At 35.1% G+C, this 144,179-nt stretch overlaps 1 non-coding gene across 1 annotated transcript; it reads left to right on the plus strand.

Moving 5' to 3' along the window:
* Positions 1 to 14,233: 14,233 nt before the first annotated feature.
* LOC121225218 (small nucleolar RNA R71) lies at positions 14,234 to 14,340 on the plus strand. Its single transcript, XR_005923135.1, has one exon. It is a non-coding gene; the product is annotated as a small nucleolar RNA R71 (small nucleolar RNA).
* Positions 14,341 to 144,179: the final 129,839 nt, after the last annotated feature.

Below are 144,179 nucleotides of genomic sequence, written 5' to 3' on the forward strand. Positions count from 1 at the left end.
TTACAAATGCGGATCAGTTGACCACTTCATTAAAGATTGCCCGAGGTTGTCGGAACAGAATGTAAATCAGAGTGGGAGACCGGGTGCTACCACTGCTCGGGGTAGACCATCTGGAAATGCGAGCAATACTGGTGGTGGTCAGAGAGGATCTAGAGATGATATAACCAGATCCGAAGCTCGTGCGCCTGCTAGAGGTTATGCTATACGTGCCCGCGAGGATGCTTCTTCGCCTGATGTTATTACCGGTACATTCACTCTCTTTGATACTAATGTAATTGCTTTGATTGACCCCGGTTCTACTCATTCTTACATATGTGAAACCTTAGCATCCAGTAAGACTTTACCTATTGAGTCTACTGAGTTCGTAATTCGGGTGTCAAATCCCTTGGGTCGTTACGTGCTTGTCGACAAAGTGTGTAAGAAATGTCCCCTGGAAATTCGAGGTTCCTGTTTTCCGGCGGACTTGATGCTTTTGCCGTTTGATGAATTTGATGTTATCCTTGGTTTGGATTGGTTGACCGCGCATGATGCGATTGTGAATTGCAAGAGCAAGACTATTGATTTGAGGTGCGCAAATAACGAAGTAGTCCGAATTGAGTCTGCGGACTTGGAGGGGATGCCAGCTGTAATATCAGCAATGTTGGCACATAAATATGTAAGAAAATGGTGCGAAGCATACCTTGCGTATGTACTTGATGACAAAGAATTAGAAAAGAAACCCGAATCTGTGCCGGTGGTTTGTGAATACCCGGATGTTTTTCCGGAAGAATTACCGGGTTTACCACCTGTTCGGGAGGTAGAGTTTGGTATTGAGCTTGTACCTGGGACTACGCCGATTTCGATAGCTCCGTATCGTATGGCACCAACCGAGTTAAAGGAGTTGAAAGCTCAGTTGCAAGAACTGACGGATAGAGGTTTCGCTCGACCAAGTTTCTCACCTTGGGGTGCACCAGTATTGTTTGTGAAAAAGAAGGACGGAACCATGAGGTTGTGCATTGACTATCGTCAGCTGAATAAAGTGACGATAAAGAACAAATATCCGTTGCCGCGTATCGATGATTTGTTCGACCAACTGAAGGGAGCCTTAGTGTTCTCAAAAATAGATTTGAGATCGGGCTATTATCAGTTGCGAATTCGAGATTCAGATATTCCCAAAACTGCCTTCAGAACGAGATATGGTCACTACGAATTCTTAGTGATGCCGTTTGGGCTCACTAATGCCCCTGCAGTATTTATGGATTTGATGAATCGGATCTTCAGACCGTATTTGGATCGGTTCGTAGTTGTGTTCATTGATGACATTTTGGTCTATTCAAGAGATGAGACCGAACATGCTGAGCATCTGAGGCTAGTGCTGCAAATTTTGCGGGATAAGCAGTTATATGCTAAGTTCAGTAAGTGTGAGTTCTGGTTAGGAGAGGTTAGCTTCTTGGGTCATGTGGTATCCGCGTCGGGTATTCGAGTTGACCCGAACAAAATTTCAGCCATACTTGACTGGAAACCTCCGAGAAATATTACTCAAGTTCGGAGCTTTTTGGGGCTCGCTGGTTATTACCGACGATTTGTCAAAGGTTTCTCGATGATAGCCACACCAATGACGAAGCTACTTCAAAAGGATGTTAAGTTCGAGTGGACGGACAAATGTCAGAAAAGTTTCGACCAACTGAAAACTCATTTGACTGAAGCTCCAATTTTGGTGCAACCCGAATCAGGTAAAGAGTTTGTCATTTATAGTGACGCATCCCTACTTGGGTTGGGTTGCGTATTGATGCAAGAAGGTCGAGTCGTGGCCTATGCGTTGAGACAATTGAAGCCACACGAGAGGAATTATCCGACCCATGATCTCGAACTAGCTGCCATCGTGTTTGCTTTAAAAATATGGCGACATTATCTGTTTGGTGAGAAGTGCCATGTATTTTCGGATCACAAAAGTCTCAAATATTTGATGACTCAACGAGACTTGAATCTGCGACAAAGACGTTGGCTTGAGTTGTTGAAAGATTACGAGCTTGTCATTGATTACCACCCGGGAAAGGCTAACGTGGTTGCGGACGCCTTAAGCCGGAAGTCATTGTTTGCTTTACGAGCGATGAACGTACATTTGTCTGTTCTACCAGACAATGTGTTAGTAGCTGAATTAAAAGCTAAACCATTATTGACTCACCAAATTCGTGAAGCTCAGAAAGTCGATGATGAATTGGTTGCAAAACGGGCTAAGTGTGTTCCGAACGAGGAATCGGAGTTTCAAATTGATGATGATGATTGTTTGAGGTTCAGAAATCGTTTGTGTGTTCCAAGGAATTCGAAACTCATTTCGATGATTCTGAACGAAGCCCATTGTAGCCGAATGTCAATTCACCCGGGGAGTACGAAAATGTACAACGATTTGAAACGTCAATTTTGTTGGCATGGTATGAAACGGGACATCTCCGACTTTGTTTCGAGATGTTTAATATGTCAACAAGTGAAAGCGGAACATCAAGTGCCTTCAGGATTACTCCAGCCGATCATGATACCCGAGTGGAAGTGGGATCGAGTCACAATGGACTTTGTGTCTGGACTGCCATTGTCAGCAAGTAAGAAGGATGCGATTTGGGTTGTTGTTGATAGGCTGACTAAGTCGGCTCATTTCATCCCCGTACGTACGGATTTTTCATTGGATAAACTAGCTGAATTGTACGTTTCTCAAATTGTGAGATTACACGGGGTACCTGTTTCTATCGTGTCGGATAGAGATCCGAGATTCACCTCACGATTTTGGAAGAAATTGCAAGAAGCTCTGGGTACCAAGCTGCATTTTAGCACTGCTTTTCACCCCCAAACCGATGGTCAATCCGAGCGGATAATTCAGATACTTGAGGATATGTTGAGATGTTGTATCCTCGAGTTCAGTAGTTCATGGGAACGGTATTTACCTTTGATTGAATTCGCTTACAACAATAGTTTTCAATCAAGTATTAAGATGGCACCTTACGAGGCTTTGTACGGTCGTAAATGCCGTACACCATTGTTTTGGACCGAGCTCGGTGAAAGTAAAATTTTCGGAGTTGATTTGATTAAAGATGCTGAACAGAAAGTAAAGGTAATCCGTGAAAGTCTGAAGGTAGCCACAGATCGTCAGAAGTCGTACGCGGATTTGAAACGAAAAGACATCGAGTATCAGGTGGGAGACAAAGTGTTCCTTAAGGTTTCACCTTGGAAAAAGATACTCAGGTTTGGCCGTAAGGGCAAATTGAACCCAAGATTCATTGGGCCGTACGAAATCTCCGAACGAGTTGGTCCGGTTGCGTATAGATTGATTTTGCCCCCTGAGCTTGAAAAGATTCACGACGTCTTTCATGTTTCGATGCTTCGACGCTATCGATCTGATCCATCGCACATAATTAGCCCATCAGAGGTTGAAATTCAAGACGATATGAGCTATGAAGAAGAACCGATGCGTATCCTAGCTCGTGAAGTGAAAGAGTTGCGAAACAAAAGAGTTCCGCTAGTAAAGGTGTTATGGCTCAAACACGGGATCGAGGAAGCTACTTGGGAGACCGAGAGCTCGATGAAAGAGCGATACCCAAACCTATTCACCGGTAAGATTTTCGGGGACGAAAATTCTTAAGTGGGGGAGAGTTGTGACAGCCCAAAATTGACCCTAGTCGGGAAGTGGTTTCGGGACCACTAAACCGAGTCACAATAATAATTAGATGTTATATCCTATGTTTATTTCATGTGAAAGTGCATGTGTGAAAATTTCATGCTTTGATTTTGCCAATTGTGAGTGAAATTTTGAAATGTGACTCATGTGAAAATTTTTGCAAATGCTATAGGCTAATTTGTAGTGGCCAAATAACTTATAGTATGAAATAGGTGGATTTGCATGTCAAATTTCCCACCTTAAAACAAGGTGGCCGGCCATGATGGGCATGATGAGCAATTGTGCAATTTTTTTTATGGAAATTATGGCATAAGTATGGCACAAATAAAATATGTTAATTTGTGTCATAAAATGTTGGGATAAAACAAATAAAATAAGGGGCATGGGCATAGAATAATGAAAAGGAGTATGGTGAATACAAAAAAAAAATGTGTGTGTAGTTGTTTGTCCCCCCCCATTGCCGTGAGCTAAAGAAAAGAAAGGAGAGAATTTTTGTTCATCCTTTTCTCATCTTCATACTTGCCGAAACTAGAAAGAAAAACAAAGAAAAAAAAATTTCTCATCCTTTGGTTCATCCTTGGCCAATAATTTTAAGGAGGAAGGAAGAAGAAAGGTGAAGAGGTTCGGCCATGCATGTAGCTAGGCTAAGCTCAAGAGCAAAAGGGAAATAGATCCGATAAAGGGAAGGAAAAAGTGGTCGAATAGTTAGCGGAATCGTTCGACATCACCCGAGGTAAGTTCTTGAGTAAGAGAGCTTAAATTACGATGTGATTAAATCATGTTTTAAGCAAATGAAAATCATGCTCTATGTGTGGCTATTGAGCCGAATGTGCAAGGATGATATGTGCCTTGTGTTTGAGTTTTGCAAATGAAAATGAAATACGAATGTGCCATGAATTATTGTTAGATGTGCATGATTAATTGAATGCTGTCCGGGCTAAGTCCCGAAGGCTTTGTGCTAAGTGACTATATCCGGACTAAGATCCGAAGGCATTTGTGCGAGTTATTAATTCCGGGTTAAGTCCCGAAGGCCTTTGTGCGAGATACTAATTCCGGGTTAAGTCCCGAAGGCATTCGTGCGAGTTTTAAAATCTGGGTTAAGTCCCGAAGGCATTGTATGAGTTACTATAACCGGGCTATGTCCCGAAGGCACTTGAACGAGGAGCTATATCCGGTTAAATTCCGAAGGTACGTGATTTTGGTAATGAATGAGCTTGCTGTAAAATTTCAGCTAATACTCGAAAAACATCCCAATATTGGGATATGTTACGTATGTGTTGAATTTAATCGAGCCCTTACAAATAAATATTCGCTCAGTTGATGAACGAGCTACCGGCCTTCGGCTAAGTTGGTCTTTTGTGTATGTACATAAGGGTTAACGTTGTGAAGTAAGTTTGATATCGGAAAATTGTGTATTATGAAATATTCCGTTTAGCTAAATGTGTGCTATTCTTTCGTTATGCTGGAATTCCTTGCTCAAAACTTACTAAGCATAAATTGCTTACTTCGTTCCATTGCTCCTCTCTTTTATAGATTTTTGGTTCTCCAGCTATCGGACTCGAGATCTTGAAGTCGAAGTCGTCCACACTATCAAAGGCTCTTTTGGGTACTCTTTTGGTTGAATTTTGATATGGCATGTTTAGGACGACCCATTGTTGTTTTTCGAGTACTTTATGTGATGTATAAGTTTTGGATAGCCATGTGAAAATGGCTTATATGTGTTTAAGTATAATGATATAATCATTTAGTGTGGATATGCTTGACAAGGATTGGCCACGGGGATGGTTAATCACTTTCATAAATTGTGCTATGTATGCAAAAAGGGCTAGTTGAACCATGAAATAGGTAAAGCCTACCTTAAAGGTAGATGCTGACAGCATCAGTGACGTAGATTTGGAAAATCACTAAAAATAGTAGGAATGGAATTAAATAGTGAATAAATTATGTAAACAAACCTTGAAGAATCTACTTTCATAGGAAAGTAACGAAACAATCATACGGACAGTATGTTAAGAGATATTAAGGTTCTCGTGAGACAGGGTCAGAACGGGTACTGGGTTCCTTGTTCCGACTTTGAAAATTGATTATAAATTAACCAGAGATAATTAGGAGTCATACCATATATGTATAGATTCCTCTCTGAGTCTAGTTTCTATAGAAACAAACAGCATCAGTATTGGATCCCTGTACAAGGAGATATCCAAGTCGTAATGCGCAAAGGTCAGGGTAGTCGATTCCTGTAACATGGAAGATTTTAACTAATAAACTGTACTAATTGGCCCGATCAAAAATTCTAGAAAAAAATATGTAGATGGGCATAGGAGTCTAGTTTCAGGGAAAAATCACGAAACTGATTTTCGAGTTGTGAAGCTCAAGATATGATTTTTAAAGCGACTAGTACACAGATTGGGCAGTGTCTGGAAATTTTTCAAAGTTTGTTAACACCTCGTGTTCGACTCCGGTGTCGGACTCGGGTTCGGGGTGTTACAGAGAACATCTCTTTCATACTCGCTGCCATGTACAAGGTAAGCTTTGTAGAGTTATTATTGATGGTGAAAGTTGCTCGAACGTAGCCAGCACGACGATGGTGGAAAAGCTTTGCTTAACCACTACCAAGCATCCACGACCTTATCAACTACAAGGGCTTAGCAACGAAAGCCAATTTAAGGTCACTCAACAAGTGCGCATCGCCTTTTCTATCGGTAAATATCAAGACGAAGTCGTGTGCGACGTAGTACCTATTCAAGCCTGCCATTTATTGCTAGGAGAACCATGGCAACTGGATCGAAAAGTCACTCACGATGGTCGTACCAATAGGTATTCTTTCAAGCATCAAGGAAAGAAACTTACCTTAGTGCCGCTCACTCCGGAACAAGTCCATGAGGACCAAATCAAACTGAGAAATTCTGTTAAAACAAGTGAGGAAAAAGAAAAAGAGAATGAAAAAGAGCAAAAAGAGATTGAGAGTGAAAAGGAATGTGAAACAGAAAAGAAATTTGAAAAAGAAGTTGAAGAAAGAAGAGAAAATGAGTTAGAAAAAGAAACAAAAGAAAAAGACGAGGAAAGGCTAGTGAGGAATGTTTCCACTAACCAAGATATGATTTTTTCTTGTGTTGCTACTTTTCAGGTTCCTGAAAGATCGAAAGATAACTTTCAACTTCAATACCTCTCAAATGAAAGACGCTTTCATACGATCAACTTAGGCAAAGATGAAATCACACTACATGATCCCGAAGGTAAGCGAGGTAAGGAAATTTTAGAAACCGAGTCCATTGCAGATTTGAAAATTATTGATAAAACTTTTGGTGACTTAGTTCTTAAAAGATCCCCTCATTTTGATCCAATTAATTGTTACTCTTCGATTGTGGTTGATAAAGTCATTACGAAAAGAAGCGTGATTTGTTATTCTCTTGATTTACCTTGTGTAAAATCCTCGAATTTGTCCAAATCTGTTTTGGAGAATAAGGTAACGAAATTTTCCAAATTTGTTTTCAATTTATATTCGTGCCTTAAACAGTTTATGTGGTTGTACATGAAGTTTGAGTTCCATTTGACAAAGGTTAACTCAACAACGGAGATTCAACTACACTATGCCCCCGATGAGCGAAGGTTTGTTTTAAATGAAAAAGGTAAAATCGACCCTTATTCTTCTGCTTATCGAGGTAAGATGCTTGAAACCTTTGAAACACTTTTGTACTCCTCGGATAGTGATAAAGATCGTGTTGATGAACACTTAGATCGAAACGTGCTTGACTGTCCTATTTTATTTATTGATGATATATTTGTTTTGATGGTTGATAAAAAGATTCTTGTGTTTGATAATGCATGTGTGAGTGAATCTATAGACCGTCGATTAATGCATGGTATGATTATGCAACTCTGTGAACCATGTGAATCTTTTCAAATACCTACTTGTGACGATTATGTTTACCATTTGATTTATTACTCGCAATTTATTCATGGTTTGTGGGAACAATGTGAGACGACTGAATGCCTTAAAACATGTCCATCTTTGTTTCAAATATTTGACGAGGTAGTGGTGAGTAAATTAGATTGTTTGCATGGTAATCTGAATCTGTCCATTCACATGCGTTATACCTATTCTGTTATGCATATGATTGGACTACAAGCTTGTTTCCGTTGCTATTTACTATCTCATGGCTATTCTTTTCAGTGGACTCAATTGCCATTAGTCCCGTTCGATAGAGGAAAGTCGAGTTCATTTGATTTTTTAGATTCGAGGACGAATCTTTTTGAGGAAGGGGGGAATGATACGAGTCACAAAAGCCCAAATTCTTGAAGGCGAGGCCCAATAAGCAAATTCCCAGCTCAATCAAGAAATCCATCCATACTTAGTTGAAAATCAGGCCAAATTGTCAAAGTAGCCCAAGTTGTAAAGTTTTATTTTTATTTTTATTTATTTATTTATTTATTTACTGAGTTTAAATTTTTATGTCAATATTCAGTCCAAGAGTCCTAGATAAAATGACCTTTGACCGAATTTCCATATTAAAATAATTAGGAGTTTTTTTTTATTTTAGTTTTCTAATTAGATTAGGACTAGTTATAAGGCCTATTTAAAGGCATGGCTGTCCACCTTGTTAAACACTTATCATTATTATTAAAATTTCAGATTTGTTGAGAGCAGAATTTTCTTTGAGTTTTCTCCAAGATTTCTCTCTTGAGTTTTCTTTAGAAGTTGTTTTAACAATCTTTTTGATTGTGGGAGCCATCTTCAACCTTCTTCTTGCCATTGATATTCTTTGGAGGGGAGATTAGAGCCGTTTGAAGGGAGTTGTGAGATCTTTCGAGATTTCAAGGCTTCTTAGGACTTATCTTTTAATTTCTTACTGTCAATTCTTTCTTTATTTCTACTTGTGCTGAATCATTATCTAATCTATTTTCTGTTCTTATTGTGTTTTCAGCCTTTTTCTATCTTAAGGAATCAGCCCAAAAATCCCCAATTTCTAGGGTTTTTCCATACTCTTTTTGGGTGAAATTAGATTGTCGAAATTTGGGAAAAACTATCTTGGTGTTCAATTGGGCAGAATCACAATCTCCTTGAGGGTTTCAAGAACCCTAACACTTATTTCTATTCTCAATTTGATTCTTTGCTGATTTGGGGATTTTATTTCAGATCTGAAAATTCAAAAATCTAATCTTTTAATTTTCTGTTTCGTTTCAGATCTAATTGTTTAGGGTTTTCGTAGGAGTTTCTCGTGACTTGGCAACTCGATCTTGGTCCGCGCGCAACCCCGTATCACTTTTTCTGGATGCATCTGTTGATTTTTGAAGATACTTTCGTATCTCACTTTGGCTTCTTCACAGTGGAACTTGTTTTGTGTTTCATCAAATTGAGCGGAAGCACGAGTTCTCTTGTGAGGCATGTTTAACCTGATCATAAGATGGAAAAAAATTATTTTCTCAATAAGTTTAATAAAAATTATTAATAATTCAATGAATTAAAAAAATTAATTAATTGACTAAAATTAAAAATTAAAAGAAACTAGGTCTTACCACCTTTTTTTTTTGTAAAAATGTAAGATTTCTAGAAAAAAATAATAATAATGAAGGAAAAGATAACAATTTAACAAGGAGGGTTGGAGGGTTTGTGGCTTAGGGTGGATGAAAGGAGAATGCCGCACAAGCAGCTAGGACGTGCGGGCGTGGTGCTTGTGAGAGCAGTGATGCGCAGCAGGGCTGGAAGCAATCAACAACACGGGCGTTTGACACTTTGGTGTTTTGGTGCTTTGGGTTTAGGTGTTAGATGAATGGGAAGATGGGTGGTATTTATAGAGGGAGAAATAGGAATTAGAGTAGATTTCTTAAAACAATTTAATTAATAAAAAATTTAAGTTCTAATCCTATATAAAGATAACAACAATTAAAATTAGATATATGCATATTAAATTATTAATTGCTATTTAATTTATTTTAAACAAAGATAAAATAAAATTAATCCTAATTCTATGCTAAGTTGATAAAGATTAATATATAAATTATAATAGATATAATTATATATTAAAGATTATCATATTAAAAACTTACCAAATAAAATCCTAAAATTGATAATAATGAATATATATTATAACGGGTATAATTATATATTAATAATTATCAATTTTTTTAACTAAAAAGCATTTATTCTAGAAGCCTTTTGAAAATATTTACAAAAAGAGGCATCTAGTTTTTATTATTCACGAAAAGAGCAACCAAATTTTAAAAATACTTCAATTAAGTCCCTAGACTTAACGAAAATTTGAAATTGAGTCGCAATTTAAAACTCGGGTCAAAATTGACCTTTTTATTTGAAGAATCAAAGATTAAAATCTCTATTTAGAAAATAATTTTTAGGAAAATTATGTTCAAATAATTCCCAGGAAAGATTGGAGGGGTCACAAGCGGTCCCGCTTAAGTTCCAATCTCCTAGACAGAATTTATTTAAACATACTAATCCCGAAAATATACCCTAAATCATTTATTAAAAAGGAACATAGGAAAATTTTAAACATCCGATAAAATGAACGAAATTTCATTCCGTTCAATCTTATCTCCCCAATAGTGTTTCAACCGTTGAACGTTAACTCGAAAATTACCTCCCTTACCTTGGAGCTCGACAACTCCGTATGGATAGACATGATGAATCGTAAATGGACTGGACCAACGTGATTTTAGCTTATCTGGAAAGAATTTTAGCCTGGAATTAAATAACAAAACTCGCTGACCTGCTTCAAATTCTCGAACTCGAATGTGCTTGTCATGCAATTTCTTAAGTTTTTCCTTGAGTAATTTGGCATTTTCGTAGGAGAATAGCCGGAGTTCCTCTAGCTCATTGAGTTGGAGCATCTGTTTCTCTTTTGCAAGCTTAGGATCTAAGTTGAGTTGTCGAAGAGCCTAGTAAGCCTTGTGCTCTAACTCTAAGGGTAGATGACATGCTTTCCCAAAAACCAACCTGTAAGGTGACATCCCTAAATGTGTCTTGTATGCTGTTCTGTAAGTCCATAAAGCAACATCCAACCTTTTGGACCAATCACGTCGGTTTGGGCAAACTACCTTTTCAAGTATGCCCTTGATTTCCTTATTTGCCAGTTCAGCTTGCCCATTCATCTGCGGATGGTAAGCTGTTGCAACCTTGTGTTTCACTCCGTGCTTGTCTAATAACCATTTTAACCACATGTTCACAAAGTGGGACCCTTGGTTTTCTACTCCCTTCTGATCTTGAATTTCTAAATCGAACTCTTGAAGTAGAACCACCGGATCAATCTCAGCTTAGCAACCTTCTTGGCAAGTAAGTACTTAATTGCCGAGTGGTCCATATAAATAGTTACTTTCGTACCTACAAGATAAGATCGAAACTTGTCAAAAGCAAATACAATTGCAAGTAGCTCCTTTTCTATTACCGTATAGTTCAATTGAGCTCTTGTAAGAGTCTGACTTGCATAGTAGATGGGATGAAAAACTTTGTTCCTTCTCTGGCCAATGACAGCCCCTATTGCGAAGTCGCTTGCATCACATGTTAATTCAAATGGAAAATCACAGTCTGGTGTGACGATTATGGGTGTCGTCACTAATCGACTCTTCAAATCTTTGAAATCCTTTAAGCATTCATCATCGAACTTTAACGTCATGTCCTTCTCTAATAATTTGCATAAGGGTTTAGCAATTTTGGAGAAGTCATTGATAAATCTTCGATAGAACCCGGCGTGCCCAAAAAGCTCCTAACACCTTTTACAGATGTTGGAGGTGGGAGTTTTTTGATAACATCTACCTTTTCTTTATCTACCTCGATTCCATGTCTCGTTATCTGATGCCCTAGAACAATTCCTTCTCGTACCATGAAATGGCACTTTTTCGAGTTAAGTACTAGGTTCGTTTCTTCGCATCGCCTTAGTACCTTAGCTAGATTGGCTAAGCAATCATCATAAGAATCACTGAATACTGAAAAGTCATCCATAAAAACTTCCAAGTACTTTTCAACCATGTCAATAAAAATAGACATCATACATCTTTGAAATGTAGCAGGTGCATTACATAAACCAAATGGCATGCATCTAAATGAAAAATGTACCATACGGGCAGGTGAATGTTGTCTTGTGCTGATCTTCTGGTGCTACTATAATTTGATTATACCCCGAGTATCCATCGAGAAAAAAGTAATAGTCTCACCCCGCGAGTCTATTCAACATCTGATCCAAGAATGGCAAATAAAAGTGATCTTTCCTAGTCGCCTTGTTCAGTTTTCGGTAATCAATGCAAATCCTCCATCCCGTAACTGTTTTAGTTGGTATCAACTCGTTATTCTCATTCTCTACGATTGTGATACCTCCCTTCTTTGGCATGCACTGGACCAAACTTACCCACGAACTGTCTGAGATGGGATAAATGATACCTACATCTAACCACTTGATAATCTCCTTTTTCACCACGTCCTTCATAATGGGGTTCAGTCTTCGTTGTCCATCAATCGTCCCTTTTTCTCCATCTTCCAGGATAATCTTGTGCATGGATACAGATGGAGTAATACCACAGATATCGGCTATGGTCCATCTGATAGCCTTCTTGAATTGGTTCAACACCAAGATGAGTTTCTCTTCTTGCTCAGTAGTTAATTCTGCTGAAACAATCACAGGAAAAGTAGAAGCGTTACCTAAATAAATGTATTTTAAATGTGAAGGTAATACCTTGAGTTCTAATTTAGGTGGTTCCTCGATTGGCGCTTTTGGTTGGGCATACTCCCTCTTCTCTTACTCTAAAGATTCAAAGCAGGATTGTAGATTAAATCCCCTTTGATTAGCTTCTAATAAAGCTAAGTATTCACCCTCTTCTTTATCATTTGGAAGATCTGATGTCAAAATTTGTTCCAACGGATCCTCAACATAGTTGAGCTCCTTTTCCACTAATGAATCCTCTAAGTCGAATACTGTAGAACAATAATCAATTGTGTTAGGAAATCGCATAGACTTAAAAACATTAAATGTTACATGATCATCCTGAAGACGCATCGTAAGCTCGCCCTTCTGTACATCAATAAGGGTCCTTCCGGTTGCTAAGAACGGTCTTCCTAGGATAATCGACACTTCTTTTTCTGTTTCAAAGTCTAGGATAACAAAATCAGTAGGGAAGATAAATTTATCTACACGTACCAATACGTCCTCGATTTTTCCTTCTAGATGTGCTAAGGATCGATTTGCTTGCTGAAGTGTAACCGTAGTAAGTCTAACTTCACCTATCCCCAACTTTCTAAATATTGACATAGGCATCAAGTTAATACTCACACCAAAGTCACATAAAGCCTTACCACAATATGTTGCTCCAATGTTGCAAGGTATGGTAAAACATCTAGGATCCTTCAGCTTTAGGGGTAGTTTGTCTTGAAGATATGCGCTGCATTCCTTCGTTAGAGCTATCGTCTCGACTTCTCCAAGTCTTCATTTTTTGGACAGGATAGCCTTCATAAACTTGACGTAGTTCGGCATTTGTTCAAGTGCTTCAACCAACTGGATGTTGATGTGAAGTTGCTTGAGTCTAGCAATTTCTTGAATTGAATTTCCTGCTTCTGCTTCTGAAGTCTTTGAGGGTAGGGTGGTGGTGGTTTCTTTATTGGAATTGGTTGATTCGTTTTCTGCTGTAATTCTTCATCTTAAGGAGTTGTTAGTTGGTCGAAATTAGCTGGTTCTGGAATTACCTTGTCAGGTTTTTCAGATTCTGGTTCTTGTGCAACTGGAATTCCAACACTCGGTTGAACTTCCTCTGAGTCTTAAGCATTAGCTGGCTCCTTTTCAGCTTCGATAGTGTTTGGCTCTACTGTCTTTCCGCTCCTCAATGTCAATGCTTTGCAATGCTCCTTCCCCAGATTCCTCGAATTCTCTGTATCACTAGGTAAAGCACCTTGTGGTCGGTTCTTGAGTTCAGTAGCCAGCTGGCCCACTTGATTCTCCAAATTCCTTAGAGTGGCATCATTTTTTGCCATGTATGCCTTCAATAAATTCTCTAAGCTATTGGATGATTCGGCTTGAGCTGGTTTCGGAGCTTGTTGGGAAAAACTAGGCGGCTGAGTCAGTCTAGGTTGAGCGTAGTTGTTACTGGTTCCAACCCTTTGGTTGCTCCAAGAAAAATTGGGGTGGTTTCGCCACGATGGGTTATAGAAGTTGGACTGCAGTCCTTGCCTTCCTCGGTTTTGGTTCTGGTTACCCATGTAATATACGGATTCGAGGTTTGATGGACATTCTTTGAACAAATGTCCCTCCCTACAATAAAAACATATGCTATACTCTCAAATTGTGAGGTGGTTGGGCTGCAAAACTGTTAGACCCATTAGTGGTAAGATTCTTAAGCATTGAGAATATTTAAGATACTTGAGATGCGACTGAAGTGAGAGCGTCCACTTCATGTATTCCAGTGACTCGTCTTCCTGACGCGGCTCGATTGGTTGGCCATTGATAATTGTTACTGGCGATCCTCTCGATGATTTCGTAAGCCTCATTATAGGACTTAGAAAGGAGAGCACCGTTAGTAGAAGCGTGCACTACCATCCTCGCGTGAGCATTAAGACCATTATAAAATGTCTCAAGTTGGATGCAATATAGAATTCCATGATGAGGGCATTTCCGTAATAGCTTTTTGTATCGTTCCCATGACTCATACAAGGACTTATCATCCATTTGTTGGAAAGCAATGACCTCGTTCCTCAACTTAGCATTCTTACTAGGCGAGAAATACTTCATGAGGAACCTTTCGGCTAACTCTTGCCATGTGGAAATTGAGTTTGGTGGCAATGAATTCAACTAGGCTTGAGCTCTGTCCTTTAGTGAGTACGGGAAAGCTTCAATCGTAATGCATCTTTGGAAACTCCAGCTAATTTGAAAGAGTCGTTCACCTCTATAAATAGTCTTAAATGAAGATGAGGATCCTCTGTAAGCATTTGGAACATGACTGGCTTCAGTTCAAATTGTTGTGCCTCGATTTTAGGTCTCCTAATACTCGGATTAAGATCATTAAAAATAGGCACTGCATACTGTCTCAAGGCTCTATCCCTATCATCAGCAATAAGGATAGGATTTTTAGTAAGGTTTGCTCCATTTCCTTTATTCATATTCTCAAAATTCATTCCTTCAATCCTTCTCTGGTTTTCTTGTCTTCTTCACTGTCGGAAAGTTCGTTCAACCTCAGGGTCTACATGGAGTAGGTCAATAATTCGGTCAATACTCATAAACACCAGAAATAATCATAGAAAAATTAATTAAGTTAAAAATTAAACAGAAATGTAAACCAAAATGTAAAACTAACAAATTCAAAAATAATGACTTTTTGAAACAATCCCTGGCAACGACACCAAAAACTTGGAACGACAAAAAAATGTGCAAGTGTACACAATCGCAACAAGTAATAAGTGACAAGTAAATGCCGAGTTATCGTACCCACAGAGACTGTAAAAGAATTATTTATGAAATTAATTGTAAAACACTTTAGTGAGGGAAAAATAATTTGGTTTTAAAATGTGGTAAAAAATTGTTTAAAAACTAAGTAAATAATTAAAAATAACAAAGGAGTTCCAATGCACGATTTCAAATAAGATTTAATCAATGTAACATACTTGTGTTGGATTAATTATATTTCTTGAACTCAAAATTATTAAACTCATGTTTATACTGTTACGGATAAATTCACAGCAACCTGGTAATTTGCTGACTTATGAACAAACTTACATACAAAAATCCATTCATCTCTTGACATATCCCTATGTCAATTCAACCGAATAAACAGATTCTAGCAAACAAAAAAAAAGAGTCAAGAGGTTGGAAGAAATTTCCCCCGAGAATATGCGACTGAAGCACACAAAACAACTAATGCCCTTACTTTCCCATAGGACCCACGTATATATACTAAGGCTTATATGCCTAAGTCTCAGTTTCCTGAAAGAATAAAAATTTAAGACTTTGCCAGGCCTGGGATTCTAACCTGCAACCTCTCAGATCCATAGCATGCTTCTCGCCACTGCCCCCCAAATGCTTTTGTGCCATATTTCCACCAAACATATTTATAAGGCCTGAACGCTAGCTTCCCTACTAATCATATGCGCAATAAAAATTTTCGCCAAGGCCAAGACTTGAACCCTGGACTTCTTACTTGTTACCAACGCCTTTTGCCACTAGGCCAAGCGTTTCCTTGTGTCAGATTTTACCAAGCCTTATTAATAAGCCTTCCACCTAATGCTCAGGGTCTTTTAGAAAAAAAATGCAAAATTTTGCTAAAGCCCTGGATCGAACCCAGGACTTTTTTCACACTACCAACCCTTCCTAAATCACTTAAAAATTAAACTAAACATGTAATTATAAAATATTTAAACACATTTAAGTTATTTAAGTCGCCTTCTAACCGATCCCAAATTCAAGGCCCATTACTTCTAGGCCCAAAATTCAAGGTGTTACAAAAGTCCATACTCATGAGTTTTACATACATACCTGTACCAACTCATAACATAGTTGCGTACTTTGTCAACTTTGACATACTCTTTGGATTACCCGTTGAACACTTGGAATACTATCGGATACATGGAAGGTCTTGCACATAAGTGCCACATATGTAGCCAATGCTACCTCATATTTCATAACACATAGGGCTCGCACACGAGCTAATCACGGGCCTGCTCACACAAGCTGTTAGTTAAGACGTAACTACATTGGCTGCTCACACAAGCTGTCAGGTATTCGTAACACATGCCAGACTACCCAGCCACCGATAGGACTTACATGACCAGCACCCGGATTCGTATAAATCACATAACTCATGGTTTCCTAGTGACATGTCACTTGTATCCTAAACTATTCCTAAGGTTCAACCAGGATTTTCTCATTGTCGAAACTTCGCTGAATATTTCCATAGAAACAATCATAAAATTTATGCAATATTAAACATTAAATACATATACAACATTGCATTATTTACACACAAACTTACATCGGTACAAAATAGTAGGAAATGGACCTAATCGTCAATAACCTTGCTCTTCCCCCGATCAAGGTTTGAACTTCGTTTTTCTTGATCTATAATAGAAAATTTAACTTATTTAATTATCACATTACTCAATGCTATCCAAAAATCAACTTATGGCAAAATATACATTTTTGCCCCTAAACTTTGACATATTTACATTTTAGTCCTTAGGCTTGTAAAATGAAATGCATCCATTTTCTTTGTTACCCAAGCCTAGAAAAATCTAAATCATGCTCATAATAGCCCACATTTTTCATTAAATCACATTTCTACTACCCATGTAATAGTCCGATTTTGGGCCTAGTTGGAACAGTGGTTTCGAAACCACTATTCTGGGGTTAGAGAAATTATTTTTAATGATATTTTATGTGTTATAGCATGATCATATGAGTGCATGAAGATTTTGGTGAAATAATTTTAGCGATTTCATACTTAATTGCGAAAAAGGATTAAATTGCGTAAAGGGAAAAAGTTTTGTTTTGCTAGCTAAAGGTGTCAAATAGCTATATAACATTAAATTTGGGTCTTTATTGAGTATATAGACCATAAATATGTTAGTGGATGATCAAGTAGACCAAAAAAGGTTGAAAAGTCAAAGTTGGTGTGCATTAGGTGACTTTTTGGTAATAAAATAAAACAAAAAGAAAAAAATGTTGTCATCTTTTCATCTTCCTTCTTCCCGACTGAAAATACCAGCAAAGAGGGGGTTTTGAAAGCTCAAAAATTTCATCAACTTATATCCCTTACAAGTAAGTGATTTAGATGCTTATTTTTGATAATTTTTGCACTTTTGGAACCCTTGTAGCATTAACTGGCTAATGGGGGGACTATTTTGTGAAATGGCTGATAGTCTAGGGATTTTACATAAAAGGATTTATGTTTCTTGCTGAATTTTTATGGAAGAAAATGAGTCTTGGTTGTATAATAAACAACTTTTGTGAAAGGATTTTCATGGAAAACACCTAAAAGGACCATTTTGTAAAAGTTATAAAATAGGTTGTAATTGTGTGAAATAGTAGAAATTTGGGGTTTCCATAAGAGTCATAATTGGTCAGTTAGGCTTGGATAATAAGGAAATTCGATAAAAATTGATTTCCGGGCCTAAGGGTAAAATGGTCATTTTGTGAAAGTCTAAGGGCAAAATGGTCATTTTGCCAAAAATGTGAATTTCGATTGGCCAAATTTATTTATTGATTAAATAAGTGAATTTCATCATGTTAGATCAAGAAAATTGAGATTTGAGCTTAAATCGAGAAAGTGCGTGGTTAAAGACAAAAAGAGAATAATTAGTTGAAATGGCATTTGAGGTAAGTCCGTGTGATTAAATGAGCATGATATTTATGTCATTTTTATTATACTTGAAAATCTATCTTGCCATGATTGTGTTAAAGTTTATGTTGATAATATTGTATATGAGAAAGTGATGTCAAATATACATAACATTTATGTGTTGATCGAATGCTTAGAGATTTGATGGAATGTGATATTCCATTGAAACAAGTAAGTTGTATGTAAATAATACAACAACATTGTTATTATATGTGTTTAAATTGATATAGAATGAATTGCTTGGTTGTGGAAATGATTATGTATGATGAATATTGAGATAGTAGAATTCTCGTTTGAACCTTAAGAAACAATTCGGATATTCATGCCATGACATTCGAGTTATTTCCGTACCAGTGTAAGACCATGTCTGGGACATGGCATCAGCACGAATATGTGATAGTTAGTTTAAGACCATGTCTGGAACATGGCGTCGGCCTCGATTTCAATAGTCAGTGTAAAACCATGTTTGGGGCATGGCATCTACTTGATGGATGAGCCAGTGTAAGACCATGTCTGGGACATGGCATCGGCATTATACCCTATGTTTGAGGCTTAGTGAATATCCGATAGCTTTCCGAATGGTTCAATGGTGAGAGTTATGGTTTAATCTAAATGAGAAAGGTTATGACCATATTGTGAGTGGTACAGGTACTTACATGAACTGATGAGATGTGAATTCGATTCATGTTATATGATTAGTAAGGATTGAATATGAGCATGTTGAGTAACACAAGTATGTATGCCAAGCTCATGAAAAAAGATTTCAGTTTATGATGCACATTTAGTGAAGATGTAAATAGGTAATTCATGGTTATGAGAATGATTTTGTGATGACCTTGTGATTATAGGTCTATACCTATGATGTATGGATATGTAACCTTACCAATGTGGTGGCAATGAATTAATATGGTGTGATAAACGTAGTATTGTTAATTTACACTAAAACAGTTTTGGACAACAGCCATAGTCCGACTTTAAAAATCCACCAAAAATTGTGGAAATTGAGTTAGAGGCTGAATAAAATATGAAATTAAAGACTAATGAGTTTAATTTTTCATAGAAGAAATGGTGTAAGAAAAAGAGTTTCATATTATGAAATATTTTAATTGTTGTGAGACAGAGTCAAAATGACTTCGAAATCCCCTATTCTGATTTGAGAAAATCATTGAACATTGTAAAAAAATATTTATGATTTATAATTTATATGCTTAGAATTCTAAATGAGTATACTTTCAAGATAAATAGATGGGAACATCATTTGAGTCCCGTATTATGAGAGAATTAATTTTTAATGAAGAGGGGTCAGAACTGTTAGACAGCAAAAAAGGGTAAATTTAAGAAATAAACTGTACTAATTGGCTGAACCAAAAATTATGAAAATTTTATGGTAAGAATATATGTGAGTCTAGTTTCAGGAAAAATTAGCGAAACTTAATTTGGAGTTCTGTAGCTCCAGATATAAATAATTTAGTGACTATGACTCGAGAAAACAACTTACTGGAACATGAGTAAAAATGCAAATAGGGTTGTATTACCATGAGAAGCAAGTTGATAAATTGCTTATTATTTTCATACCGTCTTACTAAGCTATAAAGCTTAATCCCTTTCTTTCCTTTCCTTTAGTGTTTTCAGGTTAGCTCGGGGTTGGAGATTGTCGGAGGCAACATCACACTATCAAGTTGCTACCTTTGGAATAATGAAGCATATATTAGAAATTTCAAGTGAGTGGCATGTATAAGGATCTAGTTGATTGACATGTATTATTTTGCTTTGGCAAAATGTGTTAGCTTGTATTGACTTATATGTATATGGCCATGAGATGTGGCTCATATTGATTTTGGCTTGTAAGCCTAGCTATAAGGTGATTATGTTTGTTTTCCATGCATGGTTAGTAATATGACATGTGTGTTGGATGTATGCTCTATGACCAATTGAGGTGGTCATAGCCATGTAGTAATTGCACATTATAAACACAACGTGATAATGATTGAACTTGAGTGCTTGATGGATAAGTTGGTAACCATAGTATAATGGTAAAAGTGGTCATCAAAATGACAAGTCTTATGAATGTGAAATAAGGAATCTAGACTTGGTATTGCATGAATAGATGCATTACTTGTAAGAGGACATGTTAATTTTAAGGATATGTCTTAATAAAGAGTGTTCAATCACTAAAATGACGCCATGATTTGCGATTTTGATGTGCATAAGGTTGTAAGAGATTATGGGTAACATGAAGGATTGGAAAATAGCCTATGTGTTGGCCACATAGGCTAAGACACGGCCGTGTGTCTCAACCGTGTGAGGGGCACAACCTGGAGACACGGGCGTGTGGCCCGGTCGTGTAGTTCAACTTGTATTATGATGTCTTAAACAGAGAGTTACGCGGCTTAAGGACACGGGCGTGCCAAAGGCACACCGGCATGTCCCTTTGTCCACACGGGCGTGTGACCCTATTTCATGGTAAAACTTTTAAGTTTTCCTGGAACTTCTCAAAGTTTTCGGTTTAGTCTCGAATCAATTTCAATAAATGTTTTGGGCTTCGTAGACCCAAATAAGAGACAACATGCATGTGTTTGAAAGTTTTTTAATTAAAAAAGATTTTATGGCCCAATTTTTGCATGAATGTGTATGTTTAAGTCCGGTAATGCCTCGTACCCTGTTCTGGCGTCGGACAAGGGTAAGGGGTGTTACAACCCATTTTCGTAACTTTTACAAGTAAGTCTTTTTTATGCATTTTCACTAAAAATCACTTAGTAAAAGTTGTTTATCACACCTTAAACATACAATTTATTCCATCAAACATCAAAATACATGTATGTCACACATGGGTAAATTTTTAAACATGAACCCTACTTCAAAATAATGGTAGAAATAGGTAAATTAGGTTACGAGGACTTCAAAAATGTAAGGAGCATTAAAAACAGGGCTAGGATGTACTTACGATCAAGCTTGAAAGTTGAAGAAACCCTAGTTATGGTCTCCTTGTAAAATTTGGCCAAGGTGAATAAGATGGACACCAATTTTGACTTTATTTTCCCTTTTTATTCTTTTATTTACCAAATGACCAAAATGCCCTTAATGCATAACATTGAAATTTTACCTATTCATGTCCATTTTTTGTCCACTAACTTATACAATTGTCTAATTACCAACTAAGGACCTCTAATTTAAAATCTCTAGCAATTGGACACCTCTAGCATGTAGAACTCAACTTTTTCACTTTTTACGATTTAGTCCTTTTGACTAAATTGACTAAACATCAAAATTTTGAACGAGATTTTCATAGTATAGTTCCATAAAATTGTAGAGCATAAAAATATAATAAAAATGGATTTTTCTACGTCGAATTCATGGTCCGAAAACTACTGTTCCTACTAGCCCCAAAATTGGACTGTTACAGGCTTTTTTGCTTTGTTTTTGAAAATGTTTGAGGGCCTTTTTTATGCATTTTGAAAGTTCAAGTACCCAAGTGAGTGCAAAAAAAGAAGAAGTAGGGGTTTAATTGCTTTTTTTGAAAAAATGAGTGCCTTTTTAATGCATTTTGAAAGTTCAAGTACCTAATTGAGTGAAAAAAAAGGGGGGCTTAATAACTTTTTTTTTTTGGAAAAAGTTTTAGGTTTTTTACATCCTTAAGCCTTAATCGAACTATGAATTCATTGTAAATGAAGCTATGCCATGTATAAGTCATGCATCCGATATACCAACTATTCGCTCCAATACCAATGAAGTACAAATTTTCATTATATTAAAGTACATGAGTTAGTTATACATGGTCAATCACTTAGGATTGAGCTAAGTCACACCATGAACATCACAAGATAATAAATCCATAAATAGATCTAAGATAAATTTTACTGGAGTCCAGTGTGGCGTATTGTCAATCTAGATAATTTACACTTTTGTTTTTATTTTCTAGGAGTCAACTGCTCTAATATCCAAGACAAGAAATCTCCTCAATCAGACTAATATACAACATAATAGTCCTTACAAATCAATTTTTCATTTTGATTTTGTGGATGATGTGTCATATTTTGATATGACAAATTAAGCTCTTTAAGCATTTAATGAACTTGTTTTCAAGCACTTAGTAGAGTCTTTTAGTTCTTAGATTAGATTTCATTTTCAATTTCAATTTCTTATTATGTTATATGCTTATTTGAATAAAATAATAATTATATTCCATTATGGACTTATTTGTGTACAAGACTTTTATAGGGACTTAGTTGAAGGGAATGAGGAAGCAAATGAGCTACAACCAAGAGTCCTTTGGTTTCAAGGTTGCAACATTCCTTGTGCATTTTGGGGTTGATTGTTGTCAAGGTTGCATTTTAAGAAGCAACACCCTTGTACCTCAAAGTTGCAACTTGAGTCCCTTGACGTTAAGGTTGTGGCATTGGCTTATGAATGTTACGACATCTATCATAGACATGGAGTAGAAGAGTTGAGCAAGCCAAGCAAAGTTGCAACCATAAGCTTAACGTCATGACTTGGAACTATAACAGTTCGTTTTCAGTGATGTCAAAAATGGTGGTTTTGGAACCCTGTTTACTGATGATTGAGTTAGTAAGTTTTAATGTTTAATACCTATTAGTCTATTATAGTGTTATATGAAATCATGGTTTGCTAATTTGATTGTTTGGATTATCTATTTTAGTATAGGGATGAAATTGTAAAGGTGATAAAAGTTGCCCATTATGGATTTCTCTCGCTAGTGGTAATATGATAAACGATTAAAGACTAAATTGATAATTTATCCACTTTTATAATTAATAATTTATCCACTTTTATATACAGTGGCCGGACAGGTGTTGGCATTACTTATAATGATGTTAATCTTGATTAATAATTAGATTAGACATGTATATATATCATATCATAGTGCATGGAAAGAGACATTTCATTTTCTTTCCTTCATCCTCTCCATCATTGTTTTTCTTCTTTGATGAGCTAGGAAAGTCGGTCAAGCTTTGTGATCTTGTATGGTAAGCTAAATCGAACCTATTGTGCATGAATTTTATGTTTTTGAGATTGTTGTGTTTTAGTCTAGCTAATGGTGATGTTTGTTTCTAAAATTGTTAAAGATTTCATGGGATTACTCCATTGTTGAATGCTTGAAATTGTAGTGTTAAATGATTAGATTAGAAGTGAAGCTAGGAAAAAGGATCACTTGATAAAATGAAAATTTGTTAGTTCTGAATATTAGGGCGTAAGTATAGACATTTTGAAACTAGCTTAAGATTTCTATAAACTTTATTATAAAAGGGCTCAACTGTATAACGTTTTAGGCATAAAAGAATCTTGGGTGATAGAACCGAACTGATTTATATGCTTTATAAGCTAATGAAAGATGCTGGTTGATAAAAATAAAATTAAAGTAAATTATGTAATAGATCAAGATTTGAATCCTTCAAGAGAAGATCGTGGGAAAGGAAAAGTTATTGAATAGACTCTATTGTGGCGAGTTATCATTTTGCCAGGTAAGTATATACAATATGAACATTATTTAACTTTCTTTCCTTTTTGTTCTTAACTTGTAGAATTGAAAATTTGGTAAGTTAGATTTGGGTTGTTAATTAGATTTCGGTTGTTAATACATAGAAGAGAGAAATACTGAACTATATTACGAAGGAATGTGAGTAAAATTACAAAATGAAAGTGTCCCAATAAACTTAGTAAAAGACTCAAACAATGGTTACATGTTATTTACTGATGATTTTGAGATCCAGCATTTGTTGTGAACTCAAAGATACATGTGGCACAAATTTAGCCTGGACTGGTAATCTGATGTTGTTTTAAAGGTTTAGTCTGGACTAGTAACCTTACATGTATATATAGCCTTTTGAATTCTTCAAGAGAAGATCGTGGGAAAGGAAAAGTTTTTAAGTAGACTCTATTGTGGCAAGTTATAATTTTTCCAGGTAAGTATATACAATATGAACATTATTTAACTTTCTTTCATTTTTGTTCTTAAATTGTATAATTGAAAATTTGGTAAGTTAGATTTGGGTTGTTAAATATATAAAGGAAAAATACTAAACTATATTAGGAAGAAATGTGACTAAAATTACAAAACTAAAGTGTCCAATGAACTTAGTAAAAGACTCAAACAATGGTTACATGTTATTTCTTGATGATTCTGATATCCAACATTTGTTGCGGACTCGAAGGTACATGTGGCATAGATTTAGCCTAGACTGGTGATCTGATGCTAGTTTAAAGGTTTAGCCTGGACTAGTAACCTTACATATATATAGTCCTGACCAGGCTTTCATTGTGTTAATAAAGGTTCAGCCCAAACGGGTAACCTAGAACATCTGTACGTGATCAACTTGGATGAGCCTCTGATGTGAAACATTCTTGTATTTTGAGTTCTTTTACGATGTTCATCGGATAATATAAAACATGTGTTATGTGAAATTGGCAAGTTAAGAAATGAGGAGAAATGAAAGAATTGACAACTATAATTGAAGTTTACACCAGTTAAATGAATGGGAATGAATTAGGTATGAAGTGTTATTGAATCATGTTGCATGTTCGGTATACTATATGTGATGAATTATACGCATCAACCTTGTTGGCAAATTGTGTTGGCTAATAGGTAAACTGTGTTAGCGTACTAAACCATCATATAATATGATTATGTGAGGCAAGTTAACTATAAAGTTTGTATGAGCTTACTAAGTATTCTTAATACTTACGTCTAGATTGCTTTAATCTTATAGATTTTGAACATTTAGAGATCATTTACCAAATTATCGAGAAGTTCACACAATCTGCCCAAAGTAGTGCTAGACTTCTAATTTATTTAAGTCGGTCTAAGTGGCATGTATATAGTCATTTGGTTATTTGTAAACAAACTTGTTAAACTTTGAAGGTGATTACTTTGAATTTTCATGACGTATGATAATAAAAATGAAGTTCAATCCTGTTATGTTTCATGTTTTAAGTTTCGTGGGACCTGTCATAGTATAGGGATCCGTGAAACAGTTCGCCATTTTTGAGTATTCGTAGAATAATTCGTAGTATGAGGTGATCACTTCTTGCAATAGTTGTGGCCACGGAATAATTTGCAATTTAGCCATATGAATTTCAATGTGTAATTGATCAATATACCACTTATTAGTCCGCGACACGATTCGCCATATATGTTAAAAAATGTGAATGTTGTATGAGTTTTGTGTGGTAACCTCCTATAGTTTATGTCCAGAGACCGAACTGGGCAAGGGGTATTACAAGAGCCTTCCTTGACAAGGATGTCGTGATATTGGCTTGCGAATGTCGTGACATTGAAGCCTAACAGAGTCAATTTTAAAAGGGCATAATGAAGGCAATTTGGTCAAAAGCTTCCATAAATAAGTTTTTAAGTGGTGATATTTTTATAAATGTTAGGTTAAGAATTTATAACCTATAAAAACTAATTTTAAAAAACTTTTGATGATATAAAAAATTTATGTTAGCTTTTAGATAAAGTTTTTCTTTTACAACTATTGAGTTTGTTTTCATTAGAATAGTACAAGGACCAGTTTATAGGTTAGCCCATTTCCATAATTTTTTATCTTCAATTTAGTGTTCTTGTTTATTGAATTAGAGATTCTACCAATTGGGCTTGCAACTATTTGGTCGAATACAGTATTTTATTTCATTGAATCAAGAATTTTGGCAAAAATCCTGCACAACTGGGTGGACTACGTGAGGCTGACACAATTTTGTTGCAGCTTGGAATCGATACCCCGAAAGAAATCAAATCACAAAAGGTATATTTCCAATCCTATTTCAACTCAATTCATTCACCGTACTTGGATACTTGGTTGATGATCGCCAGAATATATTTTTCCACTGCGCCACTGGGCATACTGACGATTTAATAAGTGCTACAGCTAGAATGATGCACTTTAGTAAGGGACATGACCGTATGGTCAGAACCTGGGCTCAAACCTCTATCTCAACAATAATAAATTCATTAGGGTAAAAATTAATTTGAAGGGTGGTTTTTGCTTCAACGCGGTTCATCCCCCGTGAGTCCATCTGTACCTGCAAACAACTACTCGATAAAGGGGCTGTTGAGGATTAGTTGAATCGCCTGAAGCTGGGCCATTCACTGGTGCTGAAGGAGCTCATCATTGTTAGAAACTTCTTTAGTTTCTATTTAAAAAATCAAAGCCCTAATGGCTATAGGCCTATAGATCTTGCAGCTAAGGCTGATCCCCAAGTAGTACCATCTGTTGAAAAGGTGTGGCCTTATAACACCACTGATGATTTGGCAGCCGTTTTGGTAGGAAGGAAGGATGAACCGCCACACCTCTTCTACACCATTTGCAAGTTTTGCGTACGAGGCTAGTCTTCTTCACCATTACTTTTCATAGGTAAGTCTTCAGGTAGGGATTTGGTTCCTCATAGGGCTGACACTCATCTTACTATTACAGGCTCTACTTATTCCTCAACCCTAACCCAATCCTCTCAGCTTGAAAATATGGATGTGGAGGCACTAATGGAGAGGACACAAGTGGACGTTGTAGTAGCTGATGCAAGGGTGCAAGTAGGCAGTAGTAGCCTTAAGAGGCTAAGGGATAAAATGAGTTCACAGAGCACCAGAAAGAGTAGTGGTAGTCTACTGGTTCACCATAGGTGAGGCAATGAATTAGTTAACCCAGAGAGGGAAACTACTTCGCCAATCATCCTTTCCCAACCCAAAGTACAATCAAAGTCTACCATGCCCGTGGACTTAACTCCAATTGCTCAACCTTTTTTTGAAGAGCACACTTTAGCACTGTCCATTCTGTAACATTGTCATCTCCCATTGGTTCAATGCCAAATCTTTCTTCCTCTAATGGGGTATCTACTTTATTTCCGAAGAGAGACCAGATCAATGCTGGTCAATACCCTTTCTATCCTTTTGAAATCAACCAAAAATGGGAAAAAGTTCTACCTTAAGAGTTGAAAATGATACGAGTTGTAGGGCCTAAAACCAGGCTCCTGAATGTGATGGGCTCAAATTTCCTCAAAGCCCAATAACAACATTGAAGGCTAAGCAAATCTGAGCAAGATTGAACAAGACCATCAAAGAATTTGTTACCAAGGCCCTAGATGCGCAGATGATTCAAAAAGAAAATCAAGATTCAATTTCTTATTTTCAAGAAATCAAGAAACTGAATCTTGGTCCAATTTTGCTATTTCAGACAATTTTAAGAATCAAGAAAATCAAGATTTCAAATCTTGGAAATCTTGATCCAAGAAATTGAATCTTCCAACCAAGGCGCATTGGATTTCATGTACAAGCTTGAAGGAGCCAATTTCGAGAGCAAACGGATCACAAGACCAAGTTCTTGAAAAAATGGCCTATTAAGATGTCTACAAGCCCATCTTGAAGTTTAGAGATTAATTTAATTGAATATCAAGCCAAATTATCAAATTTTCCCAAATCGTAAAATATTTAAACTATAGGTCCAAATTGATTTTAATAGGTGGATCATCATGTAAGAATTCAACCCAAGGAGCCCATTTAATTCCTTTGGCCAAATTCCCATTAAAAGCTTGCACTTAGAATCATTTTATTTTTTATTTGGTGAGTTGTCGTGTTAGTTATTTCATTTGGGTTAGGAAAACTTATTTCAGGGGCCTATAATTAGCATGGTCATCCACCTTGATACATGAACAATTTAATTTTGTTAATAATAATTCTCTTTAAGTTTTTCTTCAAGAATTGCTCTTAAGTTTCTTTTAAAAGATACTTTAATAGTCTTTTAGGTTGTGGGAATCATCTTCAAGCTTTTTCTTGCCAAGATCTCTTTCTTGGAGGGGAATTAGATCCATTGAAAGAAGTTGTGGATTTCTTAAATTTTCCAAGACTTCTTAGGATGCCATCTTCTCTGTTCTATCCTTAATTAATTGTTTCTTTCTTATTTTAATTTAGTTCTTGCTACTTTTATTTGCTGATTTTATTGATTTTCATTCTAGGTTGAAATTACTTCAAGAGAGACATTCTCCTATCTTGTTCCATCAAGAAACGCACAAAAATTAGGAGTTTCAATCTTTTCTTGCTGTTTCAAATATTCTTGCACAAAATAGTTTGCTTTTGTCTTTAAAATCACTTCTAACAAATTTGTTTTGTGTTTCTTTTTTCCAAATCTGGTTGGAGTGTTTTCTAACGGTCCAGAGACGATTTCTTTCCATCAAAGAAACTCTAATTCGCTCTCTACTGGACTCTTTATCAGCTGGTTCATCTTTTTTTTTATTTTCATTTGATTCTCCTTTGTGATAGCTAATCTATTTTAAATGTTTATCATTTCTGTTTACATTCATTTAGAGATCTAGGATACATCTACATTTTAGACAAGCTACGATCCTGTTATGCATGCGTACCTTATCAGAAAGAGTGCACTTTCCCTTCTTCTTCTTGTGCCCACCAGCAAACTTTACCAGAATTGGTAGATTCTTACAAAATAATGGTGGAAGAATGTGGACTTCTTGGCTGGGCCTTCAAAGGCATTGCAGTGAAAGTGAAACTAAATAGGCTCGAGAAGGCCCTTAATCATAGTGAACAAGCACTAGCCCAACTTTGCCAAACCCATGAGGTCATAGTCTGCCAGAACCAGGAGCTCATTGAATTCGTCTCCAACTAGGAGTTAAATACAATTCCATTAAGAAGGAATTTGAAGAGAGAATACCACAACTAGAGAGCCAAATCAATTCCTTAGAGGAACAACATTTGACGACCTTAGAGTGGGTGCAGAAGAAAAACAACGAGGCCCTGGAATGTTACAAGGCTGAAACCATAACAGGGATACATGATTATATTCCCAAGCTGAGATCCAGCCGCATACTACATGCCCAAGTCACCGTGCGACCATTTGATGTGAGCCAAGTAAAATTTAGTTGTATGTGCAAGCTTACCAATATTAATTTGGGCTTCGATGACCTCAATCCTTCTGGGGCTGAGTAGGAGGAATTTCAAAAGAAATGGAAGGGATGTGAAAACCTCTAGAGCTAAGCACTCCCACTCCAATTGAGGAAGCTAATAATGAGAGTGAAAAAGAAACAGAGGAGGTGTAATAGCCTGCTTGGTAGAGACTCAATATTTTATTATTGTTTGACATATAAGTGGTAAATTAAGTATGTAATTGAGTAAGTAAAGTATTAGTTTCGGCTAAGTAGAGAACTTTGTGGGTGTTGCCATTTGGCGAACTCTATGTTTTGGCAAATACTATAGCTTGGCGGACTCTTCTATTAAGTATCCGCCCATCCCAGATGTTTGGTGTAATATCTCCTTTTTCAATGGTATCGAAAACGGTGGTTTTGGGACCACAATTTTGACAAGTGAGTTTGTATTTTATCATTTAATTAATGTTTATGGAGTTACATTAGAGTCGTATTAAATTTTTGTTAATAAATGTTAATGCTTGGTTAGTTAATTAATTGAAAAGGACTAATTTGTAAAATAAAAAAAGTCTAATAGTTATTGAATTCTAAGGACTAAATGGCTTAATTAGTAGATGTAGAGGGACTCTTGGGGGTAATTAGACATTGGTAAAGTTGAGTGGGTGGTTAGTGCTTCAATTTTGTTTAAATAAATTAATAAGGTTTTAATTAAAATAATATAACAAATGATAAATCATAAAATAAGTAAAAAAAATAAAAGAAGCATTTTTTATTCTTATCATCTTCTTCAAACCACCGAAACTCCATGGGAGAAAAATCTTGAGCATTCGGTCGCTTCTCAAGCTTTGCATGTAAGTGAAATTTATTCTGTTTTTAGAAATTTCTATATTTTTGAGATCGTTATATTGTAAATTATCTAATTGGAGGATTAATTTGCAAAATTGTCTTATGTTTTGGTTTTTCCATGAGTTGGAGATTTTTTGAAGTTTTATAATAGATTTATAAGTTTTGTTGATGATTGAGACTACTTTGAAAAGGAATTTTTGTTAGTTTTGAGTTTAGGGACTACTGTGTTAATAATTAAAATTTTAAACATGTAAAATTTTAATTAATAAAGTGTTTAGGGACTATTTTGTAGTCCTGGTAAATTTAGTTTAAAGATGTGAGGGTAAATTGTGAAATTTTGAATAGTTCCGGTTTAAAGGATTAACTGAATAAGGTGTAAAAATTTGGGGAAAGTTATCAAAGTGAAAATTAAGGGTCTCATGCATTGAATTGAAATTTTGATGAATGTAAATTTAATAAATTGAATTTAATTAATATATAGGTCAAGAAACGAGTCAAAAAGACAATAACCGAGGAAAAGGGAATATTGCGGAGTAATCCTTATGAAGAAACCGATAGTGGATAGTAGGTAAGTTCATAGTATAGATGAATAAAATTATATAAATTTATAAAATTATGTTGTTTTGTAGTTGTTTAAATTAGAAATATGATTGGATATGTGATATTGATATTTCGATTTTAACTTGGTTACAATTATGTATAATGTGAATGTATATTTATTTGGAATATGTGAAAATGAGTTGTTTTATCTCGGAATGATCACAATGGAAATTTTAGTATGTGTACGAATTTCGTGGAAGTGTTTCTAATTTTTTAATGTGATGATTTATGTTAAATACCCATTTGAACATAGTAAACAATTAGGATACTATTGGCATGCCAATAGGGTTAGAACGTGTGCTTGTATGAGATTTCACTTCGGTGCCTCTATTTGCACTTCAGTGCCTCTGAATGCACATTGTGCCTCTGTTTGTACCTCAGTGCTTCTGTTATGCATCTTTTTTGCTTTTGGTATGGTGTAGTTACCCGAGTATCCAAGTCAAGTTACTGTCGTTCACCGGGATATGAATCAAATGAATTAAAACTTATTTACTTGCTTAATTTTATTGTATATTTAAATTACTACTATGTGATAAATGACATTATGAGTTTCTTGTTTATAAAGGGTAATATTTACATTGAGATATGGTGATTGATAGAATTTGATTAATTCCTTTAGAAAGTATCATTTACGTTATATGTGAATATATGCTAATGTGGTATGATCTTGCATTTGGTTATCAGGAATTAGAAACTTTATCTTCTTGTTTATCTATTTGAGTAAGGTAAGTTTAATGTTATTTAAACTATGAACTTGTTAAGCCTCTTAAGCTTATTAGTTTGTTTGTGGTTCTTTTGTAGTTAACTTTTTGTGGATTGACTGGACATATCAAGTGTGACCTCACACTATCTAGCCCTTGAAGGAAGTGTTTTGTTTATTGTTTTGATATAGGTGTTAAGTTGTTGATACACAAAGTATTAAGTTAACATGTTATAACTAGTTAATCTGGTCGATTTTGGATGTATGCTTGTGTTAATTTTGGTTAAATTTATCCATAATGCTATATATATATTATGTAGTGATGCATTGGAATGGTAATTTGGTTGTGAATGAACATAACTTTGGTCAAATTTTGATTGATGGCTTTAGACATGAATGGTTAACTAATGATAAAGCTTATTACTTAATTGTAATGTTGGTTGAATGGTTTTTAATTGTGGTGCCAATGAGGGCACATTGGTTGTGTTACGTGGTGTATTTTGACATGCTTTAGATGTCTTTATATGTGATTTTGGGTGGTTAACGTGTTGGTAAATGGTTTCTTGGTGTCTAAGATAGGATTGAAGGTTTTGCCTGAAAATGAAGTTATTTAGTTGCACACGGCTGTGTGTCACACACGGTTACACCACACGGCCATGTGTAAATTTGATTTTAGGTGCAGATTTCATACGGCCCGGCACATGGCCTGGGACACAACCGTGTGACCATATTTCAATTGTTACATGGTCTAGCACACAGCCTGTGACACGGTCGTGTGAGGGTATTTAGAATGTTAACAGCCTGTGACACGGCCGTGTGACCCAACTTCGAAGCAAACACGGGTTGGCACACAAGCTGAGACACAACCGTGTGATTCTATTTTGAAAGTTACACGGTCTATCACATGGTTGGCCATACAGCCATGTCCTTAGGTCACACGGCCTGAGCTTTGTCATACAACCTGACTACAAGGCCGTCTGACCCTTGTTTTCAAAATTTTCTAAGTTTTCTGTTTTGATTCAGATTGATCCCTGGTAGCTTCCAAAGTTATTTTTAGGTCTCGTATACTCGATATAAGGCTTGTAAATATTTGTAGGATATGAATAATATTTGTTTTGCATTTTTTAATTTTAGTAATTTAGTGAATGTATGTATAAATGGTGTTATATGTGTCCAATTTGTATCGTAAGACTTTATAACCCTAATTCGGCAACAGACACAAAATAGGGGTGTTACATCCGCAGTATTGATTATCTTGTTTTATTTAATGTTTCTTAATTTAGTTAGTTATGTTAGGATTTAGTTGAGGTTTAGCTAGAATTGAACTAGAATCAATGGTGTTAGTGGGATTATCTGATTAGACTTAAAACCTGATAAGTGTGTTTAATCACGAGAACCAAGAGTGTTAGTGGGATTATCTGATTTCTCCACTAAACCTTATCTCCATTGCTTAGTATATAAGAGTATCAGTGGCTTTCATAAGAAACCTTTAGATCTTTTTATTTCTTGAATTCCTCTGTAAATATCTGAAAAACCTAAGTTTAGAAGAACTTCTTCGAAGAGAAGGTTTGCAACGTTTAGATAACACCTATGTTAGTTCCAGCTTATTGGTAATTTCTGGTCAACCCTTAAGTTATTATTGAAGTAATCTATGTGTTTACCATACTGTATACATAGACGTTAGAATTGCCTGAGGAAGGAAACCTTGGATTTTTTGATATCGATTCTTGCATGCATTTTAAGTATCGATAAATTAATGAACTGATAAGCATGATTATCTTTCTTTTAGCTTAAGAATCTAACAAAGGTCTCAATTATAAAGGCAAAGGACTTGCTGTGTAGATTTGTACTAGAATTCCTAATGAGTTCCTTCTTACTTCCATGTGTTGTAAATTCTATTACTATTATATAAATTTTGTTAGGCAAGTAATCTTCCTTGGTAATGAATGACTGATATAGGTGTGGGTAATTGTTGTCCGGTGTAATCAATTAGTTTGTGTTATGAAAGGAACACCATCTTTCATGCTCAAGCCAGTACCAACAATTTGTTATATGTGAGATATGATTTGTGGTGATGGAGAAGGGGAGAGATGTTTGTGATGCCTCCAATAGGGTAGCTATATTGCAAACTGTACTGGCAGATCACAATGAAACATCTATTCTAAATGAGAACGATATGAGGAGTTAAGCGAGAGTATGTATGTAAATGTGATTGTATAATATACTTCTGACTCTGAATTCTGGGTACGTGGTTGGTATGAGGATAGTTATTAAGTTGGTGTACAATATTTGCGCATCTGTTATGTTAATTGGCGTATTAAGTCTGTCTATGTTTTTTGAACACTATTGGGCATATTATGATCATTAAGTGAAACTCCTTCTAGAAGGTTGGATAATATTGTAAGAATTTGTAATATCCTTATTTTGGGCCTAGTCGGAATGGTGGTTTCGAGACCACAAATCCAAAATAGAAATAATTATTTTATAATTATTTTGAGGACTATGATATGATTGCATGATTGTGTGAAAATTTCGTGAAGAAATTCTATGCATAAAGTGCTTAATTTGAAGTTAGGGACTAAATTAATTAAATTGCAAAACTTGTGTTCTAGAAGCATTTTGCATAAAATTGAATTAGATTATTAATTAGAGATCCTTAAAGAGTAATTTGACCAATTTCTAAAAAAATCTGGACAAAAATGGGCTTGGAAGGGTAAAAACAAAAAAAATAGTAAAAAGGGCATTTTGGTTATTTAGGGCTAAAATGATTTAAAAGACAAATTTTAAAACCCAAATGTGTCCATCTTCAACCCCATGGTCGAATATAGCAAGGAGAAACCAAGGCTAGGGTTTTTCAAGCTTCCAAGCTCGATTGTAAGTCCGTTCTAGCCTCGTTTTTAATGTTTTTTACGTTTTTAGAGTCCCGGTAACTTGATTAGCTTATGCTAGCAATAATTCAACCTAGGGTTCATAATTGGAAAAATACCCATAGGTGAAATTTGTGTATTTTGGTGTTTTATGATATAATATGAGGTTTTAAATTATGTTAGACAACTTGTGCTACTCGGTTTTAAGTGAAAACAAGTAAAAGGGCTTAATCGGTAAAAATACCTAATAGTCATAAGTACATGCTAGAGTGAGAATTTGATGTTGCTATAGAAGGGAAAAACGATCATCATGTCATAAAACATAAGAAAATAGGCTGAAGTTTAATTTACGAGCTTTGGGGAAAAAGTGTAAATATGCAAAAGTTTAGGGGCAAAATTGTAATTTTTCCAAAATATGATTTTTTGTCAATTTGAATAATGTGAGTCCTAATTAGACTATATTTTAAATGATATAGCAAGGAAAACTGAAATTCGGGCTAAAATAGGGAAAATACCAAGTTATGGACGAAATGGTAAAAGTAGCCATTTTCGCATACGAGGTAAGTTCATATGTAAATGTTGGTAACATAGTTATTATTTTAAATGTTTTAATGTTATTTAAATGATATGATAATTATTATGAAATATTATACTTGTGATAATTGTTTGATAATATGTCAAATTATGTGATATACTTGGAAAATGTGAAATACTACCGAGTATCGGTATCGGCATTCCGTAAAAGATGGTTGAGACACATGATTGGGAAAAAGGTCCCGTTGAACCTTAGGAATGGATTAGGATACAAGTGACATGTCACTGGGATATTTGGGCATCCGAACTCGTTGAGTTGAGTCCGAGTTCACTTATGGATGCGAATGTCCGAACTCGTTGAGTTGAGTCCGAGTTCGTGAGATGTAACTAGGCATCCGAGCTCGTTGAGTTGAGTCTGAGTTCACTTATGAATACGAACGCCTGAGCTCGTTGAGTTGAATCCGAGTTCGCTTATGGGCGGGTTACATGGTAGCTTGGCTACATATGTGGCACTTATGTGCAAACTTTCCATGTATCCGAATTATATTCCGATGTGTTCAACGGGTAAAGTTCTACTCAAATGGAGGAATACTCGAGATGAAAGGGACATTTTGGTAAGTGTTGTGAAATGGATACTTTGAACAGGTATGTACTTAACCCTCGAGTTGAAAACTCAATATAACAACAATATGGTAAGATGATAAATGAAAATATGATATGAATGTCTTGGTAATGATTATGCAAATGATGTTTTATGTTTGCTTATATGGTTATGTTACTTGCTATTTGCATGTGAACTTACTAAGCATTTATGCTTACTCCCTCCTTTTTATTCCTTGTAGTTTTGACAAGTAAGCTCGGAAATCGGGAACGGTCGGACGCTCGCTCACACTATCCGTATACCATCTTGGCAAAATGGCTTGTATATTTTGGGTATGGCATGTATAGCATTATAATCATTTTGTATATATGGTCTTATGATATGGTTCTTGTAACATCCTGATTTTCGGATTCATTCGTGGTTTTCAATATTTGATGAAGATTTTAAAATTTTGTATTTGGATGTGAAATTAATATTTTGAGTAGGTAAATGGGCTTATAGAAGGCCCATGTGTTGGCCAAAACTCGGTTGAATTTTTGAATTTTTGGACTTAGGAGTTAGGGGTTCTGGCTAGGTGGTCCTTGTATAGAGTTATGGGTAAATTGCATCACAAAAAGAGCCTTAGTAAAGTGGCAAGGGTGACGCCACTAGGCTCCTAAAAAGGTGGCATGTGGAGCATTAGGGAAGGCATGGGATCGATTCCCTGTGTTGACAAATAGATGCATTTATTTTTAAGTGCAGGAGGGGTAGTGTTGGAGTCCAGGTGGAGTCTGCTAAAGGAGAGTTTGAATCTGTCCAAACACTTGGATTAAGGAGTGATAAGGGGAGAGATTTAAGGGATTTGGAGAGAGGCTAAGAGTTGGCCGAATTAGGGGAATTAGAAAGGGGATTTCGGCAGAGGGGTATTAGGTTAGTATTTCGGCACTTAGGGTATTGAGTGGTGCCGTTTTCTTCTGCTTAAACACCTTAGGGTTGTTCTTTTCTATCTTTTTCCTCTCTAGCCGAAACCATCATTCTCTCTATTCTTCTTTCTTCATTTTTTTCTTCTTCAAAACCGTTCATCAAACCTGCTGTTCATCAACACTTGTGCCGAAACCAGAAAAGCCGAAACCCTCAAAAAAAATATACATTAGTTGTGCCGATTTCTTCCAAGCCAAATCCTTCGATATTTTTGTGCCTAATAAACGAAAATCATCTTTTCTAAACCCTAGATACCTGTCGGCAATTCTACATCAAGGATATAGCCCCACATTGTCATCTCCTTCATCACCCAAAAGCCGAAAAACCATAGATTTGGGGGCTTATAGCCGAAACATCAAAACTATGAGAGTGGAGTTCTACCGTCGTTTGAAAGATAAATTTGCACCAAATTGTGTGGAGATCAAAAAGGAGTAAGGGGTAAGTGTTCATCATCTCAGATCTGGTCCTATTTTACAAAGTTAGGAAAAGCCGAAGTCCCTAAAATCTAGGGAGGCTGTCGATTTGGGCATGTGGCTCTAAGGGTTTTTAACTGACGTTTTCTGACAATGATTAGTGTCTTCTTAAGTGTTGGATTGAAGGCGTGGGTTGTTGGAGAAATCGGATTCGGAGCTAGCTATCGATTTTGGCAAAAAGGTAAGGTTTCAAAGGCTTTTAGGGACATGGTTTGAGCATGGATGAGTAAGTTTTGGGGTTTAGTGATTATGGTTTGTAAATAAGAACTATGCTAATCAATTGTAGGACATCGGAAAAGATCTCAGTAGCAGTCGTCGCGAATCAGGTGTGTACCGAACACCCTTTCTTAGTTCAATTCGGCAAAAGCCGAAATGCCGAAATCCCGGCATTTCATGGGCTTGTGAGTATGCGAATGCTCTCAAGACGTAGAGTAATTGTTAGATCTAGCACCGCAAGGTGGTAAGTAAGTTTGTGTGACGTCTTAATGTACTTCGGAAAAAGAGGGCCTCGATGGGCCAAAATTGGGCCCAATGGGCTTGCGGACCAATATGGGTAAGAGATGGGCAAATTAGCCTGTTAGTTAGATGGTGGAACCAAATTGCATAAAACTGTAGAAAATTACTGAAGTAGCTTGTGTAGTTGCTAAGTTACGAGAATTACCCCTAAAGAGTAAAATTACCGATATACCCCTAGGGTTTAAATTGGCTAAACTGCATGATTGATTAATACTGTATTTTACATGATATGCTTTTATTAATATCTGTTGCATGGGGTTGGGGTATTGATGGAGGAAGTATTGAAAGTGGTTCATCCACGTACTGGAGGCTTTGCCTCAACTTACTGATATTTGAGCAGCGTTGCTGCAACTGTGGAGTGTAGGGCTGGGTGGGTTGAGATATTCCCCACATGGAGTGTAGGGCTGGTACGGGGGCAGTGTAGCGGTTGGTGGGTTGAGTAGTCTCCCCAGATGGGTTTGCATGCATTACTACTATTGTTACCTATGTTACTGAACTGGGCCTATGGGCCACACTGTTATGTAAAAAGGGGCTAAGGCCTTGCTACTGTATTTGAAAAGGGCTTCAGTCCACTGTGTACTGTTATCTGAATAGGGCTTAGGCCCAATGGGCTCGAGCTGATTTGGGCTTTGGATGGGTTTCTGTATGCATTGAGTTTTCCAAACTCACCCCTTCCTCTTCCATCATTGCAGGTGAGCCCTAGTTGGTGGACTTGGCGCTGGGCGGGATTCAGAGTGGCCATGAAGGTTGATTGCCGGATTTAATAAGTTTAGCATTTAATTTGGATTATTTTATTATGCTTAAAGTTGTAATAAGGCCGCTCTTTTTAATTAATTTTATTTTGGGGATTATTAAACTGGTTAGCACTAGGGTTCGTTTTATAAAAACTACTTGTTTTTAAAAGATCACAATGACGCACAAAGTTTCCGCAAAGTAAATGTTTTTCCAAGAAAATAAATATTTTAAGCAGACCTAAACTTGTTTTAATGTTCGTAGACACGTAACCTGCTTAAAGTGTGGCAATAGATGTGTGCATGTCTAGGATTGGATCTGGGAAGAGCTTGGTACTTAAGCGGTCCTATAAGACTCACCTCCTCTTTTCTGGCTTCCTACCTGGTGCACAGCTTCCATTCACTTTAACTCAATACAAGAACAGATTTTTGCTAAACTCTAAACAAAGAATTTAGATAAACACATGTTTTTGAAACATCTCCATGTGACATACTAAATTCGGCCGTAACGTCTGGGCCGGGTTTGGGGTGTTACAGTTCTTGAGTGGTATGGAAATGCTTGATAATGATTAGCCATTGGAATGGCTAATCATGACCATATTTGGAGTTATGTATGCCAAATTGCTAGCTAATCCATGGAAACCATGAAATAGATAAAATTTACCCTAAAATAGATTCAGACAGTAGTAGTAACGTGAATTTGAAAAATCACTAAAAATATTAGAAATGGAATTAAATGATCAATAAGTGATGGAATCGAAGCTTGATGAGTCTATTTTCATATGAAAGAAACAAAACAGGTATATGAGTTATATTTTGTGAGATATTTAAGTTTTGGTGGAACAGGGTCAGAGTGATCTCTGTATCCCCTGTTCTGACTTTAAAAATTCACTATAAATTTTAAAAAAACAATTAGGAGCTTTATTTTACATGTACGAAATCCTTATTGAGTCTAGTTTTATAAGAAACAAACGACATAGTCAGTTATACTTTCCATCTGATTTGTAATACAAAGGGGTCAGAGTAGTCGAACCCTGAAACAGGGGAGGCTTTAACTAATAAACTGTACTAATTGGCCAGACCAAAAATTCTAGAAAAAAAATTAGTAGATAAATATATGAGTCTAGTTTCAGGAAAAATTTATGGAATTGGATTTTGAGTTTCGGAACTCGAGATATGAATTTTTAAGCGACTATAACGCAGATTGCCATCTTGTCTGGAAGTTTTAAAAATAAATTGTTTGAGCTGTTAAATTGATGAATTAAGTTTAGTAACACCTCAAGCTTGACTCTGGCGACGGTCTCGGGCGTGAGGGCGTTACAGAATTGGTGGGTATGATGTAACAACCCTATAGTCAAGGGTGTCAAAAAGTGCATTCCCGAGACTCCATTCCCTTAAATAAGAATCACAAATATTTAATAAAAATATTTACGAAGTTAGATGTGTATTTAATTAGATTTTGATTAAGTGAGTTTTGTGACACTAAAAGTTATTAAGTATAAGGACTAAATCGCATATAAGGTAAAAGTTGAATTATGATTTAAAAATAATTAAAGAGACTAAAGAAGTAATTATACCTTTGTTTCTTTAAGTGGACGGTAAATGGGTTAAAACAATTAATGATACTAATGTCGTACAGGAATCCTCGACTAAAAAGGGGAAGGATAAAATAGACGTCAAATAGCTCGAAATGTATGATTTGTATTTCTATAATTCTGAACCTAGTTGTTAATTGTTGTATTTCAATTTAATGTATATGGTAAGTGGTTGAGGTGAATATTTTTTGGCAGTTTGATAGTTGATTGAAATGAATTGGTATATGCATTATGAATATATTGATTATTTGAATTAAAATGAATATATGTGTAAATGTGATGATGTGCAAATATGAGAGTTGGATATTAGTTGTATTTGAAAAGTGAAATGAAACCCTATTAACTGTATCAGGCTAAGTTGGATATAGATGGCATGCCATAGGATAGGAAGAGTTAAGGGATTTCTTCGACTTTGAGTCGATGAGGCACTGGGTGCCAATTTGCTTCGGTTTAACCGATGAGACACTAGGTGTCAATTTATATAGTGTTGGGCACAGTTATTACTTCAGATTTATCTAATGAGGTACTGGGTGCCAAACTGATGTGTTGGTTGGAACCGTGTATCCGTCCGAGTCCGAGTTGTGTTAATAATTGTAATTAAATAATAAAGTTCTATGATCGAAATTGAAATGGAAATGGAAAAGTGGATTGATATATAAAAGGTGAAAATGTTGTGATCATAAATGAGATATATGAGAAATACTCATGGATTGAATATAGTTGGTTTATGCCATTGTTAAAATGAAATGTTGAATGGTCTATGAAAAGCTATTTTTATAGCAAGTGATATTAATTGAGTTATATGTTAAACCAACTAATAGAAGAATCTTTGTAAAGTTGAGCAAATCATGATATAATGTGGAATTATGCATGAAATTGAGATGGTGATAAATTACAACTGCTTGTTAGATGGTAATGTGATTATAAAATTCAAATTAAGCATTCATGTATATTTATGTCTTTAAATGTTCGGATTATAGAAATATCACTGAGTTTTACTCAGCATACGAGTTTGTTTTCCGTGCGCAGGTTAGGTACATCTTTTTTGATCACCAATTCAACATCAAACAACGATCCCAATCTAAAATGTGGTGAAGTTTACCATTTGTTATGGCATGTACCCAAGATGTCTTAAATTGATAGTTATTTTGTGAATGGTTTGTAATAGAGTTATAAGTATAATGTTGAGTTGAGCATATGTTTGTGTTTGGAGCCATAATTTGGCTTGTTGTTTTGAACCAATGCTTATTAGGTGTATGTGAATTTAAGTTGATGTTTTAGGTAGTTATAAGCTAGGCTAAAATGATTGATTTTGACATGTTTAAAACTTTTATTTGAATGAAGCATGGAGAAATGTTTTAATGGTACAACTTGCGGTACCAATGAGGGTACATTGATTAGGCACCTAGGACAATTGTTTTGGCTTGTTTGATCATGTTTTGAATATGTTAAATGATTAGTAATTGAGTTATTTAGTGCCCAAGTAAGTAGGAAATGGTAAACTTGAGTTTTAAGGTACTTTTGGGTGCACACGGCCTGGCCACATGGGCGTGTGTCACACACGAGCAACACATATGGGCATGTGACCCAAGTCAGAGAGTTACACGGCTTGAGACACGGGCATGTGTCTCAACCGTGTGTGGCACACGGCTTGGCCACAACGGTGTGTGACCTTTACAGTTGAAAATTTTCTAACTTTTTCCTAAAATTTTCAATTTTCTCGACTTTATTTGAATTGTTTCTAAAGTGATTCTAAGGCCTTGAGGGATAGAAAAAAGGATGATATGCATTCTTAATGATGGATTATGTTGTGATTATTGAAATGTTTTAAATTGAATGATTTAGGTAACGTTTATTCGGTAATGCTTCGGAACCCTATTCCAGCAACAAATACGGGTTAGGGGTGTTACATATAATTTCTCTCTGCTTTTGGGAACTCACTAAGTTTATATGAACTTACTTTGTTATCTTATCTTTCTCAGATGTGCTGTTTAAAGGAAAGCTTTCTATTGAAGGGACTACGCTAGAGCACTGTTGCTATTGTGAGTTGTCTATTTTGTCCTCTATCATGCATGACCTTTGGGGGTGGCGTGAAAATGTATTTTTGAAACCAATTTGTATAGTGGTCTTTTATTTTCTTAAGATGTTGTTTTTATGAGAATTGTCTTAATTTTGATGCTTGGATTTGAATTAATATAATTTGTTCATGAATCTATTTATTTGAACTTATCTGCCAAATAGTTTGAACCCTGTTTTAAAATATCACTGATATACATTGAAACGTTTATAATGTAATAGCACATTACATGTTTTATACTCATAAATTTGTAAAGTTTTACAAGCTTCCACTGAATGATCTATTGAAGAATTAGTCTGATTTTAAGTTGTGACACACCATACTCGAATCCAATTTTCGGGTTGGGTTTGGTGCATTATAGGAGGCCATCACTCAGCCAGACAAGGAAGATCATTAAATTTTGTTGCATTTACATGCCCTGTTCTTTCTGTTTCAATGAAAATTCTCCTTCTTTTCTTCACTTGTCTTTTATATTTACTGCACTTACCTTTCTTTTTCTTGTTCTAAACATGTCTATTACCAAACTCGCAATGATTAGTAAATCTAGACTTAATCACATAACACATAATATCCTTATTGTAACCTAAGGGACTAAGCTAGATCTAATGTAGCATGCACATAGGGCTATTTCTCAAATTCCTACGTCCAGAGGATCGACTAATCTTGGATATTATACCACTAAATTTAAACACTCTATACCTGATCCAATCACCAGGTCTGGGTACCGAATGTCACAATTAACTCGAGTTACTTACTCATCATACTTATAACTTATTTAATTTCTTGCCAGACTTAATGCAACATTCACTTTTAGATTTAACCCAATTAATTGACTAACAAAAACATTTCTATATATTCCTATCACAAGAGATCTCTTGTTAAACGAATGACTAATCAATTTTCTGTACAACATATCTATCTAATGAATATTCCTATACAAGAAATTTTGAACAAGTTGAATTTTATTTAATTACATATTCACTCCCTGAGGCGTAGCCTCTAAGGGTGCCCCACTAAATGGATGATACAGTTGCGACACCATTCGCGTGGATTTGGTAGTGTCTAGTTTGATCCCACCACACAAACCTTGGGTCATTCTTGTCTCTACTTTCAAGGTATAATACATGTAAGAGAATCTATACAACAATATGGATAAGTAATTTTTATAGTTTTAGGTAATAAAGAAACTAATACACATAGTTTGTAATAGCTCGATTTTGGGCCTAGTCGGAAAGTAGTTTCGAGACCACAAATGTAACGCCCCGTACTCGAGACCGTCGCCGGATTCGAACACGAGGTGTTAACAGACTTAATTCATACTTAAACAGCTCAAACAATTTATTTTTAAAATTTTCAGTCAAGCTAGCAATCTACATCACAGTCACTTAAAAATTCATATCTCGAGTTCCAAAACTCTAAATCCAATTCCGTAAATTTTCCATGAAACTAGACTCATATATCTATTTACTATTTTTTTTCTAGAATTTTTTGTCAAGCAAATTAGTACAGTTTATTAGTTAAAGTCTCCCCTGTGTCAGGGTTCGACTACTCTGACCTCTGTGTATTACAAATCAGGTATATCCCTGTACAGAGTTTCAATAACTATTCTGTTTGTTTCTAATGAAACTAGACTCAATAAAGAATCTGTACATATAAATCATGACTTCTAATTATCTTTGAAAATTTTATGGTGAATTTCCAAAGTCAGAACAGGGGATCCAGAAATCGCTCTAGCCCTATTTCAAAAAAATTTAAACATCTCATAAAATATAACTCATATACTTGTTTTGTTCCATCCATATGAAAATAGACTCATAATTCTTCAATTCCACATTTATTCATCATCTAATTGTATCTCTACTATTTTTAATGATTTTTCAAACTCACGTCACTGCTGCTGTCTGAATCTATTTTATGGTAAATTTTACCTATTTCATGGTTTCCATGAATTAGCTAGCAATTTAGCATACATAACACCAAATATGATCATGATTAGCCATTCCAATGGCTAATCATTACCAAGCATTTCCATACCACTCAATAACCATATCATAAGACCATATATACAAAATGATTATAATGCTATACATGCCATACTCAGAATATGCAAGCCATTATGCCAAGATGGTATACGGATAGTGTGAGCATGCCTCTGATCGTTCCCGATTTCTGAGCTGACTTGTCAACACTACAAGAAATGAAAAGGAGGGAGTAAGCATAAATGCTTAGTAAGCTCACATGCAAATAGCAAGTAACACAACTATATGCGCAAACATAAAACATCATTTGCATAATCATCACCGAGACATTCATATCACATTTTCATTTATCATCTTACCATATTGTTGTTATATCGAGTTTTCAACCCGAGGGTTAAGTACATACCTGTTCAAAGTATTCATTTCACAACACTTACCAATACGTCCCTTTCATCTCGAGTATTCCTCCATTTGAGTAGAATTTTACCCGTTGAACACATCGGAATATAATTCGGATACATGGAAAGTTTGCACATAAGTGCCACATATGTAGCCAAGCTACCATGTAACCCGCCCATAAGTGAACTCGGACTCAACTCAACGAGCTCGGGCATTCGCATCCATAAGTAACTCGGATTCAACTCAACAAGCTCGGATGTCTAGTTACATCTCTCGAACTCGGACTCAACTCAACGAGTTCGGACATTCGCATCCATAAGTGAACTCGGACTCAACTCAACGAGTTCGGATGCCCAAACATCCTATTGACATGTCAGTTGTATCCTAATCTATTCCTAAGGTTCAAACGGGCGTTTTCCTCGATCACACATCTTTGCCATCTTCCACGGAATATCGAAATTGATACTTCGGTGATAGTTCATACTCATCAAGTAATTAACATAATTACATATTATTCAACAATAACCACAAAGCATAATATTTCATGATAATAATCAGCATCATATCATATAAACAACATTAATTGCTTAAAATGACAATTATGTTACTACATTTACACATGAACTTACCTCGTATGCGAAAATGGCTACTTTTACCATTTCGTCCACAACTTGGTATTTTCCCCATTTTAGCCCGAATTTTAGTTTTCCTTGCTCTATCATTTAAAATATAGTCTAATTAGGACTCACATTATTCAAATTGACCCAAAATCATATTTTGGAAAAATTACAGTTTTGCCCCTAAACTTTTGCATATTTACACTTTTGCCCCAAAGCTCGTAAATTAAACTTCAGCATATTTTCTTATGTTTTATGACATGCTGATCATTTTTCCCTTCTATGGCAACATCAAATTCTCACTCTAACATGTACTTATGACTATTAGGTATTTTTACCGATTAAGCCCTTTTGCTCGTTTTCGCTTAAAACCGAGTAGTACAAGTTGTCTAACATAATTTAAAACCTCATATTCTATCATAAAACACCAAAATACACAAATTTCACCTAAGGGTATTTTTCCAAATATGAACCCTAGGTTGAATTATTTCTAGCATAAGCTTAATCGAGCTACTGGGACTCCAAAAACGTAAAAATCATTAAAAACGAGGCTAGAACGGACTTACAATCGAGCTTGGAAGCTTGAAAAACCCTATCCATGGTTTCTCCTTGCTATATTCGGCCATGGGGTTGAAGATGAGCAAAATTGGCTTTTAATTTTGTATTTTAATTCATTTTACCCCTAAATGACCAAAATGCCCTTACTACTAAACTTTCCAAAAATTCCATCCATGTCCAATTTTTGTCCATAGACTTAGAAATTGGTAAAATTACTATTTAAGACCTTCTAATTAATATTTCAAAATAATTTCATACTAGAAACTTCTAGAATGCAAGTTTTACAAATTATTCGATTTAGTCCCTAATTTCAATTTAAGCACTTTATGCATAAATTTTCTTCACGAAATTTTCACACAATCATGCAATCATATCATAGACCTCAAAATAATCATAAAATAATTATTTCTATCTCGGATTTTGTGGTCACGAAACCACTATTCCGACTAGGCCCAAAATCAGGATATTACAACTCTCCCCCCTTTAGGGATTTTCGTCCCCGAAAATCTTACCAGAAAAGTGGTCTTCACTTTTAATCTCATATTCGGTGCCGAATAACTTTCACTGAGGCTGTACCTCCAATACATCTCTTTAATTTCTCATATGATCTGAAAGCTTATAGTCTCAACTCTCAACTGTTCTTAAATTTTCAACCCTTCTCAGTTTCCCATGATATCATGACATAAAACCCGAATCTTAACTTGATTAATGGAGACCGGAATTCCAAGAAATCCAACAATCAAAGAGACCTGAAATTCCATGAATTTGATAAGTAGGAATTCATTCAATATAGATATGATTTATAGATCTCGCCAAACATTTAACAATAGGATACATCACATTTTCCTCTTTCCGCTATGGAAATAATTCTGATATGGCCTCAAGAATAATCCTTCTCATTTCCATCCCAATATCAACACTGACAAGGATAATTTTGATAGATCCCAATGCTCGGCTTTAACCCCTTTAACAACTGCGATTTTATGTAACATTGAATGCTCTAAACTATCACATTACCTCACTGTCTTGAAACACATCACAATTCATACAACAGTACATTACTGAAAGTCAAGAAGTCTTTACTCAATGTAGACTAGTCTAGTTCAGACACTTCGGTTACCAATATTCTCATCTATCCAAACTTTGTCAACATGTAATAAACTTTTCAGCTTTCACAAGATGAAAACCTTATCATTCGTAGTGACTTTAACTAATATCCAACTCTTTCTAATAAATATACACTTCTCGTTCAGACTATTTACTCTTTTATCAGTACAAAAATGAAATTATATTATCAAACTTGAGAAAAATAATCCTGACATAATTATCACATGAAATCTTTCAAATAAATAATTCACCATACCGACTGAAACTCGCGCTTTTATCACCTATGCCTTTACTGATGTCAAATCCTTACACAGAAATTAGAAAAAATCCCAATACTAAAATCACCACATTGCCAAGATCAAATTAAAAGTATAGTCATATTTGACATGATTATCACGAGCTAAAGAACGTACTTCGAACATGAGTCATAATTGACAAATTATGGAACAAAGATAATAAGAAAATCGAATAAAGAAATCCAAGATGGAGAAACCCAGAATAAAGAAATCCAGAATAAAGAGATCCAGGATAAAGAAACCCAAGATACGATATTATGCCAGAAAATCGAAAACCAAACTCATAGAGAAAATACAGAATACCTCGATAATTCTTCAAAGAAAGAAAGTCCAAAAGAAAACATCATTCAATCCCACTGGAATCAAATATAACAAGAACAATATATCTTCCCATACATATATATCAGATGAAGCATCAAGTAGAAGAAATAGAAACATAATATCTTACGTATTCTCTCATCAATTCTTATCAGACGAAATGAAATAGAATACCCGATGAAATAGAGCAATATAAATTATAAACCAGTCAGACTACCAATGCTTTCATCCAACACCAGAATTAGAAGACATTCCCATATAACAAGAATTTCTTTAGAAGATCAATAGCCATAGAAATATTTCTGAGAATGGGTAAACACATAGAACATCTCAAAAGAGATTGCTAAATCTGTCCAGTCATAACTGTCACACTCAGATAGTTCACATTTCAAATATCATTTCCCCAACTAGTTCTGCCATCACAAATTTCATATTAAACCATTCACTAAAGAAGGTCAATTCTGAATAAATTTTTGATTTACACTTTTCTCGACCTTGCACCTGAGTAATTCGATTTACCAAAGAGAACTCCTTCTCTAATTGGGATAGTGCATAACTCCAATAATCTTTACGTCAATCCGATACTTTACTGGCTCTGACTTTACTTATCAGCTCATTTTCAATCTCTGATCATACTTATAATTATTCTATCACTAAACTCTTTGGGTTCTCAACCGGAAACTTATTCAATACAAATCTCATGAAGTTCCATTATAAGTACCACTTCGGTAAGGGGGAGGGGTTGTAGGACCTCTGACTCGACTTTCTTATACATACACATATGACATAACTCCCATCATCATAGCAACATCATCAAAATCATGTCATTCATTCAGGCAATGTAACATTCATGTTGGCTTACACAAATTTTCCTATTGTCCCATTTAGACAATATACTTATGCATACATTCTATGTTTTCTAGATAGCTTTACTTATCCATTCATTTAATTAAATTAATTCATGCTCATGACATCATATAAGGCCAAACAAACATAGATATTTGCATCACAATCACAACTTTCATTTCGTGCATCATCATGTACATATCATTACAATCATATAATTCAATCCAACAATTTAATTAACATAGATAAGTTCATTTCATTATAATCCTTTATCTCATAAAAATTATATACCATTAGCATTCATCAACATTAGACGTCCAAATCAAGACAAGGACATTTTCATTCGCATCATAATATTATGACTTTTATTCATACCTCTACTACTTTCTATTTATTCCGTTCATCTTATCAAGTAAGCCACATACACTACATCATATGAGCATTAAGCAAATATGAATATTTATCACATATGTATCATAAACTTTTATTCATACTTTTCTGAACCGAGACTTATCATAATCATAATTTTACTCAAATACCTTCACATAACATTAAACATGGTCGGCACAGCTCGGTTGGAGAGTACCCTGTCTAAATAAGACTGTACTCAAACGCGTCGGAAGACATCACACTATCACAGATAAGTGCCATGTATAGCTAAACTTTTACACATGTTAAGTTAGTCCGAGAACCGACTAAACCTGCTCTGATACCACCAAATGTAATGCCCCGTACCCGAGACCATCGCCGGATTCGAACACGAGGTGTTAACAGACTTAATTCATTACTTAAACAACTCAAACAATTTATTTTTACAATTTTCAGTCAAGCTAGCAATCTGCATCACAGTCACTTAAAAATTCATATCTTGAGTTCCAAAACTCTAAATCCAATTCCGTAAATTTTCCATGAAACTAGACTCATATATATATTTACTAATTTTTTTTCTAGAATTTTTTGTCAAGCAAATTAGTACAGTTTATTAGTTAAAGTCTCCCCTATGTCAGGGTTCGACTGCTCTGACCTCTGTGTATTACGAATCAGGTATATCCCTGTACAAAGTTTCAATGACTATGCTGTTTGTTTCTAATGAAACTAGACTAAATAAGGAATCTGTACATATAAATCATGACTTCTAATTATCTTTGAAAAATTTATGGTGAATTTCCAAAGTAAGAATAGGGGATCCAGAAATCGCTCTGGCCCTATTTCACAAAAATTTAAACATCTCATAAAATATAACTCATATACTTGTTTTGTTCCATCCATATGAAAATAGACTCATAATTATTCAATTCCATATTTATTCATCATCTAATTGTATCTCTACTATTTTTAATGATTTTTCAAACTTACGTCACTGCTGCTGTCTGAATCTATTTTATGGTAAATTTTACCTATTTCATGGTTTCCATGAATTAGCTAGCAATTTAGCATACATAACACCAAATATGATCATGATTAGCCATTCCAATGGCTAATCATTACCAAGCATTTCCATACCACTCAATAACCATATCATAAGACCATATATACAAAATGATTATAATGCTATACATGCCATACTCAAAATATGCAAGCCATTATGCCAAGATGGTATACAGATAGTGTGAGCATGCCTCCGATCGTTCCCGATTTCCGAGCTGGCTTGTCAACACTACAAGGAATGAAAAGGAGGGAGTAAGCATAAATGCTTAGTAAGCTCACATGCAAATAGCAAGTAACACAACTATATGCACAAACATAAAACATCATTTGCATAATCATCACTGAGACATTCATATCACATTTTCATTTATCATCTTACCATATTGTTGTTATATCGAGTTTTCAACCCAACGGTTAAGTACATACCTGTTCAAAGTATTCATTTCACAACATTTACCAATACGTCCCTTTCATCTCGAGTATTCCTCCATTTGAGTAGAATTTTACCCGTTGAACACATCGGAATATAATTCGGATACATGGAAAGTTTGCACATAAGTGCTACGTATGTAGCCAAGCTACCATGTAACCCGCCCATAAGTGAACTCGGACTCAACTCAACGAGCTCAGGCATTCGTATCCATAAGTAACTCGGATTCAACTCAACAAGCTCGGATGTCTAGTTACATCTCTCAAACTCGGACTCAACTCAACGAGTTCGGATGCCCAAACATCCTATTGACATGTCAGTTGTATCCTAATCTATTCCTAAGGTTCAAACGGGCGTTTTCCTCGATCACACATCTTTGCCATCTTCCACGGAATATCGAAATTGATACTTCGGTGATAGTTCATACTCATCAAGTAATTAACATAATTACATATTATTCAACAATAACCACAAAGCATAATATTTCATGATAATAATCAGCATCATATCATATAAACAACATTAATTGCTTAAAATGACAATTATGTTACTACATTTACACATGAACTTACCTCGTATGCGAAAATGGCTACTTTTACCATTTCGTCCACAACTTGGTATTTTCCCCATTTTAGCCCGAATTTTAGTTTTCCTTGCTCTATCATTTAAAATATAGTCTAATTAGGACTCACATTATTCAAATTGACCCAAAATCATATTTTGGAAAAATTACAGTTTTGCCCCTAAACTTTTGCATATTTACACTTTTGCCCCAAAGCTCGTAAATTAAACTTCAGCATATTTTCTTATGTTTTATGACATGCTGATCATTTTTCCCTTCTATGGCAACATCAAATTCTCACTCTAACATGTACTTATGACTATTAGGTATTTTTACCGATTAAGCCCTTTTGCTCGTTTTCGCTTAAAACCGAGTAGTACAAGTTGTCTAACATAATTTAAAACCTCATATTCTATCATAAAACACCAAAATACACAAATTTCACCTAAGGGTATTTTCCAAATATGAACCCTAGGTTGAATTATTGCTAGCATAAGCTTAATCGAGCTACCGGGACTCTAAAAACGTAAAAATCATTAAAACGAGGCTAGAACGGACTTACAATCGAGCTTGGAAGCTTGAAAAACCCTATCCATGGTTTCTCCTTGCTATATTCGGCCATGGGGTTGAAGATGAGCAAAATTGGCTTTTAATTTTGTATTTTAATTCATTTTACCCCTAAATGACCAAAATGCCCTTACTACTAAACTTTCCAAAAATTCCATCCATGCCCAATTTTTGTCCATAGACTTAGAAATTGGTAAAATTACTATTTAAGACCTCCTAATTAATATTTCAAAACAATTTCATGCTAGAAACTTCTAGAATGTAAGTTTTACAAATTATTCGATTTAGTCCCTAATTTCAATTTAAGCACTTTATGCATAAAATTTCTTCACGAAATTTTCACACAATCATGCAATCATATCATAGACCTCAAAATAATCATAAAATAATTATTTCTATCTCGGATTTTGTGGTCACGAAACCACTATTTCGACTAGGGCCAAAATCAGGATATTACAACAAATCTGACATAAGAAAATTTATTTTTATTATATTTTTATGGTCTACGATTTCCATGATTTTTTGAAAATTTTGTTTGAAAATTTTGACGTTTGGGCACTTAATGTAGTCAAAAGGACTAAATCGTAAAAAGTGAAAAAGTTGAGTTCTACATGCTAGAGGTGTCCAATTGTTATGAAGTTTTAAATTAGAGGTCCTTATATGGTAATTAGACCTTTGGTTAATTTTTTGGACAGAAATGGACATGAAATAGGTGAAATAGAATATTTTTAAGTTAGGGGCATTTTAGTCATTTAGTAATTTAAATGAATTAAAAACAAAATTAAAAACCAATTTTTGTCCATCTTCAAGCTATAGTAGAAAATTGGATGGAGAAACCATGGCTAGGGTTTTTCAAGCTTCCAAGCTCGATTGTAAGTCCGTTCTAGCCCCGTTTTTAATGATTTTTATGTTTTTGCAATCCCCATAACAAGATCTATCTATTTCTACCATTTATTTGAGCTAGGCTTGATGTTTAAAAATTTACCCATGTGCTACATGTGTATATTTTGATGTTTAAGGGAGGAATATGAATGTTTGTTGTGTGTTAAATGACTTTTACTAAGTAGTTTTCGGTGAAAACGCTAAAAAGGACTAATTTGTAAAAGTTATAAAATTTGTCATAAAAGTGTGATTTAGTGGAAATTGTGGGCTGATATAGTTATGAAAATGATTTGGATAGGCTTAAAGAACAAAGAAATTGAATGAAAATCATTTTACGAGCCTAGGGGCAAAAGTGTAAATATATGAAACTTTAGGGGCAAAAAAAGTAATTTTACCATAATGTGATTTTTAGATCAAATTGAATAATGTGACTAATAAATAAGCTAAATGTGATATTATAGATCAAGGAAAATGAGATTCAGACCTAGAACGAGGGAAAAATGAGTATTTAACAGTTAAGTCTCTCTTTGCCATTTTTATTATCGAGGTAAGTTTGTATGAAAATAATACAACATGTTATTATTATATGTTTAATGCTTAAATATTGAATGAAATGTATATGTATATGTATTTTTCTTTATGAAATTGATTCATGATGTCTCAATGTCGACTCGACAAAAGTTAGTGTCTTAAAAATCCCGGTTGAACCCTAGGAATAGCTAAGATGTGAATATCATGACATGTGAGTATTGAGATCCTGTTTAAGACCATATTTGGGATATGACATCGGCATCAAGATGAGATCCGTGTAAGACCATATCTGGGGTATGGCATCGACATCGATAAGAGATCTCGTATAAGACCACGTCTGGGACATGACATTGGCATCAGTATGAGATCCAATGTAAGACCATATCTGAGATATGACATTGGCATTGATATGAGGTCCCGTATAAGACCATGTCTAGGACATGGCATCGGCATCGTTATGAAACTTCATGTAAGACCATAGCTGGGCTGTTGGCATCGATGTGAGATCCCATGTAAGACCACGTTTGGGACATGGCATTGGCATCTTTTAATGTGTATGAGATATTCGATTATCCATTAGTATTCCAAGTGGTTCAACAGATAATTCAAAGATTATATCAAAGTTGTGATAATGTATGATTACGTTACGAAGTGGTATAGGTATGTACGCAAAACTCATGAGAAATGATTTCGGTTTATGATGCACGTTTGGTAAGGATGCAAATAATTAAGTCATGATTATGAGATTGAAATTTTGATGACCTTGTGATTATGTATCTAGGCTTGTTATGTATAAAAAAATGTATTTTTACCATGATGGTGGAAATGATTTGTAAAGGTGTTATAAACTTAGTATCACCACTTTACACTAAAACAGTTTTGGATAGCAGCAACAGACTGACTTTGAAAATCCACCAATAGTTGTGGAAATTGAGCTAGAGGTTGAATAAAATATGAAATTAGATCTTATTGAGTATAGTTACACATAGAGGAAACAACGTAAGCAAAAGGATTTCATATTATGAGATATTTGAATTTTTTTGAGATAGGGTCAAAGTGATTTTGGGCTCCCCTGTCTTAAATTTGGAAAATCATTAAAAATTGTATGAAAATAATTATCAGTTAAAATTTGTATGAATAAAATTCTTAATGAGTCTATATTCAAGTGAAATAGATAGGAACATCATCCGAATCCCGTACTAAGAGATAATTAATTTTTAGTAAAAAAAGGTTGAAGCTGTCAAACAGTAGAACAGGGGTAGCTTTGAAGAATAAATTGTACTTATTGGCTAATCCATAAATTCTGAAAATTTTATGGTAGAAATATCTATGAGTCTAGTTTCAAATTATTTTAATATATTTTAATTTAGAATTCTGTATCTCAAGATATTAATAATTTAGTGACTATGATGCGAGTAAATAGCTTGACATGAACATAAGTAAAAAGTGCAATTATGATTGTTTTACCTTGAGATCATGATGTGAGAATTGGTAGAAGCATGCTAATAAATTGCTTATTATTTTCATACGGACTTACTAAGCTATATAGCGTACCCATCCTTTTCATTTCTTTAGTGCTGCCAGGTTAGCTCAAGGTTGGAGATCGTCGGAGGCAGCATTACACTATCAAATTATCAATTTTGGGGTATCAGTAAACCTTAAGTCTTTTCAAGTGAGTGGCATGTATAGAGACTTATTCCTTTGTGTTATGTGTTTAACGGTTTGGCCAAATGTATTGGGTTATAATGATTCAAGTGTATATAGTCATGAGATGTGGCTTATACTGGTTATGGGTTTGGAAACCTATTTATCTATATGCAATGTGCTAACACCTTGAAATGTGGTCATGTGCTTATATGTACCGAGATCTTGTGTGATGTGGTTATACTTGTTTGCTATAATTAAGTTAAAGTTAATTAGTATGATGATAACCATGGTATAAAAGTATAAGTGGTATTATAATAGACGAGGCCAAATGAGTATGAGAAACACAAGTATGATGACATGCAAATGTTTTGTTAGTAACTTAATTGAGGATGTTTAATCTTTAATTGGATACCATGTTCTACGCTTTGATGTTGTATAAGTGTGTGAAGAATTAAGGTTGACCAAGGCTTGAAAAATAGAGTAAGTGTTGGCCACACGGACAGAGACATGGTCATGTGGAAGACACGGCCTAGCGCATGGGCGTGTGTCTTGGCCGTGTGACCTTAAAATATCGCTGACGTCATAAACAGAGAGTTACACGGGCTGAGGACATGGGCACGTGTGACCACACGGCCTACCCGCATAGGCGTGTGACTCCCCAAAACTAGAAAATTTTCTAAGTGTTGTAAAAAGTTCGTAAGTTCTCGGTTTAGTCCCGAACCACCCCGATGTATGTTTTGGGCCTTGTAAGCCTGTATAAGGGACATTATGAATATGAATGAATGTTTTTAATTTGAATGAAATTTTTTTTATGGCCCAATTTTACATAGTTGTGTAAATTTAAGCCTGGTAATGCCTCATACCCTGTCCCGGCCTCGGACTCAGGTCAGGGATGTTATATAGTTGAACTTCATAAGTTTCATAAGGAATTCCACAGTTTGGCCAGCACAAACGACACTTTTGTTCTTCTTGAACGAGTCATTGGCAGATATATTGGGCTGACTTAGATGCAATTGTGCTCTTGCTGACACTCTTTTATGAGACTTGACTTTGTCTAGCTTTATCTCAGACTTTCATTTTACCTTTCCGGTTAGACTCATCGAAAGATAACCATGTAAGAAAATATGCGGATTGGTGTAACACCCCTAACCCGTATCCGTCGCCGAATTAGGGTCATGAGGCATTACTGAATAAAAGCACAACTCTGAACATTCACACAAGTCATATTCATATGTATAAACGAATGTCCAATTAAGTGTTAATCATGATTTTATAAATACATAATATAAAAATACAAATCATATAATCAACATTGTAATGATATTCGAATATCTAATAATCATTAATCATTTTAAATCATATTTCTATACATGTACAAATTAAATCAATTAAAATTAACACATGGCATTTTTTGTCATTAACATATGCGGCATTAATAACTTCACAAATGGTCAAATATGTTTCATTAAACAAATAAAACCTTATACGCATTTTGACCATAATGAACTTGAAATGCACTCATTTCACATGCCAAAATACATATACACAACTAGTCTACTTATCAACAATTCGGACATTTAAACTTTACATAAAATGCATATAATCTTGAATATCACTTGTCTAATGCATATTATACTTTAGTTAGTTTAACAACCATTATTTACCTTGTGGCTGAAACATATAAGCCAAACTCCACAACATTTCATATCTCGGACATAGCCAAATAACCTTTAATGCTAAGTCACATAATAATACTTAATTAAGCATAAGTGCATAACTACCCATTTCACATACGTATTTATCTATCCATATTTCATAACCGAATCAACCAAATGCATACATCCAAAATCACCAACCTACTTCAATGCACAAAATGAATATCACAGATATCATTCATCCATGACACATAGCATAATAACCAATATGGACTTAAGCCATGATCAACCAAAACCGAATTCAAGCAAGTAATTAAGCCATTTTCGCATGGCTTATATACATACACTTTCAAAATCAACTATCACCAAGGCTAGCCTATACATGCCATAATTCAAGCTCAACTTATTAAATACCGAAACAGTAGATAGTGTGATGAACTTTGCTGACAATCCTCGAGCTTGTAACTTGATCCAAAATCTATAAAATAGAGTAAACATGAACACACAGAGTAAGCTATCATAGCTTTGTAAGTCATAAAAAAATAAACAACCCAATGATATAATCAACTCATTTTAAACTAAACGAATTACATTAACAATACCATGCTTAGACTCAAACTTATAATTTTCATAAATACTACATTTTCATACATAATTTCTACCTTGGCCGAATGCTCACATAGTCAATTTAGCACATTATTATTCAACTTCCCAAGCCAAATAGTCATTATAAAAACTAGTCCATATACACTTAAATACATAAGCTCATATATCAAAATATAACTTCATATACATACACTAGTTATGTGGCCGAATACACATGATCATCTATGCACATAGTTAAGATTCATTTCAATAATATTCACAAGGCTGAAAACACTTACCAAATTCACATATATTCTTCATTTGTATCACACACAATTTGTAACAAATATCAAGTTACTTACTTACCTTATTTCAAGTAGACAACAAGCTAATTCATACCTGGCCATTTAACATGTTTTACACATTCGATCACAACTTATCTTTGCCTGATGAATCATTTGGAATTGGATAGGACACTCGGATAATCACACATATATTGTATAATGCCAACATCCCAGACGTGGTTTTACATGTAATCACATATTGATGCCACTGTCCCAGACAGGGTCTTACTCACACACATATATCAGAATCACACATCGATGCCATGGTCTTACTCACACATCACATATCAGAATCCTATGTCATGACCTATGTATACTAACTATTCCTAAGGTTCATACGAATTTAGAAATATAGTTGCCAAGCTTATATATATATTCAGCTATTGTAAATATAAATTCACATTTTTCATTTCAGCATATATATTTTTCATTTAATTATAATTAAGTACGTCTATTTCCTTATAAACTTACCCCGGACGATGTAAAACGGAATAGGGCGACTAGTCGACAACTTTCGTTTTCCCCCGATCCAAATCTGATTTCTTTGGCTCTTAACCTAAACATATTCAAATTAAACTCATTCAAACATATTTTCATTCAATTTAGTCCAAAAACACATAAATGGGTAAATTACCTTTTTACCCCTAACATTTTACACTTTTTACAATTTAGCCCCTATTGCACAAAACACAAAATATGCAAAATTTCACTACACCCATGTTAGGAAGAATGTTACACATATTCATACAAGTCCATATATTTTACTTTTTTACATTTAGTCCCTCAAATTATTTTTTTTCAATTTAGTCCTAATTACTCAAAATCATCAAAAACTCCAAAACAAAACACGTTAACCCAAAACATATCTTTCATATTTCATCATCAAATAACAAAAATCACAAGCTCTAAACAATGGTGTAACTCAAAATATTCATCAAAATAAAAAATTCAAGCATGGGTCTTGAAGATAACTTAGCAATGATCTCAAAAACGTAAAAATTATCAAAATCGAGCTAGAACTCAACTTGAATCAAGCTTTCAAAGTGCAAAACCCTAAGCTTCTTTATTTCTTTTCTTTTATTTCTAGTTACGATGGATGAACAAAGAAAATAAAAATGAATATGATAACTTTGTTTTAATTATTATAAGTTTATTAACCAAATTACTTATATAACCTTTATAATATAATATAAAATAATTATAATCCTTGGACGTTACCGTCCACTTATTTATTCAATGGGATAATTGCAACATAAATCCTCCACATTAAAAGACCAACCACTATTCAGTCCCTTTTAAAAATAACCACCAAATTTTCATTTTACGCAATTAAGTCCTTTTATTTAATCGGGCACTCACACGAAAAAAATTAAATCACAAAAATTTCACACATACAAATTCACACATAATAAACATAGAAAATAATTTTTAAATATTTATCTGACTCAGATTTGTGGTCCCAAAACCACTGTTCCGACTAGGGTCTAAATCGGGATGTTACAATTGGTGGCTACCTTTTGAGGACTTTCAAGTACATTGCCCCAAAGGTGGATTCTTACCCTCATGCTTTCATTCCACATTGCACTTAACACCGACTTACTGGATTTTCTTGACGTTTACCTTTTTAGAGCTAGTTTGTGCATATATCCTTCTAGAGGGAAAAACACCATTTACTTACATCCTCATATGTGACCTTTTGAATATAAGTTTTTGCGGATAATTGAAGCACCACATTTTCCCTTCCGGACTTGTAGTTGCAAGATAGTCCCACAAGACTTTTCAACTTAATGTCATCTGACAAGATATTCCCGACAATAGATAGTCCCCAACATACCATCTCTTCCATAGATTGTCTTTGGCAGACTTCCACATTAGATAGTCTTAATGAACATCCTACTTCTTTGATAACCTTTGATGGGCATTCCTCCTAACATAGTCTTTGGTGGACTTTCCCTTTTAGCGACCTCTTTACCAAATAATTACTTAGAACTAAAATCTGAAGAAACGTCTCACTTTCGATAAACTAGTGTTGGCTTATTCATTCCCTCTGGCAGACTCTTAATTAAGGATACTTATCCATGATTACTTTAAAGGAAATACCCTTTCCCTCCACATGTACCTGCGTACATGACACTTCTACTTGTTCTTTTTACCTACGCATTTTAGCAGGATCTCTTATTAGCACGCTTGCATGTACTCCCGTACGCGCCATAACCATTATGTTAAACTTTTAGCCATGCGAATCATATAGTGATTTCCATTTATATGCCCTGATGGATTCCTGGTTTACTATCCTGGCGGACTTCAATTCACCATAAGGCTTACCTGTTCACCACTAGATCATGCCATGGCTAGCTATGGACTTTCAACTTCGAAGAGTCATTGAACCCCTTTTGAGGTTTCACTCCATAGAGCATGTAGACCATTTTCATGGTGTCTATCCATAGAGCACGTAGACCATTTACATGGTGTCGCTCTATAGAGCCTATAGACTGTTTATACGATATCGCTTTGTAGAGTCTGTATACTATTTACACGGTGTCGCTTCGTAGATCCCATAGATCATTTATCCCACCAAACCTCCTCAAATCCCCTTTAAGCCTGTCTGTTCCTACATTATGCCAATTTTCCTATCTTTAACTAACCCGTCAATACTTTCCTCCATACTCTGAATTTTATAAACATGCATATCACGCACATCACTACATGCAATGCAAGTTATTCATTACATATGATGCAACATGCCTCATTTCAATCAATGTACAAGTATACTAGTGTAATAGCCCCTTTTTTAGTGGTGTCAGAAATAGTGGTTTCAGGGCCACCAAATCGAACGAATAAGTTCATAAATATTATTATTTAATATTTACGAGTCAAACATGGTGTTAGAAAGGTTTATGATTTGATAACTTATGTTTTATAAGTGATTTATTAAGTTCAAGTGGTATGACACTAAGGTCAAGTGGTTTTAGAAAATGAGGTATCGAGACCTCGTTTCTATAAACCGAGCTGTAAATATTTTGATAAATATTTACAAAGTGTCATTAAGGTGGTATTAAAGTTTCGTTGAAAAATTTTAACATTTCAATTATTAATTAATTAAAAAGTATTAAATTGTAAAAGATGAAAAATTTGATCGCTATTTGATTTGAGTGATTTAATGGCTTCATGAATGAATGTATATGGACTAATATGGTAAATATACCATATTATATATGAGTGGGTGGTTGGATTTGTCTTATTATGAAAATATGTATGTTTTATTAATTAAAAATAAAACAAATTAAAAGGTAAATAACTAAAGTAAAATTTATCATCTTTTTCTTTTTATGTTTTGCGAAATTTGAGAAAGGAGAAAGCCATTATTAGACCTTTATGCTTTGGCCAAGCTTCATAGTTTGCATGTAAGTTTGATTTAGCCTCGTTTCTTATAATTTTATGTTTTTGAGATCATTGCAGCTAGGTCTAGCTAACCCATACCTTCGATTTTGAAACTGTTAAAGAATTTGAATATTTCCATTGATGAATATTGTTATTTTTAATGTTAAATGATGAATTTGGAATGTTGTTTGATAATTAAAAGTATTTTGTTAAGTGATTTTTGATGAATTTTCTAATTAGGGACTAAATTGTTAAAATAGTAAAAGTACGAGGATTTGATGTGAAATTAATACAAATATGGGCTAATATGGGTGCCATGAATATTCAATTGTTATAATTTGGCATTAAAAATGGTTAATTTGCATGTTTTAGGCTGATGGACTAAATTGAATAAAAGTAAAACTTTAGGGGAAATTTTGTAAAAATGACCAAATTGGATGAAATACATTGTTTTATTGTCTAAATTTATAAATTGAATGAAATTAATAATTTAGATCAAGATCGAGTTGAAAATCGAGGAAAATAAAAATTTACCAAAATGACCCTAAACTTTGGTATTTTTGCAATTTAGCCAGGTAAGTTCTTATGAACTATATTCTATATAATTTTGATTAAATTGAACGTTAATATGTGATTATATTGTGATTAAATTAATATATATGGTAGTATGCAATTTATCGTGTTATGAAACAACGTAAATCCAACGATGTACGACGATTACCGAGCCCTGTTTGAACTTTAGGAATTCGTAGGATAGAAATGACATGTCATTAGGGTTTACATGATTTGGGCATTGGTCCTAAACATCCTACCGATGGCTAAGTTCCGACATGTGTTGTAGATACTCCACAACTCGTGTGAGCAGCATTGTGTAGCTACGTTCCGACCCACAGCTCGTGTGAGCATAATTATTCACAACTCGTGTAAGCATAAATGTACAAGAAGTGACAGATTACAGTTATATGAGTTAGCACACTATGTGTGAGCTATCCCAGGTATCCAACGATATTCTAAATGTTTCAACGAGCGTTATTCAAATAAGAAATGGTAAGAGAATGATATGTATTATGACATGTATATATGAACATCTTTGATATGATTAATAAACTCAAATGTTACATGTTGAGAATAAATGGCTATCAACGTTGAATTTATATGAAATATGTTCAAGTATGCTAACATGTGTTGTTATTTGATGCTTAGGCATGTGCCAAGTTATTGGTTGAATGTATTATGTTTACTTATAAGTTGCATTGAAATGGTAAGTGCTCAAATGGAAATATGCTTGTGTTCATGAAAGAGTGGTAAGGTTTAAATTATGCAATTTCTTATGAAATGGTTTATCATGTGATTAATTCAAAAAGAGCTATGTTTAAATGCACTAGCTTATGGCTATGGTTGAATGATATGCTTATGTCTTTTGTGTTATGCATATGATATGGGTGTGGAAGGTAATGAAATAGTAAGTTCATACTTGAAGTGTAAAATGGTGAAAAAGGGAGTAATGTGTTGAATTTATGTTGTTATTTAAGTTAAAGAAAGTAAATGCAATGGAAAGCAATGAAATGCAAATGAAAATAATAATATTTAAAAGGGTTTAAAGTTTTAAAATCCTACTATGCTAGGGATGATATGTATATGTGATGCTGGGGATTTATTCACTTTGTGAATTGTTGAATATGATTTCATGAATCTTGCGCTTTTGATATAGGATTATTCCTGATATGAATAAATTTCATATTTGAAATGGATTGATAAGACTAAAGTTTATATGAGCTTACTAAGAATTCATTGCTTACGTACTTTTTCTTTACTTTTTAGATTATCGGAAGCTCGATCGGGTTGGAAGCTAGTCGGAGATCTATCACACTATCCAACAATTATTGTAACAACTTGATTTTGGGTCTAGTCGGAATAGTGGTTTTGAGACCACAAATCTAACGCAGAAAACTTTATTTTTCTTATATTTTTATGGTCTACAGTTTTATGGAATGATTCTATGAAAATTTCGTTTGAAAATTTTGACGTTTGAGCACTCAATTTAGCAAAAAAGACTATATTGCAATAGGTGAAAAACTTGAGTTCTATAAGCTAGAGGTGTCTAATTGCTATGAAATTTTAAATTGAAGGTCCTTAGATGGTAATTATACCATTTGTTAAGTAAGAGAAATTTTACTGTTTTAAGAAAAGGGCACTTTGGTCATTTGGTAATTAAATGAATTAAAAAGCAAAAATCAAGTCAAAATCTTTGTCCATCTTCTCTCACATGGCCGAATATCCCAAAGCAAGACATAGCTAGGGTTTGTTCATCTTCCAAGCTCGATTGTAAGTCCGTTCTTGCCCGTTTTTAATGCTCTTTACATTTTTGAAGTCGTTGTAACCCGATCTATCTATTTCTACCACTAATTTAAGAAATAATAAAAGTTTAAATTTTTACCCATGATAGATATTTTTTTATTTTGATGCCTAATGGTAGAAAATGTAAGTTTGGTGTTAGATAAACAACATTTACTAGGTGATTTTTGATGAAAATGTCAAAAAGGACCTATTTGTAAAAGTTATAAAATAAGAACTAAAAGTGTGATTAAGTGGAAAATGTGGGCTGGTATAAGTATGAAAATGGTTCGGCTAGGCTTGGGCTTTGAAGAAATTGAATACATTTCAATTTACGAGCCTAGGGACTAAATTGTAAAAATATGAAATATTAGGGGCAAAAATGTAATTTTTCCATGATATGATTTTTGGACTGAATTGAACAATTTGGGTATTAAATAAGATAAATTTGTTATTATAGATCAATAAAAATGAGGTTCAGACCTAGATTGAGGGAAAAACAAAGTGTTTGACGATTAGGTCCCATTCTACTATTTTTGTACCAAGGTAAGTTCATATGTAAATAATGCATTGTTATATTTATGTTTTAAATGCTTTAATATTGTATGAATTTTGAATGACTCTTTGGACATAATCGACAAAGTTTCGAAAAGCGAGAATTCCCAGTTGAGTCTTAGGAATAGAATAGGATACGGGTGACATGTCACTAGGAACCCATGTGTATGTGCGATTATGTAATCCGGGCGCTGGTCTCGTACGTCCTACCAGTGGCTGGGTAATCCGACATGTGTTGTGGACACTTGGCAGCTTGTGTAAGTAGCACTGTGTAGCTACGTCCTAACTGACAGCTTGTGTGAGCAGGCCCGTGAATAGCTCGAAAAGGAGCATATATGTATTTTGAGATGTGAGGTAGCTTTGGCTACATATATGGCACTTATGTGCAAGATTTCTGAGTATTCGTTAATATTTTGAGTGTTCAACGGAAATGTCAAAGTTGTGAAAGATTATGGTTATGGTGCGAGTTGGTAAAGGTATGTACATAGAACTCATACGTAATGAGCTCGATATGTGATGAAACCTTGGTAAGGTTGTGATTGAGAAAGTTATGATTATAAGATCTTTATAATATTCATGCAAATTTTCATTATGTTAATTGTATGTTAAATATGTGGTTATGATTCTTATTATTTGCATAGGAACTTACTAAGCTATATAGCTTACTCCCCTTCCTTTCCCTTGTCTTATAGTATCACCAAGCTAGCTCGGGATTCAGAGATCATCAGAGATCCACTCACATTATCAACAATTACTTTGGTACCAATGATTTCAATGTTTTGAGTTATGGCATGTACAGGGGACTTGGTTATTTTGTTATGTGTCATAATTGATTTGGCCAAATGTGTTGGCTTATATTGGTTGAAAGTTCATTTTGTATAAGGCCATTTGAAATTGGCTACTATTGGTATAAGTAATTAATATGATGATGCCTTTCATGGATGTGAGAATTTACATGATTTGGGTTGATGATTATGTGATGTTTGTGTATGATAGATGGTAGCAAGTGAATGATGTGTTGATGTCTTGGTTGTGGCTGATTTGGTTGTATGTATATGCTTGGATTGGTGCTATGTTATGTTGTGGAGGTGTGTGCATTAAAGGGTGGCAAAAAGGCTTGGTAAATAGCATTATTTTTGTCCACACGGGTGTGTGTCTAGGCCATGTACGACACACGGCTTGCCCCACGGGCATGTGTTTAGGCCATGTGTCCCTTGCACCTTAATTTTTAGAAATAGAATGCTCAGAATTGAGCAAACAGGCAGAGGCACGGGCGTGTGTCCTGGGCTTTGAAGTCTGCACCTATTTAATAAAAATTCATAATTTTTAAATCGACCACACGGCCTAGCACATGGGCGTGTGGCTTGGCCGTGTGTCTTCAATTTGTTCTTGGGTGACAAACAGATAGTTACACGGGTTAGGGACACAGGCATGTGTGATCACATGGCTTGCCCAAACGGGCGTGTGATCCCTGTTTTAGCGAAAATTTTCTAAGTGTTGAATTTTTTTTCTAAAATTCTCAGTTTAATCCCGAATCGCTTCCAATGCATGTTTGGGCCTTGTAGGCTCATATTAGGGACATTATGATTAAATGCAAGTTTTAGTTTGGACAAAATTTTATGGCTTGGAAATATATGTTTGCTTGTGTTTAAGTCTAGTAATGCCTCGTACCCTGTTCCAGCGTTGAATACGTGTAAGGGGTGTTACAATTATATCGGTAGATTTTGGTGTCTTGGTTAAGGTTATAATGACATGTTTAGGTGAACTTATGGATGATGATTAGTTGAATGTTAGTTTATGTGTTTAGCATGTATATGTTATTTTGTGTAACGCCCCAAATTTGAGCCTAGAAATATTAGGTCTTGAGCGAGGGAGCAGTTGGGAAGCTACTCATAAATATTTAATTGTGCAAGGAAGTGAAAAAATTGAGTGTTTGACTTAGTGCTTGTGTGCTTTGGAAGTGTCTGGGAAGTCATGGGTTCAAGCCTTGGCTTCCACAAAATTTTGGTTTTTGAGGATAAAACCCCTATCTTTGGCCAGTAGGGTTATAAGTTTATTTTGGTAAAGTATGACATAAGGAGCCTGCTGGTCTAGTGGATAGTGGCGCGTGGAGTGTGCTAGTGGCCTGAGGTTCGAATCCCTGCTTGTGCAAATGGAGATTATTTTTACTGTTAGCTATGAAAGGTAGTAGAGATTGACTAAAACACTGCAGAGTGGAGTGGAGTTTGAATTGGTCATAGAGGGATTGTAGGAGGGAGTTGAGGAGAGAATTAAGGGGAAGAAAAAGTGGGATTTGAAGAGAACTGGTGTTGTTCTGGAATTGGTTAGGAGGTACACAAAATTTCGGCTAGGTTAGCTTTTCCCTAAAAAATTGTCGGTTTTGGGAAATTTTGTTTCCTTTTTGCATTTTGGGACTTTATTTTGGGGTGCCGACTTTGTGCTAGAAAATTGCTGTTTCTTTTTTTTCTCTTTTGTTGTTGGGACCGAACATTGTTGACCACTCAGGTATTTTCCATTTCGGGTATGTTTCGGGTTGCTCTTTTTTATAGAGCCTAGTTTTGACTGACTTCTCTTCTTCCCTCCTCTAGTAGCAAATCGTTTCCTCTCATATTCTTCTTCTTGCCCTTAATCGAATGCCATCCTTTTTCCCCCTCATTCGGTCTTCTTCAATCATCATTTCTTGCGTTGATGCTTTTGGCCGAATACTCCCATCTCTGTCTCTTAGACCCCTTGACTATTGCTAACTGACTCTGTTCTTCCTTTTTGTTCACTTGCCGAATACCTTATTCTTCTCCTCTCCTCTGGTCATTCTTCCATCTTAATACTTTAACCGTTACTGTATATACCTCTCTCCACTTTGTTTTCGGCTTTTGCAAGTGTTCTCTGGTATTGGGGGCACCTCTATCATTCTGTCTGTACTCTCAACTTGTGTGCAGAACCCTAAGGCCTATTTATCAACCTCTTGCAAACGACTTCAGTAAGCAAGTCATAAGCGATTGATTTAAGAAGGGTAAAGTACACGTGGTCTTTTTCGCGCATTCCGTAATCAGGTGTGTAATCACACTACCTGTAATCGTAAAACGAAAAAAGCCGAAAAACGGATTGTTGACTCTACACGAGCGTGCGCTCGCTCGTGTGGTATCCCAAACATGTGAATCATCGGCGTTAGAACGTAGAGGCCACCATGAGCGATTTCATGAGCTTAGGCCATTTTGGGCCACGCTGGGTTGAAATGGGCTGTGTGGGCCCATCAGCTCTTGGGCCCCACATGGGTAAACCACACGGACGTGTGGAGAATATTGGGCCAGGCTGTGTAGGTCACACTACCAAGGCCATTTTTGGGCTTCGTAGGCTTCATGGGCGTGTGGGCCTACATGGACCCGTATTATGGGCTTTGGGCCCATTTTCACTGTTTGATTGTTAAGGTTGCACGGGTCGCCCGAGACGGCTGTGACTTTCTGTTGGGTTTGTAAGCGTACCTGAACCCTTATGTGATAAAATGACAATTTTTCCCTTATGTGATAAAATGACAATTTTTCCCTTATGTTGCAAAATGACAGTTTTGCCCTTATGTTGTAAAATGACTGTTTTGCCCTTATGTGTTAAAATGACTATTTTGCCCTTATGTGTTAAAATGATGATTTTGCCTTTATATATTAAAATGACAATTTTGCCCTTATGTGAGAAAATGACAATTTTGCCCTTGTGTGGCAAAATGACTATTTTGCCCTTATGTGTTAAAATGACAGTTTTGCCCTTATGTGGTAAAATGACAATTTTTCCCTTATGAGGTAAAATGACTATTTTTCCCTTATGTGGTAGGATGGTTGTTTTGCCCCTATGTGATGTATGTTTATATTTTAGCTTGCTATGTGTAACTGTATTGAGTACATGTTTAGTATTATGTTATGACATGACATGTTGCATGATGCATTGCATGGGGATGGGCTTATATATGATTGGAGGAAGTGTATTGTACTGGTAGCTCTGCTGCAAATCACTGATGGCTTTAAGCCTATTATTGGCAGCTTTGCTGCAATTACTGATTAGTGCCGCAACCAGTGCTATATTTGGAGTGTAGGGATGGGTGGGTTGATTTTATCCCCATATGGGGTGTAGGACTAGACGGAGTGGAGTGTAGAGGATGGATGGGTAGAATTTTCTATTTGCATTCTGTACTGATTACTGCTACTACACTGATCATGGGTACTGCACTGATTACTGCCACTGCTACTGTTTCTGTAATGGGGCAAGGCCCTAACTGATATTGAACTGTTACTGATATGGGCTTAGGCCTAGACTGTGTTGTTTATCATTGGGATTACACACTGAGATTTCGTAAACTCACCCAACTGTTTTAACTATACAGGTAATCCTTAGGCGGATCGGTGCTACGAGGGACTCGGAGGTGGACACATAACAACTTACGGTTTCGAATTTATCTTTTAACTTATAAGTAGTTTTATTTGGTTATTTTTATGTAAAAGGCCTCTTTAAGTTTTATTCTTTAATTTGGGCTTTATTATTTTATTATGATTTATACCTGCTAGTGGTAGGATACAGGTTTGCAAAAGATATGCATGATTTACCAAAATACCACGAATACGCAAAACCGTTTTAGAAGCTTCCGCAATAAACAAGATTTTGGAATTAATAACGTTTTAAGGTAAATACTTTTTGATAGTGATGCAATTTTTAAATTATTTTCTAGATCACACAAGAGGCTAAATAAACATTTGGGTTTTTAATATGTTTTACGAAAAACACTTCAATGTGACATCGCCAAATTCAGCCATAACGTCCAAGCCAGGTTTGGGGTGTTACATTTTGGGTGATGTAGCCTTGTTGATATGTGTTAATTTGATAATGTGTTAAAACATGTTTGAATAGCCAAAGTGATATATGATGAATTGACCTCAACATGGTCAAGATATGGTATGCTTTGGAAAGGTTTTGAACTAGATATGACATGAATATAATATGGTGTGGTGATTATGTAACAATTATGTTATGTTTTGGCATGGAAACAAGTTAATTGATAATTGGATAAATATGCACACGTATAGGTATTTTTGGTTGATGTTTTAGCCATTATATTTTGGCTTGTAACTTTGATATTTTTGAATGATTGAAATGGTTGATTTGTGGATATATGTATGTAACCTTTTGATGGATGACTTTATAGTCTTTATAATGCTTAGATGATGGAAATTGAACATGGTCATTTTGGTATTAAAAATGTAGTTGGCATTTATGGTTTATGATGCTAAATGTTAAATGGTAAATTAGGTACATATGAGTGTGGATTTGATGTGTACAAATGGTAAGTTTTGGCTACACTAAGCATTTAGTTATACATGTTTAATTGTTGTGATTGAGGCACCTGTTAGCCATATTGGTTGTATGAATATGTACCTATTTGGATAGCTTGTTGTTGTATGGTTTGGTGTGCTTTGGGATGCTTAATTACATGTGGTAAATTGGTTATAGGTGGGTGCATGAACTTACTATTTCATTACCTTTCCACACCCATTTCATATGCATAACACACAAGACACAAGCATATCATTCAATCATAGCCACAAGCTAGTGCATTTAAACATAATTCTTTTTGGAACTAACCACATGATAAACCATTTCAATAGGAATTGCATAATTTAAACCTTACCACCCTTTCATGATTACAAGTATATTTCCATTTAGGCATCTACCATTTCAGTGCATAACTTATAAGTTTAACGTGGCATAATCCAACCACAATTAGGCTAAAGCCTAAGCATGTACACCAAGCATGTTAGCCAAATCAACATATAACATAAGCAATATAACATGGATGAGCATAAAATTTATTCATGTATCATATACATATATCATCCATTTCCACTTTCAATATACCATGTAATACCATTTCAATGAAATTCACATGTATCTATATCTTAGTTCATATCAAACTCTTACCACTTCATATCCGAATAATGCCTGTTGAACCATTTATAATACCATTGGATACCGGGGATAGCTCACACATAGTGTGCTAGCTCATATAACTGTAATCTAACAATTCATGTACATGTATGCTCATACAAGTTGTGAATTAGTATGCTCACTTGAGTTGTAGATCGGTATGCTCTCACGAGCTATAAATCGGTATGCTCACATAAGCTGTGGGTCGGAACGTAGCTACACGATGCTGTTCACACGATTTGTGGAGTATTCGTAACACATGCAGGATCTCAGCCATCAGTAGGATGTTTAGCACCAGTACCCAAATCATGTAAACCCTAATGACATGTCATGTGTATCTTATGAATTTCTAAGCTTCAAACGGGGCTGGGAAAGCGTCGTACATCATTGGATTTACGTCGTTTCATAACATGATAAATTGCATACTAACATATATATGTATTGATTTAATCACAATATAATCACATATTAACATTCAATTTAATCAAAATTATACAGAACATAATTCATACAAACTTACCTGGCTAAATTGTAGAAATACCAAAGTTTAGGGGCATTTTGGTAATTTTCCATTTTCCTCGATTTTATTAAATTCATTAATTTAATAATTTCATTAAATTCATCAATTTAGGTAGTAAAAAAATATATTTCATGTAATTTGGTCTTTTTGACATTTTTACAAAATTACGCCTAAAGTTTTACTTTTGTTCAATTTAGTCCCTGAGCCCAAAACATGAAAATTAACCATTTTACCCAAAATTGAGCTTAGGAAAATGTTCATGGTATCCAAAATAGTCCATTCATGCAACAATCTCACATTAAATCCTTTTACTTTTATTAATTTAACAATTTAGTCCCTAATTATTAAATTCATCAAAAATCACTTAACAAAATATTTTTAATTATTAATCAACATTCCAAATTCATATTTAACATAAAAAATCACAAATATTCATCAATGGAAATATTCAAAATCATTAACATTTTCGAAATCGAAGCTATGGGCTAGCTGGACCTAGTTGCAACACCTCAAAAACATAAAAATTATTGAAAATGAGGTTAAAACAGACTTACATGCATCATCCAAAGCTAGGCCCAAGCTTGAAGCTTCTCCATTTCTTTCTTCCCATGGCCATTCAGTGTTAAATAAGATGATGGCTTATGTTTTAATTTTATTAAACTTTTATTTATTTATTATTTTATATTTATCATATAATAATAACATATAAAACATTATAATAAAAATAAATTTAAGCATCCAACCGTTCCATTATCTTTAGGATGGATAATTTACTCAATAAGGCCATATAATTATAATTCTTTAATCATTAACACCTTTCAACTTTTACGATTTAGTCTTTTTCGCTTGTTTAACTATCGAAATGTCAAAAATTTTCAACAAAACTTTAATACCACCTCAATGACACTATAAATATTTATAAAAATATTTACGGCTCGATTTATAGAAATGAGGTCCCAATACCTCATTTTCTAAAACCACTTGACCTTAGGGTCTTACCACTTCAACTTAATAAATCGTTTATATAACAAAAATTACTATATCAAAAACCTTTTTAAAACCATGTTTGACTCGTAAATATTAAATAATAATGTTTACAAACTTATTTATCAGATTTGGTGGCCCTGAAACCACTATTTTTGACACCACTGAAAAGCAGATTGTTACAACTCTCCCCCATTACGAAAATTTTATCCTCAAAAAATTTCACCTAATAAAAGTCATCACATCAAATCTTTCTGTCAATTTCTTAATGGTAATCCACAAATAAATCATTTATAACTCACCTCAATTTAGAACTAGCATCAGAATTCATACTAAAACTTGATACTATATCCGAACTTAACTAAACAGCTATGGTGTTCTCCCGTCATCACTTATCATTAGTAGTATAAGTACCAAGAAAGTCCAAATAATCATCTGTTGAATCATAATCAAGAAACTCGAATTATCAAACTCTGACTGATCTTCTAACATGTTTGCATCTGTAACTTTCAATTGATATTTGTTCCCTTTTCCTGGAAAGTGTCAAGCAATATCATTTTACACAAATGCGATAGCTTCAACAATCGGAACGTCTTTAACTCATAATAACATTTCCCGATTAGAACTGATCTGATAGATATATTTTTGTATCCTGTCTTCTAGAATATGAATTCTTCATTCAGACTGTCCTTTTATTTACTCGTGAATGTAAAAAATTTATTTCTGGACCAGAGGATAAACTCTAATGCGTATAACTCAATTAAATTTTCAAATGAATAACTAGCTCTAATTAAAACAACTGAGTCAATTTTATCAATCGAATAATAACATTTTAGAATAACTCTTTCTTCTTGTTGTCGAGATAATACAAATCTACTGTCTATCAGAATTCCCTCAGAATACCAATTAAAGATCTCTACAAATGCATTAACTCAAACGAAACATAACATCTCGTTTTAACTCATTGACATAAATCGAGATTAACTAAGGAATGAGAACCAATATACATGTTTAAGCTCGATCTTCTACCATCTACACTTTTTCCGATGCCTACCCCTTCATGAAAGCTAGAAAAGGGAATATAATAAAGTTATTTCAATTATTAACATTGAAACTTTGAACCATACCAGAGCCACAACCATTAGATAGATTAAAACCATAGTAACAACTAGTGTAGAAGCACAACCTCTAAAAAATTGAGATCTGTATCAAAGTGCTCCCAAGATCAAACTAGAAATTATAACCGTAATAAATATAATTATCTCTGGCCAATGAATATTGTTTATAAATGAATCATGTTGGGTAAATTAAACAATAAGAATGATAAGAAAACTGAGATAATGAAATACAATATGTGAATCTATATTGAATTTTCAAAAATACTACACATATTAAATGATAAAGAGCTCGATAATTCCTTAGAGAAAATCTAGAAGACAAACACCGCTCATACGCACTAGAATCAGTTGTAATAGAAACAACATAATTTGCATATATATAAAGCAGAGATACAACCAATAAGAAAAGAATAATAGCATCATATGAGTTTTATCATCAAATTTCTACCAAACATAATGGAATAGAATGCCAAAGAAAGATAGAGTAATGTCGATCATAAACCAACCAGCCTAATGATACTTCCGTCTAACATTATGATTAACTAGCGTCCTCATATGATAAGAATCACATCTGAAGATGAACAATTGCATACATCTGAAAATAAAAGAACATAAAGAATACCCCGAAGAGTCCGTCGTAAGATACTAGACTATAACCCCTACATTCAAATATCTTTGCAATTCAAGCATTACTCCACTGACTACTACAGTCAATAATCCCACATTATCCCATTCACTAAAGAAATCAATTCAAAATAAATTCCGGTTAACCCATTCTTTAGATATCATACCTGAATAAGTCGATTAATCAAGATTAACTTCTTTTTTAACAGTGACATTAAGTAATCTAAATGATCTTTAGAAAAATCTAATATCTTTTCTAAAACCTTCTTTACTTGCTAACCCATTCTCAATTCTGACCGCATTATTAATCATTCAGCCATTGAACTCTTTGGTTTCACACTTGTGAGCTTAATCAGTCTAAATCTTGTGAATTTCGTTGTATAAGGTTGTACATGTGAGGTGGTGAAGGTCGTAAAGCATCTAAATTTAACTATCATATATACACACATATAACATAACATTTATCATCAATATATATCATAAATAAATTATTCATACCTTTATCAGTCTCTATTTATCATAAACAACTTTTTAATCAGATACTTGAGTATCGCTTTCAACATTATCAGAATTAGCTCGGTTTGAAAATATCTGTAACGGCCAATTTTTCAGTGAAATAGAACAGTGGTTTTGGGACCACAAATCTGACCAAAAAATATAATTTATTTTTATTTCATTATATGGTCGTATTATAATAGGCATGTCTTGTGAAAATTTTGAAATGAAAATTTTATCGATTAAGTGCTTAATTGTAAGAAGGACTAAATCGCATAAAATGTGAAAGTTGAATTCTAATAGCTATAAGGATCAAATACCTATGGAATTCAAAACTTAAGGTCTTTATATGGTAATTAGACCATTAAGAAAAGTATATAGATCTTTCTTGGTGATTCATCCATGGAATTATAGAAAAATGGCAAGGACTAAATTGGAAATGCTAAAAATACTTAATTAATTAAAAGATGAAAAGAAATATATCATATTATTTCCATCATCTTCAACCTAAAATTTTATGGAAACCCTAGGAGAGAGATAGGAAACTTTCAAGGCTTAATTGGGTAAGTTCTCTTGTCTCATTTTTAGTAATTTTGGTATTTTTGAAACCGGGATGGCTTAATCTCTCCATTTGAGGGATTAATTTGAAAAGTTATCAAGGTATGAAAACGGTTCATGGATGTATTATGCTATAAATTAGAAATTATGGTATAAAATGAAAGATTATTGATAGATAAACAACTTTTACAAAATGATTTTTGATGAAAACATGATTTAGAGACTAAAATGAAAAGTTGTAAAATTTGATGAAAAATTCTAAAATTTTATGGATACATGTGCTGGAAAATTTGTAATGGGGCTTTGGTTAGGCTTGGAATAGGGAGTAATTTGCACAAGTTTTATTTTCTGGGCCTAAGGACAAAATCAGGATTTATCAAAAGTTAGGGGCAAAATGGTAATTTTGCCTATGACGTAAATTGAGTCCATTTAAATATGAAATGTATGAAATTGATGGTCAAATTCATTTATACAGATCCAAATAACACTAATTCGAGTTTATATTGAGGAAAAGAAAAGATTTCGGATTAGTAGGCTTTTATGCAAACAAGTGTCGAGGTAAGTTCGTGTAACTTCATCCAGCATGTAAATATGTTTAATTGAATGTTGTGTTGTATGGAATGTCATTTATATTGATGTACATTACTTGAATGTTATAATGAGAAACTTAATACATGCTTGAAATGGTAATAAAGGGTTAAGTCCCAATTGAATGCTGAATTTCGATGATTGTATGCACTTTCCCAAAACAAGTAGGGTTCTGTATTTGTTGCGGATGGAATTTAGCTAGGACGAATAATCCAACTGACCTTGTCATAGAAAGGATTTAGCCCAGACGGATAATCCCAATACATTACCTCTCCAGCATACGTTATGATTAGGGTTTAGCCTGGACTAGTAACCCTAATTAAGCTCTTTTGAGCATACGCTATATAAAGGATTTAGCCTGGATTGGTAATCCTATTATATGACAAGCGGCTTGAGAGTGTGTTCCTTGGTTAAGTACCCAAAGGGGTAACTTCGATAACAATTGACGGATTAATAAATCGTACACTTCGAGTGTACTATTTGAGCTTTCATCCGAATTTCAATGATTGAACTAATGTCAAACTCTTGACATGGCATGAAAATCTTGAGATGATATAATAATGACTTGAAAGAATATTTCTTGATGAGCTCATCTATTCTTACTTGATATGTATGGAAACTTTGTGACTAACATGTTCGGTTGAGTGAATTTGACTAAGCAATTTAGCCAAATGGATGGAAACATAACATTGTATGCCTAGATTTTAATAAACAAGATTGGTAAGTTTAGTTTCTATTATACGAACTTACCAAGCATGTAATGCTTACCCCATTTTATTTTCCCCTATTTTATAGTGCTCAGAAGCTCGTGAAGGTTGGAAGATCATTGGAGCATCTTCACACTATCGACTAGCATTTTGGGTATACTTAGTAAAATCATTTTGTTATAATGTCATGTTTAGGACAACTTGGCCAATAGAGGCTTGAAATGTTATTTTTTAACTTAGCCATTGGAATGGCTAGTAATGGTTCATTTTGATATTTCTAAGTAGGCTATTATGATATATATATATACACATGTGTTAAGTTGAGTACATGTGATCAAATATTGTTATTGCTTAAGTTAAATCAAGGTAAGTTTATAAACACTTGTGCTCGCAGTGATAGGTCATGTTAAATGATGAAATTGCCTATTTTGAATGCTTGGAATGGTTGGAATTGGTTGTGTGTTTCAAGTGCAGGTCTTGAGTGAAATTTTGGGTGAGCAATGAAGTTAGAAATGGCTTCATTTTGTCCACACGGGCAGACACACGAGCGTATGTCTAGACCGTGTGTGACACACGGCCTGGTAACATAGGCATATGGTTAGGTCGTGTGTCCCCTGCACATTAATTTTGAGAAACAGAATGCTCAGAATTGAGTACACGGGTAGAGACACGAGTGTGTGTCTCAACCATGTGTGCCACACGACCTAGAACACATGTACCTAATTTGAATTAAATTAATTAAACATGGTCTAGCACACGGGCGTATGGTATGGCCATGTGTGCAAGTCAGAGAGTTACATGGGGTCGAACACAGCCTCTAACACAGGCGTGTCCCTTGGACCACACGGGCATGTGAGCCTCGTACCTTGGAAAAATTTTGAAAAGTCACAAAAAGTTCTTAGAGGTCTCGATTAAGTCTCAACTTGATTCTAATACTCGTATTGGGCCTCGAGGGTACAATCAACGGATGTTATGAATGATCTCGGTAAATGAATAGTAAATTTATTGAATTATTTGTAAATATTTCTAAATATTCTGGTAATACTCTGAAACCCTGTTCCGGCGATAGATACAGGTTAGGGGTGTTATAATATCTCTATCTATAAGTAAAGCAAATCTCATCAGAGTCGGGAGATATCACACTATCACAGGTTATATAATGGTATGTATTTCTAAACTTCACACATGCTATGTTCAGTCCGAGAATTGGCTAAATCGTAGCTCTGATACTAATAAATGTAACACCTTTAACCCATATCTATTGTCAAAATAGGGTTACGAAGCATTAGCAAAGTTTACATTTCAAAACTATCAAAAAAATTTTAAAAACATTTAATGCATATCATCAATCATAGCAAAACCAAACAATAACATACATATTGTCCCTTATACGAGCCCTCGAGGCCCTAAAAACACATTAGAAACAAGTCGGGACTAAATTGGAAACATATAACATTTTTTTGAGAAAAAGATGAAAATTTACAAACTGCAGGGGTCACATATAACATATAACATTATAAGTGCAGATTGTACTCCTCATAGGCAAACAGTACTTAACAGTTATATTACAGTGACAAAATAGATTTAACTATACTAAAATGACTATACAAAAATGATCATACATACTAAATATAAAATGCAGCCTAAATGCACAACACACCCTCAAACCTAAGGGATGTATTGTCCTCAATGCATGACTAGATATCTAAGAGAACAATCAAAAGGGAAATTTGTACAACAAATGCCATAAAAAATAAATGAAATGCAAGATGTATGAAAGAAATAAAAAATTTTAGTTTGCTTGAACTAGCATGTAGATACTTCAGTTTGCCTGATGAGTGGATTTTTAGGCACTGACTTTATACTGTTATTTCCTCTGGTGGTGGTAGTTATGGAAGCTGGTGGCGATGGTGGAACATGGTCTTTACCTTTGGTGGTGGTAGTAGTGGCTGTGTCATATTTTCCTTCTTCCTCATCCTTCTCAATATTTAGGGATGTCGTCCTTTTGGGATCTCCAACAGTAGGTTGAGTAGGCTCCTTAGTAGCAGTTTGAGTGGGCTCCTCGGTAACATCAGATAATGGGAGCAAAGTGGTGGGAAAGATAGGAAAGTCTGTTTGCTTTGTAAATTTCTTTTGCAGGGATCTCCTGAGAGCCAAATCCCTGCTCCTCACATAGGCCCAATATTGAGCTTGCTGTAGCTGGGCCTAGACCATCTCTTCAGCCAGGTGAAACTGCAAAATTTTAAAAAGGGACACCTTCTACTCCAACTGCTTTCAGGAGTGCAATATTTACTATTCAAGGGAGCTATGAGAAACTAAAGGTACTGCGGTGGGAGAATACGTATCAGCAGAAGTGGTGGTTTGACCATGCTGAGTTGTGCTGGCAGCATCAATGCCTTGACTCTTGGCAAAGATGATCCTGGATAGCCTACCCTTGTTAGGGGCGATATCCTCATCCTCATTGATAGGTTCTCGGGCGGTTCGACATAGAGTAGTAATAAGTGAGGGAAATTTTAAGCTACCAACATTCTTTTTAGCACCCCTATGTACTTCTTGAAAAATGATCCTATCGATATTAGTTCTTCTCCCTTTTTTGGTGGATGTGTAACATGGTTTGTGCAAGTGTACACAGTTGTTCAAGTAATAGGTAAGTAAAAATGAGTTATCGTCTCTACAGGGACTATATAAATCGATTATTTGTAAAATTATAAATTCACAGTTTGGTATAAAAACACAATAATTTGAATGGTGATGTTTAGACTAAGTGAAATATTAGCAATAAAAACAATCAACATTAAATGGGTTAGGATAATTATATTAATAAATTCAATTCACTTTATCATGCTTAACAATGTTCGAAAATACTTCCATGGAAACTTGATCTTTTATGAGTTTGGAAACAAATTAAGTCCTTTTGGAGTCTTTTACGTAGTTAAATATGCACTTAACTGATCATATTAAACTAAGGGTTTCTTAATATTTATGCGAGGTCACAGGGACATTTACATTTGCAACAGTTTAATCACATAAACCTAAAAACTATACAAGATAAAAGAGCTAACTAAAGATATTATGAACCTCAATTTAGTCGGGTTTAATGATCTAAATTGAACATTTCAATTATGTGTCTACTAACCATTGTCTGGTTAAGATCGCTCAGCTAATCTGAATGTACCTAATCATGTATAAATAAAATGCATCATGATATTAATTAAAAACATGATTGGCTGAGGCAAAAACATGTTAAACATGAATAAAATAAATCTTATTGAATTAACATAATAATCCTAGAAAATGAGATTTAAAATACCATAGTTGATATAAAAAAAATAAACTCAAAGCAAACACAATTAAAATAAATACTGAAAGGAAATAGTAAACTCAATTCAGTTCAGCAGCCTTTCAAATCTATTCTGATTGATGAGCTCCATTGTTCTGCTCAATGCTTCTTTTGCTAAGGAGTTTCTAAGGTGCCCGGCCAAAGAATTTTCTTGAAAAAGCTTTTGTTGGCTAAAGAATGGAAAGGGAGATGGGCGGCTATGCAAGGGGGAGGAAAAGGGAAATGGAATGTAGAGAAACTGCTAATGAGAGAAAAGAAATGAGATATGAGGGATGATTCGAGAAGTGATAGGTGCATGGTATTTATAGGTAAAGGTAAGGGGTAGAGCCTACTAAAAATAGAATTTGAATTCCTTCTTTTTCTATAACACATGGCCGACCACATTTCGAGGAGAAAAGGATGACTTAGTCTCCTCATTTTGAATTCAAACCAAGGCTATTAATAACCATATTGTAACATCCAAAATTTAGCTCCATAAAATTTAGAAATATATCAAAAATAGCGAATTGACCTAATGGAGTCATTAAATGTGAAATCTTGAAAGCTGGTTGGAGGTCCCAAGTTCAAGTCTCAACTCTTACAAAATAAATTATTTTTTTAGCAAATTCCCTTGTTTTTTTTATGTGTTGGCATCCAAGCTTAGTAAACCTAGGTATAAATACATGTTTTTATCAAAATAATCAACCTTTTAACCTATTTTCTTCTACCTTAGCCATCCTTAACCCCCTCTCCCTCTCTTCACCTTTACTTTTTTTTTCTTTTCCCTTTTTCCTCCATTGTTGTCGTTGCCTACACCTCCCCTTTTATCATCATCTTCTTTTTCTTTTTGTATCAACATTGTGCACCATATCCTTTACTATATTGCTGCAAGTTTTCCTCAATTAAATCAGCCCCAAATCTAGAATTTTAAACTCCAAGATCGATCCCAAACATCGCCTAGAAAGTGCCATTGTTGTTTCTCTCAACTAGCTTGTGTAAGGTCTCTTCTCTCTTCAATTTCTTAATTGGTCCTATCCATTAAAAACCTAAATTTCCAAATCTAGTATAACACCCCTAACCCATATCCGTCACCAGACTAGGGTTAAGAAGCACTACGAAACAAAAAAACATAATTTCAAACATTCACATATTCATACAAGTCATATTCATATATATTAAGCACAAGGCTAATTAAATATTAAACATACTTTATTTATCATATTGCATTTATGAATCATACCTCAAAATTCAATCGAATCTATACCTTTCAAATAATCACATTTTCATTAACAAATATAAACATACACATATACTTTCATTATATACCTAAACCATCATTCGAATTAACAATCAAAGTACATGTTTATACGTACACATAATTATCAATTTTGCAAAAATGCATATAATGCTCATGATGTACTATTACATAAAATCACTATTCAAATGGTCATTTATCAATGTCTCACTTACAAGCATTATTAAACAATAAAATCTCAATAATTCACCATTAATAAACTTATAACTAATTATAGTACTTATACATTTTTCCATGCAAACCGAACTAAACTAATCTTTGCATATTCGAATATAGGCATGCCTCATATCATGCATTTCTAATATACATTAAACATGCTAACACCTGAGCTCACGTTTATAAATGAATAAACATACATCAAAATTAAATCATCAAACCATATTTATTTATATTTCTACATATCAAAATCGAGTGACCAACCACAGCCAATTCCACCTATCATCATTTTCCTTTCAATTTTAATTCATCACAAACAGATATACATTCGCACATGAAAACATGTATAAACATATTATAAGTTACATTTTCTAAACTCATCATCCAAATATATTTTACCCAAACCAAAAACCTAAACTAAAACAAATAATTATATCATGAAATTTATATATATCTGATGACCATTACATCAATCCACTTTCAAATTTACTAACATTGATAAATCATTTTCAAACATACCACATATATCACATACTTCATTCACATATAATTAATAACACATCAACTAAAAGTAAGCTCAAACCATATCCAAGTATGAACGAATCTATCATGGAGATTAAGCCATTTTCGCATGGCTAAAGTTATACATATTCAAGGTCGAACAAAATACGCATTAGCCTATACATGCCAAAAGTTTGAAAATAAACTTTTAAAAGTACTGATAAAATAGAGTAACAAAAACATAGAGTAAGCTAACTTAGCTTAGTAAGCCTTGAGCAAATTAAACAACTCAATGAATAATCAAAACATTCAAGCTAAACAAATTATATCAATAATATTATACTTTTACACAATAAGATACCTTGGCCGAATGTTCAATATCAAATACATATCACCACATAATATTTCCTATATAATCGATTATACAACATCAAATATATCATCACATAGATACTTACATATATGGCCGAATATAGAAGTTAAATAAAACGTCACATGTAACCTATAGTTCAACTTCAATATAACATCACAAATGGTCGAATATGCACATTCAAAATAACTTCACATAAAACTGAATATATATGTTCAATATAATTCACATGTAATCGAATAATCAAGCTCAATATAAGCTTACATATACTTACCTATGTGGCCGAACATATACAATTTCATTTAGCTCAATTACACTTGCTCAATATACACAATAACTTGAACTCTTATATTCATGGACTTGAAAGCAAACCACCGGTATAAAACCTGCTAGGCATAAGCCTGAATTTCACACCGGCACAAGGCTTGCTAGACTCAAAGTTTGATATTTATTCACTGGCACTAAGCCTGCTAGGTACAAAGCCCGATCAACGTCACCGGCACAAGGCTTGCTAGGCTCAAGGTCCGAATATCACAAACATAAAATCATTCCACAACATTTCATATATTAAATCATATAATATTCCATGTAACACATACACACTTTCAGAGATTTTGATATCATTCAAATACAACTCAATCACATTAATTCATTGAAAATTCTCATTCGGCTAACACACTAATACATTATAAAATTTGAATCATCATAGTAAATTATTCTATGTTCAAAATAAACCATGTTTAATTACTTAAAGACTTACCTCAGATATCGACGAACGTTACAAATCGGCTATTCGACTATTTTTGTTTTTCCCCAATCCAAGTCTGATTTCCTTTGTTCTTGATCTATATAATTTCAAATTAACCTAATTTAAACACAATTTCACTCAATTAAGTCCAACAACACATTAATGGGCAAATTACCATTTTACCCCTGATATTTCATACTTTACAAATTAGTCCTAATTGCACAAAACACAAAATACACCAAATCTCACAACAATGTAGCTGGGCCGAATTTTCCATATAACCATACTAATCCATATATTTCTTCTATTTCACATTTTAATCCCTCAATTTATTATTTTTGCAATTTAGTCCTAATAACTCAAAATCATCAAAAACTCTAATACAAAACATGTTAATCTAAAACATATTTTTGATATTTCATCATCAAACATCACAAAACACAAATATTAATCAATGGCATAACACAAAATATTCACTGAAATAAAAAATTCGAGCATGGGTCGAGTAGTATTCGAAGCAACGATCTCAAAAATGTAAAAATTATCAAAAACAGAAACAAAACATACCTTAATCTAGCTAAAACTCTTGCCGAAACCTATCTTGGTGTTTTTCTTTTCTTTCCTTGATATATTCGGCCAAACTAAGCATAAAATGACAATATTTTATGTTTTATTTTAACATATTATAACATTTAATCTAATTACCTAATTAACCTTTGTTAAAATGTTATAATATTATTTATTCCATGACCATTGCCGTCCATTAGCTTAGTAGTGGCCCAATTACAACATAAAAACTCCATATTAAAAAGACATTAACAATTTAGTCCTCACACATTAAACCATCAAGTTTTCATTTTACACGATTAAGCCCTTTTTTTTAATTAACCACACAAACAATCAAATTTTCATACAAAACTTTCACACATGCTAATTCACATATAATAAACACGAAAAGTAACATATAAAATTTTTTTTGACTCAGATTCGTGGTCCTGAAACCACCATTCTGGTTAGGTCTAAATTGGACTGTTACAGCTCTCCCCCCTTAGGGATTTTCTTCCCCGAAAATCTTACCGGTGAATAGGTTCGGATAACGCTCTTTCATTGTATCCCCTGGCTCCCACGTTGCTTCCTCAACTCCGTGTTTATGCCATAGTACTTTAACCAATAGAATTTTCTTATTTCTTAATTCTTTAATTTCACGAGCCAGTATATGAATCGGTTCTTCCTCGTATGACATATCGAGTTTAATTTCAACTTCAGTCGGACTAATCACGTGTGAAGGATCGGATCGATATCTACGAAGCATCGAGACATGATATACATTGTGAATCTTTTCTAGCTCAGGTGGTAACAGTAGTCTATACGCAATCGGCCCAACCCGCTCGATAATCTCATACGGCCCAATAAATCTCGAACTCAATTTGCCTTTACGACCGAATCTGAGTATTTTCTTCCACAGTAAAACTTTCAAAAACACTCTATCCCCGATCTGAAACTCTATGTCTTTACGTTTCAAATTTTCATACGATTTCTGACGATCTGATGCTACTTTCAAACTTTCACTAATCACTTTTACTTTTTGTTCGGTTTCTTTGATCAAATCGACCCCGTGTATCTTATTTTCACTAAGCTCAGTCCAGTACAGAGGTGTATGACATTTATGACCATATAAAGCTTCATAAGGTGCCATTTTGATGCTCAATTGAAAGCTATTATTGTATGCAAATTCAATCAGAGGTAGATATTGTTCCCACGTACCTTCGAACTCAAGAATGCAACATCTCAACATATCCTCAAGTATCTGAATAATTCGCTCACACTGACCGTCTGCCCGGGGATGAAAAGTAGTACTAAAATACAGTTTAGTACCTAATGCATCTGGCAGTTTCTTCCAAAAATCGTGATGTAAACCTCGGATCTCTATCTGAAACAATAGATATAGGCACACCATGTAACCTTACGATCTGAGAAACATACAATTCAGCCAATTTAATAAGTGAGTAATCTGTACGTACCGGAACAAAGTGAGCAGATTTAGTCAACCTATCAACAATAACCTAGATTGCATCTTTCTTGCTCAGTGTCAACGGTAAACTAGATACGAAATCCATCGTGACCCTGTCCCAATTCCATTCAGGTATCATAATTAGCTGCAGCAATCCAGAAGGTATCTGATGCTCGGCTTTTACTTGCTGGCAGACTAAACATTTCGGTACAAAGTCAGAAATGTCTCGTTTCATACCTTGCCACCAATAATGTTGTTTCATATCATTATACATCTTAGTACTGCCCAGATGAACAGATAATCGACTGTTGTGAGCTTCATTCAAGATCATCTGAATCAACTCTGTATTTCTCTAAATACATATTCGGTTTCTAAATCTCAAACAATCATCAACATCAACTCGAAACTCTGAATCTACATTTGAATCACATTGAACCCGTTTCACAATTAAATCGTTATCGATTTTCTGAGTTTCACAAATCTGCTGGATAAATAACAGTCTTACTTTTAACTTAGCTATCATCGCACCATCATTTGACATAGCTATATGTGCATTCATTGCACGCAAAGCAAACATTAATTTTTGGCTTAAAGAATCAGTAACCATATTAGCCTTTCTCGGGTGATAGTCAATCACAAGTTCATAGTCTTTTAGTAACTCTAACTATCAGCGCTGTCTCAAATTTAAATCTTTCTGAGTCATCAAGTACTTCAGACTTTTGTGATTGGAATAAACATGACATTTTTCACTGAACAAATAATGGCGCCATATCTTCAATGCAAACACAATAGCTGCCAATTCTAGATCATGCGTCGGATAATTCTTTTCATGCAATTTTAACTATCTCGAGGCATAAGCTATAACTTTGCCTTCCTATATTAAAACACATCCCAAACCATTTAAAGATGCATCACTATAGATAACAAATTCTTTACCCGATTCTAGCTGAACTAACACCGGAGCTTCGGTCAAAAGAGCTTTCAACTGATCAAAAGTTTTCTGGCACTTTTCTGACTACTCGAATTTGACATCTTTTTGTAGCAACTTCGTTATCGGAGTTGCAATCATAGAGAAACCTTTCACAAACAGTTTATAGTAACCAGCAACTCCCAGAAAACTTTTGACTTCAGAAATGTTTCTCAGAGGTTTCCAATCGAAAGTAGTTGAAATCTTACTCGGATCAACCTGAATACCTGATGCTAAAACAACATGCCCCAGAAAGCTAACTTCGTGTAACCAGAACTCACATTTACTAAACTTCGTATACAACTATTTTTCTCGCAAAGTTTGTAACACAAGTCTCAAATGCTCGGCATGTTCGGTTTCACTACGAGAGTAGATCAGTATTGTAACGCCCCATACCCGAGACCATCGCCAGAGTCGAACACGAGGTGTTAACAGACTTAATTCATTACTTAAACAGCTCAAACAATTTATTTTTAAAATTTCCAGTCAAGCTAGCAAACTGCGTCACAATTGCTTAAAAATTCATATCTCGAGTTTCGAAACTCGAAATCCAATTCTATAAATTTTACCTGAAACTAAACTCATATATATATTTACAAATTGTTTTCTAGAATTTTTAGTCAAGCCAATTAGTACAGTTTATAAGTTAAAGTCTCCCCTATTTCAGGGTTTGACTGCTCTGACCTCTGTATATTACAAATCAAATATCTATCTGTACAGAATTTCAATGACTATGAAATTTGTTTCTCTTAAAACTAGACTCAATAAGGAATCTGTAAATATAAATCATGACTTCTAATTATTTTTTTACAATTGATGATGAATTTTTATAGTCAGAATAGGGGATCCAGAAATCACTCTGGCCCTGTTTCACAAAAATTCAAATATCTCATAAAATATAATTTATATACCTGTTTTGTTCAATCCATATGAAAATAGACTAATTAAACTTGAATTTCATAACTTACTCATCATTTAATTCCATTTCTACTATTTTTAGTGATTTTTCAAATTTACATCACTGTTGCTGTCAGATTCTGTTTTATGGCAAATTTCACTTTACTAAGGATTTTCATGGACTAAATAGCATTTTAAACATACATAACATCAAATATGACTTAGATTGGCCATTCCAATGGCTAATCATTTACAAACCCTTTTCTTACCAAACCATAGCCATATCATAAGATCAATTACACAAAGTGAGTGTTTTGCCATACATGCCACATTCAAAATACACAAGCCATTTTACCAATTTAAGCCTTTGGATAGTGTGAACGAGTCTTCGACCTATCCCGATTCTCAAGCCGGCTTGTCAAAACTACAATGAAAGAAAAGAAGGGAGTAAGCACAAATGCTTAGTAAGTTCACATGCAAATAGAAAGTAACATAATCACACAATCTCACATAAAACATCATTTGCATAAACAACAACAAGACATTCATGTTTCATTTACATTTAATATCTTTCTACGATTTCATCATACCAAGTTTTCAATCCGAGGGTTTAAGCACATACCTGTCAAATTTTCTCATTTACCACACTTACCAACATGTCACCTTCGTTTTAGGCCTTCTTCTTATTCACTTCAGATTCACCCGTTGAGCACATCGGAATATAATTCGAATACGCGGATCTCATGAACATAAGAGCCATACCCGCAGCTAGACAAACTCAATAGCCTGCGGAACGTATGTAGCCAAGCTACCATGTAACTCGCCCATAAGTGAACTCGGACTCAACTCAACGAGCTCGGGCGTTCGCATCCATAAGTGAACTCAGACTCAACTTAACGAGCTCGGATGCCTAGTTACATCTCACGAACTTGGACTCAACTCAACGAGTTCGGAACTCAACCATCCTAGTGACATGTCACTTGTATTCTAATCTATTCCCAAGGTTCAAACAGGCATTTTCCTCGATCACACATCTTTGCCATCTTCCACGGAATATTGAAATCGATACTTCGGTGATAGTTCATACTCATCAAGTAATTCACATAATTACATATTATTCAAAATAACCACAAAGCATAATATTTCATGATAATAATCAACATCATATCATATAAACAACATTAAATTGCTTAAAATGACAATTATGTTACTACATTTACACATGAACTTACCTCGGTACAAAATTATTAGCAATCGAGCCTATTCTTCGTAAACTTTATTTTTCCCTCGATCGCGACTTGAATCTCGTTTCTCTTGATCTATAATGCCAAATTAATCTTACTTAATACATACATTCATCAAAACAACATTTAATACGAACTTTGGAAAATTACATTTTTGCCCCTAAACTTTTGCATAATTACACTTTTGCCCCTAGGCTCGAAAATTAAACTTCATCCCTTATTCTTACGTTTTATGACATGCTGATCATTTTTCCCTTCTATGGAAACATCAAATTCACACTCTAACATGTACTTAAGACTATTAGGTATTTTTACCGATTAAGCCCTTTTACTCGTTTTCGCTTAAAACCGAGTAGTACAAGTTGTCTAACATAATTTAAAACCTCATATTCTATCATAAAACACCAAAATACACAAATTTCACCTATGGGTATTTTTCCAAATATGAACCCTAGGTTGAATTATTGCTAGCATAAGCTTAATCAAGCTACCAGGATTCCAAAAACGTAAAGAACATTAAAAACGGGGCTTGGAATCACTTACTGTGGAGCTTGGAAGCTTGAAACAAAACCTAACTATGGAGAACCCTTGAAATTTCTGCCTAATGAAGAAGATGGACAAAAATTGGCTTTTAATTTTGTTTTTAATTCATTTTAATAACTAAATGACCAAAATGCCCTTACTACTAAACTTTCCAAAAATTCCATCCATGTCCAATTTTTGTCTATAGACTTAGAAATTGGTCAAATTGCTATTTAAGACCTCCTCATTAATATTCCAAAACAATTTCATACTAAAAACTCCTAGAATGCAAGTTTTGCAAATTATTCGATTTAGTCCCTAATTTCAATTTAAGCACTTTAGGCATAGGATTTCATCACGAAATTTTCACACAATCATGCAATCATATCATAAACATCAAAATAATTATAAAATAATTATTTCTATCTCGAATTTGTGGTCACAAAACCATTATTCCGATTAGGCCCTAATTCGGGATATTACAACTCTCCCCCCTTTAAGAATTTTCGTCCTAAAAAATCTTACCGGTAAACAGGTGTGGGTATTGGTTTCTCATAGTTTCTTCAGGTTCCCATGTAGTCTCTTCTACCTTGTGCTTTTGCCACAATACTTTCACGAGAGCGACACTTTTATTTCTTAATTGTTTGACTTCTCGAGCTAAAATCTTAATCGGTTCTTCTTCGTAAGTCATATCCGGTCCTAGTTCAATTTCTGACGGTGAAATTATATGTGAAGGATCCGAACGATACCGACGTAACATAGATACGTGGAACACATCATGAATCTTCTTTAATTCAGGTGGTAATGCTAGCCGATATGCTACCGGTCCAACTTTTTCAATTAATTCATATGGTCCAATAAAATGCGGACTTAACTTACCCTTCCATCCAAATCTAAGGACTTTCTTCCATGGAGACACTTTCAAAAATACCTTATCACCAACTTGAAACTCGATTTCCCTTCGTTTCAAATCCGCATAAGATTTCTGTCTATCTGAAGCAGCTTTCAAACAATCTCGAATCACTTTCACCTTTTCTTCGGTTTCTTTTATTAGATCAACACCATAAATCTGATTTTCCTTGAGTTCAGTCCGATACAATGGCGTCCGACATTTACGACCATACAATGCTTCATAAGGTGCCATCTTCAAACTCGTCTGATAACTATTATTATAAGCAAATTCTACCAATGGTAAGTACCTTTCCCGAGTACCTTGAAATTCCAATACGCAACATCTGAGCATGTCTTCAAGAATCTGAATTACTCTCTCTAATTGTCCATCAGTTTATGGATGAAAGGCAGTGCTAAAATTTAACTTTGTACCTAATGCCTCTTGCAACTTTTGCCAAAACCGTGAAGTAAATCTCAGATCTCTATCCGAAATGATTAACAAAGGTATTCCATGAAGTCTAACAATCTCACGGATATACAATTCAGCCAACTTATTAAGAGAATAATCCGTACGTACCGGAATAAAATGAGCCGATTTAGTCAGTCTGTCAACTATTACCCAGATGGCATTTTTCTTCCCCGGAGTTAACGGCAACCCTGATATAAAATCCATAGTAATCTGATCCCATTTCCATTCAGGAACCATGATAGGCTGGAGTAATCCTGAAGGTACTTGGTGTTCAGCTTTCACTTGTTGACAAACTAAGCACTTTGATACAAACTCGGAAATATCTCTTTTCATTCCACTCCACCTGTACATTTTCTTCAAGTCATTATACATTTTCGTACTGCCCGGATGAACCGCCAAACAACCATTATGTGCTTCATGCAAAATCTTTTGAATCAACTCATCATTTTTCAGTACACAAATCTGATTTTTAAACATCAAGCAACCATCAGAACCAATTCTGAAATTTGATCCCGTATCAGCTTCACATTGCTTTCTCTTGGCTTGCAAATCTTGATCATTTTTCTGAGCTTCAGAAATCACTTGTAAAAACATCGGTCTTGCTCTTAACTCTGCTAGAATCGAACCATCATTTGATATCTTTAACCGAGTGTTCATAGTTCTCAAAGCAAATAGCAATTTTCTGCTTAAAGCATCGGCAACCACATTCGCTTTTCCCGGATGGTATTCAATAACAAGCTCGTAATCTTTCAATAACTCCAACCATCTTTGCTATCTCAAATTCAAGTCTTTTTGTGACATCAAGTACTTAAGACTTTTGTGGTCGGTATATACTCGGCACTTTTCACCATACAAATAATGTCGCCAAATCTTCAAAGCAAACACTATAGCAGCCAATTCCAAATCATGAGTCGGATAATTTCTTTCGTGAGATTTTAACTGCCTCGAAGCATAAGCCACCACATTTCCTTCTTGCATAAGTACACATCCTAAGCCATTTCGAGAAGTATCACTATACACCACAAATTCTTTACCTGATTCGGGTTGTACCAACACTGGTGCTTCAGTTAGTAACTTTTTCAATTCTTCAAAACTCTGTTGACATTCTTCCGTCCATTCAAATTTAACATTCTTTCAGAGTAGTCTAGTCATAGGAGCAGTAATTATAGAAAATCCATTTACAAACCGCCGATAATACCCAGCTAGCCCCAAGAAACTTCTAACCTCGGTTACATTTTTCGGTGGTTTCCAATCAACAATGGCTGAAATCTTACGATGACCAACCCGTATACCATCACCTGAAACAATATGACCCAAAAATCCAACTTCCCGGGAGCCAAAATTCACTTTTGCTAAACTTAGCATACAGCTGCTTATCTTTCAAAGTTTGCAAAACTATCCTCAAATGCTCAGCATGCTCTGTCTCATCTTTTGAATAAATTAAAATATCATCTATAAACACCACAACAAATTTGTCCAAGTATGGCCGAAATATGTGATTCATTAAATCCATAAACACAGCAGGAGTATTTGTCAACCCGAATGGCATAACTAAAAATTCATAATGACCGTACCTTGTTCTAAAAGCAGTTTTAGGCACATCCGACTCTTTTACTCGCAGCTGGTAATACCGAGATCTCAAGTCAATCTTTGAAAACCATGTCGCTCCTTTTAGCTACCAAACAAATCATCAATCTTTGGCAACGGATACTTGTTTTTTATTTTCACCTTGTTTAACTGCCGATAGTCAACACACAATCTCATAGAACCATCCTTCTTTTTCACAAATAACACGGGAGCACCCCAAGGTGAAAAACTCAGTCTCACAAAGCCTTTATCAGTCAACTCTTGCAACTGTGACTTTAATTCTTTCAACTCTACTGGTGCCATTCTATATGGAGCAATCGAGATCGGAGCTGTTCCCGGTATCAAATCAATACCAAATTCTACTTCCCTGATTGGAGGCAAACCCGACAATTCTTCTGGAAATACGTCCGCAAATTCACACGCAACCGGCATTAATTCAACTTTCTTTTCAACTTCTTTTGTATTAATTACATAAGCCAAATAAGCTTCATAACCTTTTCTCAAATATCTCTGAGCCGACATTGAAGAAATCATACTAGATAATGCCTCTGATTTGTCTTGTTCAACCCGCAAAATTTCACCACTTTCACACTTTAATTCTATAACCTTTTCTTTGCAATTTATTATAGCATAATGCAATGTCAACCAATCCATTCCCAAAATAACATCAAATTCATCAAACAGCAACAACATCAAGTTGGCCAGGAAGTAATGACCCCGAATCATTAAAGGGCATTTCTTGCATGCTTTATCAACTATCACACATTTGCCTAACGGATTCGACACTCTAATCATAAATTCTGTGTTCTCAACAAGTATATTCATACTAGACACTAGTTTCATGCATACATATGAATGAGTAGAACCGGGATCAATCAAAGCAATAACATTAACATCATAAAGAGAAAATATACCAGTAACCACATCGGGTGATGAAGCATCTTTACGTGCCTTTATAGTATAAGTTCTAGCTGGAGCCCTTGCTTCAGATTTAGCTGCTGAATCTCTGATTACATTTTTGCTGCTTGCTTCATTTCTAGCTTTTCTCGAATATCTTCGCCTCAAGTCTGCAACACTAGCTTTTACATTCTGAAAATTTTCTTTCTCAACTCTCTCTGGGCAGTCTCTAATACAATGATCCGGAGAACCACACCGAAAACATTCATTCAATCTACATGGGCCAAAATGATTTCTGCCACACCGCTGGCACTCAGGCTTAACAAATCTCGTATTTCCCACACTAGCCGCAGAAGTAGTCTAAGATTTAGGACCCACATTTTGCTTCTTAGAATTTCCATATGATTGTCCAGCCGAAACTTGTGAACGAGGATTCATATTTCTAGATTTTCTGGATTGCTGTGAGAATGAACTGCTCGTCGATCTTTTCTTCCAATTTCTAGTCTCAGCCTCTACCTTTTTCTTCTCTTTAAGTAGTTCTTCAGCCTTGCAAGCTCGATCAACCAGTACTACCATTTCTTTTAATTCAAGAATCCCAACAAATACTTTGATGTCTTCATTGAGTTCGTCTTCAAATCGTCTGCACATTTTAGCTTCTGTAGGAATATATTCTCTAGCATACTTACTCAACCTGACAAACTCCCTTTCGTATTCAGTAACTGTCATGTTCCCCTGCTTTAATTCAAGAAACTCTTTATGCTTCTGATCAATAAATCTTTCACTGATATATTTCTTCTGAAATTCTTCTTGAAAGAACTCCCAAGTTACTTTCTCTTTCGATACTACTGAAATCAATGTCTTCCACCAATGATAAGCTGAATCCATCAACAATGATATAGCACATTTCAAGCATTCCTCAGGTGTACAAGACAATTCATCAAATACTCGAATAGAATTCTCGAGCCAAAACTCTGCTTTCTCGGCATCATCATCAATATTTGCCCTGAATTCTTCGGCCCCTTACTTATGGATTCTGTCAACTGGAGTTCTGTGAAATTTCATCAGATCTACACCTTAAGGCATCAAGGGTACAGGTTGAGGAATCGGGGGAGGTGGGGGAGGTTGTGCATTCGGATTCGTACGAACGAACTCAATATACCAGGCACTCATCATCTGGAGAAAGGCTTGGCTCTTCTCCTCCTCTTTGACCAACAGTAGGAGGTGGATTTTTAGTTGGCACCGCCTCTTCAGCCGGAGCTGGTGCATTACTCTCTACACCATCAGCCGCAACTGGATCGGGATCCATTTACTATAAAAAAATAATTTAAAAGGTCAGAAGTCGTCACACTATCACAATATATATATGGCATGTATAGTAAAACTCGTACATACAACACATTAGTCTGAGAACTGACTAAACCTGCTCTGATACCACCAAATGTAACGCCTCGTACCCGAGACCGTCGCCGGAGTCGAACACAAGGTGTTAACAGACTTAAATCATTACTTAAACAGCTTAAACAATTTATTTTTAAAATTTCCAGTCAAGCTAGCAATCTGCGTCACAGTCGCTTAAAAATTCATATCTCGAGTTCCGAAACTCGAAATCCAATTCTATAAATTTTCCCTGAAACTAGACTCATATATCTATTTACTAATTTTTTCTAGAATTTTTGGTCAAGCCAATTAGTACAGTTTACTAGTTAAAGTCTCCCCTATTTCAGGGTTCGACTGCTCTGACCTCTGTATATTACGAATCAGATATCTCTCTGTACAGAATTTCAATGACTCTGAAGTTTGTTTCTCTTAAAACTATACTTAATAAGGAATCTGTACATATAAATAATGACTTCTAATTATTTTTGTACAATTTATGATGAATTTTTAAAGTCAGAACAGGGGATCCAGAAATCACTCTGGCCCTGTTTCTCAAAAATTCAAATATCTCATAAAATCAAATTTATATACCTGTTTTGTTCAATCCATATGAAAATAGACTAGTTAAGATTCAATTTCATAACTTACTCATCATTTAATTCCATTTCTACTATTTTTAGTGATTTTTCAAATTTACATCACTGCTGCTGTCAGATTCTGTTTTATGGCAAATTTCACTTTACTAAGGATTTTCATGGACTAAATAGCATTTTAAACATACATAACATCAAATATGACTTAGATTGGCCATTCCAATGGCTAATCATTTACAAACCCTTTTCTTACCAAACCATAGCCATATCTTAAGACCAATTACACAAAGTGAGTGTTTTGCCATACATGCCACATTCAAAATACACAAGCCATTTTACCAATTTAAGCCTTCGGATAGTGTGAACGAGTCTTCGACCTATCCCGATTCTCAAGCCGGCTTGTCAAAACTATAATGAAAGAAAATGACGGAGTAAGCACAAATGCTTAGTAAGTTCACATGCAAATAGCAAGTAACATAATCACACAATCTCACATAAAACATCATTTGCATAAACAACACCAAGACATTCATGTTTCATTTACATTTAATATCTTTCTACGATTTCATCATACCAAGTTTTCAACCCGAGGGTTTAAGCACATACCTATCAAATTTTCTCATTTACCATACTTACCAACATGTCACCTTCGTTTTAGGCCTTCTTCTTATTCACTTAAGATTCACCCGTTGAACACATCGGAATATAATTCGAATACGCGGATCTCATGAACATAAGAGCCATACCCGCAGCTAGACAAACTCAATAGCCTGCGGAACTTATGTAGCCAAGCTACCATGTAACCCGCCCATAAGTGAACTCGGACTCAACTCAATGAGCTCGGGTGTTCGCATCCATAAGTGAACTCAGACTCAACTCAACGAGCTCGGATGCCTAGTTACATCTCACGAACTCGGACTCAACTCAACGAGTTCGGAACTCAACCATCCTAGTGACATGTCACTTGTATTCTAATCTATTCCCAAGGTTCAAATGGGCGTTTTCCTCGATCACACATCTTTGCCATTTTCCACGGAATATCGAAATCGATACTTCGGTGATAGTTCATACTCATCAAGTAATTCACATAATTACATATTATTCAACAATAACCACAAAGCATAATATTTCATGATAATAATCAGCATCATATCATATAAACAACATTAAATTGCTTAAAATTACAATTATGTTACTACATTTACACATGAACTTACCTCGGTACAAAATTATTAGCAATCGAGCCTATTCTTCGTAAACTTTGTTTTTCCCTCAATCGCGACTTGAATCTCGTTTCTCTTGATCTATAATACCAAATTAATCTTATTTAATACATACATTCATCAAAACAGCATTTAATATGAACTTTGGAAAAATTATATTTTTGCCCTTAAACTTTTGCATAATTACACTTTTTCCCCTAGGCTCGGGAATTAAACTTCATCCCTTATTCTTATGTTTATGACATGCTGATCATTTTTCCCTTCTATGGAAACATCAAATTCACACTCTAACATATACTTATGACTATTAGGTATTTTTACCGATTAAGCCCTTTTACTCGTTTTCGCTTAAAACCGAGTAGTACAAGTTGTCTAACATAATTTAAAACCTCATATTCTATCATAAAACACCAAAATACACAAATTTCACCTATGGGTATTTTTCCAAATATGAACCCTAGGTTGAATTATTGCTAGCATAAGCTTAATCGAGCTACCGGGATTCCAAAAACATAAAGAACATTAAAAACGGGGCTTGGAATCACTTACTATGGAGCTTGGAAGCTTGAAACAAACCCTAACTATGAAGAACCCTTGAAATTTTGGCCTAATGAAGAAGATGGGCAAAAATTGGCTTTTAATTTTGTTTTTAATTCATTTTAATAACTAAATGACCAAAATGCCCTTACTACTAAATTTTCCAAAAATTCCATCCATGTCCAATTTTTGTCCATAGACTTAGAAATTGGTCAAATTTCTATTTAAGACCTCCTCATTAATATTCCAAAACAATTTCATACTAAAAACTCCTAGAATGCAAGTTTTGCAAATTATTCGATTTAGTCCCTAATTTCAATTTAAGCACTTTAGGCATAGGATTTCATCACGAAATTTTCACACAATCATGCAATCATATCATAAACATCAAAATAATTATAAAATAATTATTTCTATCTCGGATTTGTGGTCACGAAACCACTATTCTGGTTAGGCCCTCATTCGGGATATTACAAGTATATCATCAATGAACACAACTACAAACCGATCTAAATACTGCCTGAAGATCCGATTCATCAAATCTATAAAAATAACAGGTGCATTAGTAAGTCCGAGCGGCATAACTAGAAACTGATAATGTCTGTACCTCGTTCGAAAATTAGTTTTTGGCACATCGGAGTCTCTGACTCGCAACTGATAATAACCCGATCTCAAGTCTATCTTCGAAAATACTGAAGCCCCTTTTAACTGATCGAATAATAAGTCATCAATCCATGGCAACGGGTATTTATTCTTTATAGTCACTTTATTTAACTAGCGATAATCAATACACATTCTCATAGTTCCATCTTTCTTTTTCACAAATAGAACTGGTGCACCCTAGGGAGAGAAACTCGGTCATGCAAAACCTCTATCTGTTAACTCTTGTAGCCGTGCTTTCAATTCTTTTAATTCAGTAGGTGCCATCTGATACGGAGCTATCAAAATTGGAGTCATCCCTGGTACTAACTCAATACCAAACTCTATCTCTCGGATAGGTGGCAAACCCGGTAATTCTTCAGGAAACACATCCGAATACTCGCACACAACTGGTACAAATTCAATCTTCTTTTCAGTTACTTTACTATCAAGCACATAAGTAGGGTAAGCTTCACAACCTTTTCTCACATATTTCTAAGCTAACATTGAAGATATTACTGCTGGTAAACCATTCAGATCATTAGATTCAATTCGAATAATCTCGTTGTTCTGACATCTCAAACCAATGGTCTTTCTTTTGCAATTAACAACAGCATCATGCAAATTCAACCAATCCATACCCAAAATTATATCAAACTCATCGAAAGGTAACAACATCAAATCAGCCGGAAAGCATGAATCTCGAATCATCAACGGGAAATTCTTAGGCACTTTGTCAACCAGAACACACCGACCCAGGGGGTTTGATACTCAAATCACAAACTTAGTAGATTCAACAGGCAAAGTCTTATTGGATACTAATGTTTTACACACATATGAATGAGTTGAACTAGGATCAATCAATGCAATAACACTAGTATCATACAGAGTGAAAGTACCGTTAATAACATCTGGGGAAAAATCCTCCTCGCGAGCTCGTATAGCATATGCTCTAGCAGGTGTACAAGCCTCAGATTGAACCACTGTATCTTTCGTCCCTCTCTAACTACCACTGACATTACCCGAATGTCTGGGTGGTTTGCCTCGTGCTGACATGTTACTTGGTCTCACATTCTGAACAGTGTTTTGCTCGGCTAACATCGGACAATCTCAGATAAAATGATCCATTGATCCATATTTAAAACAAGATCGATCATGCAATCTACAACTTCCAGAATACCATTTACCATAATGCTTACACTTGAGTCTGTTCTACCGATCATTGCCAACACTAGCAATTGAAGTGGCTCGTGAACTCATAGGAGGTCAGTCTCCATCTCATCTAGAAAAGTCCGAAGGTGCTTTAAATTGACTAGAATCATCTCGGAACGTCTCTGATGCTGATTGAAAAGTCTTGCTTGATGATCTTTTACGGGAATCTCTGGCTTCAAAATTAGCTTTTCTTTTTCTCTTTCCCAAGTCTTTTGGCTTTGCAAGCTCGCTCAACAAGTACCACGAACTCTTTAATTTCAAGTATACCAACCAACAATTTAATGTCTTAATTTAAACCGTCTTCAAATATTTTACACATGATAACTTCAGTTGAAACACATTTACGAGCATATCGACAAGTCTCACAAATTTTTGCTCATACTCGGTTACGGTCATATGACCCTATTTCAATTCCAGAAATTCTTTGTGTTTTTGGTCGATAAATCTCTGGCTGATGTATTTCTTACAGAACTCCGCTTGAAAGAAGTCCCAAGTCACTATCTCTTTCAGGACCACCGATACTAGTGTATTCTACCAGTGATATGCAGTGTCTCGTAATAAAGATATGGCACACTTTAAACATTCATCTGGAGTACATGATAACTTGTCGAACAAACAGATAGTATTATCGAGCCACAACTCAGCCCGTTCAACATCATCGTCATTAGCCTTAAACTCTACGGCTCGTGTTTTCTGGTTTTTTCTATAGGAGGCATGTTAAGTCTCATCGGATCAATCATCGGAGGTATCACAGGTATCAGAGATGGATTATTTAGGGTTAGAGGTTGTTGTACAGTCGGATTAGTCCGGATATACTGAGTAAACCATTCGTTCATCATTTGGTAGAAGGCTTGTTTAGCCTCCCCGTCATGGCTACTCGAGATAGGTCGTGATTCAACTAGCGCTGTCCCATGCGCGAGAGCAGGCGCTACGCATTCAACATCATCAGCCACAGCTCTATCGGGATCCCTTTACTATATGAAAGCACATTTTCAAATGTCAGAAGTCATCACACTATCGCAGTATAAATTTTGGAATGTATAGCTAAACTTCCACACACTATGTTAGTCCTAGAATCGACTAAACCGTAGCTCTGATACTAATAAAATGTAACACCCTTAACTCGTATCCGTCGCCAGACTAGGGTTAAGAGGCACTACTGAACAAAAAACATAATTTCAAACATTCACATAGTCATACAAGTCATATTCATATAAATATTAAGCACATGGCTAATTAAATATTAAACAAACATTATTTATTATATTGCAGTTATGAATCATACCTCAAAATTCAACTGAATCTATACCTTTCAAATAATCACATTTTCGTTAACAAATATAAACATATGCATATACTTTCATTATATACCCAAACCATCATTCGAATTAACAATCAAAGTACATGTATATACGTACACATAATTATCAATTTTGCAAAAATGCATATAATGCTCATTGTGTACTATTACATAAAATCACTATTCAAATGGTCATTTATCAATATCTCACTTATAAGCATTATTAAACAATAAAATATCAATAATTCACCATTAATAAACTTATAACTAATTATAGTACTTATACATTTTTCCATGCAAACCAAACTAAACTAATCTTTGCATATTCGAATATAGGCATGCCTCATATCATGCATTTCTAATATACATTAAACATGCTAACACCTGAGCTCACATTTATAAATGAATAAACATACATCAAAATTAAATCATCAAACCATATTTATTTATATTTATACATATCAAAATTGAGTGACAAACCACAGCCAATTCCACCTCTCATCATTTTCCTTTCAATTTTAATTCATCACAAACAAATATACATTCACACATGAAAACATGTATAAACATCTTATAAGTTACATTTTCTAAACTCATCATCCAAATATATTTTACCCAAACCAAAAACCTAAACTGAAACAAATAATTATATCATGAAATTTATATATATATGATGATCATTACATCAATCCACTTTCAATTTTACTAACATCGATAAATCATTTTCAAACATACCACATATACCACATACTTCATTCACATATAATTTATAACACATCAACTAAAAGTAAGCTCAAACCATGTCCAAGTATGGACGAATCTATCATGGAAATTAAGCCATTTTCGCATGGCTAAAGTTACACATATTAAGGTCGAACAAAATACGTATTAGCCTATACATGCCAAAAGTTTGAAAATAAACTTTTAAAAGTACCGAAAGTTGATGATAGTGTGGATGACTTCGATAACGATCCTCGAGATCGTAACTTACAACCAAAACCTATAAAACAGAGTAACAAAAACACAGAGTAAGCTAACTTAGCTTAGTAAGCCTTAAGCAAATTAAACAACTCAATGAATAATCAAAACATTCAAACTAAACAACTCAATGAATGTTCAATATCAAATATATATCACCACATAAATATTTCCTATATAATCGATTATACAACATCAAATATATCATCACATAGATACTTACATGTATGTCCAAATATAGAAGTTAAATAAAACATCACATGTAACCTATAGTTCAACTTCAATATAACATCACAAATGGCCAAATATGCACATTCAAAATAACTTCACATAAAACCGAATATATATGTTCAATATAATTCACATGTAATCGAATAATCAAGTTCAAGCTTACATATACGTACCTATGTGGCCGAACATATACAATGTCATTTAGCTCAATTACACTTGCTCAATATCCACAATAACTTGAACTCTTATATTCATGGACTTGAAAGCAAATCATCGGTATAAAACCTGCTAGGCATAAGCCTGAATTTCACACCGGCACAAGGCCTGCTAGACTCAAAGTTTGATATTTATTCACCGGCACTAAGCCTGCTAGGTACAAAGCCCGATCAAAGTCACCGGCACAAGGCTTGCTAGGCTCAAGGCCCGAATATCACAAACATAAAATCATTCCACAACATTTCATATATTAAATCATATAATATTCCATGTAACATATACACACTTTCATAGATTTTGATATCATTCAAATACAACTCAATCACATTAATTCATTGAAAATTCTCATTCAGCTAACATACTAATACATTATAAAATTTGGATCAGCATAGTAAATCATTCTATGTTCAAAATAAACCATGTTTAATTACTTAAAGACTTACCTCGGATATCGACAGACGTTACAAATAGGCTATTCGACATTTTTTTTCCCCAATCCAAGTCTGATTTCCTTTGTTCTTGATCTATATAATTTCAAATTAACTTCATTTAAACACAATTTCACTCAATTAAGTCCAACAACACATTAATGGGCAAATTACCATTTTACCCCTGATATTTCATACTTTTACAAATTAGTCCTAATTGCACAAAACACAAAATACACCAAATCTCACAACAATGTAGTTGGGCCGAATTTTCCATATAACCATACTAATCCATATATTTCTTCTATTTCACATTTTAATCCCTCAATTTATTATTTTTGCAATTTAGTCCTAATAACTCAAAATCATCAAAAACTCTAATACAAAACATGTTAATCTAAAACATATTTTTGATATTTCATCATCAAACATCACAAAACACAAATATTCATCAATGGCATAACATAAAATATTCACTAAAATCAAAAATTAGAGCATGGGTCGAGTAGTATTCGAAGCAACGATCTCAAAAAAGTAAAAATTATCAAAAACAGAAACAAAACATACCTTATTCTAGCCAAAACTCTTGGCGAAACCTATCTCGGTGTTTTTCTTTTCTTTCCTTGATATATTCGGCCAAACTAAGCATAAAATGACATTATTTTATGTTTTATTTTAAATATTATAACATTTAATCTAATTACCTAATTAACCTTTGTTAAAATGTTATAATATTATTTATTCCATGACCATTGCCATCCATTAGCTTAGTAGTGGCCCAATTACAACATAAAAACTCCATATTAAAAAGACATTAACAATTCAGTCCTCACACATTTATCCATCAAGTTTTTATTTTACACGATTAAGCCCTTTTTTTAATTAAGAACACAAACAATCAAATTTTCATACGAAACTTTCACACATGCTAATCGACATATAATGAACACGAAAAGTAACATATAAAAATTTTTTTGACTCGAATTCGTGGTCCTGAAACCACCATTCCAATTAGGGTCTAAATCAGACTATTACAACTCTCCCCCTTAGGGATTTTCGACCCCGAAAATCTTACTGGTGAATAGGTTCGGATAACGCTCTTTCATTGTATCCTCTGGCTCCCACGTTGCTTCCTCAACTTCGTGTTTATGCCACAGTACTTTAACCAACAAAATTTTCTTATTTCTTAATTCTTTAATTTCACGAGCCAATATATGAATCGGTTCTTCCTCGTGTGACATGTCGAGTTTAATTTCAACTTCGTTCGGACTAATCACGTGTGAAGGATCGGATCGATATCTACGAAGCATCGAGACATGAAATACATTGTGAATCTTTTCTAGCTCAGGTGGTAACAGCAGTCTATAAGCAACCGGCCCAATCTGCTCGATAATCTCATACGGCCCAATAAATCTCGAACTCAATTTGCCTTTACGATAGAATTTGAGTATTTTCTTCCACGGTAAAACTGTCAAAAACACTCTATCCCCAATTTTGACTCAGATTTATGGTCTGAAAACCACTGTTTCGATTAGGGTCTAAATTAGACTGTTACATCTGGAATTTATTTTTCCAGATTTTAATGAGGTTTCAAATCATTTTAAAATTCAACCCGAATTTTGGCCACATGGGCGGTGGTGCGTGTGCATATGTGTAGAATAAGGTGCTATTTTGTTTCTTGAATCCTGCCCAATTAATTCCAACCTTTATTTGAGTTATTGAACCCTCCTAATCATATATTAAACCCACGTCAATTAGGGAAAAACGTTCTTGATCTTTTGGGCATTCGAATATCACAAATCAGAAAGCGTAAGTGCAGTTAAGTGTAAAATTAATTGTTGCTTCGACATAGTTGTAGGGTAAATGTTATGGATTGGTTAAATGAAAGAATTGAATAATTATTAGCTACTAATTTTCTAGTATATTATGGAATTAGGTGCTGATCCAAATGCCTCGAGTCAATCGTAAAGCCGAAGAACTATCGTACGTACGGTTCGCATCGATACAAGGTAAGGAATTGAACTAGTTGAATTCGTAAAATAGTTACTAATCTGACAACTTTTTTGAACCCATAAGTGGGTAATTTGGATTTGATTAACTGGTAAATTGATTTAGTTTATACTGAATTTTGGTTTAGGATCATATAAAGGGTTATTAAGGAAAATTGGAAGATTCACTAGCATGCTGCGAGAAAGCAAAAATAATAAGGTGTGGGTCCTAAACTTGTAAAATTTTTTTGATAATGATAAATTTTATGTTATATTTGATAATTAGCTTGCTGATTGGTTTGGCATAGTTGCGAAAATATTAGTTTTGCGAGTGGCCGAACTAGGTACGTTTCAAGCCTTAAAAGATTGGTGTGTTGGCAAATTGCTAGTTCGACTGTATGAATGTGTAACTGAGATTGTTATGAATAGTTATATTATGTGGTATGAGAATGTTTGATGGTATGGTGTGAAATGTTGTAAAGCATGTGAATTGAATGATATTGATAAATGCCATCTTAATGGTAATTTGAAAATTTGAAAAGTTGTTTCCTTCTTCTGAAAGTATGTGATTATTGAGGACATGTTGAGCACGTAATATAAAAGTGAAAAGGATTGAAATGTGATTGTGTATGAATTTGTATGACATATTGCATGTGCATTAGGATGGGATTTTGGGGTTAATGGAGGAGTTCCGTGGAGTACTAGCGGCCTATTAATTTCGCATCTATTGTTAGTCAGTGCACTGCGTTTGGAGCACCGAGGGGATTGGCGATTATATCGCATTATATATTTTGCAGTTTCACTATATTATTAATTATTGGTGGTTTTACCACATCGAGCATTGTTCATATATGTTGGAGTTTGGCAGACGGGTTCTAGGGAACTCGTGGTGTGTAACGGATGGTATGGGTAGGATGTAACACCCCATATCTGTAACCCACATCGAACCAGAATACAAGGCATTACGTAACTCGATCTCATGCACACAAACGTTCATAAGTCACCCAGAATAGGTCCAATTTAAAACTTTTTTAATTTCTACTTTAAACCACTTATTATGGGCCTACGAGCCTCTAATCGACCATTGGGAACTATTCGGGATCAACCTGGGCCCTTCAACCATCTATAGAAAATTTGACTTTGAAATAAGGCACACGCTCGTGTAGAAGGACAACACGGCCGTGTGGCTCACACGGCCTAAGCAATACAGGAACAAGCCCATGTCCTCCACTCGTGTAGAATTAATTCTAATTGTACACCTAAAGGGTTTTTCACACAGCCTGGAACACGCTCGTGTCCCTGTTCCGTGTCCTTCACATGGCCATGACATGCCCATGTCCTAACACGTGTGTAAAAACATGGACATTCTGTTTCTGATGTCAGCATCCCCAAAATGACGCATAGCCAAGGCACACGCCTTGTGCTAGGCCGTGTCCTTTACATGGCTGAGACACACAGCCATGTCTCTACCCGTTTGTTTACTATAATGCATACTGACTTGAAATTTTTATATGCAGGGGACACACGGTTGGACCACATTCCTGTAGGGCAGACTGTGTGTCACACACAGCCTACACACACGCCCATGTGTTTACTCTTGTGGACAATATAAGACTATTTACCAAGCCTATTTTCCACCCTTACTTACACAACCTACATAAAGTCAACCAAACCAATACAAGGATAACTTATTTAAACCAATCAGCTATGAAAAACAACATTCCAATGATGTATTTTGTTCATCTATGAAAATACATCATTTCATATAAATCAAAATGAATATTTGCCACCATTCAAGGCTTAATACAGAATGAAAGGTTTCCAACCCAAGCCAACACATTTGGCTAGTTCTCAATGACAAAAAAATAGAAAGTCCAAGCCCTATACATGCCATATTCAAAAATATAAATCAAACTATACCGAATGCTTCGATTGATAGTGTGTTCGATATCTCTGACTTCAGTTGATCCTTGAGCTAGATAGGCGGTACAATAAGAAAATGGAAAAGGGGAGGGAGTAAGCATAAAGCTTAGTAAGTTGCACATAAATAATTATACAACATAACCTTACCATTTATCAATAGGCTCATAACAAACAATTGGGAATAAGCAAAACTTACTCGTCAATATTCAGTACACATTGTATATCATAAAAATTGGGCTCATATTCTATATATATACCAAACAAGATACCTACACTACTCATAACATAGTTATACTTTCTTCGTTAACTTGAAATCATAACTTTCACCGTTGAACCATTTGGAACACTCTCTGATATTTATTAAGCCTCAAACATGGGGTAAGGTACCGATGCCATGTCTCAGGCATGGTCTTACACGGACACATCTCGTAGCCGATGCATGTCCCAGACATGTCTTACATTGACTTACGTCTCAAGGCCAATGCATGTCCTAGACATGTCTTACACTAGCACTTGTCTCAATGCCGATGCCTTGTCCCAGACATGGTCTTACATTTGCTCTCATAATGTGGTCGATGCATGTCCCAGACATGTTTTACACTAGCTCATAATAGCCCATTTGCTATGGCATGAATATCCAATTTATTTCCTAGGTTCAAAGGGAACTCTACTATCTCTATTATCATCTTGCTTTCTCAATTCCACAATCAAGCAATTCATGCTATATTAAGTTCAAGTACAATTCAACACATACATTAATATTGTAGTTGTACTATTTACATACAACTTACCTCTAATTATAAAATGTGGCAACTAGTCGATTTAGTCGATTTGCTTGGCTTTCCCCTAGTCTAGGTTCGAATTCAGTATTTCTTGGTCTATAATAGCAATATGCACTTATTTAGTCACTAAATAAAATTAAACAATCAAAAATTCATATTTTTGGTAAAATGACCATTTCGTCCCTAGACTTTGACAAAATGACCATTTTCCCCCTATGCCTAAAAATTGATTTTTATCGAATTTCTTCACATCTTAAGCCTAGCCAAACCCTTTTCACTCATATAGAAATTCCAAATTCCCACTATTTCACATACTTAACATCTATTTTACAACTTATGCAATATAGTCCATTTAGGTGTTTTCATGTTAACACATTTCACAAAAATTGTTCATAATACACCCAAGACTTATTTTCTTCCATAAAAACTCAGCAAACATTACAAACCCTTTCATGGCAAAACCCTAAACTCTTAATCATTTTACAAAATAGTACCATCATTTGAAAGCTCATGCTATAAGGGTTTCAAAAGTACAAAAATATTCAACAAAGGGTTGGAAAATCATTTACTTGTGAAGGCTGAAAGTTTGCTGAAATTTTTAAGCTTTCAAACCCTTAAAAATGGCTGAAAAATAAATGAGAATGAAGAAAGAATGAAAGAAAAAGATGGTAGCTAGGTTTAGGTATTATTTTATCACATAACATGACATCACCTACTTAACATTTTGGCCATTCACCCTTCTTTGTCTCATGACCGACCAAGCTCCTTTAAAGGGGTCTAATTGCCCTCCAAAGACCCCCAAAATTTATCCTCTAGGTATTTGACACTTTTAGCTATCAAATTAGGACTTTTGCACTTTATGCGATTTAGTCATTTTATGCAATTGGACTCACAAATGTTAAAATTACTTCACCAAATTTTTCACGCACTATTATAAACATGCTAAAATATCAAAATAATTATAAAATAATTTATTTGACTTGAGATCTATGATCTCGAGACCACTATTTTACTAGGCCATAAATCAGGCTGTTACATTTCTCCTGCCCTAGGGATTTTGGTCCCCAAAAATCTTACCGGTGAATAAGTTGGGGTACTGATATCTCAAAGTCTCATAGAGTTCCCATGTGGCTTTCTCGACTCCATGTCTATGCCGCAAAACTTTCACGAGTGCAATACTCTTATTTCTTAATCATTTGACTTTCCGAGCTAATATCTTGACTGGCTCTTCGCCATATGTCATGTCTAGATGAATCTCAACCTCTGTCGGGACAATCACGTGCGAAGGGTCTAATCTATATTGGTGTAGCATGGACACAAGAAATACGTCATCAATCTTTTTCAATTCTGGGGGGAAAGCCAATCAATAGGCAACTGGTCATACTCTCTCGATAACCTCATAAGGTCCTATGAAACGAGGACTCAACTTGCCTCTTCTACCAAATCTGAGGTCTTTCCTCTATGTAGATACTTTGAAAAACACCTTATTTCCGACTTGAAACTCAATTTCCTTTCGTTTCAAATCCACGTAGGATTTCTATCTATCCGAAGTGACCTTCAAACAGTCACAAATCACTTTAACTATCTCTTCAGTCTCTTTGATTAAATCGACCCCGTGAATCTTGCCCACTCTTAGCTCAGTCCAATATAATGACGTTTGACACTTTCGTGCATACAAAGCCTCATAAGGTGCCATTTTTAGACATGTCTGATAATTGTCGTTGTAGGTGAATTCAACCAATGGCAAGAACCTTTCCCAACTGCCTTGAAACTCGAGAACACAACATCACAACATGTATTCTAAAATTTGAATCACTCTTTCCGACTGGCCGTCTGTTTGCGGATGAAATGCCATGCTAAAACTCAACTTTGTTCCCAATGCATCTTGTAACTTTTTCCAAAACCTCGAGGTAAATCTTGGGTCCCTATCTAAAATAATCGACAAGGGCACCCCAAGTCTCACAATCTCAACAACGTACAATTCGGCCAATCTTTCAAGGGAGTAGTTAATACGCACTGGTATAAAATGTGCCGACTTTGTTAGCCTATCCAGAATAACCCAAACAACATCCTTTTTTCTTCGGGGTTACCGGCAAACCCATCACAAAATCCATAGTGGTCCGATCCCACTTTCATTTAGGGACCATGATAGGCTAAAGTAGACCCAAAGGTACTTGGTGTTCAGCCTTCACTTGTTGACACATAAGATTCTTGGAAATGAACTCTGAAATATCTCTTTTCATCCCTGACCACCAATACATTTTCTTCAGGTCGTTGTACATTTTTACACTGCTCGAGTGGATGGAAAAACAACCACTATGTGCCTCTCACAAAATCTTTTGAATAAGCTCATCGCCCTTGGGTACACAAACTCTATTTTTGAATATTAAACATCCATCAACACCAATATGAAACTCGAATTCATATTCCGTCTCACACTCAGTCATCTTAGCTTGCAACTTCTTATCATTTTTCTGAGCTTCACGAATCTCTTGTAAAAATGTCGGTCTAGCTTTCAACTCTGCTAGAATAGAACCATCGCTAGACATAGCCAACTGAGTATTCATGGCTCTCAAGGTGAACAATGACTTTCTACTCAAGGTGTGGGTGACTACATTTGCCTTTCCCGGGTGATAGTCAATTATATGCTCATAATCCTTTATTAACTCCAACCACCTTCGTTGCCGTAGATTCAATTCCTTCTGTGTCAATAAATACTTAAGACTTTTGTGGTTAGTGAATACTCGGCATTTCACTCCATACAAATGGTGTCTCCAAATCTTCAATGCGAACACGATAGCTGCGAACTCTAGATTGTGTGTCGGGTAATTTTTCTCATGTGGATTTAGCTGTCTTGAGGCATAGGCTATAACCTTGCCTTCTTGCATAAGCACGCACCCCAAACCATTCATGGGGGCGTCGCTATATATCACAAATTCCCTATCCAAGTCCTGTTGAACTAACTCTGTTCGACCTTTTTTTTCCATTCAACTTGACATCTTTTTGCAGTAGTCTTATCATCAGGGTACCTATCATAGAGAATCCGTTTGCAAACCGCCTATAGTATCTGGCCAAACCCAAAAAGCTTCGAACCTCTGTCACATTCTTTAGCGGTTTCCATTCAACAATAGCCGAGACTTTGCTTAGGTCAACTCTAATCCTATCACCCGAAATAGTGTGTCCTAGAAATCCAACCTCCTTAAGCCAGAATTTTCTCTTACTAAACTTGGCGTACAGTTGTTTGTCTCTCAGGGTCTATAATACAGTCCTCAAATGCTTTGCGTCCTCACTCTCATCACACAAGTAAATTAGTATGTCGTCGATAAAGACCACCACGAACTTATCCAAATACGGCCAAAAAATGTTGTTTATCAAATCCATAAACATTTTCGGGGCATTAGTTAAACTAAAGGGCATGACGAGGAACTCATAATGCCAGTATCTTATCCGAAACGCAGTCGTCGATACATCTTGCTCTTTCACTCTTAACTGGTAGTATCCTGACCTCAGGTCAATCTTGGAAAATACATTAGCTCTCTTTAACTGATCAAACAGGTCATCGATCCTTGGCAAAGGATACTTATTATTCACTGTTACCTTATTGAGCTGTCTATAGTTGATACATAACCTCATCGACCCATCTTTCGTTTTCACAAAGAGCACTTGAGTACCCCACGGGGAAAAGCACGATCTCGCAAAGCCCTTGTCAATTAACTCTTATAGTTGAGATTTCAACTCCTTTAACTCCGTAGGGGTCATCCTATACGGAGCAATCGAGATGGGTGTCGTACCTCGACCAACTCGATTCCAAACTTAACTTCCCTCACTGGAGGTAATCTGAGTAATTCCTCCGGAAACACGTCTGTAAACTCACAAACCACTAGTACTGATTCTATCTTCAATTTAGAAACTTGAGCATTAAGCACAAAAGTGAGATAAGCCTCATATTCTTTCCTCAAATATTTCTCAACAGTCAAAGATGATATTATCAAGGGTAAATTATCCGACTCATCTGGTCCAACCCGAAGAATATTCACGTCTTCATATTTCAACTCAATAACTTTTCTCCCACAGTCCACTACAACACTATGAGAATTCAACCAATCTATCCCAAGGATTACATCAAATTCATTAAACGGAAATAACATCAAGTTAGCCAAAAAAACAATGACCCCTAATTGTCAAAGGACAATTTCTACACACTTGGTCTACTAGCACATGTCTGCCTAAAAGGTTGGATACTTTTACCACAAACTCAGTGGACTCTACTATCATGATCATACGAGGTACTAATTTCATACAAATAAATGAGTGGGTAGACCCCGGGTCAATTAAAGCAACAACATATATTTCATCGATAGAAAAGGTACCTGTGATCACTTCGGGAGGCTCTGCCTCTTCAAGGGCATGAATAGCGTAAGTCCTTGCAGGTGCTCTACCCCGGACCTCACTGCAGCATCTCTTGGCGCACCTCTGCTAGCAACCTCGCTTTTGGGGTTCTTTTCTGGTCTACCCCTCAAAGAAGCACTACTTACATTCGTTTCTTACTTTTTCTCTCTCTCTTCCATTTCAGGACAGTCTCGGAGGAAAAGTTCTAATGATCCACACTTAAAATAGCCCTTTCATTTCCCTGGCACTCGCCGAAGTGACGCCTACCACATTGTGAACATTATGGCCTATTTGGCCGAACACTACCAATGCTTGCGACAGAAGTGGTCTAGGCTCTAGAAGTTGTGTTCTGCCAATTCTTGTTTCTATTCAAAAACCCCACCGAAGCATTTGATCTAGTAGCGAATTTCTTCTATCTCTTAGATAGCACTGATGTGACTTCCCCATCGGTCCCTTCTTTGAATCTCGCGACTCAAAAGCCATTTTCCTCCTCTCTTTTACCAGCTCTTCTACCTTGCATGCTCTCTCAACGAGCACCACAAATGCCAACAAAGACTCGTACTCTCGCTAGCTTAGTCCTAGAACCGACTAAAAAATAGCTCTGATACTACTAAATGTAATACCCCATATCTGTAACCCACGCCAGATCGGAATACTAGGCATTACCTAACTCGATCTCATGCATACAAATGTTCATAAGTCACCAAGACTCGGTCCAATTTAAAACTTTTTCAATTTCTACTTTAAACCTCTTGTTATGGGCCTACAAGACCCTAATCGACCATTGGGAACTATTCGAGGTCAACTTAGGCCCTTAAACCATCTATAGAAGATTTGACTTTGAAATAAGACACATGCCCGTGTAGAAGGACAATATGCCCGTGTGGCCATTTCAACATAGGCGTGTTGATGGCCCGTGTGGCTCACACTGCCTAAGCAATATAGGGACACGCCCATGTCCTCCACCCGTGTAGAATTAATTATAATTGTACACCTACAGGGTTTTTCACACGGTCTAGCACATGCCCGTGTCCCTGTCCCATGTCCTTCACATGGCCATGACACGCCCGTGTCCTAGCCCATGTAAAAAAATAGACATTCTGTTTCTAACGTGTGCTAGGCCGTGTCCTTCACATGACCATGACACCCCAAAATGACACACGGCCAAGGCACATGTTCGTGTGCTAGGCCGTGTCCCTCACACGGCTGAGACACACTGCCATGTCTCTACCCGTGTGTTTACTATCATGCACACTGACTTAAACTTTTTACGTGCAGGGGACACATGGCCGAACCACATGCCCATAGGGCAGACCGTATGTCACACACAGCCTAGACACACGCCCGTGTGTGTACCCGTGTAGACAATATAAGGCTATTTACCAAGCCTATTTCCCACCCTTACTTACACAACCTATGCAAAGACAACCAAACCAATACAAGGATAACTTATTTAAACCAATCGGCCATAATAAATGACATTCCAATAATGCATTTTATTTATCTATGAAAATACTTCTTTGCATATAAATCAAAATGAATATTTGCCACCATTCAACGCTTAATACAAAATGAAAGGTTTCCAACCCAAGCCAACATATTTGGCTAGTTCTCAATGACACAAATATAGTAAAGTCTAAGCCCTATACATGTCATATTCAAAAATATAAATCAAACTATACCGAATGCTTCAATTAATAATGTGATCGATATCTCTAACTTCAGTTGATCTTTAAGCTAGATAGGCAGCACTATAAGAAAATGGAAAAGGAGAGGGAGTAAGCATAAAGCTTAGTAAGTTTCACATAAATAATTATACAACATAACCTTACCATTTATCAATAGGCTCATAACAAACAATTGGCCATAAGCAAAACTTACTCATCAAATTCAGTATACATCGTATATCATAAAAATTGGGCTCATATTCTATGTATATACCAAACAAGATACCTATATCACTCATAACACAGTTATACTTTCTTCATTAACTTGAAATCGTAACTTTCACTGTTGAACCATTTGGAACACTATCAGATATTCATTAAGCCTCAAACATGGGGTAAGGTACCGATGCCATGGCCAAACATGGTCTTACACTGACACATCTCGTAGCCGATGCATGTCCCAGACATGTCTTACACTGACTTACGTCTCGAGGTCGATGCATGTCCCAGACATGTAATCTCAATGCCAATGCATGTCCCAAACATGTCTTACACTAGCTCAAAATAGCTCGTATGCTATGGCATGAATATCCGATTAATTTCCTAAGTTCGAACGGGAACTCTAATATCTCTATTATCAGCTTGCTTTCTCAATTCCACAATCAAGCAATTCATGCTATATTAAGTTCAAGTACAATTCAACACATACATTAATATTGTAGTTGTACTATTTACATACAACTTACCTCTGATTACAAAATATGGCAACTAGTCGATTTAGTCGATTTGCTTAGCTTTCCCCTATTCTAGGTTCGGATTCAGTATTTCTTGGTCTATAATAGAAATATGCACGTATTTAGTCACTAAATAAAATTAAGCAATCGAAAATTCATATCTTTGGTAAAATGACCATTTTATCCCTAGACTTTGACAAAATGACTCCTAGGCCCGAAAATCAATTTTTATTGAATTTCTTCACATCTTAAGCCTAGTCGAACCATTTTTACTCATATAGCAACTTCAAATTCCCACTATTTCACATACTTAACGTCTATTTTACAACATATGCAATAGTCTTTTTAGATGTTTTCATGTTAACACCTTTCACAAAAATTATTCATAATACATCCAAGACTTATTTTCTTCCATAAAAACTCAGCAAACATTACAAACCCTTTCATGGCAAAACCGTACACTCTTAATCATTTTGCAAAATAGTACCATCATTTGAAAGCTCATGCTTCAAGGGTTTCAAAAGTACAAAAATATTCAACAAAGGGTTAAAAAATCACTTACTTATGAAGGCTTAAAGTTTGCTAATATTTTTAAGCTTTCAAACCCTTAAAAATGGCTGAACAATTGTTGGGAATGAAGAGAGAATGAAAGAAAAAGATGGTAGCTAGGTTTAGGTATGATTTTATCACATAACATGACATCACCTACCTAACATTTTGACCATTCACCCTTCCTTGTCTCATGGCCGACCAAGCCCTTTTAAAGGGGTCTAATTTCCCTCCAAAGACCCCCAAAATTTATCCTCTAGCTATTTGACACTTTTAGCTATCAAATTAGGACTTTTGCACTTTATGCGATTTAGTCCTTTTACGCAATTGGACTCACAAACGTTAAAATTACTTCACCAAATTTTTCATGCACTATTAAAAACATGCTAAAATATAATTATAATTATAAAATAATTTATTCAACTTTGGATTTGTGATCCTGAGACCACTATTTCAACTAGGCCCTAAATTAGGCTCTTACACAGGATCTCATATTTGCATTTTTCACAATCATGTGCATTTGAAAATTTTTATTGTTAATGTTTGATTGTGCTTTTGGTACCTCTATGAAATTGCATGTATGAATGCTTAATACTCGTTTAGTGTCACACTAAGCTAGTTAAGCTCACCTCATTACCTCAACTTCTTAGGAAATGATCGAACTTAGGATCGGAATTGGCATGCAGACGTACGGTGGACTTCGGACTTTACTTCATCATATTATTTTAATTTAACTATATTTTTAGGTTATTTTTTTTATTATTCGATTTTGGATTGTAAAATTTCTTTAAACTGTGGTTGGGGACTGTTCGAGATTTTGGGGTTTTTCATGCATGCATGACACTCATATTTGGTATAGATACATGGTTTTTATAATATGTTGAAATGGAATATTTATGATTTATGACTCAATATGTTGAAATGGACTATGCATGATATATGACTAAATTAATAATTTGACTAGTAATGGTACATTTCTACTGCTAAGAAGATAACAAAATGATTTTTCAAAGGCAACAACATCAATAAGGTTTTACAAAAACTCACCTAATTTGGTAATCTGATCTAAGCAGGGTTGGACTAAGTAGATGGATGTTTTCCAAAGATAACAATAGAAACTACGACTTTATAAAAAGAAGTACTTGAGGGTTTTTAACTATCGTTAGGGTAAGTTCGACACTAAGGTGTCCAATGTAGCCTTCCTGATTTGACCATAATGCCTAGGCTATGTTTGGGAGGTTACATTTAGTGGTATTAGAGCCAGGTTCAAAACCTCAGACTGAGATTTTAAATCTACTTAAGTTAGTCTGCATACATGCATACATGAAAAGGGAAAAATTTGGGGAAAAAAACCACAATGGATTTGAAAATTTTTTTATACAGGAAACGACGAAGTCCGAAGGTCCGATGCCAAGTCTATAGAAATAGTACGAAAAATCTATTAAGACTATAGAGACTATTGCATAAAACTTTTTTAAAAGGATTATAAAATGTGAGTGCGTAAAAGACTAAAACAAGGTACTAAAAGCTCTTACTTGTGAAATTGTAGATCCATAAAACATTGAAATGAATGCACGTGGAATGATAACTCGTGGTAGGAGGGGCTGTAAGGGGCGACCTCTAAGGGCTCCAATTGAGGCAACTGCATCTTTATAGCCATAATTGGATAATGAATAGAACGAGGTTAATAGTGAATCCACTACTAAGGGTGGGAATATGAAAAATGGGAATATTAATGATGACCATGTTGGGAATGATCCAGTAACTCAGGCTCTATTAAGGGCTTTGAATAGGGTTGTTGGGGCTCCAATAGAAGGTGTTAGTCGTGGGACGATTGCTTAAAGGCTCCGCTCTAGTGGGGCAAAATTGTTTAGGGGTATTGCTGGAACTAGTCCTACTGTGGCTGAGTACTGGATGGAAACCAATGAAAGAATTTTGGAGGATTTGTAATGCACTCATGAGTAGAAACTTAAGGGTGTCGTGTCTCTGTTAAGGGATGAGGCATACCGGTGGTGGCAATTAGTGGTTAGAGGAACGCTCCTAGAGCGTATTGATTGGGCTTATATTTAGGAGGCCTTTCAGGGTAAGTATGTGGGCCCTCGTTATGTGAAGGCCCGACGGTTGGAATTTATTAAACTTAAACAGGGAGACAAGACGGTTTCTAAGTATGAGGCAGAATTTCTAAGGTTGAACCGTTATGCACCTAGTATGGTGGTGTCTGAGGATGAAAAGAGTTTCCTTTTTCAGAAAGTTTTAAGGTATGACCTCAAGGTTCAGGTAGCTCCACACTGAGAACGTGTGTTTGAGGCTTTGGTCGAGAAGACCAAAATTATTGAAGAGATTAAACGGGTGGAGTGTAAGAGGAAAGGGAAATAAAGGGATCATCCCAAAAGAGAAACGGGCCCTACTATCCCAAAACCTCGACCTGTTAAGCGGGCCAGAGAGGCTAGGCTATCGTACAATAGCAAAGTAGTGGACCCTAGAGAAGGGCAGATTCAAGTTTGCCTATATTGTCAAAGGCGCCATCTGCGCGAGTGTTGGAAGAGGATGGGTGCTTGTTTGGTTTGTGATTCGGTGGAGCATAAGATTAGGGATTGTCCTCGTAGCCAATATCAGGTGCAAGCTCTGGCTTAGAATCAAGCCTAGCTGGGGGTCAAAATCAGAGAGGTAATCAAGATGTTTAGAGGGGCTGTAATCAGAATCGAAATGGGAATGGTAATCGGGGTCAGAGAGCAATAGCACAAGGTGCGAATCGAGTTGAGGCGAGATAACCTACCTTGGTTTATGCGACTACGCACTGAGAGGATACAGATGCATCTGATGTCATAGCAGGTTCCTTCACTATTTATTCGATACCCTTTTTTTATTGACATAGGATCTACCCATTCATATGTTGCTTGTAATGTAGTTATAAAATTGGGGATTGGGTAGAGGAAATCGAAAACACTGTAATTAAGTAGTCCTTTAGGATCTTCCACACTTGTGAATAAAGTTTATAAAAGATGTCCTTTAGAGGTTCAAGGAGAGGTATTCCTTGTTGATTTGATGGAACTTCCTTTCAATGAATTCGATTTGATTTTGAAGATGAACTGGTTGGTTGAGCATAAAGTTCGATTAGATTGTGCATTGAAGAGGGTGACTTTGGTGACTCAGTCTGGGGAAGAAGTTATTATGGTAGGTGAACTTCGGAATTATTTGTCCAATATAATCTCTGCTTTAGTAGTTGAAAAGATGGTTTCAAGAGGGTACGAAACATTTTTGGCTTATGTCCGAGATGTAAGTTTCGTTGACCTTATAGTTGAAGTTATTCGTACAATGAGGGAATTTCCCGATGTGTTTCTTGATGAACTGCCAGGGTTACCTCCAGAGAGGGAAGTGGAATTTGGCATTGGGTTGTTACCAGAAATGGCACCGGTGTCCATCACTCCCTATCGCATGGAACCGAAAGAGCTTAAGGAGTTGAAGGTGCAGTTGCAAGAACTGTTGGATAAGGGTTTTATTAGACCTAGTGTTTCACCATGGGGTGCACCAGTTTTATTTGTGAGGAAGAAAGATAGAACCTTACGATTGTGCATTGATTATCGGCAACTGAATAAATTAACTATCAATAACAAGTACCCTCTACCAAGGATTGATGACCTATTCGATCAGTTCAAAGGTGCAACTGTCTTTTGCAAGATTGACTTAAGATCTGTGTATTACCAACTCAAAGTAAAAGAATCTGATATTCCCAAAACTATTTTTAGGACTCATAATGGACATTACGAGTTCCATTTCATGCCTTTTGGGTTGACTAATGCACCAGCAGTCTTTATGGATCTTATGAATCGTGTCTTCCAACCTTTCTTTGATTAGTTTTTTTGTGGTTTTCATTGACGACATCCCTATTTACTCCAAGACAATAATTGAGCATGATGAGCTTTTAAGAGTGGTTTTGCAGATACTTTGTGAAAAACAACTTTTTGCCAAACTTAGTAAGTACGAATTTTGGTTAAAGGAACTAATGTTTTTGGGTCACATGGTCTCAGCTGAGGGTATTCGTGTAGATCCCAAGAAGGTTGAAGCTATCCTAGATTGGAAGCAACCAAAGAATGCTTCAAAAATTCAGAGTTTTTTGGGTCTTGTTGGATATTATCGAAGGTTTGTCGAGGGTTTTTCCTTGATAGCTGCCCCATTACTAAGCTGTTGAGGAAGAATGCTCCATTTAAGTGGGAAGACGAACAACAAGCCAGTTTCAAAAAGTTGAAGTCAGTATAATTACCCCACTCATGATTTAGAGTTAGCAGCTGTTGTTTTTGCTCTCAAAATTTAGAGACACTACTTGCATGGTGAGAAGTGTATTATTTACACAGATCAAAAGAGTCTCTAATATCTACTTACCCAGAACGAACTAGGTGGATTGAGTTTTTAAAGGACTATAATTGCACGATTGAGTATCACCCCGAAAAGGCCAATGTTGTGGCTGATGCTTTGAGTAGAAAGGCAATGTTTGATTTGAGGGCTATGTTTGCTCCCTTGTGTCTTTTTTATGGTGGGGGTATCTTGGCTGAATTGCAAGTAAGGCCTACATGGGTTTAGGAAATCAAGGATGAATAGAGTTTGGATGAAACTCTAACAACTTGGTTTAAACAGGTTGAGGATGGTTCGATTGAGGACTTTGGGATTAATTCTAATGGAATTTTATACTTTAAGAGGAGATATTATATGCCTAATGATCAAACTTTGAGACATTCCATACTTCATGAAGCACATAACAGCCCTTATGTTATGCATCCTAGTAGTATTAAGATGTATCGCAATTTGAGAGAAGTGTATTGGTGGCTGGGTCTTAAATGTGAAGTGACCGAGTTTGTATCCAAATGTTTGACATGCCAGTAGGTTAAAGCTGAACATCAATTTCCATTAGGGTTGCTCCAATCGATTCAAATTCCATAGTGGAAGTGGAAGAGAGTGACAATGGACTTTGTTAGTGGGTTGCCCTTAATGCCTACTAAGAAAGATTCAATTTGGGTTGTGGTTGATAGATTGACTAAGTCCGCCCATTTTATTCCTGTGTGTACCGATTACTCTCTTTAGAAGTTAGCTAAGCTTTATGTTCCTGAGATAGTGAGATTGCATGGTGTGCCAGTATCGATTATTTCAAATCGAGATCCTAGATTCACTTCTTGATTCTAGAAGAAGTTGCATGAGGCTTTGGGTACTCAATTGGATTTCAGAATAGCTTTTCATCCACAATCTGATGGTCAATCAGAAAGGGTCATTCAGATATTGGAAGATATGTTGAAGAGTTGTGTAATCGACTTCCAAGGCAGTTGGGAGGAGCATTTACTGATGGTAGAATTTGCCTGTAATAACAGTTTTCAGTCAAGTATCCAAATGGCACCTTACGAAGCTCTTTATGGTCGTAAATGTCGCTCACCTTTATGTTGGACTGAAGTGGGCGAAAGGAAGTTGATTTGTCCAGAATTGGTTATAAAAAGCTGAGAATAAAATTTGATTAATTCAAGAAAGGTTGAAGGCAGCTTCTGACATATAGAAGTCATATGCCAATTTGAAGTGCAAGGACATTGAGTTCAATGTGGGGGATTTCGTTTTCCTTAAAATCTCTCCATGGAAGAAATTTTTGAGATTTGGTCGAAAGGGAAAGTTAAGCCCTAGATTCATTGGTCCCTGTCGAGTGATTAAAAGGGTTGGTCCTGTGGCTTACCAACTCAAGCTGCCACCTGAGTTAGATCGTATTCAGGATGTGTTTCATGTCTATATGTTGAGATGGTATCGGTCCAATCCCTCGCATATTATTCCAGTTGAGGAGATCGAGGTTAGACCAGATTTATCATTTGAGGAGGAATTGGTTTGAATATTAGAACGTGAAACCAAAGTGCTAAGACGAAAGAAAAATCCATTACTTAAAGTACTGTGGAGAAATCATGGCATCGAAGAGGCTACTTGGGAGCCGGAGGACATAATTCGGCTTCAGTATCCTCATCTCTTTGAAACAGGAAATTTCGAGGACGAAATTTCTTTAAGGGGGTAAAGCTGTAACATTCCAAATTTAGCTCCATAAAGTTTAGAAATATATAAAAATAGGGAATTGACCTAATGGCTAGTCATTAAATGTGAAAGCTTGAAAGTTGGTTGGAGGTCCCAAGTTCAAGTCTCAACTCTTACAAAATAAATTATTTTTTTTGCAAATTCCCTTGTTTTTTTTATGTGTTGGCATCCAAGATTAGTAAACTTAGGTTTAAATACATTTTTTTATCAAAATAATCAGCCTTTTAACCTATTTTGTTCTACCTTAGCCGTCCCTAACCCCCTCCCCCTCTCCTTCTCTTCACCTTTACTTTTTTTTTCTTTTTCCTTTTTCCTTCATCGTTGCCGTTGCCTACACCTCCCCTTTTATCATCTTTTTCTTCTTCTTCTTGCATCAAGATTGTGCACCATCTCCTTTACTATATTGTTTCAATTTTTCCTATCTGGAATTTTGAACTCCAAGATCGATCCCAAGCATCGCCTAGGAAGTGCCATTGTCGTTTCTCTCGACTAACTTGTATAAGGTCTCTTCTCTCTTCAATTTCTTAATAGGTCTTGTCCATTAAAAACCTAAATTTCCAGATCTGGAATTTAGGGGACTTAAAATGTTTTTAAATTTATTTTTCTACATTTTAATGAGGTTTCAAATCATTTTAAAATTCAGCCCCAATTTCAGCCACCATGGGCGGTGGTGCGTGCGCATATGTGTAGAATAAGGGACTGTTTTGTTTCTTGAATCTTGCCCAATTAATTACAGTCTTAATTTGAGTTCTTGAACCCTCCTAATCATCTATTAAACTCATGCCAATTATGGAAAAACGTTCTTGATCGTTTGGGCATTCGAATCTCACAAATCGGGAAATGTAAGTAGGATTAAGTGTAAAATTAATTATTGCTTCGACATAGTTGTAGGGTAAATGTTATGGATTGATTAAATGAAAGAATTGAATAATTATTAGCTACTGATTTTTCAGTATATTATGGAATTAGGTGCTGATCCAAATGCCTCGAGTCAACCGTAATGCCGAAGAACGATCGTATGTACGGTTCGCATCGATACAAGGTAAGGAATTGAACTAGTTGAATTCGTATAATAGTTATTAATCCGACAATCAGTTTTAACCCATAATTGGGTAATTGGGAGTTGATTAAATGGTAAATTGATTTAGTTTATACTGAATTTTGGTTTAGGATCGTATAAAGGGTTATTAAGGAAAATTGGAAGATTCACTAGGGTACTGCGAGAAAGCAAAAAAATAAGGTGTGGGTCCTAAACATGTAAAATTTGTTTGATAATGATAAATGTTATGTTATATTTGATAATTAGCTTGCTGATTGGTTTGGCATAGTATCCAAAATATTAGTTTTGTGAGTGGCCGGACCAGGTACGTTTCGAGCCTTAAAAGATTGGTGTGTTGGCAAATTGATAGTTTGACTGTATGAATGCGTAACTGAGATTGTTATGCATAGTTATATTATGTGGTATGAGAATGTTTGATGGTATGGTATAAAATTTTGAAATATTAGTTTTTTTCATGAAATACTTACTATGATATATATATACGTGAGGTTGCTAATGATGCACAATGAAATTTGTAAAGCATGTGAATTGAACGATATTGATAAATACCATCTTAATGGTAATTTGAAAATTTGAAATGTTGTTTCCTTCTTCTGAAAGTATGTGATTATTGAGGACATGTTGAGCATGTTGAATAAAAGTGAAAAGGATTGAAGTGTGATTGTGTAACGGAGGAGTTCCATAGAGTACTGGCGGCATATTAAGTTCGCATATATTATTAGTCAGTGCACTGCGTTTGGAGTACCGTGGGGATTGGTGATTATATCACATTATATATTTAGCAGTTTCACTGCATTATTGATTATTGGTGGTTTTACCACATCGAGCATTGCTCATATACGTTGGAGTTTGACAGACAGGTTCTGGGAAACTCGTGGTATGTAGCGGATGGTATGGGTAGGATCTCACATGTGCATTTTTCACGATCATGTGCATTTTAACATTATTATTGTTAATGTTTTATTGTGTTTTTGGTACCTATATCCAATTGCATGTATGAATGCTTAATACTCGTTTAGTCTCACACTAAGCTAGTTAAGCTCACCCCATTACCTCAACTTCTCAGGTAGTGATCGAACTTAGGATCGGAATTGGCATGCAGATGTACGATGGACTTCAGACTTTACTTCTTCATATTATTTTAATTTAATTATATTTTTAGGTTATTTTATTATTATTATTGGATTTTGGATTGTAAAGTTTTTTTAAACTGTAGTTGGGGACTGTTCAAGATTTTGGGGTTTTTCATGCATGCATGACACGCATCTTTGGTATAGATACATGGCTTTTATAATATGTTGAAATGGACTATGCATGATATATAACTAAATTAATAATTTGACTAGTAATGGTACATTTCTACTGCTAAGAAGATAACAAAACGATTTTTCAAAGGCAACAGCATTAGTAAGGTTTTACAAAAACTCACCTAATTCGCTAAACTGACCTAAGCAAGGTTGGACTAAGTAGATGGATGTTTTCCAAAGATAACAATAGAAACCACGGCTTTATAAAAAGAAGTACTTGAGGGTTTTTAACTATCATTAGGGTAAGTTCGACACTAAGGTGTCCAATGTGGCCTTCCTGATTCGACCATAATGTCTAGGCTGGATTTGGGAGGTTATCAAAGCCAGGTTTAAAACCTCAGACTGAGATTTTAAATCTACTTAAGTTAGTCTGCATGCATGCATACATGAAAAGGGAAAAAATTTAAGGAAAAAAAACCACAATGGATTTGGAAAATTTTTTATATAGGAAACGACAAAGTCTAAAAGTCCGATGCCAAGTCCATAGAAACTGTACTAGAAATCTATTAAGACTATAGAGACTATTGCATAAAACTTTTATAAAAGAATTATAAAATGTAAGTGCGTAAAAGACTAAAATGAGGTACTAAAAGCTCTTACTTGTGAAATTGTAGATCCATAAAACACTAAAATGAATGCACGTGGAACGATAACTCGTGGTAGGAGGGGCCGTAGGGGGCGACCTCTGAGGGCTCCGATTGAGTCAGCTATATCATTAGGGCCGAAATTGGATAATGAATAGAACGAGGTTAACAGTGAACCTACTACTGAAGGTGGGAATATGGAAAATGGGAATATTAATGATGACCATGTTGGGAATGATCCAGTAACTCAGGCTCTATTGAGGGCTTTGAATAGGGTTGCTGGGGCTCCAAAATGAGGTGTTAGTCGTGGGACGATTGCTAAAAGCCTCCGCTCTAGTGGGGTAGAATTGTTTAGGGGTATTACTAGAACTACTCCTACTGTGGCTGAGTACTGGATGAAAACCACTGAAAGAATTTTGGAGGATTTAGAATGCACTCCTGAGCAGAAACTTAAGGGTGTCGTGTCTCTGTTAAGGGATGAGGCATACCGGTGGTGGCAATCAGTGTCTCTTTTAAGTGATTTTTGATGAATTTTGGAATTAGGGATAAAATTGTTAAAGGTATAAATCTATAGGTTTTACTGTGAAATGATGGTAAATATGGGTGGTTTCAAGGTCCCTTGCATCTATGGTTAACATGGATTTAAGTTAAAATGGTTAGATTTTATGTTATGAGCTTAAGGACTAAATTGTAAAAAGTTAAAATGTTAAGGGTAAATTGGTAATTTTTCATAAATATGAATTATGGATTAAATTGAATTCTAGAAGTACTTGATTGGTTGAAACTATCTATATAGATCAACATAAACCACGTTAGGACTTAGATAGAGGAAAAGCTAAAGCCTCGGATTAGCTCGATCTTACTCCTACGCCTTAGTTATCGAGGTAAGTTCATATGAACGGTAATCGTGTTAATGTTATTTAAATTGAATGTTTACTATGTTATCTTTAATGTAAATGGATCGATATATAAACATATCAATGCTATGACGAATTGATGGATATTATGTCTCGGTTGAACCTTAAGAATTCTTAGGATACGAATGACATGTCATAAGGGGTTTCATGTTTTGAGTGCTGGTCTTGGATGTCCTACCAAATGGCTGAGGTCCTGATTTGTTTTGGATTCTCTACAGCTCGTGTAAGCAGCATCGTGTAGCTTACATTCTGACCCACTACTCGTGTGAGCAAACCCATTTCATAGCTCGTGTGAACGTTGATGTAAAAGAATGGCTACGGTTATATGTAAAGGCACACTTCGTGTGAGCTTTCCTATGTGTCTGATGTAATTTTAGATGGTTTAGCGGGTAAGAAAAGGAAAAGGAATTGGTAAGTATGCAAATGCAATGAATTAAGACATTATGGTAACATTAATGATGTAACATGTTATGTTTATACATGGTAAACCACATATCTTATGGATGATTTTACATATATGATGAATAAGTATACTAACTTGTGAGTTTGATGGTTTTGTATAGGCTCAAACTAAGCATATGGCATTGATTTTGGTTTATACTTATTCTATGAATTGTATTATAGATATGGTAAGTTATGTTTAAGGTTTATACAATCTTACTAAGCACTCGTTGCTTACGTAGTTTCTTTCCTTTGTTTTATATATTATTGAAAGCTCGATTGGTTTGGAAACTCGTTGGAGATCTATCACACTATCTAGTAGTTAATTCAATAGTTTTTAATTATTTTGGCCAAGGTTTATAATGGCATGCATAGGGTGATTTGGAATGGTGTTTTGATGAATGAGATGATGTTATTTTGGCATGTATAAGATTTTGAAAACTATGTTAGTTTGGTGCACTTTGATGCCTTTCCAAGTTATATCATTTTAGGTACTTTAATATACTTGTTATTATGGTCTTTTTTGGTATGTTGATGTTGTCTTGAGAATGGTCTATTTTTTCATGTTTGGTGCCTTTATGGACTAGGTTTGTATGCATGAAATGAAGCATATGGACATGTTTAGGTAAGCGATGTTTGGATGCAAATTGTGGGGCCTTTGAATGACATATTGGCTAGATGTATTAGGTTGTTTAATGGCATTGTTAGGCTTGTTTGAATGGTGTTTTAGTCCCTTAAAAGTGTGCACAAATGGATTGGTTAGTAAGGCATGGTTTGGTTATGAAATGACTTGATTTTAGGTGAATTTTGGGTTCACATGGGCAGCAACACGGGCTGTCACATGGCCATTTGAGCCACATGGCTTGGCAACATGGTCATGTGTCATCTGAGGATATTCTTCAGGTTTAAGTCAATGAGTTACATGGCCTAGCACACAGGCGTGTGGGAAAACTTAGAGAGTTACATAGCCTGGCACATGGGTGTGTGACATGGCCGTATGACCTTACTCAGTGAGTTACACAGGTGAGGACATGGTTGTGTGTCCCCTGTTTAGAAGTTACATGGCCTGGGGTGATTCTACATGGTTGTGTGTCCTCTGTTTCCAACTTTTTCAACTTTTTCCTAAACTTTCTGTTTTGTTTCAAATTAGTCATGAATTGCTTCTAAGCTATTTCTAGTGCCTTGAAGGCTTGATTTAGGGACGAACTGTATGAGAATGAATTATGATATGTTTAAATTATTAAATTTTATGATGTTTAAATGTTTTCGATTGTATGGTAATACTTTGTAACCCTAATTCGACGGCAGAGACGGGTTAAAGATGTTACATAAATAATTGGAAAAATCAACAAACCAAGGTGTTTCATGAATTCGACTTACCTTGAAGATATGCTCATCAGGAAAATTCTCATTTATTCAAACGAGTGAAGAAGTCATCTCATTTTGTTCCAGCCTTGATAGATGATTGGTTACTTGATTTCCAACACCTTTTCATTCTTGGATCTCAAGGTAAAATTCTTGGAGTAAGAGTATCCATTGAATAAGCCTCGGTTTAGCATCTTTCTTCATGAGTAAATACTTAATGGTAGCATGATCGGTAAACATTGTAACTTTGGTATGTATATGATATGAATGGAACTTGTCAAAGTTCTTTTCGAGTAAATAATTAAAGTAAAAATTTAGCAAAGAGTTCTGTTTGAGTTATCGTATAATTAATCTGGGCTCCTGTCAAAGTTCTGCTTGCATAATAGATAGGGTGAAACACTTTGTTCCTTCTTTGGCACATCACAGCTCCAATAGCGAAATTGCTTGCATCACACATCAACTCAAAAGGTGAGTTCCAATAAGGTGTAACAATTATTGGGGTTGAAATTAAACGATTTTTAATTTCTCAAAAGCTTCTAAACATGCTTTGTTAAAATAAAAAACAAGATCTTTTTCTAAAAGCATACATAAAGGTTTAGAAATTTTTGAACAATCCTTAATACATCTATGATAAAAACCAGCATGGCTTAAGAAACTTCTAACTTCTTTCACACTAACTGGAGGTGGTAACTTTTCAATTATGTCCACCTTTGCTTTATCCCCTTCAATTCCATTCTTTGAAATCTTATGTCCTAAGACAATTCCTTCCTTAACAATAAAGTGACATTTCTCCCAGTTAAGGACATGATTTGTCTCCTTGCATCTTTTAAGTACTTTAGCCAAATTATTCAAAAAAACCCCATAAGTGTTACCAAAAGAAAAAAAATCATTCATGAAAACCTCAATAAAAGTTTCAACCATATCAATGAAAATTGCCATCATACATCACTAAAATGTGGCAGGTGCATTACATAAGCTGAAAGGCATTTTCCTAAAAGCAAATGTACCATATAGACACGTAAAATTAGTTTTATATTGGTCTTCTGAGGCTACAACTATTTGGTTGTATCTAGAATATCCATCTAAAAAGTAGTAAAATTCATTACCTACCAGTCAGTCTAACATTTTATCCACAAAAGGCAATGAAAAATAATCCTTATGATTGGCTGGAACGACGGAAATGTGCAAGTATACACAATCGCAACATGTAATAAAATGACAAGTAAATGTCGAGTTATTTTACCCACAGGGACTGTGGAAAGAACTATTTATGAATGTTGTTTAAAACACTTTGGTGAAGAAAAATATTTTGTTTGAAGAAGGTGATTAAAAACTAAGATTTTAAACTAAGTAACCTAAATAAATAAATCTCAAATGCACGATTTCAAAAGACGATTTTAATCAAGATGACATAATTGTGTTAGATTAATTACATTTCTTTAACATAGAATTATTAAACTCGTGCTTATATTGTTATGAATAATATTCACGGCAACTCGGTAATTTGCTAAGTAGTGAACATACTTACTTACCAAAATCCATTTATCTCTTAGACATATCCCTATGGCAATTCAATCGATTAAACAAATCTTGATAGACAAATATGTTATAGCACATGCATACTTATTAAATTGAAACAATCTCTTAACCATATCCCTATGTCAATTCAAACAATTAACTAAATTTAATAAGCACATAAAAACTATGTGAGGTAACAAAGTATCCTTACCTTGAAATAGTTTAATCACAATAATCTTGCAAGTTATGCAAGGGAATTGTATCGTCGGATATTGTTGCTAATTTAACCCTCAGCTACCTTAGATGATTAAACATGAACTAATTAAGTACTGTGTCCATTAATTACAATTTTAATCTGTTTAAATAATTAATTCATTAGTTACCTAACAATTATAATGCAAGAATAACTTAGTCATGATTTTACTTAATCAAGCATCTTACAGAGGCCTATAAAACATAAACACAATTTAACAATTTAAAAAGACGGAATGCAGTCAACCTAACACGAATTAAATTCAAGCTAAATTGATTAAATTAACCATTTCAAAAACATGAATATTCATATATTTTCATCATAACAACAAAAAAAATTAAATAGATAGGGAACAAGAATCAAATCCAGTGTTTTTCAGTGCTTGACTAGCTTGCTCCGTTCTTCATTCTCTGTTGTCCTCATTGATCAAAGTTGCTACAAACACTTCAATGTTGCTCCAAAATGGCTGATGAACACCCCTTTTCCAAGGGAGGAAATCGGCAAGAGAATAAGAGAATTTAAAATGGCAAAGAAGAGAGAAAATTGAGAGAAGAGAGAAAAGATGTGAATGAATTGAGGTGTGTTTTGAATGATTAGCGGTTAAAAATAGTTAAAATTAGCAGCCAAAGGGCCCTCTCTGGGCTGGCCACACATGTGGCAAGTTTGATGATTTCAAACTTGCTAAATTAAGCTTAAGGCAAATCTAAAAAGCCACCATTTGTGGAGGGGTTTGAATGCTATTTGAACAAGTCTTCAAGGGCCCCTGTGCAAGCTAAATAATCAGCCAATAAGTTGTTTTGGGTCAGCACATGGGGCAGTTTTGGGCTGTCCATTACTTGGTCAGTTCGGTTCACTCGGTTCGGCTCAACTAGACCACTTTTCATAATTTATTAATAATAATTTATTAACCCAAATTAAATTGGATATAAATTACAATTAATTATTATGAATTAATACACATAATTTTGGACCATCTTAGGCTGAAAATTAATTCACCTTGATACTTCAAATTGCTTCTAGGTTTTGTGCTTCTCGTAGTGTCTGTCGAGCCATTTTTCACCCTTTGTGTAAATCTGTCAAAAATAACCAAAATTCATCAAAATTAAATATAAAATTAATTAAAATTCAACATTTTCATAATTTAAGTACACTTTAATTATTTTATAAAAATTAATTATTTTTCGACAGGAAATTTATCAAAACTGCATGAATTAAAGTTAAAAAGGGCATGAAAAAGTGTGTAAATTTTCATGTTTCCACACCCCTAAACTTAATTCATTGCTCGTCCTGAGTAATGCAAAAATTTGAAAAGAATTTTTTGAAAACACCTTTGAGAAAATCCTTCAGAATGACATTCTTCCCAACAATCATGAATTTGGTATACCTATGCTCAAGAACAAGAAATTCGATATTTATGCTATCTAAGTATACATATCATTCAAATTAATCTCAATCATTCTTATGATAGCCAAAAATTAGACTAAATGTTTCTTAATAAAGTCATGTTAACCCTTACCAATTTAATTTTATTCCCTTATTCAAGATTAAGCTGCAATTATTAAGTTTAACTTATGCTTTCATATGTTGCACGTAGCAATTTCTCTCCATTAATGTAGGTAGCATTGGAACTTGAATCAATAGGTCTTTAACAAGGTTGTAACGTGACTGGGCTTAGGGGTAGGTAAAAGATAGATAAATTTAGGCTAAAAACCCTAGACTCAGCTTGCATCGGACCTTCGAAATAATGACCTTCAATACATCAACTTTCTTTTCTTTCAAATGCTCTTTTGTACATCTTATTTTAAGAATTCATGCTCTCTTTTTTTTTGAGCTTTTTACTGTATGTACTATAATTTTTTAGAGAATTTGATACTTATTTTCAACTCCCCCAAACTTATTTTCAAAGAATTCTTTAAATAGCACTGAGTCTAGTGTTTGGGACAATTTTAAGATAGTTAAGAAAGAAGTGATGGCTAAATTTGCAAGGGTTCAAATAAAATTAGGCCATATAATCTCAAAGTTAGGTTTCAAAGGATAAAAATTTCATCATGGTTGGCTTGAAAGGCTCAAACGGTCCAAACAATAGTTGCCTAAATCATTTTCAACGCTCCATGCTTCCTAGGATTTCGCTTCAATAAACTACTAAGTTAATTCTAAAGACTTAAACTTTCATGCATGCCTAACTTTCCTAAGGAACTAAAATTTTATGGTATGATTTGCATGCTTTATTAAAAATACATTTATGTCATTATTAAGCTAACATAACAATTATTGAAATAATCGAACATTATTTATACTGAAGTTTAGCATACTTAACAACATTTCAAATTATTGAACAAAATATAACCTAATCATAACTGAAAGAAAATTTTATTATGAGTGGAAATAATTTCAATTTTTTGGTCCCCCTACCTAAGACGAACAATGTCCTCATTGTTAAAAGTGAATAGATACTATACACCAGGTAAGAGTCTAGAAAAGAGGAGGCGAGTCTATTTGACTGCTTAAGTACCAAGCTCTCTCTAAATCCATTCCTAGACATAAATGTATCTATTGCCACACTTTGTACTTTGCAACTTGTTCATTTTTATTTATGATTTCCACATCTTGTTTTTATTATGCAAAAAATAAAAATCATAATAGAACCTAATCCTAAAACATTAAATAACCTAGGAAAGAAAATAAAATAAAGTAAAGATCCCCCCTTTTTATTTATTTGTAGATCCTTCAGAATCTGACTCATCTTTTTCCTTCCTCGACATTGGAGTCCACGATTCAAGTATAAAGTCTGGAAATTCATGCACAAAAATAAACGGGTTATGAAATATATATTTTAAATGCATCTCTGATTGAGTCATCCCGTATTATTGAGTATCTCTAGTAATCTTGTTACTACAACTACATTTGTTACAGCATAGCCATTATACCAAACTGTTCACTTCATGGAATGGTACTCAATAAAGGGACTCTCAGCGTCAAACTTAGGAAATTTGTTAAGGGTGGTTTCAGTTTTGGGCAGGTGGGTGAGTAGTTGAGGGTAAGGTTTAGAGTTGAAGAGGGTGGCAGTTTTAAGGATAGTTTAGGTGCGGTAGTTGGTGACTTCGAATGAAGGTGTTTGGGGTGGTGATTGAGGGAGTTAAGGGCTGCAACATTAAAGGGTTAAGTGAGATGCACTTTTGGGCTACTTGGGAGTAGTGGTGGATCAAGGTAATCATAAGCTCCTAAATTGAAAATAAAAAAAATCAAATAAATTAGTGATTGGGTTAAAAGTTGACCCTTTATTTAACAAAAAAATTACTTAAATTCTTTGGGCTACTTAAAAAAATATATGTTTTGAAAATTACATTAAATTAAACTCCCAAGAAAGACTGGAGGGGTCACGGATGGTCCCGTTTAAGTTCCAATCTCCTAGACAGAGTTTTAATTAATGTAATAAACTAAAGAAAATTTTATCTAAGTCTACTATTTTATTAAAATAAGGAAAAAAATAAAAATATAAAATAATGATAGAGAAAGTGAAGAGAACTCCATCCATTTTATTTAGGATCATCATTGACCATGGTGGTGTCAAATGGCCATTTGTCATACCAACCATAATCATCTAGGAAGTAATCATATTTTTTCCCATCAAACCTGTCCAATATCTTATTAGGGAAAGAAAACCTGTAATGATCGCTCCTAGTGGCCTTGTTTAAATTCCTGTAATTCCTACAAATCCTCCAACCCGTGACTCGAATATGTGAAATAATCCATCCAGTACCTTTCTTGTGCCTTTCAAAATCACAAGGGCCTCTTCTTCTTGATCTTTGGTAAACTCAACTGAAATAATGACAGGCAAAGTTGAAGACAGACCCAAATAGTCATATTTCAAATGAGTAGACAAAATCTTCAGTTCCAATTTAGCTGGCTCTTCAATCAACACTATTAGTTGTGTGTACTCCCGAGATAATAACTCTAATGATTCCAGTGGAACTTTCTGAGTGAATCCCTTTGTTTTAGCTTTTAACAAAGCCAAACATTCCTCGTCTTCATCATCACTTGGTGAATCCACTAGCAGAATACATTATAATGAATCATCTATAAAATTGAGCTCCAACTCTGTAGAAGCCAGTGATTCCATCTTGGAAATAGCAGAACAGTCTTCAACTACATCTGGGGATTTAGTACCATTGAAGTCATTAAAGTCACCTTGCCATCAAAAATTTCTTTCAACTGAGTATCTTATTGCTACTTCTGGAATCATTGAGGATATGGCAATGGTGGAATCTTAGCTTTAACTGGACAATTCTTCTATGGAATTTTTTCAGCATCTAACAAGGGTGTTAGATAAACAAAACTAACTAGTTTAGAGTTTACCTCATCAAGGATCACTGAATCTAACTCCTGTGATACAGGAGTTTCAACACTTCACTGAACTTCCTCTTTGTCTTTAGATAGAACAGGTTCATCTTGAACCTCAACCACATTGGGCTCCAATGTCTTTCCACTTGTCAAAGAGACTATTTTGCAATGTTCTTGCCCAAAATTTTTGGATTTTTGGTGTCGCTTAGCCAAATACCTTGGGGTTTATTTTGAAGCTTATTGGTTAGCTGACCCATTTGATTCTCCTGATTTCTTAAAGTGGTATCATTCTTCGCTATGTATGCCTTCAGTAAATTCTCAATATGACTTAAAGATTCAGTTGGTGGAGGTTGTTGCACTTGTTGAGAATATTCTGATGGATAATTCGATCAAAATGGCATAACAGAGTCACTATGGTCCACCCATTGATTACTCCATGCAAAAATTGGATGATTCGGTTGTAACATCCCAAAATTGGGCTAGTCAGAATAGTGGTTTTGAGACCACAAATTCGACATTAAAACATTTTGTTTATGATTATTATGAGGTCTAGGATATGAAAATAAGCATGTGCTAAAGTGTCATGAAGAAATTTTAAGCATAAGGTGTCCAATTGGAAATTAAGGACCAAATTGAATAAATTGAAAAAATTGGGTTCTAGAAGAAATTAGTATGAAATTGCTATGGATTATTAATTAGGAGGCCTTAAATAGAAATTTAACCAATTTCTAAGTTTTTGGACAAAAATGGGCATGCATGGAAAATTTTGAAAGGTTATTAAGGAAAGGTATTTTGATCATTTAGTAATAAATGAAATAAAAAGGGAAAAAGATAGCTAAAATCAGTCATCATCTTCCTTGTTGTAACTTGATTTTGGGCCTCGTCGGAACAGTGGTTTTGGGGCCACTAAACCGGGGTTGGAGAAATTTTTATTATTATTTTATGTGTTGTGGCATGATTATAAGAGAGTATGAAAATTTTGGTGAATTAATTTTAGTGATTGCATGCTTAATTGGGAAAAAGGACTAAATCGCATAAAGGGTAAAAGTTCTATTTTACTTGATAGACATACCAAATAGCTAGAGAACCATAATAGAAGGTCTTTAAAGGGAAATTAACCCTCCTCCAAGAGGCATGGCCAGCCATAGGGACAAGAAAATCAATAGGTCAAATGGTTAGGTAATTTGATGACCTAATTTTGACTAGAATAAAAATAAAATAAAGAGAAAAGATATCATATTTTTCTACCATCTTCTCTACCAAAAATTCATCCATTTTAGGGGGTTTTGAGCTTCAAAAATTTCAGCCACCCTCTACTCTTGCAAGTAAGTGACCTTGATGGCTTTTCTTGAAAATTTTTACATTTTTAGAACCTTTGTAGCATGAGCTTTCAAATGAGGGGGCTATTTTGCAAAATGGCTGAAAGTTTAGGGTTTTGCCATGATTTTAGACATGTTGTTTTTTAAAATTTTATGGAAGAAAATGAACCATGGTTGTGAAGTAAACAACTTTTGTGAAGAGATTTCTCTTGAAAACCCTAAAAAGGACCATTTTTCATAAGTTGTAAAATGGTGATAAAGGTGTCAAATATTGAGAATTTTGGACTACTTCTAGTGTAAAAAGTAATCAACTAGGTTTAAGATATGAAAAAATTCAATAAAAATCAAATTTTTGGACCGAGGGATAAAATGGTCATTTTGCAAAAGTCAAGGCAAAATGGTAATTTTGCCCAATTTTAAATTGTTGAGTATCTAGATTAATAAAATGATTAAATTTGTGAATTTTTATCATTTTAGATCAAGAATTACAAAATCCGGGCCTAGACTGGGGAAAAGCGAAGTAAGTGGACTAAGCCAAACTAGTTGTCTACATTTTGTAATCTGAGGTAAGTTGTATGTAAATAATACAACTACATTGTTATTATATGTGCTTGAATTGAGATAGCATGAATTGCTTGTTTATGGAAATAATCATGTATGATGAATATTGAGATAGTAGGACTCCCGCTTGAACCTTAGGAATTAAATCAAATATTCAGGCCATGACATTCGGGATATTTGTGTGCTAGTGTAAGACATGTCTGGGACATGCATCAGCCACATTATGAGAGCCAAAGTAAGACCATGTCTGGGACATGGCATCGGCATTGAGATGAGAGCTAGTGTAAGACATGTCTGGGACATGCATCGGCCTCGAGATGTAAGCCAGTGTAAGACATGTCTGGTACTTGCATCAGCTACATGATGTGTCAATGTAAGACTATGCTGGGATATGGCATCGACATGGATACGTGAGAGTCAGTGTAAGACCATGTCTGGGACATGGCATCGACTTAATGTGAGAGCCAGTGTAAGACCATGTCTGGAACATGACATCGGCATTATACCCTATATTTGAGGCTTAGTGACTATCCAATAGTATTTCAAATGGTTCAATGGTGAGAGTTATAGTTTAAGTTAAACGAGAAAAGTATAACCATGTTGTAAGTGATACAGGTACCTAAATGAAATGCATGAGATGTGAGCTTAGTATATGCCATGTGAATTGTGTTGGATAGTGACGAGTAAGTTGTGCTTATGCCTATTTTAGTGTTATGAGCGTGATGATGAATGGTAAAGTTATCGTTATATTTATTTTCATGCAACTTACTAAGCTTTCTGCTTACCCTATTTCTTTCCATTTTATTAAAGTACCGTCTAATTAGCTCGTGGATCAACAGACGTTGAAGGCATCGATCACACTATCAATCGAAGCACTTGGTATAGTTAGATCTATTTATTTTGATTATGGCCTGTGTAGGACCCTGACTTTAGAATTTTGTGTCTTTGTTAATTGGCCAAATGTGTTGTCTTACTTTAGCATTTTGATTCATTTTGTATAAAGCCATGGAAATGGCTAAAGTTGAAAGTTGTTATATGAATACAAGAAGTTAATTCATGAATGGGTAATTTTCTTGGTTGTTTTAGTAAATATGTAATGTGTAAAGGCCTTAGATGTGGTTGTTGGATTGAGGAATCATATTATGATGATCTTTAGCATGATGGATGTTGCTATTTTGTGTTTCAGTGTGGTAAAGGGCTTGGTAAATAGCCCTATGTTGTCCACACGTGTAGACAAACGGGTGTGTGTCTACCCATGGGCGTGTTGTCCGGCCGTGTGTCCTCTGTACGTAAAAATTTCAAGCCAGTATGCATGGTAGTAAACACACAGGTAGGGACACGGTCGTGTGTCTCAGCCATGTGAAGGGCACAGCCTAGTACACGGGCATGTACATTGGCCGTGTGACCCTTAAGAATTGCTAACGTCAGAAACAAAATGTCAAGATTTTTAGACACGGGCTAGAACACGGGCGTGTCATGGCCGTGTGTAAACCCTTGTAGGTTCAAATTTAAAATTTAATTCACACGGGCGTGTCCCTAGAGGCTTAGGCTGTGTGTGTCACACGGGCCATCAGCACGGCCGTGTTATAATGAACACACGGGCGTGTTGCCCTTCCACACGGGCATGTACCGTGTTTCAAGGGTTATTTTTTTCTAAAGTCAGTTAAAGACCTGAGCCGATCCCGAATGGTTTCCAATGGACGTTTGAGGCCTCGTAAGCTTTTGTTAAGGAGTTTAGTTAAAGTTTTAAATTTGACCAAGTTTAGATGACTCGAGAACGTTGAAAAGCTTATGGTTATGTGTGGTAACACTTTATATTCCGTCCTCGCATAGGACTCGGGTGTGGGGTGTTACATTTAGTGGTATTAGAGCTATGGTTTAGTCGGTTCTAGGACTAACTTGACATGAGAACCAATCTAGCTATATATGCCAGAGTTGTATATTGATAGTGTGACAACTCCTGACGATATTAAATTATGTCTTTCATATAGTAAATGGATCCTAAGGTAACTACGGCAGATGACGTGGAAAGTAATACGCTAGCTCCCGCTGAAGGGACTACGCCAGTCAATAGTAGGCCTGTGACAATGAGTCAAGGCAGAGGAGCTAGAGAAGCTTACCTCCATATGTTGGACACATGGTATTCGGAGTTCATTTGTGCGAATTCGAATACTCTACCTCCCCCACCTCCTCCGATTCCTCAGTATGCCCTTGTAGTTTCGCAAGGAGTGGATTTGGTTAGGAGAGAGAAACCCCCAGTAGATAAGATACGAAAGCAAGGGGCCGAGGAATTTTGGGCTAAGATTAATGACGACCCGGAGAGAGTAGAATTTTGGTTAGAAAATACCATTAGGGTATTTGATGAGTTATCGTGCGTGCCTGAGGAGTGCGTGAAGTGCTCAGTGTCACTCCTACAAGACTCAGCCTACCAATGGTGGAACACCCTTGTGTCCGTTGTACCAAAAGAAAGGATTACATGGGAGTTCTTTCAGGAGGAGCTCCGGAAGAAGTACATTAGTCAGAGGTTTATGGACCAGAGAAGAAAAGAGTTTTTAGAGGTGAAGTAAGGTCGTAGGACGGTGACTAAGTATGAACATGAGTTTGTGAGACTCAACAAATATGCACGGGAGTGCGTATCTACAAAGGCCATTATGTCCAAGAGGTTTGAAGATAGTCTGAATGAAGACATTCGTCTATTAGTTGGCATCTTGGAGATAAGGGAATTTGTGGTGCTCGAGGAGAGTCTCTGCCTGTGTGGAATATACCTAGGCTATTTTCCAAGCTTTGGTCAACCTTGATCTCTTACACACTTATACAAAATCAAAAGCATATAACATGGTATTCATTTAATGATTAAACATCCTCAATTAAACCACAAACATAGCATTTGTATGTCATCATACATGTGTCTCTCATACTCATTTTACCTTGTTTATTATAGTACCACTTATACATTTATACCAAGATTATCATCTTACCAAATATCTTCAGCTTAATCATCAAGCATTCATATTTAAAGCTAGATCATATCTTTATAAAATACCATGATTCAGATGCGCAGAATAACATGTTTGCCTGAAACATTTCAATTCAATTCCATACCCAACAAGCATTACATTGAGACTAGTCAAATATATATACATGTCATGATACATAACATTCTCTTTTTGTTTTCTTATAAACACATATCATTTATTTCATTATATAAATATTTCATATACCATAGTTTCCATGTATTCCACATATATTTATTTTCCTCCTCCTCCTCTCCATTCCACATCCTTAATGTATATAGCATTCTTGTAAGTACGATTTCACAATTTACTAATAAATGTTCACTTCAAACTGTCCACACCAGTCATAGTCACTTAATTATTTATAATTCAAGCTAAAAAGCTCCAAATTAAGATCCGTAAATTTCCCCTGAAACTAGACTCACATATCTTTCCACCATACAATTTTAATAATTTTTGGTTTAGCAAATTAGTACAGTTTATTCATTAAAATTTTCCCTGTTTCACTTTCTGACAGTTCTGACCTCTCTTCACTAAAAAATAATTATCTCATAGTACAGAACTCAGATAATGTTCTTGTTGATTTATCTTGAAAATAGACTCATTATGGATTTAAAAAATATAATTTTGAGCCTCTAATTATTTTTCTCCAAATTTTTGTGATTTTCCAAAGTCAGAACAAGGGATCACGTAATCATTCTGAATCAGTCTCACAAAAACATAAATATCTCAAAATATAGAACTCCTTTGCTTTCTATGTTTCTTTTATATGAAAATATACTCATTAAGATTTAATTTGATATCTCATTCAGTCTTTGATTCAATTTATACTATTTTTGGTGATTTTTCAAAATCACGTTACTGCTACTGTCCAAAACAGTTTTATTGCTAATTCACTCTTTCACACTTTCTTTGTATTAACCTCATTTTAACATACATATCACAAATCATTTTCACCACATTTCATACATCACAAGTATAGGCCCATGATCACAAGGTCACCATAAAATCATCCTCATGTATAACTTACTTGTTTATAACCTTACCACATCCTGGTCACTTAATGAACACATCATTCACATAACCAAGTTCCTGCACTTATTCATCACAAAACTCACAAAGCAATACATAGAGAGTCTCCCGTTGAACACTTCGGATCAATCCTCGATACTTGGTGGTTTCAGCACATAGCTCTACCCATCATATAGTTCGGCTGTCTTGTACACATGGTGAACACTTAGTACCACCCATGTGACTTAGCCAGTTTATCTCGTAGCTCTATTGTCTACATGGTGTCCTTCACTTGGAACCACGCATGCGACCTAGCTACATATATCCCGTAGCTCTCTTGTCTACATGGTGTACACATAGTATCACCCATGCGACCTAGCTACATCATAATGTCTTGTAGCTCTCTTGTACACATGATGTGCACTCAACACTATACATGTGACCTAGCTACATACCATCTGTATCATCCAATCTTTCCGAAGGTTCAACCGGGATTTCTCTCTCTTTTCCAACAATTTCACCAATCAAGTAATTATCCACAAACATATTTCCAATATTTTTATAAAATATCATAATACAAGTAATAGTGATGTATTACTTACATATAAACTTACATCTCATTTAATATCAACGCAATAACATTAAATTACACATTGTCTTATTAAAAATCATATGAACTTACAATTTCCCATAATATCCATAATCATAGAAATCACATTTATGTATGATAATTCAATGCACTTCATGTACCATAGAAATATTTTTAAATCAATCATAAACTTGGCACCATAATCATTTAATTTAACATAATTCAATTAATTCACTAAATTTAACTTTCAAATATAAATTACAGCATTATTGTTGTATTATTATCATACCAACTTACATACGTTCAACACCTCGGAGATCATAGTAAATATATCAATTTTACATTGAAACATGCATAAATTAATGCTTTTTATACATATGAACTTACCTTGATATTAAAACGGCCATTTTACCAACTTTCCCAATTTTTAATTTTTCTCTCATTCTAGGTTCAAATCTCATTTTTCGGGATCTAAAACATCATATTTTACTTATTTAATTAATGTACTATTCAAAACAGTCCTTAACTCAAACTTTGGAAAAATTACAATTTTGCCCCTAAACTTTTGCATATTTACACTTTTGCCCCTAGGCTCGGGAATTAAACTTCATCCCTTATTCTTATGTTTCATGACATGATGATCACTTTTCCCTTCTATGGCAACATCAAATTCTCACTCTAACACATACTTATGACTATTAGGTATTTTTACCGATTAAACCCTTTTGCTTGTTTTCACTTAAAACCGAGTAGCACAAGTTGTCTAACATAATTTAAAACCTCATATTATATCATAAAACACCATAATACACAAAATTTACCTATGGGTATTTTTCCAAATGTGAACCCTAGGTTGAATTATTGCTAGCATAAGCTAAATCAAGTTACTGGGACTCCAAAAACGTAAAGAACTTGAAAAACGGGGTTAGAACGGACTTACAATTGAGCTTGGGAAGCTTGAAAACCTTAGCCATGGAGTCTCCCTTGGTATACACGTCCATGGTGAAGAAGATGAGCACAATTGGCTTTTAATTTTGTATTTTAATTCATTTTACCCCTAAATGACCAAAATACCCTTCTACTAAACTTTCCAAAAATTCCATCCATGTCCAATTTTTGTCCATAACTTTGAAATTGGTCAAATTGCTATTTAAGACCTCCTAATTAATATTTCAAATCAATTTCATACTAGAAACTTCTAGAATGCAAGTTTTGAAACTTATTCAATTTAATCCTTAACTTCGAATTAAGCACTTTACGCATTGAATTTCTTCATGAATTTTTCACACAATCATGGAATCATATCATAGACCTCAAAATAATCATAAAATAATTATTTATATCTCAAATTTTGTGGTCCCGAAACCTCTGTTCCAACTAGACCCAATTTTGGGCTATTACAGCGACCCAATCCACGTTTAGCTTCTTAATAGCCCAAAATGTTTTATGCTTAAGTTCAACAAGAAGGTGACATGGCTTGCCGTAAACAAGCTTAGAAGGTGACATGCCCAATGGTGTTTTTTACGGAGTACGATACGCTCACAAAGCTTCATCCAATCTAGAAGACTAATCCCTATGAGTAGGATTCGCCATTATTTTTAATTTTTTTAATTTCTCTGTTAGAAATTTTAGCGTGTCCTTTTGTTTGGGGGATAATATGTTGTGGCAATCTTATGTTTCACCCCATATAGATGCAAAGCATTAGCTACCAACTTGTAGTCAAAATGAGACCCCTCATCTCTAATAATGGCTCTATATGTACCAAATCTTGTAAAAATGTTATTGTGAAAAAACTTCATTACTGACTTTGCATCATTAGTAGGAAGGGCAACTGCCTCAACCCACTTAGGGACATAGTCCACTGCTAACAGTTTGTACAATTTGCCCACTGACGGTGGAAATGGACCCATAAATTCTATTCCCTATACATTAAACAACTCAATCTCAAGTATACTTTGCAAAGGCATTTCGTGTCTTTTAGATAGATTTCTTATTCTCTAGCAATGATTGCATGACTAATAGATTTCATGAGCATCCTTGAACAGGACAATAAAATCCTATCTGAAGTATTTTAGTTGCAGTTTTCATCCTTCCAAAATGTCTTCCATGCAAAGCTAAATGACAATGCTGCAAAATGATATGGATTTCGTCATCAGGGAAAAATTTCATAATTATTTGATCAGCACAATATTTAAAGAAGACAACTTCATCCCAATAATAGTTTTTTGCATGATGAAGAAATTTCTGTCTTCTTTGATTGTTGAGATCGGGTGGTAACACACCACTTATTAAATAGTTCACTATGTCAGCATACCAAGGTCACGCTGTGACAGCTATCAGTTGTTCCTCTGGAAATTCATCTTTGGTAAGCATGTCATGATCATCTTTACTTCCAGATTCTAACCTCGACAATTGATCAGCCACTTGATTATCAGTCTCTTTTTTATCTCTAATTTCCAAGTCAAACTCCTACAGCAAAAGTATCCACCTAATAAACCTTGGCTTAACATCTTTCCTGCTCATTAGATTCCTAATAGTAAAACAATCTGTATAGACTATGACCTTTATAGCAACTAGGTAAGAATGAAATTTATCAAATATGAATAGCACAGCCAATAACTCATTTTTCGTGGTGGTGTAATTAAGCTGCATTCCGATAAATTTTTGCTAGCATAATATATTACATGTAGTATTTTTTCTTTTCTTTGCCCCAACATGGCTCCCATAGCATAATCGCTAGCATCACACAATTCAAAGGCAGTGTCCATTCTAGAGCTAATACAATTGGTACTACTATAAGTTTTTTTCTTCAACTCTTCACAGGCTACCAAACAATGTTCATCTAAATTGAAAGGTCTATTTTGCTCCAAAAAAGTGCACAAGGGTCTAGATATCCTCAAAAAATCCTTTGTGAACCTTTTATAAAAACCTGCATAACCTAAAAAACTTCTAATACCCTTCACACTGGTGGAAGGTGGCAATTTTTCTCTCACTTCAATTTTTGCTCTGTCCATTTCAATTCCTTTCTGCGATATCCTATGCCCTAGGACAATTCTTTCACGAACCATGAAGTGGCATTTTTCCAAATTTAAAACAAGATTCATTTCTTTACAGTGGCATAGAACCAATTCTAGATTTTTCAAACAATCCTCAAAATCATTCCCAAACAAAAAAATGTCATCCATAAAGACTTCAAGAAAATTGTCCACCGTGTCAGAGAATATATCCATCATACAACGTTGAAAATTTGTCAGGACATTACATAAGCTGAATGAGATCCATTTGAATGCAAAAGTACCATATGGACACATGAAAGTTGTATTCTATTGGGAGCTATGGAAATCTAATTATATCTTGAATAACCATACAAAAAATAGTAGAAAGTTTTCCCAACTAATCTATCCAACATCTAATCAATCAATCGTAGGGAAAATGGTCCTTCCTAGTTACCTTTTTAAGCTTGCGATAATCCATACAGACTCTCCATCCTGTGACAGTGCGAGTTGGTATGAGCTCATTGTTATCATTACGTACCACTGTGACACATCTTTTCTTAGGTACACATTGTACATGACTGACCATAACCTGTCTAAAATAGGATTAATAATGCCAACATCAAGCCACTTAATAATTTCTTTCTTGACAACTTCTTTCATACTCAAATTTAGTCATCGTTGTTGTTCAATAGAATTGCTAGTGCAATCCTCCAACAAAATTTTATGCATGCAAAATGCAGGGCTAATTCCCTTTATTTCAGCCAGGGTCCATCCAATGCATTCTTAAACTATCGAAGAACTTCTAACAACCTTGCCTCTTGCTCAGGTGTTAGCTCCGCAGAAATTACTATCGACAAGGTACTATTGTTGCCCAAGTAAGTATATTTCAAATGCTACAGCTAACGTTTTAACTCCAATGTAGGGGGTTCCTCTATAGAAGGTTTAAGAGGATTGAAGGATCGGTTTAATAAATCCATGGATTCAAACTTCTTCCTTAGTTTATCCACTATATGCTTGGCTTCTATAAATTCATTAAATTTCCTAAAACTTATTGTATCACTCCGCCCGAGTCGGTTTTTGTCATTTTCGGAATTGTTGTGGCAAAATCTGGTGAACTCCATTGTTGTTTCTATCAACCCAGTGGCATGAGATTCATCAATAGCATCAGCACATTTCAAAGCATGAAATACATTAAAGGTAACCTGCTGATCATTTACTCTCATGGTCAGCTCACCTTTTTACACATCAATTAATGTCCTACCAATAGCAAGAAAAGATCTTCTGTAACACCCCTAACCTGTATCCGTCACTGGAACAGGGTTATAAAGTATTACCAGAGTTTACAAAAAATTTACAAATATTTCATATCAATTACTGTTCTTTTTCTAAAATTATTCTTAACATCCCTTAAATGGACCCTTGAAGTCCAAAATGAGTATTCGAATTGAGTCGGGACTTAATCAGGAACTCCAAGAATTTTTTGTAAAATTTCTAAAATTTTCCTAGGTACAGGGCTTACATGCCCGTGCGGTCTAGGGACACGCTCGTGTGACCCTATGGCACACCCATGCTACAAGCTGTTCAACCCCATGTAACTTACTAACTTATGCCACACGGCCAGCCACACGCCCATGTGAATAGGCTGTGTGATCAATTTAATTTTTAAAAATTAGGTGCAGGGTTCACACGGCCAAAACACACACCCATGTTCTCGACCGTGTAGCACACACGGCTGACACACATGCCCGTGTCTCTGCCCATGTTCTTAATTTTGAGTATTCTATTTCTCAAATTTAAGATGCAGTGGACAAACGGCCTAACCACATGCCCATGTACCAGGCCATGTGTCACACACGGTCTAGACACACGTTCGTGTGTCTGCCCGTGTGGAAAAAATAGAGTCATTTCTAGCTTCATTTCTTACCCAAAATTTTACCGATATCCTGTACCAAAACTTACATCCAAATACTAACCAATTCAAGCAAGCAAATTTAACATCTAGTATGGTATATCATTGCATATATTATTATGATTTTACCTTTAATAGTTATATTCATTTAATATAGCTCAATCAAACCATAACATATGTACTCATGATAATACCATAAGATTACCTTAATAGATATCCCAAAACATAAAACATTACTAGCCATTTCGAATAGCTAGATTACAAATAACATTTATATGCCAACATTTGGCTAAGTTACCTATACACGCCATTATACCAAAATGAGGTTACTATTTATACCAAAATAAGCTTGTGGATAGTGTGATGATGCTCCAACTGTTCAACAACCTTTGGGAGCTTCCGAGCACTATAAAACAGAGAAAATTAAACTTAGTAAGTATATTATGCTTAGTAAGTTTGTATAACTGGAATTAAACTTACCAATCTCTTTATTTAAATTAAGTATATAATAACATGTTTCCATCAACTTGGCAAAATTGCCTAAACATATGCATTCAATCAAGCAAGTTAGTGACTTAATTCTCATATACACCAAGTAATCATTGAAATTTCGATGGATACTCAAATAGTACACTCAAGGTCTACAATTCATTAACTCGTCAATTTATCTTCAAGAGTACCCATTAAGGCAGTTAATCATATGACAAGATTACTTGTCCTAGTTAAATCCTCTTTCCAACATATGTTCATAAGAGCTTAATCAAGATTACCCGTCCAGGCTAAATCCTATCTATAACATATGCTCAAGAGGGCTTATATCAGGATTACCAGTCTAGGCTAAATCCTTTCTATAATGAGGTCAATAGGATTACTCATCTGTGTAACATATCGAATTAGGGACTAGTCGGAACAGTGGTTTTGAGACCACAAATTCAAAGTAGAAATAATTATTTTATGATTATTTTATGATCCATGATATGAATGCATATTTGTGTGAAATTTTCATGAAGAAATTTTATGCCTAAAGTGTCCAATTTGAAGTTAGGGACTAAATTGTATAAGTTACAAAACTTGAGTTCTAGAAGCTTTAAGCATGAAATTGTTATAAATTATTAATTATAGGTTCTTAAACAGTAATTTGACTAGTTCTAAAATTTTGAACAAAAATGGGCATGAATAGGAAGAATTTGAAAGAAATGCCTTAACGGCATTTTTTCATTTGGTTAATAAAAGAATAAAAAGGGAAAAATCAACCAAAATTTGCTCATTTTCTCCATGCCATAGCAAAAAATTCTAAGGGTTCCATAGCTAGGGTTTTCAACTTTTCAAGCTTGATTGTAAGTACACCTTAGCCCTATTTTTAATGTTCTTTACATTTTTGAAGTTGTCATCAACCAATCTAGCTATTTCTACCATTATTTTTAGCTAGGGGTCATGTTCAAAAATTTACCCATGTATGGCATGCATGTATTTTGATGTTTAATGGAGGAATATGAAAGTTTGATGTGTGTTTAACATCTTTTACTAAATGATTTTTGATTGAAATGCATGAAAAAGACCTATTTGTAGAAGATGCAAAATAAGTAGTAAGATGTATGTTTTAATGAGAAATGTGGGCTGCTAGGAGCATGTTATAAGTTCGGCTAGGCTTGGGTAACAAAGAAAATGCATGCATTTCGTTTTTACGAGCTTAAGGACCAATTTGTAAATAAGTGAAAAGTTAGGGGTAAAAAGGTAATTTTACCAAAGTATGTGTTATGGGTCGATTCAAACAATGTATGTATTAAATAAGTTAAATTTGGCACTATAGATTAAGAAAAACGTTATTCAGGTCTTGATCGGGGGAAAAACAAGGTTTACGAAGAATAGACTCATTTTCATCATTTTGTATCGAGGTAAGTTCATATACAAATAATGTGATGTTATGTTATATTTTTAATGCTTAAGTATTATGTGAATCCATATTCTTTAATGTTAATTATGAGTTATGTCTTGATTGCTCTATGAGCAAGTGGTTGGTATTATGGACACTAAGATCGACATTACAACCAAGCTTGACAGAGATGTAATATCGAAAAATCCCATTTGAACCTTAGGAATAATTTAGGATACAAGTGACATGTCACTAGGAACTATATGAATTATGAGCTCATGAGATATGTTTATGTGGTTTCGGGTGCTGGTCTTGTAAGTTCTACCAGTGGCTGGGTAGTCCGGCATGTGTTGCAGATACCTGACAGCTTGTATGAGCAGCCTGTGTAGCTACGTCCTGATCGACAGCTTGTGTGAGTAGACCTGTGAGTAGCTCAAGAATGAGTCTTTATGTATTATGTGATATGAGGTAGCTTTAGCTACGTATGTGGCACTTATGTGTGACCTTTTCACGTATCTGATAGTATTCCAAGCGTTCAACGGGTAATTCAAAGAGTAAACTGATGTATATGAAAAAGACGAGAAAGTAAGAGATTATGTTATGAGCTGATATAGGTATGTATACAGAACTTATGAGTAATGTTTTGGTATGAGAAGAATGTAACACCCCTAACCCGTATCTGTCACCGGAATGGGGTTACGAGGTATTACCGGACAAGGCACAAATTCCGAACAATCATATACGTACACTTGCTCAAACTCTTAAAACAATAATATATTAACATATATAACTAATTTAAATTCTTTACGAATCATGTGACAGCCCTAAAGTGACCCTAGTCGGAAAGCGGTCTCGGGACCGCTAGACCGAGTCACCAAATTATTTGAATGTGATAATTATTGCCTAAAGTATGTGAATATAAATGTGTGAAAGTTTTAAGCTTCGATTTAGTTAATTGCATGTGAATTTAGTTGATAGGACATATGTGAGAAAATTTAGAAATGTGCTAGGCAAATGCAAGTGGCCTAATAGTGCATGTAATCAAAGGGGTGGACTTGCATGTCAATTTCCCCCCATTTAAGTACTAGTGGCCGGCCATGACAAGGGATGATGGGCAAAACATGTCATGAAACATGTTGTGTTAATGGAAAAATAAAATAAGAAGCATGGGCAAAACATGTCATGAAACATGTTGTGTTAATGGAAGAATAAAATAAGAAGCATGGGCAAAACATGTCATCAAACATGTTGTGTTAATGGAAGAATAAAATAAGAAGCATGGGCAATAAACTAATAAGAAATTGAAGGAAGAAAACAAAGAGAAAAAAAAATGTGTTCATCATTCTCATGCATGACCAAAAAAAAAGAAGAGAAAAGCTCTCATGTTGTTCTTGGCCGAATAGGAGAAAGAAAGAGAAGGAAAAAGAGCTTTGAGGAAATCGGCTATGGTGGTTTGATAGACTAAGGTATGTTTGATGATGTTCCATGAGATGCATGCATGTTTTAGTAGTTAGCTTGAGTTCTAAATAGCCCATGGTTCAAATCTTTACTATGTCATGGAGATGATATTCGGCCAAGGTGGATTGGTGTTGATATCATTTGCATGCTAAAAGTGAAGCTTTGTAATGGTGCATGTGATGGTGGATTGATGATTCTTGAATCTTCTTTTTAGCATTTTTGAGTGAGACATTAAATTTTTTTTTTAACCATGACCAAAAATTGAAATGGTATGGTGTTGTGATGCAATCGGCCCCAACATAGACATGTATGTTCGGCCACATGAATAAGTACATAAGTTATGTGTATGTTCGGCCATAGGTAGCCTATTGATGGCTTTAGCTTGACTTAGAAAATTCGGCTAAAGGGAAATATTAGCTAGTATGTTGAATTCGATTCGTGATTTCGTACATATGTGACTCTAGTGTCTAATGTATATATGGGCTAAGTACCTTGAGCTTCTCTTTTGATGTTCGAATGAATTGTATTAAATTGCTTGATGTGATTAAAAATGCGTATGACCATTGTGTATTTGAGCTAAAAGGTGGCCATATGACCTATCAAACTCCTTGTCATATTCGGCCATAAGCTAGCAAAATGAGAATTTAATGAGTTAAATTTGTTTGAATTAAGCTCAAGAGCAAAGGGGAACTAAATCCGATAAAGGGAAGGAAAAAGTGGTCGAATAGCCGTCGAAACCGTTCGACAACATCCGAGGTAAGTTCTTGAGTAATAGAGCTTAAATTATGATTTGATTAGATCATGTTTTAAGCAAATCAAAATCATGCTCTTTGTGTGTGGCTATTGAGCCGAAATTGCAAGAGTGATAAGTGTCTTGTGTTTGAGTTTTGCTAATGAAAATGAAATACGAATGTGTCATGATTTATTGTAAAATGTGCATGGTTATTCGAATGATGTCCGGGCTAAGTCCCGAAGTCTTTGTGCTAAGTGACCATATCCGGACTAAGATCCGAAGGCATTTGTGCGA

Source organism: Gossypium hirsutum, chromosome A03 (assembly GCF_007990345.1).
Source record: "Gossypium hirsutum isolate 1008001.06 chromosome A03, Gossypium_hirsutum_v2.1, whole genome shotgun sequence".
Taxonomy (NCBI): domain Eukaryota; kingdom Viridiplantae; phylum Streptophyta; class Magnoliopsida; order Malvales; family Malvaceae; genus Gossypium; species Gossypium hirsutum.